Raw genomic sequence first — 141,070 nt, forward strand, 5'->3', positions numbered from 1 at the left:
CAGGAGAATGAGAATGGAATTGATTTTCCTCAAAGTGGTGGTGCCTGGCTAACTTCCTGAAAAGGAGCACCACATGCTGTAACATTCTGTTGCAGGTCCTGCTTAGATTTGTAAACCTCTATGTAGTTCCCCCAGGACTCAGGACACAATTGGGGGGGGGGGATTACAACAATTTGCTTTTCTTACAGGCCCCTTGTATCCAGTGGGGGCCATATCAGAATTCAGAAATATTAATTTAATCCTTGATGTATTAGGAATAATTAAATCAAGGCGGATCCTGTTAATACACGCGGGGGGTCAGATGCGACCCCCCCCCTTCCCGGGCGCTTTGCTTGGGGTCAGGGCGTCTCTCTGAACTCTTCCTGTCCCTTCTCCTCCAGTTAGCTTCAGCTTTGTTCTGGGTGTTTACTAAGTTTCCCATTCCAGGTAGGAAGGGAAGGGGGAGGGAATCAAGGCACCCTCCCCCCATCTCCACCTCTCATCCAGATCCCTTCAGTTCCTCTTTTATTTTTTTAACCCCAGTTTAGTTCTGGAATTCGACACAACGATCACAAAGCCAGAAGGGAGGGAATGGGAGGGGGGAAATAAATATCCGCGCCCCCCCCCCCGATTGTGTTGAAGGAAGAGAGGGAGGAACAAAAGCTCAAGACAAAAACTATCCTCGAAATCCCGTGTCAGAATCAAAATCACCATCTCCTCCCCCTCTCCCAGTCACTCGCAAACCGGTTTGGCAGCCAGGTAACACACACACACACAGGCGCAAAAAGGTAAGGGCACCGTTATTTCCACACGCATGCGCCTTCCCCACCACACCCCCAAAACATCTGATCTAATTAGAAGCCAAGGAAAGGGACGAGTTGACTCGTCTCCTTCGGCTCGCGAGTAACCGGCTTGGCGCCTCGGGATCGCGAGAGGACGTGGTGGGTGGGGGGTCTGAAGGAAACCTACGATTATTTCTCTCCCCCCCCCCGAATTGCTCAGCAAAGGACAAAACGCGTCGGGAGGAGACCCGAGGCGGATGGAAACAGAGAGAAAGAAAGAGACGACGGACAAAGAGGGGATTTTAACCTGCTCCTCGCCTCCTCCGCCCTCTGCTCACCTTGCTCGGCTACTTCGATTCCCGGTTGAAGCCCCGCACGCCAAAGCCGGAGTCGGCTCCTTGAAAGCGGCGTGGGGGAGCGAAACTGACCAGTTTTGGAACGTTCGCAGGGCGAGCATTCCATCCGCCGGACGCCCAGAACCCCAAACTTTGCCTTTGTTTGTCTCAACGTCCCAGCCGCAGAACGAACACATAGTTTTTGTTTTTAAACAAAACTCTTTCCCTTTCGTCTCCCCCCCGCCCGCCTGCCTGTTCCCTTTCGAGGCGTGGGAGGAGAGAAGCGAGCCAGAGGACTAAAGAAACAATCCCATTTGGAGAGAGGAAGAGTAATTTTTATTTTTTTTTTTAAAGAAAAGACCCCCCCCCCCCAATTAAGATGCCCCGAGCTTTCCTGGTGAAAAAAACGTGCGTTTCCACCGGCAAGAGGAACTGGAGCGAGCTTCCCGATGAAGAAAGAGGGGAAATTTACGTCCCAGGTGAGTCCCGGGAGGGAGTAAAGTTTAACAACGGTCGCTCCGGATTTGGGATAATAAAAAAACAAAACCGGAGTCACGCCTGTTTTACTTGGGCGCAATTGAGAATTGTCCCTCCCCTTTCTTTTAAAATGGCTTGGCTCGGAGTTTGTTTGCTGAAGGTACCTTTTCTTTCTTTTTTTCTTTTTTAAAAAGGTAAGTTGCTTTAAAAGAAAATGTCTCCGAGGTAGATCAGACCTGAGAAAGGAGGAGGAGGAGGAGGAGGAAGGAGGGGGGGGTGGAAGAAGGTGGCGGATAAATAACGGCCCTCTTAGGGGTCGAGAGGGCAAAGTTTGCACGGCTTCGTGGTTCACTTGGATTCCTGGGAATCCACCTCATTTACTGGCGGTTCCGGGATCGTGGTGGGGGGCGACAAGGAGATGGTCCCGCTACCAACTTTTAAAAACTTTTTTTCCCCATGGGGTGGGTGGGAATCGCACCTGCAAGGCGCGCTCAGTCCCCCCAACGCTATTGTTTTCTCCCCGCCCCGAATGCTGGAAAGCGCAATTACGCGCAGCCCCCTCGCTTAGCATGTAATGTTTAAACTCGCCGGCAATTTGGCTGGTTGGTCGTCTGAGAAGCCGGAGGCGCAAATGGAAAATAAAAGGGAGTGCGCGGGGAAGGGGTGGGCTCTGCTGGAGGGCGCAAGGTGGGATTGGTCTGTGGAGACGCCACTCTTGCCTCTCCCACGGTAGATGCGCCAGGCGTTTAAGGCTTCCCTCCACCCGCGCAAGCTCAGGATCGCGTGGAACTCGATTCTGAACACGTCGTTTTATTCGGGGGGGGGGGGGGGCTTCCAAGGAGGCGTACATAGGATCCCACACCCATTATTAATATTATCGCTGCCTTGATAGGATCGTTATTTTTTTTTTAAAGTGCTACACAGCAGGCAGAAATGCAGCAGGCTGCAGTGGGGCTCCTAATGAGAGAACACGATTGACCTGTTGAATTCCTGCCTGTCTCACAGCTTTGAAAGCCCGGTTCGGGTTGGAAAAGTGAGGAAGAAATATTTTAATCCCGAATCTTCCTAGTAACGCACCCGTAAACCTTTCTGAAAACTTGGCTCAGAATATTCCCACTGCCACCCCATGTACACACCTGATATCCCTGTACTATAAGAGTGAGGACCCAGGAGTCCTGGCTCATCACAGCCTCTTGCTCTAACCTCTAGATGCTACTCCCTTCAAACAGGGTCAAGAACCCTGGGAGGTTTCTGGTTGCTCTAACCTCCAGATGCTTCTCCCTTCCTTCAAGAACCCTGGGAGGTTTCTGCTGTAGCTGCTAGGCATCACTTCCCCTTCAGGGGACAGAGGGTGAAGCCAGGAACCTGCTTTCAGGTCTCAGCTTCCTCCTCTTAATTACTAGGCACTGCACCCATTTTACAGAAGGGACTCCTGACACCTTCTGATCTCAGTAATTACCCCTGATGATATCTGCAGAGGGAGTCATGTTAGTCTGTTACAGCGAAAACAACAGGGTTTTATAGCACCTTAAAGGGCTGACAAGATTTATCCTGGCGTGAGCTTTTATGGACTCCCAAAGTTGATGCTGGAATAAATCTCTGAGACTTTCTGGCAGCACTCACCAACCTGGTGCCCTCTGGAGGTTTCAGACTACAACTCCCAGCATTCTGGACCATTGGCCATGCTTGGCTAGGGGTGATGGGAGTTGAAGTCCAAAAACATCCAGAGGGCACCAGGCTAGGGAAGGTGGCTTTCAGGCCCCACAAAATTCTTTGTTGTTTCTTCCGTGGATGTTTACTCTGAACATCCCCTGCGAGAACAGAACGAGAGAGAGACTTCTTTTCCTCTCTCCGAACATAAGAACAGCCCTACCAGGGGTCCAGCTTCCTGTGTGTCACAGTGGCTGATCAGAGGCTTCAAGGAAGCAGGGAAATGAGACATCACCCCCCCCTGCTGTTCACCTGTTATTCTGAGATATAATGCCTCGGTCCATGGAGGATCCATTTAGTAATCGTTGCTGCTGACATCGCTACCACCATGAATTTATCGAACCCTTTGGAACACTGTTGCATTAGACCAAGGGTCTCGCTAAACCCAGCATCCTACTTCCGTCAGCAGCTCAGCCAGGTGCTTTGGGGAAAAACGGGGCCTGACGGCAACCGCGTTCCTTGCTTCATTGTCCTCCAGGGATGGGTGTTCGGAAGTACCCTGGAGGTTTCACCCAGGCTGTTGGAGCTGAGAGCCGTGGGTAGCATCAGCACACACACCCGTGTCCCGTCCTGGGGTGGTCTTGAAGATCGTGGCCAGAATGTGGGCAACTGGCTTGGCGACGGAGGGCTACCCAAGCCTGACGCTTGGCTCGTAAAGTTCTCTGTCGGACTTGGCAGGCATTGCAGAGCTCAACTTGGGAGCCTGTAATTAGCTTCTAATTACGCACACTGGAAGCCTGGCACAGGTTTCCACTGTAGATTCCAACCTGGTGACTTGGGGAGAGGATTTGAACCCCCACTGCTCCCTCCCGCCGACACACCCCTTGCTGACCAAAATGAAAACCTCAGGCCTTTAATGTCTGTTTTAAGCTCTGTTCGTTGGGCAACAAAGATGATGAGTTGAGGGCAGAGGGTGGGGAGCCTGAAGCCTGGGGTTCTAATCTGGCCCGCCATGGTTCTCCAAAAGGCCCCACGGTCTTCCCCTGTCTTCGCCCCCTTTCCCCCAAACACTCATCATTTGGCATTTCCCAGCATCTGCGCAGTTTCCCCCCCCCCCATTCTAAAAGGCTGAAATGGCTCTCCTAAGGTTTAGTTATTGGCACAAAGCGCTTTCGGGTGCAATCCTATGCCTGTGGATGTAAGAAAGGCCTACAACTCCCAGCATCCCCCAGCCAGCTTAGCTAAATGGATGGAGAGCAAGGCTGGTTTTAAAGGTATATTATATCTGATGCCCTTCCTTCCAAGGAACTCGTTTTAATCCTCCTAACAACCCTAGGAGGTAGGTTAGGTTGGGAGAGGGTGGCTGGCTGAAGGATGCTCTGTGAGCTTCAGGGCCGAGTGAGGATTTGAACCTGGGTCTCTCCAGGCCTAATCTGGCACTCTGATCTCTAACACTACACTAGCTCTCTATGTCTTCAATGAGACACAACACCCCGGTGAGGTAGGCTAGAGTGGGAGGCGGTAATGGGCCTCCTCTGTGACAGAAAGAAAGCCAAAGTTGGCAGAGGCTCGGGTCCTGCCCTCTCCCATGTTCTCCCCTTCCTGCCCCTGCTGTGCTGTCAACATTTAGACTGTAAACACCTTTGGGGCAGGGACCTTTTTGTCACGTTTCCTTATTCTACTCTGTAGGCCAGAGCTGGGAAACCTGTGTCCCTATAGATGATGTCAGACTCCCAACTTCCATCATCTCTGACCATTGGCCAGGCAGACTGGGGATGATGGGGTTCGTAGTCGAGCAACTTCTCCAGGGCCACAGGTTCCCTTTGCTGTAAGCAGCCATGTGTATTTATTTATGCGACTTTTATACCACTTACTATCCTAAAATATCTAAGCAGTTCACAACCCAGCATATCTATCTATTATCTATCTATTATTCTATTTATATCCCACCTTTTTTCCTCTTGCAAGGAACCCAGGACGGCTTACATTATCCTCCTCCTCTCCATTTTATCCTCGCAACAACCCTGTGAGGTAGGCTAGGCTGACAGTCCTGTGACTGGCTCAAAGTCAGCCAGTAAGCTTCATGGCCAAGTGGGGACTAGAGCCCAGATCTCCCGAGTCCCAGTCCAACACTCTAACCACTGCGCTACACTGGCTCTGTTTAATATATATTGCATCGATGATGCCAAGTCCATTTCTCTGCATCCCATCCTGCTCCCCTCCACTGCTGTGTCACATGCAAGCATGACCAAGAAACACAGAACCCAAAATGAGGCTATGCAGATGAAGGGACGGTGCTATGGTAAAGCTCAGTGCTCAGTGGCGAGGCGCCAGAGACTGGGAGCAGCTTTTGCCCCCCATGAACATCTCCCCAGCGACACCCCATGATTTTTTCCTGTATTCGTGAACTGTTGGCCACTTATTCCTCTGCAAAGTACAGGGCTCCATTTTCATTCATTAATTTATTAGTAACACTTACGTGCTGCTTGATATAATAAAATCCCTAAGCAGTTCACCTATAAATGTTTTAAAAATCACATTTCAAATACACGACTGAAAACAATTTCAACTGCAGTAACGATGCAAATTGCATTTACCTGGGGCCAGGTTACCTGAAGGTACCTGCTCAGACCCTAAGACCATCTTCAGGGGTCCTCCTCTGTGAGCCCCCGCCAAAGGAAGTGAGGCAGGTGGCTACCAGGAAGGGGGCCTTTTTTGCTGTGGCACCCAGCTGTGGAATGAGCTCCCTAGAGAGGTTCGCCTGGTGCCTCTGTTGTACTTTTTCCGTCATCGGGTGAAGACCTTTTAATTTCCCAGGAATTTTAGCATTCTAGTTTTTTTAATGTGCTAACTGTATTTTAGAAGCTGTTTTAAATTTGTTAACTGTATTTTAAATCTCTGCAGTGTTGCTAGGCTTTATGCTGGTTGTACTTTCATACTGTAGTTTTAATGCTTTCATATTTTATATTGTTTTTATGCTGTACCTTGTGGTTTTAATTTTCGTGAACTGCCCAGAGAGCTTCAGCTATGGGGTGGCATAGAAATGAAATGAGTCATTTTTTTTTTTAAATACACTGTTAAAAACAATTCCAGCTACAATCTAGGTGAGGATACTGTTACGGGGAGCTTAAAAACAGACACACGCACATTTCCATCACTGATGCTATTAGGTATCCCTCAGGGGAGTGCAACATGTCTGTCCACACACACCCTTTTCATTATGCAGGATGTTTTGCTATTAATAGCTGTGAGACACTATACTCTGGTGTGTGGCATGGGTGCGCTCTGTACCTCCTCAGAGGCATCGTCATCTGAATGTGTTCCAGGGAATGTGTTCACAGAGAGCCAGTCTGGTGTAGTGGCAAGAGTGTTGAACTGGGAGCTGGGAGATCCGGGTTCTAGTCCCCACTCAGCCATGGAAGCTCACTGGGTGACTTTGGGCCAGTCACAGACTCTCAGCCCAACCCACCTCACAGGGTTGTTGTTGTGAGGATAAAATGGAGAGGAGGATGATAATGTAAGCCGCCTTGGGTGCCTTGCAAGAGGAAAAAAGGCGGGATAGAAATGCAATAAATAAATAAATAAATAAATAAATAAACAGGGCTGCTGAGAACAAATTCTGGGGCTTAGCGCTTTGCAACCCGCTCTTGTAAAGTCTCCGGAGCCTGCGTGCCGAGATTGCGCCCCCAGACTTCTCAGGAAGCCTTTGAAGTTTGGAGCGTGAGCTTCAAATCCTTTGTGCAAACCTCAGCTTGGCCGCGAACTTGCTGGGCCTTTGTTTTATTTAATCTTTATAATTAAGAGCTTTTGTGTGCGTCTCTCTGTGTCTGTATGTTGTAACTGGGAAAGCTGTAGCTGTTTTCTCTGTTTCATTGCTGGCCTGCCCTTCTTCCAAGGCCTTCCTCCTCTCCCTGTTACCTTGCAACAACCCTGTGAGGTAGGTTAGGCTGGAAGTCAGTAACTGGCCTGAAGTCACCCAGTGAGCTTCGTGGCTGAGTGGGTACTTGAACCCAAGTTCTTCCAGCTGTCACACAACTATTAATGGTGTGGGGCAGAGGTGAGGAACTGAAGGCCCGGGCTCTAAAACTGGCCCTCAGGGTGTTACCAGATGGTCACACCTTCTCCCCCCAGTTTTCCAGCTTTTGCGCAATTTTTCCCCATTCTAAAAGGCTGAAATGCTTCTCCTAAGGCTAGTTACGGGCAATACGAGCTTCAAGGTAAAATATGCATTGCCTTTTTGCCTTTGGCCATGCCCACTACTGGAATGTGGCCCCCGAGAGCTTCTATGAAATTTACTGGGGACCTCAGGCTGGCAGACGTTCCTTCCCCCTGTTGCGGGGACTTCGTCCGACAAAAACACAGCAAGCCGTGGTGGTAACATGACCAGAGTCCTCCAGTTTCCTGCATTCATAATTAGACAACACCCCCGCCCCGCCCCACCACTGCCTCTTCCCCAGAAATGTATGTGTGAACAGCTTAGGGCTTTTATTATATTTAGTGGTATACAAGTATCAAAAGAAATTTTAAAACGGGGGAAAACAGACGCTTGGAGCACGGCTCAATTTAAGCCTCCCGGCATTCGGCTCCGGGAGATGCCACACAGCATACGTGAGAGTGCCTCTGAGAATGTGCAGAGCTTCCAAGAACTGCAGCCAGCCCTTGCCTAGCTGCAATTAAGGGAAAAGGGTTTCAGGGGATGGAGATGTGGCTTTCAGGGAGGTTTGCGTTCCAGCACCTCCCCTTTCAAATTGCAGCTACTTTGGCACAAAACCTTTTGCGCTCCTTTTAATTAAAAAAAGAAAGAAAAGGGGGGGGGAAAACCACCCTGACGAATTTGACAGGCTTCAAATGACTTGCCAGTTCACTTCGGGCTGCTTGATAGAAATCGAAGTGAAACGTAACGCGGCTGCTTCTGTGCAAAGGAAGCTTTTTGACTGTGAGCAAGAGATGTGTGTTTTTCTTTTTGCGTTTGCCACCAATGGATTCTCTGTTCTGCAACGTGTTCCTGACACCTCTGTTTTGCAGCAGACAATGTACAGAAGGGGTGTGGGTTGCTTGTGGCGCTCCAGATGTTTTTGACTACAGCTCCCATTATCCTTGACTGTTGGCTAGGGCTGATGGGAGGTGTAGGCCAACACATCTGGATGGAAAGAAATTGCCCACCCCTGATTCAAAGCAAAACCGAACAACAGCCTTCATGGATCAGCCCCTTGCCAGCTATCAATCAGCCTTTTGCTGGCTGTTAATCAGCCCTTTACTGGTAGACTTTGCAGGAACGTTCAGACTGGGCACCCCCTCTGCTTTGGGTCGCCTCGTGAGTTGCATCACAAGGTGTGTCGGACTCCCTCCGGGGCTCTGCCCAGTGCTGAGTTGTTCTTTCTCTCTGCAACGGAGCCAGGAAGAACGGGGCGTCTGGGTGATGCTCCTTTGGATTGGCGTTCAGGGCGATTGCGACATGCGCCCTCCCACTCTACCTTCCCCAGGGCAGGTGACAGGAGCTGCAGTGGTGGCGCCGGCCCGGAAACGCTTAATTAACTACCTGGGATGGGTCGGACTTTCCAATATCATCCCGGTTAACCGGTTCTGAGCTGTTTACTTGCTAGTACAGCTGGCGTTGGGTGGTGGTAGGGAATGAAGCTGAAGGAGGGGTGGATTGTGGCTGTGGGGGGGAAGAGAACCCCATAACTGTTCCAGGTGAGTTCCCGTCATGAGGACTAGCACCTGAGTCAAAGAGATTATACATTTCTCCCCCAGCACCACGCCCCCTTTATACATATTGGTTTTCCTTTTTGGCTTGTATCCAACAAAGCCCCATTCTGGTTTTGTGTGGCGGGAGGTAAGGTGTCCTTAAACATGTGATGTAGTGTAGAGAGCCAGTGTGGTGTAGTGGTCCAGCCCACCTCACAGGGTTGTTGTTGTGAGGATAAAATGGAGAGGAGGAGCATTACGTATGCCGCCTTGGGTTCCTTAAGGAGGAAAAAAGGTGGGATATAAATGTAATAAATAAAATAAATAGATGTGAGGCGGAGGGGTTTCTAATTGTTTTCTGGCCCTGTTGTCCCAACATTTATTTATATATTCCATTTTTATACCGCCCAATAGCCGAAGCTTTCTGGGTGGTTCACAAAATTAAAATCACAGCGATACAACAGGAAATACAATATGGAATATAACAGATTAAAACTACAGAATAAAAATACAACCAGAGAAAAAATAGCAGCGGTGTAGATATTTAAAACACAGTAGCAGATTTAAGACAGCAGAGCTAAAAAACTGGAATGCTAAAAATTCCTGGGAAAATAAAAAGGTCTTAACTTGGTGCCGGAAAGAGTACAATGTAGGCCCCAGGCGAACCTCTCTAGGGAGTTCGTTCCACACCTGGGGTGCCACAGCAGAAAAGGCCCTCCTCCTGGTAGCCGCCCACATCACTTCCTTTGGCGGGGGCTCCTGGAGAAGGACCCCTGAGGATGACCATAGGTTCGGGGCAGGCACATATGGGAGGAGGCGATCCTTTAGATAACCTGGCCCTAAGCTGTTTAGAGCTGTGAATGTTAATACCAGCACTTTGAATCAGGCCTGGACATGGACTACCAGCCAGTGCAGCTGGGAAAGTAAAAAATATTTTCAAGATTGCATTTGTTTATTCCAGATTAATTAACCCAGGGCTGGCCTGGAGAATTTCAGGCCTGGGCACCATATCTGGCCCTCTGAGGGTCCCAATCCTGCCCCCTGCGGTTCCCCAGTGGGCCATGCCTTCTTTTCCCCCAACCACGGATAATTTGATGGTTTCATGGCTCTTGGGAACTTTCCCCCCTCCTTTGAAAAGGTTGAAATGCCTCTCCTAGGGCTTAGCTGCTGGCAATAAGAGCTTGAAGCTCAAATGTGCAGGCATTTTGGGTTTTGCCCCGCCCCTTTTCTCATTGGCCCTGCCCACCACTGGATTGTGGCCCCTGAGTGCTTCACCAAGATGGAATTCTGCCCTTGGGCAGAAAGAAGTTCTGCGCTCTGTTTTAGAAGCTTGAACCAGGGACTAATCCCTTGTGTTGGACAACAACTCCCATAAGCCCCAGCCAGCATGGCTGATTTAGAGCCAGCAGTCCAGGTGTTAAGCCCCCATGCATCTACCTCTTCTAAACTCCCTTCCTCGACAGGATGTTTATATTGTAGAAAGAGGTTGGTTTCTTCCACCCCGCAAGTTTTGAGCACTGCTCCCCTATATCAATATGTTATTTTGCTCAATGCTTCTTCTTCCTACTCTGCACTGGTCCGACATCGTCTGGTGTACAGGTGAAAAAGATCTCATGAGCGCAGCCTTGTGATGCAGCTGCAAACAAGGCAAATGCCATTTCAGGCTGTGTTAATCCAGCCACAGTTTTCCAAGTCACGCAAAGGAACAGCTCCACTTTCATCCACGCTACCCAGACCTCATCTGGAGTACTATCCAGGGTGGGAAACCAGTCCTATGAAGAACAGTTGAAGGAACTGGGTAATGTTTAGCCTGGAGAAGAGAAGACCGAGGGGAGACGTGAGAGCCCTTTTCACATCCTTGAAGGGCTATCATGTAGAAGAGGGGAGAGACCCGTTCTCTGATGCTGATGTCCCAGAGAGCAGAACTAGATCTAATGGGCTTAATTCACAGGAGGGCTAGATTTTGGTTGAACATTAGGAGAAACGTCTTGATGGTAAGACAATGGAACTGATTACTGGTGTGTGTGTGTTCTTGCTCACTGTGGAACTTTAAGTAGAGCAAGGATGGGGAACCTCAGATCTGGGGGCCAAATCGGGGCTCCCCAGAATGGCCACGCTCCTTCCCCTGGCCATGCCCCCTTTCCTCCAACCACTGCTTGGAGGTGATTTCCTGGCTTTTGCAGCCACCCCCCGACCCAAAAGGTTGAAATGCCTCTCCTAAGACTTAATTACAGGCAATACGAGCTAGAAGTTAAAATATGCGGGTTTTTTTTGTATTTTTGGCCCCACCCCTTTCACCTTAAGGTCCACCCACCACTGGAATGCAGCAACGTCTGTTGGGGAATGCTGTAGTCCTGGGAGATCTTGCACGGAGCAGGGGGCTGGACTAGAGGACCTCTGGGAACCCCCTCAAACTCTGCGTCTCCTTTTCCCTCCCCCAGTCTCCTTGGGCGGGTATGCCCTGTGGAAAGACCCAGAGCCTTCGGTGGCCGAGCCTCCTTCGTACCCGATGCCCCTGGACATGACGATACGAAACTCCACGTACACAGCTGCACAGCCCCATTGCACCGCCCAGGTCCCCAGTGGCATACAGCAGGATGCGGAGCCTGGCTTCCTGCGCCCCAAAATCAAGGTATGTAGGGCCCGATGTGGGAGGGAAGGAGGGGAAGAGGAGCTGTAGCCCGGTGGCAGGGTGCTTGGCTGGAAGGTCAGCGGTTCGATTCCCGGCACCTCCAGGTAAGAGAGCTTCGGCTATTGGGCGGTATAGAAATGAAATAAATAAATAAATAAATAAATAAATAAATTAAAAAACAGGCGTGGGAACCGGTGGCCCTCCAGATGTTGTTGGACTCCAATTCCCATTAGCCCCAGACAGCAGGGCCAATGGTCAGGGAGGATTGGAGTTGTAGTCCCAGCAACATCTGGAGGGCTTTAGGTTTCCCCGCCCCTGCCGTGGGGCGTAACAAGATACACACCTTGAACTGGACTCAGGAAACGGACCCTGTAATTTTTCGCAAGCAGAAATGCAGGTCTCTGCCTCTGGGAGCTTACAATCAATGTATTAACCGCGGGGGTGAAATCTGAGCAGAAAGGAAGGAGCAAGAGGTTGTTTGGCTTCTTAGTCACTGGGAAGGGAAATTAAGGGCCCACGCCGAAGGATTCAGGGAGCGTGCCTCTGAGCATGAGCAGAATGCCCAGTCTTGGCCGAGACACTGCCTGAGGGCTCACGCAAGCTGTCTGGAAGAAACCTTTTGGGGAGAGCTAAGCGGTTTTGTGAACTGTTACTCAGACCTTACCCAACGAAGCTCCAGCAAGTCTCCTCTGGGCTTTCCTTCGCACCCGGGCTGGGCGTAGCTGCAATCTGGCTCCTCTGTGAGCTGCACCCGCCGAAATTTGGTGGTGCACTGAGGGGCGAAGAACAGCCCCGCTCACCTTCAGCAGGTCCCAGGTTCGATCCTGAGGCTGCCGAGCCAGACGGAGCAACGGCACGGCTCAGGACAGGGCCTTTTGTAATGGCCGCGCTTGCTCCCTGCATGCCTCTGTCCAGCAAGGCCTCTTTCCAACCCTTCTCCCTTCAGGTGACGCAGGGCGACGGGCCGAGCGATCAGCTCTCCTGCCCTTACTGCCAGAAAGGCTTCTCATTCCAGCGCATGCTGAACCGCCACATGAAATGCCACAGCCACGTGAAACGCCATCTCTGCCAGTACTGCAACAAAGGCTTCAACGACACCTTCGACCTCAAGCGCCACGTCCGGACACACACGGGTGAGCTTGGGTGGCGGGGGGAGCTGTCTGGGACTCGAGAGGGGCCCGGCGAGGTGGATCCAGCGTGGTGGAGTGGCTGGAGTGTTGGACTGGGAGCTGGGAGATCCGGGTTCGAGTCCCTCCTCAGCCTTGGAAGCTTGCTGGGCAACTTTGGGCCAGTCGCCGACTCTCAGCCCAACCTACCTCACAGGGTTGTTGTTGTGAGGATAAAACAGAGGAGGACGATTATATACACCACCTTAAGTTCCTTAGGAAGGAAAAAGGTGGGATATAAACGTAATAAATAAATAATAAAGAATTTGGACAGCGGGCTCAAAATTTGATGAGAGGAAGCTGGCCTTTGCGTGGCATGTGATTGGGTTTATCTATTAATTTATTTATTACATTTCTGTACCGCCCCACAGCTGAAGCCCTCTGGGCGGTTCACAGCAATTAAAACCTCCAGGTAAAGCATAGAACAATATAAAATATGAAAGCTTAAAACGGCAATATAAAAGCACCACCAGCGTAAAACCTAGCTGCGATGCAGAGATTTAAAATAAAGCAGCAGAGCTAAAAGGCTAGAGTGCTAAAATGCTGGGGAAATAAAAAGGTCTTCACCTGGTGCTGGAAAGAGGACAATGTAGGCGCCTGGCGGACCTCTCTAGGGAGCGCATTACACAGCTGGGGAGGCCACAGCATTTCAAGCTTTTAGAACGGGGGGGAAAAAACCTGCACGAAAGCCGGGAACCCCCCAAATGATCGGTGCTTGGGAGGAAGGAATGTGGCCTTTTGGGAATCCCAGAGGGCCAGATTCGGCCCCCGGGTCTGCAGTTCCCCACCCCTGTAAGAAATGATAAGGGGCCCGTATCTGTTTGGTGGCCGCAGAGCGAGGCTGACCTCCCTCTCCCCCTCCCCGCTCGCTCCCCTCAGGCGTGCGGCCCTACAAGTGCGACCTGTGCGACAAGGCCTTCACCCAGCGCTGCTCGCTCGAGTCCCACCTGAAGAAGATCCACGGGATGCAGCACAGCTACGCCTACAAGGAGCGCCGTGCCAAGCTCTACGTCTGCGAGGACTGCGGCTCCACGGCTGACAGCCAGGAGGCCCACCTGCGGCACCTGCAGGAGCGCCACCCCGACAGCCCGCTCCTGCGCAAGGCCTCGCGCAAGGCGGCTGCCGCCCTGCAGGGCGCCGCCCCGTCTGCCCTGCTGCCGGACCGCGCCTGCCTCTGAATCGCGCCTGCGTCTTTTGGGTGGGGCGGCTGTCATCTACGTTACGCGAGCGGGGGCTCCCCCCCAGTTTACTGGCCCCCCTCCCGCAGCAAAGTCAACCCTCCTCCTAGCTCAGGGATTCTCAGGCCTTAACGCTGCAGCGCCCTCCTGGCAGGGGACGGAAGAATGTTTTTTTGTTTCGAGCCTCCGCAGGGAGAGGCGAAGAGGAAAGCCAGATCCGTTGGGTGGTTCTGGCCGCCGACCCCTCCGGCTTTGGGAAGAGGACAGTTCCCGAGGTGGCCATGAGTGTCGGAGACCTGGTGCCGACAGCCAAACTGGGGAGCAAGTTCTAGGAGGTTCAAGGGGGTTGGACTCGATGGTCTTATAGGCCCCTTCCAACCCTACTATTCTATGATTCTATGAGGAGGGCACCAGGCCTCCCGGAGAAGAAAAGGAACAGATTGTTGCAGTTTCTGCCTTCCTCGACTTCCTGGATCTGCTCCCTGCCCCAGTTATTATCAGTGAGGGAGGGCAAGGAGATTGTCAGGGGTTTGTGGGGGGAAGAGGTCCCTAGCCTAAAGGGAGCGTGGTTCTTGCAAACGATGCTAAGAAAGCCCATTGTTGGGTTTTAAAATTTCCTAACGCAGCCTGTCCCAATCGGTTTTTGTCGTTGTTGGGAAAAAAATCAACCTTGTGAATATACTTCATGTAGGAACAGGCTGTGTGTTGATCTGGTATCCTTGATAGGTAGCCGTGCAGCCTCTGTCTTAACTAGACACATGGCTATTGAGGCCAGCTGACCGGGTATGTAGGAACAGGCTGTTTCCATTTGAACGACAGTCAAAGCAATGTAAATCTGAAAGGGTCCTTGATGGTCATCTAGACTTACCCCATGCAGGAAATGTGTTGCTCTTAGACACGTGGCTGTTAAGGCCAGATGACCGGATGTTCACATCCATGAACCGGATGTGGCCGCTATGATCCTGTGTGCTATTTTTTTTTTTAAAGATCCAGATCTCCCCCTGAGTGTCCAAAGTACCTGCCCCACAGTGGTCTCACCTGGAACCGCTCATTCCATCGTGCTTTTGCCTCGGCTGTGATTTGCCACGCTGTTGTATCGCCACGGCAGAGTAACCTGCCCCGCCATCGCCTCTCTGCGTGAAGTTGCTCTCGGCTTACCTCCTCCCTTTCCAATGACACGCTCGGGGTCAAGGACTCATGCAGAGAGATGGCGGTGAAGGCTCCTCTCCGAGGGTGGCACTTTCTTACTCTTGTGTGCTAAGAAAACGCCTTTTGGTAGCGCTTGAGTGATCGGTGTCCTGTCCTTACCTTTAGCTACTGTTTTTAGAAGGTTGCTGGGGGGGGGGGGCAGGAAACATGATTTGGCACCTTTACTTTTATTCAAGATCCCCCGTACCTTCTCCCCAGCAGGCACCCTTGGATTTCTCCATCCTGTGCCCAGCTGAGGTGGGTAATTGAGTCTTCAGCTCTGCGTTGATATCCAGGTTATCTATCCAGATCCACCTGTGTTTTGTCCCCAGGAAGGATCTCTCTTTAAGTAGGGGGCTGCCTGCCTGCCCATCTTCTCCCCCCCAAAAAAAACTTGGTTTGGTCAGGTACTCTTTCCTTGCAAACAGAGTCTCTTTGCACTTCCCAAGGGTCCTACCTGCCTTAAAGCCCATGCATGCTGGCCAAGAGAACTTTCCAGCCAAGCGAAAGAGCCTCGCAAATGGCCTTAAAACATACCTGGGTCAGATGTCCCAGCTTCGAAAGAACCTTGGCTCCCTTTCTTGAACTCTAGCAGGGACATGAACGGGAGAGGGTTGGGGGCCGGCCCTACCGTTAAGGCAGAGTGCGGCAGCCGCTTCGGGCAGCTGATTTCGGGTGTCATGAAAATGGCAGCCAACGGGTAAGTTATTTAATTTATTATTGTTGTTATTATTATTATTATTATTATTGTGTTTTACCTCTAGGGAGGGGAGGGGGAGAGAAGCGTTTGTGGGATTTCCTGCTTCGGCTGCCAAAAAGAGGGATGTGGGGATCAGCAAAATTCGAGCTCACGGAAGTTCTCCGAATTCCATCTCAAAGCTCATTCCGACTCGAGTCCATATCAAATTCCGAGCTTCGCTTTTCCTTTTCTCATGAAAATGCCTGCGTATTTTCTTGCGCTTTCCCCTAAATGTACGCATCAGTTGTGCGCATCTTTGAAATGTACTCATTCTCTGCCTGTTGATGAAAGCATATTTGTGGCATTTTTCAAAAGCACCCTTTTTTCATGTGCGTTTTTCAAATGTACGTATGCTGTCGAGTGCAATTTGGGGGGCTCCCGTGAATCGTGTTGCAAGCTCGGAAATGTACGGACTTAACCCGTGGACGGCATCCGAGTCTGTCTTCTGTCTGGAAGGTGCAAACTGGGTCAATCCAGATCAAAACTGAACTGAAATGAATTTCTCATACATTCCTACTGGAGGGCGGGGGAAGAGGTGCCATTTGCTTGTCCGCCTCGAGCATCAAAGTATCTTGGACTGGTTCTGGAGGAATTCAGCTCACATGATGATTGGGAATTGCAAAGATGAGGGATTGATTCTGTTTCTTTGGGATGGAGGCCCTGCAGTTTACAGACCCTTCGTTTTACAGAAGGACAGAGGCAGGGCGTGACCAGCTAAAATGGCACATGTGTGTCAAGCATGGGGCTTGCAAATTTCCTTAATGAACCCAACTTTTTCCTCCAAAATTCAAGCACTGCTGTTTTTGGCTGTAAGAGCAGATTATATGTGTCCCCCCTCCCCATTTTGAGGGATGACAAAAAGTGTATCTTAGTTCTCGGACGTTTCGGAGTCCCGTCTCTTTTGAGATTGCACAGTACCAGTTCTAATCTCGATGGCTGTTGAGATGACAGCACATCTAAACTCTCTGCCTGAAGCAGGGACGGAAACCCAGCGGACGCCGTGTTTCCAGAGAGCACAGAACTCTGAATGCCTGTGGAGGAGGGATGAAGTGGGTAGGTGCAAAGTTGCTATGTTGCTCAGGCGCTGCAGCTCCCCAGAGCCCATCTATGAGGGTGTGAATCCTGTTTACATATCGGTTTTCTTTCTTGGACGTCTGGGGAACGAGCCAGGGCCGTGAACATTTAATGTTTTTATGTTATTATTCGTAGTCACCTATTTCTCCCTGCCCCCTACTCTGTTTATTAAAATAAAGGAACTAAATGCTTCATGTGTCTTGTGTGTGTGTGTGCACGCTTTGATTTCAAATAATGTCTCTCCAGTTTGGATGCCACCTTTCTCTGGCCACATGAACCAAATCAACTTCACCAAGTCCAAAAGTGTGGCTAAAGGGGGGGGGGGCGCACTGGCTGGATCTGCCCCCCAAAGAGATCTTACCTGGGCTCAGTGAATGTTCATTTACTGCATGTCCACCCCACTCTTCAGCCCAAAATGGTTTCCAGAGTTTGTTTACAAAGACTGATAATAACAACTGTGTTTTGCTCTTTTCCTCTTCCCTCCTAATCCCTTTTCCTTTTGTGTTGTCTCTTTTAGATTGCAAGCCTGATAATAATAACAACCGGTGCCTGTGTTTTGCTCTTTTCCTCTTGCCTTCCAATCAGGGCATTATTAAGGAGAGGCCCACGTGGGCACAGGCCCTGGATCTTTTGAGCTGTCCTAATTGCCATTTTTAAAAAACATTTTCCCACTGACTTGCACTGGAAAACAAAAACAGCCATAACTTTTTTAGTTTGTATGATAAATACATGACATTTGGAGGCTTGGTAGCCCCCATGGAAGTGATTGAATCTGCCAAGTTTCAGGCAGTTAGGTCCAGTGGCTTTTGTGCTAGCCATGTGTAAATTTCCCTTTTCTCGAAGTCTAAAACAAAAAGTAAAAACTGTCATGTCACCCAGGGGATTAGAGATCCTAATCAGAAGGCGTTTAAGGTGACCATTAGGAGGTCACTATCCCTAATCTCTGGTGTAGGGGTTTTGGAGGTGCAAAAAACCTCTCTCCCCCTGCTTTTCTGCTCTTATATGCCCACTGTTGGGAGCTTGCCCGCACTGAAATTTTGAAGAGGGAGAAGGAAGGGAAGAAAGAGCGCCATGAGAAATACTGGTATTTCACCCAGCATCTGATTTCACTGCCCCAGGCTGGAACCTTTGGATTCTGCAGAAGTTTAGTAGCTTCAGTACAGCAAAGGATCCAGTCTCCACAAACTTCTTTCTCCCCCTCCACTTTAATTGGAGCAGTCCTAAATAGCTGTAGGACTCAAATAATCCCAAAGGGAGGGTTAGGATGATGTGGCGGCATGATCGAGAAACTGCTGGGGCTCTTAAATAGGTTCCACAGTTTTAAAAAAGCTGGAAAAAGCCCTCAGCCACCTCACTGTTCATTTCAGGACGTGCAATCCTTGCAAACCCTTCACAGCCTCCTCAATTCCTCTGAAGTACCACCTCTCTGGTAGGAGCCACTTGGCTTAGGGAATTCTCTCTACCCCCCACCCCCGCGCACATTCCCAGTCGCCATTCTTCTTCTCCCCTCCCCTCCCCTCCCCTCCCCTCCCTCTCTTTCTTTCTTTCTTTCTTTCTTTCTTTCTTTCTTTCTTTCTTCCTGTCTTCCTTCCTCCCTCCCTTCCTTCCTTCCTTCCTTCCTTCCTTCCACCCAGAGCATATCTTGGGGAAGTCTTAAAGAGAATTCTCTTTGGCAGGCAAGAGAAGTGCTTAACTGTATTTGACTTTATACAAACAGACAAGACGGTCGGTTTTTCTCCTTCTCCCTTAAGCCTTTGAAAAAGTGGGTTCGCATGGCTGCGGAGAAGCAAAACAGGCTGTTTTGTTTGTCATTTGCCATTATCCAGCAACAGGAAGGGCTGCAGCTCGGCAGGAGAGCCCCTGCTTGGCACGCAGAAGGTCCCGGGTTCGATCCCTGGCATCTCCAGGTAGGGCTAGGAAAGAATCCTGCCCAAAACCCTGGAGAGCCGCTGCTGCCAGTCAGTGTCAACAGTGCTGGGCTAGATGGACCCAGGGCCTGACTCGGCACAAGGCAGCTTCCTATGTTCCTATGAACAGAAAGCTTTAATAAAAAATAAGAGTTTGGGGTTTGTTGTTTAAGCGGAGGGGAGATAAATGCTGCTCATTTATACAAGCCTATGTATGCCTGCTCAGAAGCCCCATTATGTTTAATGAGGCTTACCCTCAGGAAAGTGTGCATAGGATTCCAGCACAAGTTACTTTTGCAGGGAGGCTTGCACCTTGATGTTCCACATGTTTACTCAGAAATAAGTCCCGAGTTGTGAGGAGGTACTGCAGGCTTAATACAGTGCCTATGCATGTTTTGTCATTTGTGGGTCTGGGTCTTTTTTTTGCATGAACTCTAGCTTCAGTGGTGAGGAAAAGGCACTTAGGCATTCCCTGTGTTGTGTGCCTCCAGGTTGGTGAGTGTCGCTTCACCCATAAAAGGGGAGTTGACGGTTTGCTTGTTTGGAGCATGACTCTTAAGCGCTGCACTGATGCACCTGTTCTTTAAACTCATTCCAGTCTAAAAGAAGTGCCTTCCTTCTGGAATCTTTGGGATGTAAAAATCCTCATGGTCACAAGACTTATTTTTTAATTTGTGGTCGCTTATTATTTTTAGGATGAGGGAGAGCAGGGTTCAAATCCCTGCTCAGCCAACATGCTGACAGGGTGACGTTAGGTCAGTTTCAGCCCAACAAGTTTATAGGGGTGTTGTAATTTATAGGGGTGTCCCAAAGAAAAAGAAATGCAAGAAAGCAAAGTGGCTGTCTGATGAGGCTTTCCTCAGCAAGTAGCTGAGGAAAGAAGGGAAGCGAAAAGCAAGGGAGAAAGGGGAAGATATACCCAACTGAATGCAGAGTTCCAGAGAACAGCAAGGAGAGACAAGAAGGCCTTCTTAAATGAACAATGCCAAGAAATCGAGGAAAACAACAGAATGGGGAAGACTAGAGATCTCTTCAAGAAAATCGGAGATATCAAGGGAATGTTTTGTGCAAAGACGGGCATGATAAAGGACAAAGAAGGCAGGGACCTAACAGAAGCAGATGAGATTAAGAAGAGGTGGAAAGAATACACAGAAGAATACATGAAAGATCTGAATGTCCCTGATAGCCATGATAGTGCGGACACTGAACTTGAGTCGGACATCCTCGACAGTGAAGTCAAGTGGGCCTTAGGAAGCATTAGTAACAACAAAGCTAGCGGAGATGACAGTATTCCAGCTGAGCTATTTAAAACCCTAAAAGATGATGCTGTTAAAGTGCTGCACTCAATATGGCAACAAAATTGGAACACTCAACAGTGGCCACAAGACTGGAAAAGGTCAGTTAACATTCCAATTCCAAAGAAGGGCAACGCCAAAGAGTGTTCAAACTACAATTGCGCTCATTTCACATGCCAGAAAGGTGATGCTCAAAATCCTACAAGCTAGGCTTCAGCAGCATGCGAACCGAGAACTACCGGAAGTACAAGCTGGGTTTTGAAGAGGCAGAGGAACTAGAGATCAAATCGCCAACATTCGCTGGATCATGGAGAAAGCAAGAGAATTCCAGAAAAACGTCTATTTCTGCTTCATTGACTACGCTAAAGCCTTTGATTGTGTGGATCACAACAAACTGGCAAATTCTTAAAGTGATGAGAGTACCAGACCACCTTACCTGTCTCCTGAGAGACCTGTACGAGGGTCAAGAAGCAACAGTAAGAACCAGACATGGAACAACCGAGTGGTTCAAAATTGGGAAAGGAGTGCGACAAGGCTGCATATTGTCGCCCTGCTTATTTAACTTATATGCAGAGTACATCATGAGAAACGCCGGGTTGGATGAATCACAGGTTGGAATTAAGATTGCTGGGAGAATTATCAACAACCTCAGATACGCAGACGATACCACCCTAATGGCAGAAAGCGAAGAGGATCTCAAGAGCCTCTTGTTGAGGGTGAAAGAGGAGAGTGCAAAAGCTGGTTTGAAACTCAACATTAAAAAAACGAAGATCATGGCATCTGGCCCCATCACTTCCTGGCATATAGAAGGGGAAGAAATGGAAGCAGTGACAGATTTTACTTTCTTGGGCTCCAAGATCACCGCAGACGGTGACTGTAGCCATGAAATTAAGAGACGCTTGCTCCTTGGGAGGAAAGCTATGGCCAACCTAGACAGCATAGTAAGAAGCAGAGACATCACCTTGCCGACAAAGGTCCGCATAATCAAAGCTATGGTTTTCCCAATAGTAATGTATGGCTGTGAGAGCTGGACTATAAGGAAGGCTGAGCGCCGAAGAATTGATGCTTTCGAACTGTGGTGCTGGAGAAGACTCTTACGAGTCCCCTGGACTGCAAGGAGGTCAAATCAGTCCATCCTAAAGGAAATCAACCCTGAGTGCTCATTGGAAGGACAGATAATGAAGCTGAAGCTCCAATATTTTGGCCACCTAATGCGAAGAGAAAACTCCCTGGAAAAGACCCTGATGCTGGGAAAGACTGAAGGCAAAAGGAGAAGGGGATGGCAGGGGATGAGATGGCTAGGTAGCATCACTGAATATGAACTTGAGCACGCTCCGGGAGAGAGCGCAGGACAGGAAGGCCTGGCGTGCTCTGGTCCACGGGGTCACGAAGAGTCGGACACGACTGAACGACAATCAGCAGGCTGCAGTGCTCAGAGCTGGCCACCGGAGGGCGCCCCAGCACCAGGGCTGAGGTCTTTATAGGGCTATAATCAGCAGGCTGCAGTGCTCAGAGCTGGCCACCCGAGGGCGCCCCAGCACCAGGGCTGAGGTCTTCAAGGGCCATGGAGGGCAGCATGGGGTTGCTGAAGGCCACTATTTAAATTTCGCAGGGCGATGCTACCTCATGGGGCATTGTGGGAAATTAAAATGGCAGCTAGGCTCAGTCATTGTTCAGAGCACTAGGCTGAGAAAAAATAGATATTGAAATATTAATATATTGGGCAGGTATCAGCAGTGGACTTTGTCAAGGTGCTGAGACCCTCGCAGTGGCCAGTCCTGACAAGGAATAGTGCTTGATGGAGGTAAATTTTGAAACAGGTGACAAAGTAATGGTCTTTCTACCTAGACCTCCCAACAAACCGGGAGCTACTTGGGAAGGTCCCTGAGTCGTAAGAGATAAAAGAGACCCCCTGACATATATTGTGAGCGATACTGGAGGAGGGAGATTTAAGGTAGACGTGTGGACACGCACAAGCCATATTTTTCCGGAGAGCCTTCCGTTTATCTTTTATCAGTAGCCCCAGAGGATGAAACCCGTCCTGGAAAAGATTCCTTACAAGCCAGTGAAGAAGCCGGGGGGACAGAACAAATCAAACGGGTGCTCAAACACCCAAAGATGGTGCTGTGCCACCATGCCGCTTCTTCAAGAATATGCTCACTTGCTTAGTTCTAAGCCAGGCTGGACTAATCTCATTAGCCACACAATTAACACCAGAGACCACCCGCCCGTTAGACTACAGCATACAGAATCAATGGGAAGGTGTTAGGGGACATTAGGAAAGGAGGCCTCGCGATAGTTCGATCGCTTCGCAAAGTGCGCCCTTATGTACGGGGACAGAAATTCATAACTCAAACTGACTACCGAGCTTTACTTTGGCTCCAGTCCATGAAAAACCAAACCCGACTGCCCCAGCGTTGGCCATGGGCCTCACAAGAATTCTAGGTGGAATTCCGACATGCTGCTGGAACTCCGGAAGACAACGGGGTTGCAATCTGAGTGCAATCACCATGGGAGAGGAAAGGGAACGGGGTTGCAAGCACTTCTTTCCAGCATTAACACTACCCGCAGGACTGTGGAGCCAAGTGTTAAAAATAAGGTCGGGTGGGGGGAGACGTGGCAGAGCTGCCCCGTGGCTTTGTTTCAGCACAGCGTTGAAAGTTTAGAGCTTCTCCATCCATACATTGGAGGTTGTCTGGTGGGTAAGAATGTATGGGAGGGTGTGATTGGTCAGTGAGAACGGGAGGGGGTGCTGGAGTGGGCTCGAGTGAGTTAAGAGAGGCAGTTGGAGGACCGAAGAGGGCTGAGAAGGGAGAGAGGGGTTGGATCCCTTAGACAAAACGTCTCCTGGGCACAGGGTGAGGTGGTTAGTGGTCTTAGGCCTTAGTTTAGCATAAGTTAGGTTAAGAGAAATCTTTTAAAGTTCTGTCTGTATAATAATGTAAAGAAATTATCTGGATTCTTTTACATCAAGCCTGTACTGAAGTTTCCGTCAGGCTACTGATATTTAACCTAGGGAAAAGTTTTGAAAAGGCTCAATGCGCACCTACAAGTATACCCTAGAAAGAAAAAGGTGGTAAGAAAGGTGGCAAAGGGTGGAAACCCGAGGTGGGTGGGAATAACCTGCCTAGGTGGAAGCAAAGACGAGCCATCTCCACCCCGTCTTGAGAGACGGTAGGCTGGGTGAAGAGAGGAGGGGTTTCGTCCCAGGCAGCTTTCTACGTTCCTAGGAACAGAAAGCTTTAACAAAAATAGCTGGTGTTGGTTTGTCGTTTAAGCGGAGGGGAGATAAATGCTGCTCATTTATACAAGCCTATGTACACTTGCGCAGAAGCCCCATTATGTTCAATGAGGCTTATCCTCAGGGAAATGTGCATAGGATTCCAGCACAGGTTACTTTTGCGGGGAGGTTTGCACCCTGATGTTCCGCATGTTTACTCAGAAATAAGGCCCAAGTTGTGAGGAGGTACTGCGGGCTTAATACAGCGCCTACCCAATTCCAGTCTTATGAAATGACTCCCCCTTCAGCTCAGCCCTACGCATGTTTTGTCGTTTGTGTTTTTGCCATTTTGCACGAACTCTGGCTTCAGTGGTGAGGGAAAGGCACTTCGTACATGCTCAGAATTTCTCCATAACATAGCCCTAGTTTTGAAAACAGACTCATTGGCTGAATCCTGGTGAAGTCTTGGCACAAATGAAGTTATGGGGAGGAAGATACGACGAGAGCGTGTGCATAGAGAGGAGTTGCATGAAACAAGACATCTGTCTTTATGAAGAGTTGCTGCAGGATGGCAGGGTGAGGAGCGATGGTTGTATGGAGGGGAATAGGATTGGTAGGGGGAGAATGTAAGTGCTCAGTGGTGAAAGAAGAACATTCTGCACATGCTCAGAGGCACTCCCTATTTAAGAACATAAGAGAGCCCTGCTGCATCAGACCAAGGTCCATCTAGTCCAGCATTCTGTTCACACAGTGGCCAACCAGGTGCCCATGGGAAACCCACAAGCAGGTTGTTGTTCAGTTGTTCAGTTGTGTCCGACTCTTCGTGACCCCATGAACCATAGCACGCCAGGCCTTCCTGTCCTCCGCTCTCTCCTGGAGTGTGCTCAAGTTCATTCACAAGCAGGACATGAGCGCAACAGCACCTTCCCACCCATGTTCCCCTGCTGCTAATATGGGTGAAATGTAAATCAATTCTAGTCATGTATCTCCTTCAGAAACTTTGCAGGTTTCTTGCCTGGGGGACACCTCTAATGACCTGTGCATTTTCATACAAATTTACCCAAAAACTATTGGGGAAGGGGTGAATGGAAGGGAAAGCAAATCACTCCCTCCCCCAAACTGGAGAATTCCCCTTCCACATGAACTGCTGCACCTATCCTTCTGAAACTTTACTGGCTTCTTACTTAGGGACACCTCTAGGCTGTCTGTAACTTTCAGAACAATGGTCCACAAGGAACATAGGGAGATAAGTATGTCCTCTTTTGGAGACCTCAAAATGTCAAGGCCACCCTTGCACAAAAACCCTTGTGGCTAGCATTCTGAAATTTGGCAGACATGATCTCCTCTGATGGGGCAATGAATACTGACATTTTTACCCACTTCTTCCAAGGAATTAAGACGTGATTGGCAGTTCCCTTTAAAAGAAAATCAAAATATAAACCCTGCACCTATTTTTTTGACATTGGGCAGGTGTAATCCCCTTTCTAGGGGGCTACTATGCCTGAAATTATCCAGTTCTGACTGACCAAGAAAAAAAAGTTACAGTTTCCCCCCCTAATTTCCCATGGTAGTCAACAGGAAGCATAAAGATTCTTTTTTCCAAACTTTGACTCAGGTTTGGTGCTGAGCTGAAGTGGTCCGACTACAAATTGGCCGGAGCAGAAGTGGGATGTTTTCCGAAATGCTGAATCGGGATCTGAGTTGAAGTGGGGCGCACACTTCTTATGTATGTATGTATGTAATCTGTACATACACGCAAGCACACTGCATGCATGCACCACACACACACACACGTTAGATGTGTCCTTAGACTCGTATGTGTGTGTGTGTGTGTGTGTGTGTGTGTAATGCAAAATATGCAAATGTGTATTATGGGCCTGTGCCCCGGATCTTTTAAGACCCTAGCAAATGCCTTTTCCTTTTGTGTTGAGTCTTTTAGATTGCGAGCCTGATGATGATAATAACCGGTGCCTGTGTTTTGCTCTTTTCATCTTCCCTCCTAATCCCTTTTCCGTTTGTGTTGCATCTTTTAGATTGCAAGCCTCAGGCTCCCTGCAGCTATTCCTTCTCTGCCCAGTGTATGGGGTCAGATTGATCTTCCTCTTGCCGTGGTGGTCCTCCTGGGGGGTGGGAAGTGCAGCCCCCCAGGGGCCCTTGGTTCTCTGGCTGATGGATGAGGCCAGAAGTCTGCAGACCCAGGGAACTGCCAAGTGGGAACTGTCAGCCGTTACTCAAGGTCCGAGGTCTATCATTTTTGGCTGGCCAAGCCAAAAAATCGTAGCCTCCAAGCCTCCCTCCTCTCTGGCCAAGGGAGCAGAGTGGATGGTTGGGTGCCACTCTTTGAAAGCACCCTGTATGATTTTAGGCAACAGCATCCACCCCCCGCTGCCCCAACTTTTCCTGCTCCAGAGAATAAAAGAGGTGCAGCGGAGGGGGAATATTGCCAGATCGGCCCGTCATGGTTAAGGCTTCTGGTGTGCCGTGGCCACGCAGGTACCTCAGACTTAGGGTGGCCCCTTAGAAATCTCCGACAAACGGGAAATGCATCCTCCAAAAGGAGGATAATGATTTGCATCAGGGTTGCAGATGCTAATTTATATGCACAGATGCAAATTTTAGAAATGGTTATAATTGAGAGCCGGTGTGGTATAGTGGCTAGAGCGTTGGACTGGGAGTCAGGAGGTCCAGCTTCTGGTCCTCCCTCGGCCATGGGAGCTCACCACCTCCATTGTCTGGGCCAGAGCGAGAGGCAGGCGAAGACGCAGGCTGCAATGATGAAGAGAAGGAGCAACTCCCGGGGTCTCATGTCAAGGGCGCCCTGCTGGGGTGTGGGCCCTCGGCAACTGCCCAACCATGCCGACCCTTGACGCTGGCCCTCCTTGTCATGCTCATCAGAGAACAGCACCATGGTTGCTGTGGCGAGCAGGATTTCCAACGCTTGCTCCAGATGCGTTTCAAAGGGTTGTGTTATTTTGCTCCTTTTGATTTGTGGGGAAAAGAAAAGCAACAGCATCAATATGCTTTTGCGGGGAAGTCCTTTCTGCCATATGGCACCCAAGGCATCTTGCAAATTCAAAAAGAAGAAGATGGGATGGGTGTGGGGGACACCCTCCAACAATGCTAACCCAATTGGCAAGGTTTGCCATGGCTGACTGGTAAGGTTTTCAGTGAGTTGGGAAGTTTCTTGGCATTCCTCGTTTTGGGGAAGTGTCTTGGACTGAAGTCCATATTACGGCAATGCCGTTGCTAGGGCAAAAATGTGTAAGCTTTCAAGATCTCCAGATCTAAGGCAAGACGTTTATAACATGAAAACATAGAATCTGGCTGTTTTTATATTTTCACAACCGGGGGACCAATAATTATTTCTTCGTTTCTTCATCCTGGCTGTCCTAGATGGCAACCTGAAAACATGACAGCATTTGGTAGAACATAATATTTACGTTTCCTGCCTCCCACATTTCATTTTAAGACTCTGTTGGTGCAGACTTCATGACTACAACGTCGAATCATCCTTTTTATCCCTCCTCCTCGGTCTGTTTTTTTCAATATTTTATTTATTTATTTATTGCATTTATACCCCGCCTTTCTCCCTCTCGCAAGGAACTCAAGGCGGCTTACATTATCCTCCTCCTCACCGTTGTATCCTCACAACAACAACCCTGTGAGGTAGGTTGGGCTGAGAGTCTGTGACTGGCCCAAAGTCACCCAGTGAGCTTCCATGGCCAAGTGGGGACTAGAACCCGGATCTCCTGGCTCCCAGTCCGTCACTCTTGTGTCTGATTATTGTGCCTGAATATTGTGCCTGATGAATATTGTGCCTGATGAAGAGATCTGGAGATCTTGAGTGCTTGCACATTTTTGGCGGATGACCTCTGAATTGGCCTAAAAAACATATTGCCCCATTATAGATTTTGGAAGTTTTCTTATGGCTACCTTTGCTCTTCCTGGCAGGGATAATAATTGCCATGGCCCCAGACGGCGAGCAGAGATTGCAGATAATTTCTACATGGGAAAAAAACTGGCAGCTGATTTAATTTTATTTGCACCCGATTTACGCTTCTTCTAAGATGACGTCTGCATGCCGATACACACGTGGAACAACTAAAAGCAGCCAAAGAATGTTCTTTGCTTTGGAAATAATTGCTTTTACTCCTTTGCAAATGGAGTAGATAATGGATCGAACATCTCATGCAATTAATCCATCTAAAGTGAGCTTCCGCCATGCATTAAAAACATGGTTGTTCAGGCAGGCATTTGCCTGGGGTGGGCTAGGGTAATTTTAGAAATGTGATGTTTTTAATGTTGAATTTTATTGTATAAACTGTTTTTATTGCTGTACATCACCCAGAGTGGCTGGGTGACTGGCTAGATGGGCAATTAATAAATTTAATAAATAAATAAATAAATTGTCTTTGATCAGGGTTTTCAGCCCTATTATAAAATTCATTTGCAGCCAGCTGGCATTCTAAGCCTGTGGGGGCAGGCTGCAGGGTGGTAAGGAAAAGCACTCTGCACGAGCTCAGAGATATCTTCATGAGCTCATACTATCTTCATATCTAAATGACTCAGCTTAAAGGTCTACAATTCTCAGCATCCTCCCATATCTGGAGGGTACCAAGCTGAGCTAAGCTGGCCCAAACATAAGATATGCATGCCAGAAGCAATAGTAATAACTAACTAATAATAATAATAGCAATTCCCTCTATTTCTAGTGTTCGTGCTGTGAGTGCCGTTCCTCATGTAGTCAAAACGGAGCTGCCCAGAGTGCCATTTTTGGCAGAAAGCCAGGATATAAATCAATGAAATAAAAATAATAAATTGATGATGATGATAATGGCACAGCCCACACGCAAGACAAAGGTATCTGTAGGAATGCAGGAACCCCATGGGGTAAAATCCAAGTCCTACTTAGGGAGAGCCACTGCAATGAATGGGACTTAAGTCTGTCATGTCTAGCTTAAGTCCCATTCATTTGAATGGGTCTGCTCTAAGTAGGACTTATTTGGATTTTACCCCATGGTTTACTGAAGTACAAAAATTTTTTTTACAAGCCCCCATGGTGGCGGTGAAAATAATGAATAATAAATGAATAAATATTCATATTAATAATTTCTTAAAAATACCAATCCTCTTTCCCACAATTTCTTTGCCTTCCCCCTTTTCTAAAATCCAGAATAGTGCTTCAAGGTCCGAGATTTAAATCTACCCCCTTTGGTTCATTCAGATGTTTCAGCCAAGAAGGAACCTGGATTCCAAAAAGCAATTTGTAATTCTGGAAGCTACCCTTAAAATTAAAGGGGGGGGAGCCATCTACTCCCATCAATGTCACCATGTTCCTGAATTCGTGTGCAAAGGTGCGAACTCGCCTGCCAGTTTGAAGATGGAGGGGGGGGGAGGGAGGGAGAGTGGGCCAGAAGGCACTTTTTGTACCACGGTGGAATTTTGGAATGCATGTGCCCAGTAAGGATTTGTTGAAAGTGGAGTACTAAAGGTCTTCTGCCAAAGGAGCAGAGCAAAGTCTAAATCTTGTTCTCTGAAGCAAGGGAGGAACCACCCATCTGTTCCTTGTAATGGGACCATCCGCAAGTAATGAGGGATGTAGTTGCAAAATGTCTATATTTAATTACAGAGGCACCCTCAGCGGAGCCAGGGCGGTGACACACTAACTGCTGACTTGAACATTTCTTGCCGGAGCTGCAGAGCTGGAGAAGCCGCAGACACGCACACCTGAACTCTGGCAAAGCTGATCTGAAAATCATCATGATGATTATTAAGTTAAGCTTTGCAAGAGTTCATGTGCATGGGTGGGTGTCTGTTATAGCAGGTCTGCATTCACTTTCAATTCAACCTTTATTTGCTTAAAACCAAAGGTCATCGCAAAACAGGAGAGGAGAAAGGGGAACACCCCCCCGACAATCCACAATAAAGAATATGTAAGTAAAGAACTGTCTGCATGATTATTGTCATCATTTATTATTGTTGTTATTTTATTATTTAAAGTATTTAGTCAATTTCCAGGGCTATGCTCTCTCACAGCAGTTTACAAGCCAGGCAACACCATCAGATACGATACGAGACGTGACAGCCACAGCAATAAGCCTAGTGGGATACTTTGCAAAGCTTCTTCGAAAGCTTCTTGGGAGATTCAGGGCAGATCAAAGGAAGAATGTCTTCACACAGCACAGAGTTAAACTATGGAACTCACTTCCACAAGATGTAGCGATGGCCACCCATTTGGATGGCTTTCAAAGGGGGTTGGACAAATTCCTGGAGGAGGAGAAGGCTATTAGGGGCTACTAGTCCTGATGGCTATGTGCCACCTCCAGGATGAGAGGCAGGATGCTTATGTACACCAACTACTGGGGAACATGGGCAGGAGGGTGCTGTTGCACTCCTGTCCTGCTTGTGGGTTTTCCATGAGCAGCTGGTTGACCACTGTGGACTGGATGGACCCTTAGTCTGATCCAGTAGGGCCCTTCTGATGTTCTTAACACTCAAACCAATGACGAATTCCTTTGCAATGGCAGCTTTAAACAGGGAAGGTCTTTACTGCTCTCCTAAATGCCTGTACCAAAGGGGCTGGCTGCACATCACTAGGAAGGGAGTTCCACAGGATTGGGGCCAGGGTGCACTCAGAAGGGAGTTCAGCTTGGACTGCTCACGTCTGGCAAAACGTAGGTTTAGAGAGGATTGACATAATGTAAGGGTTAAAGCAGCCACCCACAACATGGTGGCTGTCCAGACCTATTGGAGAGCAAATCCCAGCATCCCCTACTGAGCGACTTCCTCCCCACAGGTCCTTCCAACCTCGGCCTCCCTCTCTCTCTTTCTCAGTGGTGCAGTGCTCAATGTTGACATGCGGCCGTTCATTGTGGGAACCCCCAGAGCAGAGGTGCACAACCTCTTTCATCCCGAAGGCCACATTCCATTTCAGAGAAGCTCTTGGGGGCTGCATTCCAGTGAGGGCGGGGCCAAGGCAAAGGGGGCGGGGCTGGCAGCAAAGGGGGCGGAACCCCAAATACAAAAAATGCCAGCCTACCAGAGCTCTTTATGCCAGTAGCTAAGGTTTAGGAGCGGTATTTCGACCTTTCAGAATGGGAAAAAACCACGAAGAGATGGGAAACTTCCAAACGATTAGCAGCTGGGCGAAAGAGGGTATGGATTTGGTCCCAAGATGGGCCGGAGTTGGTCCTCGGTTCCCCATCCCTGCCCAGAGCTACGACTCCATGGAAAATCCATAGTCATGCACTCAAGTTGCCAGACTCTGAATCCTTGAGCCTCTGCCAAGATGGATTTCCTGAAATGGCTGTGGAGAGAGAAAAGAATCAGCCAAGGCTTCCAGGCACAGCGGTGTCAGAGCCCCCCGCCCTTTGCCAGCCCCCAACATGCACTACCCTGGTGCGGCCTCTCCACTAACTCCTGTGCACCCCGATCGCTCCTCCTCCCTGGCAGGCCACGTGCCAGACCGAGGCACAGCATGTGCGGTGAGACGGCATTTATGATTTTGAACCTGAGTGTCACGGGGCCGAATCCCTAGCGATGCCGAGCGTCAGCCTTCTGATGGAACGTTCCCTGCTTGGGGTAACCTTGAGTCTCTGGTATGGTGACCTGGGAAAGTCCAGCTTTCTTTTGGGGAGAGTGAAAAGGGGGAGGGAATAGATGATTGAAACATTCCCAGCCCCAAAGGAGAGCAAGCCCAAGGTTTCAAACCTCCCCCTCTTGCTTCTTGCTGTGGCTGATCTTTCATCCACTTCTGCCCCCCTCCCTCTCCTCAATTCCCTTTCTAAAACCTTTGGTTAATCCCTTAAAACAAGAGTAAAATTTTAACCAAAGGTGCCGTTTACTGCTTTACATAAATAATCCACCCAAAGACTCAGTAAAGCCAGGAGAATTTCACCTGGGAGGGGACGGGGGAGCAAAAACATATGTCCCACTGCCTTGGCACAAGCTGGTAGAGATACTTTTGGACGCGGGTGACTTGTAGAGCTTGTAATGTTTTCCTTGCTGTAGATTTCTCTTGCAGGATTCAAGAATAAACACCAAGTGAGTCCCCCCACCCCAAGAGGCCTAAGTACTATATGCAGGAGGGGAAAAGGAAGACCCCCCCCCAATTTCTGGCAAGCACATGGCACCATCTCAAGACTGGCACAAAACCCGCAGTTTCCTGGGGGGACAGGTTGAGCCATTTTTGACCCCCAAATGCGGCTGCCGTTTGGCTGAAAGCCGTTGATTAGGTAAACGAAGACACTCCCTTTTGTGACGCTGCTTTGTATATCTCCTCCAGGAACCCGCAAGCAAGAGATCCGTTGCATCCAACCATCCCGCGGTTCAAAACTTCATCGCAGTTCCTGAAATCTTCCAAGGTACAGCAGGCTTGTTAAGCGAATTAGCATTCATTTCCCCCTCTCCACTTTCCCTCACGCTTTATGCCCAGAGAATTTATTTTTGGATTAGCGAGCAGTAAAGGTAGGCCCCGTGTGACCCCTTCCGGGGAATTTTCCAGGGGAAGCCATGGCTTTTGCGGAATTCCTGGAGCGAGTTGGTGGCATGGGCCGCTTCCAGATCATCCACACGCTGCTCCTGACGACCCCCATCCTGCTGATGGCCAGCCACAACCTTCTCCAAAACTTCACCGCGGCCGTCCCGGGACATCACTGCAGGATCCGCTTGGCCGCCAACGGCAGCGGCTCTCCGAACGCCACTCATCTGCTAGGACCCAGCGACCTTCTCACGGTTGGCATCCCCACGAACAGCAAACAGCAGGCAGAGAAGTGTCTGCGCTTTGTGGACGCCCAGTGGGACCTCCTCGACCCAAATGCCACCCAGGCAAACCGGACCACGATGGAGACGGAGCCATGTGCCGACGGATGGGTGTACGATAGGACCACATATGCTTCCACCATCATCACGGAGGTGAGATGCAGTCAGTGGAGGGGAAGGATTTGTGGGGAAGGCTAGCGAGAAGAAAGGAAGGGTGGACAGCAATAGAACACCAATCTGTGTAAAATGTGCTCCTGCCAATTTATATCTTTATCTTTATAGCTAGGATTTATTTACATTTCACAGGAGGCAAAGCCAATTTCTCATCCAAATCATCTCAAATGAAATACATTCTTTGATTCATTTGCCCCCTGTTCCGGATCATCCCAAACCAATGGGAAAAGGTTCTTTTTTCTGTCTAAATACGCCTAGGATTGTGCCTTAAGAGGAGACATGAGAGAGGTGTAGTCAGTTATGCCTGGTGTGGAAAAGGTGGATAGGGAGACCTTTTTTTCTCCCTCTCCCATAATGCTAGAAGCCAAAGGGGTCACCCCATGAAGCTGATGGGTGGGAGATTCAGCACAGATACAAGGACAGACGTCTTCACACAGCGCAGAGTCAGATGATGGAGTTTGCTACCACAAGACGCAGCGATGGCCACCCGTTTGGATGGCTTTAAAAGGGGGTTAGACAAATTCCTGGAGGAGGAGGAGAAGGCTATTGATGGCTACTAGTCCTGATGTATATTACCTTCAGCATCAAAGGCAGTGTGCTGCTTGCTGGGGAACATGGGCGGGAGAGTGCTGTTGCACTCCTGTCCTGCTTGTGGGCTTCCCATTGGGGCAGCTAGTTGGCCACTATGGGAACAGAATACCAGACAAGATGGACCCTTGGTTTCATCCACCATGGCTCTTCTAATGTAGAGTGCCTCTACAATGGAGGTTCCATTCTCACATAGCAAATATCCGGCGATAGTCCTAAACTCCATGCGTTTGTCTCTGAGCCTAAAAGAAACCGGTGTCCTGTACACGTGGCAAGGTTTCGTCGGCTGCAGCAGCCTCCTTCGGCCCAGAGGGAAAAAGAGACGTGGTTCCAAGGCGGGCAGGGAGAGAAGAAAAGAGGCTCTCGCGGCAGCCTGCAGGACTTTTCAGCAAAGGGGTTAAGCTACGAGAGCTGCAGGGGGTGTTTGCGTCTGATGGCTAAATAGGCGGTAATGGACAGGCCTCCCTGCCCCCCCCCCATAAAGCTCTCTAAAAGACCTGCTGGGAAGAGAATTCGAAACCAGTGGGAGATGCCATTGGCACTCGTCCCAAGGGAAGCAGCAGCTTATTTCTCTGCAGAATGCAAAAATGTTGTTCTCTATTCTTCCTGCCCCTCTCCATCCTTATACATGGCTGGTCACACTGTGTCCTTTGGAGGTGACTCTGTGATTGCACCCGGCCTCCGTCTGCTAAGTGGAGGGGCACAGGGGTTCCAACAGAGGTGGAGAGTTAAGCCTTCTCCTGCCTGGGAAGCCGTGCCCCAGTAATGCCAAGAGCTGGGCAGGATCAGTGAGCTGGAGAAGGCACTCTGTACATGCTCAGAGGCACCCCTTGCGAAGGATATCTTCTCAGGTTCAAGGGCTGAGCACTAGCATCCGGGACGGGGGCGATTACGTACTTTGAAAGCCCAGGCCTACCTTAACCTGAGACAGAGTGGAGCAAAGTGTCTCCCTCAATAGGGAGGGTGCGTGTGCAGATGTGGGGGCAACCGATGGAATGATGGTTTTGCTCTGGGGTTTTGCTCTCCTCCCAAGCTAGGTTGGCTGCACATGAATGCCCTGAAAGAGGACAGTGATTTGCATAGGCTAATTTACAGGTACAGATGCAAATGTAGAAATAATTACTATAATTTAAAGATAAACACATCGGTGGGCCGTGGTGGCTTAGTGGTTAAGACGCTGAACTGCAGACCGGAAGGTCGGCAGGACAGCAGTTCGAGACCCGAGTGCCGCGTGACGGAGTGAGCTCCTGTCTTCGGTCCCAGCCCCTGCCAACCTAGCAGTTCGAAAGCAAGAAATTGCAAGTAGATAAATAGGTACCGCCTCGGTGGGGAAGGTGACAGCGTTCCGTGCACCTCGGTGTTCAGTCATGCTGGCCACATGACCACGGAAGCGTCTTCGGACAGCGCTGGCTCTTTGGCTTGGAAACGGGGATGAGCACCGCACCCTAGAGTCGGACATGACTGGTTGGGGACACCTTTACCTTTACCTTTAAAGACAAACACAGTACCTGGCATGGAGGACTGTGAACAGGGGACCTGTGTGGCTGCAGTCTGCTGTCCAGGTGTTACTACCTGAGGGTGGGTACCAGTTCTTAGGGTTCTATATCTTGAAACTGGACTTGGACAGGCCAGAGCTTCAAACAGAGGATGCATTGAAACAGATGATGGTCCTCTGGCTGCCCTTCAGATAGAGGTCCGTCCCCTGTAAAAGAGGACACCTGGCCACCCTATTGATGGGATTATTTAGTAACAATGCCTCCTGTTAGAAAGGCAATTAGCAGAGAAAGAAACAAAAGAATGAGCATTTACCAGTCCCACATGCGTGCAGACTATCTTAGAACAGTAAAAGGAGACTACACTTTTTATTCAGTGAGAAAAAGAAAACTGTTGTAGTCACAACTATTCTTGTATGTACAATGCAGGTAGAGCATAGAGGCTCCTTCCAACCCTACTGTTTTGTGATTCTATCATTCTATGAAAGGGATGAGACTATTTAGTAATGATGCCTCCTGTTAAAAAGACAATTAGTGGAGAAAACAAACAAAAGGCACAACAGAAAGAGCGTTTACCAGTCCCACGTGCACACAGGCTATCTTAGAATAATAACAGGAGACCACAGCCTTCTTCAGTGAAGGAAAGAAAACAGTTTTACTCACAGGTATTCTTGCATGTACAATGAAGGTACAGCGTAGAGTTTCAAAAGAGTGTGTTCAGTCCATTTTGTGTTCCATTGCAGGAGTGAGAAAACAAACACGTGTGCTCCCAGCAATGGTGGAAGTCAGAGGGAAAGGAAGGGGAAGGAAGGGGAGGAGCAAAAGGAAGAAATCATAGGAAACCTCACTGTAGGCTATAGAGATCCTGAGGCTAGTTGTGATCAAAATTCCCATGGACTAACTAACCACAACCCTGCCCCCTTCCAGTAACTTGCAGACGAGGTTGCAATGTTCCTAACCCCCATGACCCTACTCTTCTTGAGCCTTTTTACGCTGACCCGGTCTCCTCCTGCCGTGACAGTGGGATCTGGTGTGTGATCTACGGAAGCTCCGGGAGATAGCGCAGTCGATTTACATGGCTGGTGTGCTGCTTGGAGCCCTGGTTCTTGGAGGGTTGGCGGATCGGTAAGTGGGACGAGATGGGAACGTGGCACTGCTTGTGGGCGGTGGCGGCGGCGAGCAGAATCTGGTGAAGAGGCAGAAGGGAGGCCTTCAGGAATGACCAAAAAGGAGGACCAAAAAGGACGCCTATTTGCATAATGTTACATGTGCTCATTTATGCAAATTTTAGATAGAATTATTATAATTTAAATAGAAATGCAATGCATCTCACCATTGGGTGGAAGGGTGTGACCAGGTGACCTGTGCACCTGCCTGTTCAGTCTGCTGCGAACGGTTGGACAACGATTCTTATGATTCTTTATCTTTAAACTGGAATTGGAGAAGACAGCCCTTCATGATGGGAATTATCTGGTATTGCTGCCTCCTCTTAAAAAGGCAGTTAGCAGAGAAAAACAAAAGGCAGAACAGAATGAGCATTTACCAGTCCCACATGCACGCAAAGGCTAAAAAGAAAGAGACCACATCTTTCTTCAGTGAAGAAAAGGTAAAATAGTTTACTCACAGTTTCTTGCATAAATATGCGGGTACAGCGTATAGTTTCAGACAGTTTGCTCAGTCCGTTTCTTTGTGTTCTATAACACTGGCAGGAGAGAGAGCAAATATGTGTGCTCCCAGCAATGGAGGAAAGTTGGGCGGGGGGGGAGGAACAGGAGGAGCAGGAAACTAGGGATGTCAGAGAATTCCACCACGGATCTCCGTGAGGCCGAATGCCAGTGCATTTGGCCCCCCGAACTCCGTGGCGGAACAGCCTGCCACCCCCCCGCCCCCCTGGGGATCCCCCCTGGGACGAGACTTACCTGGGGCGGATCTTCCAGGCAGCGGCGGCTCTAGCGGCGGCTCTGGCGGCGGCTCCGGTGGCGGCAGCTGGTCTTCCGACCGGCCGCTGCCGCTGCCATTTCCAGTCTTGTTAAAAAAAAAAAGACGTGATAGGCTATGTAAAGATTTATGTAGCCTATCATGGCTGGGTTAAAAAACAAACAAACACACGACATGATAGGCTATGTAAATCTTTACGTAGCCTATCATGGTTGGGTGGGTTTAAAAAAAAACACAAAAAACCGTGTACGCAAATGGTGGCAGCTACGGCCACCGCCATTTGCGTTCCTTATTTTTGGCCGTCTTAGTCTACGTAAACATTTACGTAGACTATGACGGCGAAAATAAAGGGGAACGCAAATAGCATAGCAAAAGATTTACGTAGGCTAAAATGGTGAATCAAAAAGGGACGCAAATAGCGCCCGCTACGCTATTTGCGTTGCCCTTTATTTTCGCCGTTATAGTTTATGTAAATATTTACGTAGATTCAGACGGCCAAAAATAAGGAACGCAAATGGCGGCGGCCGTAGCTGCCGCCATTTGCGTACACGGTTTCCCCCGACCCCCAGAGCCCTCCGTGGCCGGAAATCCGGCTGCAGACAGCTCTGGGCTGGGCTGGGCCTGGCTGGCTGCTCCGCGGAGCTGCTGCGGAGCACAGCCCGCCATCGAGGATTCCGGGGGGGAGGAACGGATCGCCTCCCCCCCGTCCAGGATTCCAGGGGAAGGGACGGAACGCCTCCCCCCCACCATCAACATAATCCGCAAAAGGTAAGTCACTTTCGTACATCCCTACAGGAAACCACACTGTAGGCTATAGAGATCCTAAGCCTAGCTATACCCAAGTTCCTATGAACTAAGTGCAACACTGCCCCCTTCCTGTAACTTGCAGTCGAGGTTGCAATATTCCCAGCACTTCCAATAGAGGGTGCCTTCAAAAAGAGGTCTGTCCTCCATAAAAGAGGACACCTGGCCACCCTAGCGGCATGGTCTGCTCCAGGGTGATGATCCTGTGAAGCCAAATAAAATTGTTCTTGTTATCAGTTAGCAGCGGAACTGTCCTTTCCAGAAATGGTAGGCAATGAATTAATGTGTGGATTAAAGGTGAATTTAGTGAAAGTGAAATCTCATCCATCTGGGGGAATTATCAATTCACTGGGGGCCTTTTTTTGATTGAATCGCAACACTGTAATCAATTGATCACTTTAATCAATCAGTTAATTATGCAGCCTTCTTTCTGTTCTTTTTAAATTAATATAGCACCAATGTATATATTTTCCAGAGGGGTTCCTGTGTTAGTCAGTTGCAGCAAAACAAAGACTCCAGTGGCACCTTAAGGACTAGCAACTTGATGATAGCATAAGCTCTTTTGGACTAGAGTCCACATCATTGGATGTGTGAAGGGTTATTCTAAGTTGGTGTGTGTATTATACACATATGGTTGTAAGGGGTGGAGAGGGGAAAATGGAAGCAGGATACACGGCAACCAGTGTAATAAAGGAAATCCCTCCCAGTTGGGAGGGTGAGTAGCACGCAGGGGAATTCCTAGTGTTATCTCCAATTACTAATTGGAGATAACAGTGACAATTCCTTTCCCAGCTGGACTCCTGGGATGGGGGAGGTTGGGGGAGGGAACCCAACCTGGATCTCTCCAGATGTTTTGGATGAGAACCCCTAGGATACCTGACCATAGGCCATGCTGGCTGAGGCTGATGGGAATTGAAGTCTAAACCATCTCAAAGACACCCGTTTGAGGAAGGGTGCTATAAGGTTCTACATTTAGAAACAGGTTATCTAAAGGATCGCCATCACTTGTGTGATCCTGCCCATACTATAAGATCAGCTTCAGAGGTCTGGCTCATATGCCTGCTGGTAAGATCCATTAGTTTAGTGGGCACGAGAGACGGGGCCTTCTTGGTAGCGTCCTCACAGTTATGAAACCCACAGTTATGAAAGTACAGGTTTTCAAGCAGGCCTTAAAAACTGGCCGCCTTTTCCCCGAGAGTGTTTTTGTGCAGCTGGCTTGATATAATTCTGGGCTGTTTATTGTCTTGATCGGAATCCTCACGGTATCGTTTCGATCACGGATCGGGAACTTCTGGGCAGGCCCATTCTGCCTGTGGGGCCTTAACTGCCCCCTCCCTGAAGCCCTCCCCTCAGAGGGAGAGGGAATGGGAGAGGTGGCATCATTGCTTCCCTGTGCAAGGAAAATGATCGAGGAGCAAAACTGAGATGTCTTTGGCTTGGCTTTGCCCAGGCTTTCTCCAAGGCTGATGTCACAGACAGAGACCGGCTCCCTGAGTCATTCGGCCTGCAGGGTGGTCTTGAGTAGGAACGTACAGATTTTGTAAAATCCATCCCGTTTGCATTTTGCAGATATTCAAATGCCTTTCATTCCATCATCTGCTCATTGATGGAATCAATTTTCCCCCGTTTCCCGAATTTGTGCAAATTCACACTTGTGCCAATTCACACTTGCAAAAATGTGCAACTCCCCCCCCGATGGCTTTAGCTTATGGGGAAAATGCGCATTTTCGGCCAGCGTTTTTTAAAATTGTATGCATTTTTCTACGACTGAATTTGCGCACAATTCTGGAAAGTAAAAGAACAGTCTGCAAGTCCGTGGAATGGACACGATTCGGGAAAAGCTGGCCCACTGCGGAATTCACAGGTCAGATTCAGAGATATCTGAACTCATTTGATTCTGTTGGGGATTTCTCCGACATCCCAAGTCTGGGGTCTCAATCCAGCCTCCAACCAACAACCTGTTTGGAACCCCCGGGTTAGATCTACGATGCTAAAATGTTGTCTTGTGCGTCTAATATGTCTTGATGTGTCTAATGTATCTTTCTTTTATGTCTGCTGCTTGGGAAGGGCGCAACCTTGAAAGGCAGCTTACAAATCAATCCATTCAAGAAGTCAGTAATATTTGCCAGGGTCATTTCAGCTGTTTTTGCTTTGCTTTGTGTCGATCTCCCTGCAGGTTTGGCCGCAAGTTACTCACTATTTGGTCGTTTCTGCTCATGGCGGTGATGGGGACGTGCGCGGCTGTTTCGCCCAACTTCCTCTCCTACTGCACCTTCCGGTTTCTGAGCGGCATGGCGTATTCGGGGTTCAGCCTCAGCATCGCCTGTTTGAGTAAAAGACCTCCCCAGGGCAAATGGAAGTGAATGGTTGTACCCTTTTGGGAGTCAGCCAACTGTTTTGCAAATGGATGAATCATAGAATCATAGAATAGTAGGGCTGGAAGGGGCTTACAAGACCATTGGGACCAACCCCCTGCTCAATGCAGGAATCCAAGTCAGAGCATCCCTGACAGATGGCTGTCCAGCTTGGAAATGATGTAAGAAGTCTAGGGAGGTGGTGGGCTGTCCCACATTGGAGACATTCAAGATGAGGCTGGACAGTCAGCTGCCAGGGATGCTCTGACTTGGACTCCTGCATTGAGCAGGGGGGTGGACTTGATGGTCTTGCAGGCCCCTTCCAACCCCGCTATTCTATGATTTTGTAAGTCTTCCTTTTCAAAGTGGATTTCCAATTTGAGTTTCAAGGTGACGAATGTCTGGCTCCTGAAATTCATTGTGCAAGACACATTAATGGAAGATCTGTCTGTCTATGGTGAAGAGCCATAATAGCATAAGTCCTGGGCAGTTTTAAAAAATAATGACAGTAGCCTTCCTCTTCCTCTTCCTCCTCCTCCCCCTTCTCCTCCTGTTCTTCTTCCATCACGCTGCTTAGCACTTCACTGAGTAACATAACCAAGAAAATTAAACATGGGCTCCTACCCCAAACATAAATTTCAGTAGAAGGAAAAGATTGTAGTTCAGTGGGGAAAACCACACAAACTTCGCATGCGGAAGGTCCCAGGTTCAATCTCTAATATTGCCAGTTGGTTCCCAGATAGCATACCTGAGAATCAAACACTTGTTGTTCAGTCGTTCAGTCGTGTCCGACTCTTCGTGACCCCATGGACTGTAGCACGCCAGGCCTTCCCGTCCTCCGCTTTCTCCCGGAGCGTGCTCAAGTCCATATTCATTGCATCGGTGATGCTATCCAGCCATCTCATCCTCTGCCGTCCCCTTCTGCTTTTGCCTTCAGTCTTTCCCAGCATCAGGGTCTTTTCCAGGGAGTTTTCTCTTCGCATTAGGTGGCCAAAATACTGGAGCTTCAGCTTCAGTATCTGTCCTTCCAATGAGCACTCAGGGTTGATTTTCTTTAGGATGGACTGATTTGACCTCCTTGCAGTCCAGGGGACTCGTAAGAGTCTTCTCCAGCACCACAGTTCGAAAGCATCAATTCTTCGGCGCTCAGCCTTCCTTATAGTCCAGCTCTCACAGCCATACGTTACTACTGGGAAAACCATAGCTTTGATTAGATGGACCTTTGTCGGCAAGGTGATGTCTCTGCTTCTTACTGTGCTGTCTAGGTTGGCCATAGCTTTCCTCCCAAGGAGCAAGCGTCTTTTAATTTCATGGCTACAGTCACCGTCTGCGGTGATCTTGGAGCCCAAGAAAATAAAATCTGTCACTGCTTCCATTTCTTCCCCTTCTATATGCCAGGAAGTGATGGGGCCAGATGCCATGATTATATTACATTTATATTTATTTACTTATTTATTTAATAGATCCTTTTACTGCTGTCCATATGTAAAAATATCTCTGAGCAGTTTATAAGACCACTAAAACGTCAGAAGGTATCACGATTGGCCTGAAAATACAATTAAAATGCATAATACTAAAACTGTTATACAAAGCATCCATAAAAACACAGACACCAATTTAAACTGCTACGACACGTAATTGCAAACATGCGAACTGGGCAGCACACTCCTGATGGCTCTGTGTGACCTCCAGTATCGGAGGCAGGATGCTTATGTGCGCCAGTTGCTGGGGAACATGGGTGGGAGGGTGCTGTTGCACTCTTGTCCTGCTCATGGGTTTCCTGTGGGCAGCTGGTTGGCCACTGTGTGAACAGAATGCTGGACTGGATGGACCCTTAGCCTGATCCAGCAGGGCTCTTCTGACGTTCTTATGTTCTTAAGAAGGGAGAGCAGGGCAGAGGCCTTTGAAGTTACCCCTCCATGGCTGTATCCTGACTGAGCAGGTGCACAGGTCACCTGGTCACAACTTTCCCCATTAGGGTGACAGGTATCATACCTCTATTTAAGCTATAGTCATCACTTGTAAGGGTGCAGTTCTATTGGGATTCCCATCAGCTCTGAAGTCGGATGCTGACGGGCGTCCTATGCAGAGTGGGAGGAGTGTGGAGGTGACCTCCACCTCTGCTCCCCCCTGCTCTGCATTTTACCTGGATGGGCATTTTCGCCCATCTATCCGGGGCTCTGCGGAGAAGGAGGGAAGGAGGCTGGGGTGGCCGAAGGATTCTTTGTAAGCTGGCTCCCCCGGTCTCCTCCCCTCCCTGCCCACAGAAGTGCCCCCTTTCCCTCCTCTCCGAGGTTGGTTTTGCGACCTCGGAGAGGCAGCCAGCTCGGTTCTCTCTGCACCGGCTGCGAGGGGGAGGGGGGAGGGCAGGGAGCTCGGACTCCTGGCTCCGAGGCCAGAGCGCTTGCTCCAAGGTCGGATCCAGGAACCTGACGCATCCCATGCCCTCCCTCCCCGACTCTGTCTAGGGACCAGAGGGTTGCTCTTTAAATTGACATCCATAAATATAAATTAGCACGTGCACATTTCTTCATCTGTGTCCTCTCTTGTTGCCTTTTGGGGGGATGCATTTCCTCTTTTGGGGTGATGTGTAAGTCAGCCTGCTTGTGTGTGTGTGTGTGTATTTGTATTTGTAGATGTATGTATGTGTACGTTCGTATGGCCCCTGGCTCACCACCCGGCACCAAAAATGTCGCCAACCCCTGACTGAGATCAAAGGTCCAGCGGAGAGCTCTGCGCAGGAGAATCTGATGAGGCCTCCTTTCTTTTCTCAGTCGTGGAATGGATTCCCACCCAGTACCGCACGATCACCATCGCGTTCACTGGCTTTACGTACACCATGGGACAGATCCTTCTGGCCGGCTTGGCTTATGGCATCCGTGACTGGCGTTGGCTACAGTTTACTGTGTCGGCACCCTTCTTCCTCTGTCTTCTTTACTCCTGGTATGTGCGGCACGAGCAGGACAGGTCTCCCTCACTTTCCAGTGTTGCTTCAGCCTCAGATGTGGGTAGCTGGGAAGAGGAGGAGATGAAACAGGTTGCAGAACAGGGAGGGAACATGGCTCAGTGGTAGAAAACCTGCTTTGCATGCAGAAGTTCCCAGGTTCGATCCCCAGCATCTCCAGGTAGGGCTGGAAAACCTCCTGCCTGAAATCCTGGATTGCCGCTGCTACCAGTCAGTGTCAACAATACTGGGCCAGGTGGACCCAGGGTCTGACTCAATATAAGGCAGATTCCCATGTTCCTAAGCTCTTGTGTTATTTCTGGATCCGGGCAGCTTGGTCCGGAGGAACATGACCTTACTGAAGCAAAGCAGGTCTGGGTCTGGTCAGTGGCTGGATGGGAGGGACCCTGGGAACTCCTATGTGGTCCTTTTCCCAGGGGCCCCACTGGGTTAGGTGAGGTCACAAGCAAAAGGGCCTTTTCAGTGGTGGCTCCAGAGATTTAGAATTCATATGGTGACGATGATTTGTGTAGCACTATAAGTGCGCATACTGCTCAACAGAGTTACAAGAGGACGGGTCTCTGCCCCTGTGCAGCTTATAATCAGAAATCGTACTGTGATGACTTTTTGGCACTGAGAAGACTTTCTTTTTAAAAGTTTTCCCTGGCCTTTCAATTTGTCTTAGCTTATAAAATAGACTTCCATCTCTGCCAAATCTTTTTGTGCTGCATTTTATACATTCACCCCATCCTGCCTGCTTTTACTCTTTTGCCTTCCGCTCCATGATATTTATTTATTATCTTATTATCATATGTATGTATGTATACTTCAAAGTCAGGAGTTAGGTGGTCATCCCTTTTTGACTCCCGTCCCGTTGACCGATTCTCATGAAACACACTTCATTGGAAAGCCCTCGACCCCCAGATTCCAGGAATAACAACGCTTTTCATTATAATTCAAAGTCAGGAGTTTATTTATGCCTATAAAGCTTCTTTAAAAAAAAAAAAAGAATTAGGCTATCTTCTGTAACAACGTACTATAAAGTTTTATTTTTAATATCAAAAATGTCAAGTATAATAAAACAAACATAATTAATTGCAAATTGGAGCAAAATGAAATATAAACACAGAAAAAGTCTCTGTGCACTTTTATAAATACAGGTGCAGGCCAAAGTACAATGATATGCCAGTAACATACGGATGGTAAAGAAATCATGAAGAGATTAAGAAATACCCACAGTTTAAACGTTTCAATAAACACAGTTAGTTAAGTTAAACCTTTCTTTAGATTTGACTTTATGTTAAACCTTTAACTGTTAAAGTTAAACCTTTCTTAAGATTTGACTAACTGGTTTAGTTATACAATTTATAGGCTGCCTAATTATTAAAATTTTCTAGGCAGGTTACAGGGATTAAAACAGTGAAAATCATGCCAACATATACAACCAATATAATGTCGTTTATTTATTTATTTTATTTATTGTATTTATATCCCGCCTTTTTTCCTCTTGCAAGGAACCCAAGGCGGCTTACATGATCCACCTCCTCTCCCTTTTATCCTCACAACAACAACCCTGTGAGGTAGGTTGGGCTGAGAGTCTGTGACTGGCCTAAAGTCACCCAGTGAGCTTCCATGGCTGAGTGGGGACTAGAACCCGGATCTCCCAGCTCCCAGTCCAACGCTCTAGCCACTACGCCACACTGGCTCGTTATAAAATGACAAATAGCTTCGTCGATTGTGTTCCCATCTTCCCCCCGTAATATCGTGCCCAAGGCACCTAACAATAAAATACAGGTAAAATAACGTCATAATCAAACCATTAAGATGAAATAAAAACGTATGAATAAGAAAGAAAGAAAGAAAGAAAGAAAGAATCGCACCAGGTGAAAAACTGCGTCAGCACACAAGTCAGCTTAAAAGTCCAGAGCCTGTCAAAATAAAAATATATTTGCCTGCTACCTGAAGGACACCGGAGGTGGTGGAAGCTAGGCTGGTCTCCCTTGGCAGAGAATTCCAGAGCCACGAGCACCCACCAAGGAGACCCTCTCTCTCGATCTTGCCAAATTTACCTCTGAGATGATGGGAATATTTAGTAATGACGCCTTCTGTTAGAAAGGCAGTTAGCAGAGCAAAAACAAAAAGGCAAAGCAGAATGAGCGTTTACCTGTCCCACGTGCACACAAAAGGAGAGCACGCTTTTCTTCAGCGAGTGAAAGAAAACAGTTTTACTCACCAGTATTCTTGCAAAATCTATGCAGGTACAGCGTAGAGCTTCAAAACGAGTTTGTTCAGTCCATTTTGTGTTCCATTACTCTTGCAGGAGGGAGAGAGCAAACACATGAGCTCCTAGCAATGGTGGAAATCCAAGAGAGAGAGAGAGAGAGAGGAAGGAGAAGGAAGGGGAGGAGCAAAAGGAAGAAATCACAGGAAACCTCACTGTAGACCATAGAGATCTTAAGGCTAGCTGTGGTCAAGATTCCCATGAACTAAATGCAACATTGCCCCCTTCCAGTAACTTGCAGGCAAGGTTGCAATATTCCAAGCACAAAAGTGATGAGACAAAGGTATGGACCTCTCCCAAGGGTTTTAAAAGAAAGGGAAAGTACAGGCCTCAGTCAATTTGAAGCTGAGGGCAAAGGCATAAAAACCTCAGAGCTAAAACAATATAAAACAGTAACATTATTTTTTTAAAATAATTTTATCTGTTTCTTCTTTTGCCATTACAGAGGAAACTCCCAGCAGATAAACAAAGGAAAGCACTTCATCCTACATTGATCCACAAACACAAATGATAACAAAGAAGGGTTATAAACATAATCAAACTCATACCGGTTAAATTGCCCCTAACGGTAAATGAGGTAGCACTGACTGAATCCTGAACTTCATTGTTCCAATATAAAATAGAGTCCATTTGTCTATAAATAAATTGTTTACTGGTAGTCCCTCTCTGACTCTAATCATATTAGTTAATTTAATCATTGAGGCCATATCCGAAACCCTCTTGCACCAGTCATCAATTGTGGGAGGATTAAGTCTCTTCCACCTACGGGTTTTTGCCATGCGGAGACCTGTCGGTAAGTGAATAGCCATTTCCACACCATCAATTTGAACTGCATCTTTAACATATCCAAATAAAAATCAGTGGAGGCCGGTGGATCCGATGTCACTGGGGCAGTGAATCTGCTCCGTGTTCCTGTCAGAACTCCAAAGGAGCTTGTATAGCTCTTGTAGAGTTCTGACTGGTTCTGGCTGAAGCCAGGAGTGGATTCACTGCCCCACTCGGAGCCACCGGCCTCCACTGATAAAAATATCAATGGCTCCGTAACATGTTTTAAAGGACCTGGGAAAATAAAATAAAAAGGTCTTTGCTTGGTACCAGAAAGATATTAAAGGAAGCGCGTCTCTGGGGCGGCCACTGAAAAGGGTCACATGATATTGATTGATTGATTGATTGGATTTATTAGCCGGCATCTGGCTGGCTACCTGGCCACTCTAGGCTCCGTACATTACTAATAACAACATGAAATAAAAGGAATTTACATAATCAACTGAACAGAACAACATAACAAAACAACACTGCTCTAAAAAAACCCTAACCCACCCCAAATGCCCACCTGAACAGCCAGGTTTTTAAAGCCCATATGAGAATTTATCATGGGTCACATGAGAATCTGCGGTCACTCCGCTTCCAGGGTTTTTTTTTGCAATGTATGCATAAAACATAACTGAAAACCATGTTTGAATTCAGGGAACACAAACCCACATGTTTGCAAGCACGCCCAGGCAAGGAGAGGTGCTTTTGAGAATCTCCCCCTCCTCGAAAACACGATTCAGCCCTACTTTAGCATCTGTAGGTTTTACGGACGGCTTTTCCTGTCGGTTGAAGCCATGTGGCTTGTCTTCGTTTGCACAGGTGGTTTGCCGAGTCGGCTCGCTGGCTGATCCTGGCAGGGAAGTCCAGCACGGCTGTCGGGGTCCTACGGAGGGTTGCCCGCGTCAATGGGAAAGAGGACGCTGGGAACAGCATCACCACTGAGGTATGGAAGAGGTGCCTGTCCAGGTGGCTCTAAATCATGATCATCATCAACCTCTGGGTGGTTCACAAAAATTACAAACCACAAATGCAAGATGATAAAAACATTATATCAAATCTTCAACATACAACATTTAAAAACAATGTAAACAGCTAAAACAGTTGCAATACATACTGGACCTGATAAAAACAAGAGACATAGATCCTCCATCGTTGGCTGTCAAATGCTTGGCGGTGGAGGACAGTTTTAACCTGCCGCCGAAAAGATGACAGCGGTGGTGCCAGGCAGACCTCAGTGGGAGAGCATTCCATAATTGGGGCCCCCACCAAGAAGGCCCTCTCGTTGCCACCTTCTGAGCCTCCCTCGGAGGAGACCTACCTACACCACTTTACCTAGTTGCATCACTGTAGTTGCACCATGTCTGGTAGTGCTAAGAGCTGTCCGTCTGGAAGGACCTTATGGGATGCAATATCTCAGAAGGAACAGCAATAGCAGTGTGTTTGTGGGGTGGGTGGGGCATTTTGGCCCATACTGAAGGGCATTACTAGAGCAACTTTTCTCTTCTGCCTCCCTCCACCGTTTTTATACACTCCCTTTTCTCTTTCTCTTTGGGCTTTTGACAGGTTCTGCTCTCCAACATGAAAGAAGAGCTGTCCACAGCCAAAGCCTCTTACAACATCTCGGACCTAGTGCGCACGCCGGCCATCCGCCGCATTTTCTGCTGCATCTCCGTGGTGTGGTAAGCGGGTCGACCCAATATGAACAGCTGCAGGAAGGAAAGGGTTCTGGCCAGTTTCTGAACGTCGAGGACGGGATGGATTAGGGGCTTCACTTTGAACAATCCACAATTTGATCAGTTTCCCAAGCAGAAGGAATATTGAATCATTGCTTCAACAGCAGTCTCTATTCCCAGCCAAGCAAACCTGCGTTATTAAGCAAAGGCGTAATTTAGAGACAGATTTCTCTAGGACTTTTGAAAATTGTGAATATATTATTTTCTATAATGTGCTGTATTTCCATTTAAATCATAATAATCCTTTCTAAATTTGCATTAGCACAGGCAAATCAGTGCCCTCTTTTCTCCTCTGTTTGGGTGAGGAGTTTTCCAAACCCATTCCTGGCGCGAATCTCATGACCCCATCTCTGTGGCAGGTTCTCCACCAGCTTCTCCTACTACGGACTGGCCATGGACCTCCAGAATTTTGGCGTCAGCATCTACCTCATCCAGGTGATCTTTGGGGCTGTCGACATCCCAGCCAAGGTGATTGTGACCATCACCATGAGCTACCTCGGGCGGAGGGTCAGCCTGGCGTCCTTCCTCATCTCCGCTGGCGTCATTATCATCATCAACATATTTGTGCCTACAGGTGAGGCTCTGCTCATCTCACCCCTCCTCTCACCTTCCTCTTAGGTATACACCGCAAAATACACTTTTGGAATGGATACACTTAGGTATGCATTTCTCTCTCTCTTTCTCCCCATCTCTTTCTCCCCCCTCTTCCCCTCTCTCTCTTTTGCTTTCTCTCTCTCTCTTTCTCTCTTTACTTTTCTCCCCCTCTCTTCCCCTCTCTCTCTTTTTCTTTCTCTCTCTTTCTTTCTCTCTCTTTCCCTCTCTCTCTTTCCCTTTCTCTCTCTTTCTTTCTCTCTCTTTCCCTCTCTCTCTTTCCCTTTCTCTCTCTCTTTCTCCTCATCTCTTTCTCCCCCCTCTTCCCCCTCTCTCTTTTGCTTTCTCTCTCTCTTTCTCTCTTTACTTTTCTCCCCTCTCTTCCCCTCTCTCTCTTTTTCTTTCTCTCTCTTTCTTTCTCTCTCTTTCCCTCTCTCTCTTTCCCTTTCTCTCTCTTTCTTTCTCTCTCTTTCCCTCTCTCTCTTTCCCTTTCTCTCTCTCTTTCTCCTCATCTCTTTCTCCCCCCTCTTCCCCCCTCTCTCTTTTGCTTTCTCTCTCTCTTTCTCTCTTTACTTTTCTCCCCCTCTCTTCCCCTCTCTCTCTTTACCTTTCTCCCCCTCTCTTCCCCTCTTTCTCGTTTGCGCTCTCTCTCTCTTTCCCTTTCTCTCTCTCTTTCTCCCCACTCTTCCCCTCTCTCTCTTTCCCTTTCTCTCTCTCTCTTTCCCTTTCTCTCTCTCTTTCTCCCCACTCTTCCCCTCTCTCTCTTTCCCTTTCTCTCTCTCTCTATCCCTTTCTTTCTCTCTCTCTCTCTTCCCCTTTCTCTCTCTCTCTCTCCCCATCTCTTTCTCCCCCCTTCCCCTCTCTCTCTTTCACTTTCTCTCTCTGTCTTTCTCCCTCTTTCCCTTTCTCTCTCTCTCTTTCCCTTTCTCTCTCTCTCTCTTTCTCCCCATCTCTTTCTCCCCCCTCTTCCCCTCTCTCTCTTTCTCTCTCTTTCCCTTTCTCTCTCTCTCTCTTTCTCCCCATCTCTCTCTTTTGCTTTTGCTTTTGCTTTCTCTCTCTCTCTCTCTCTCTCTCATTCTCCCCCCCCATACACACACACACACACACACACAGGGCAGTATCCAACGTTACATAAAGCTACATTTGCGCGAGCACAGTTGCGCAATGGTTGCGCATTACGCTTGTGCAGCCCTTTGTTCAAGTGGTTGTGCAACCGCTTGCATGGCCAGTTGCACAAGCGTGATGCACAATACTTGCACAACAGACAGATTTGGCGGAGCTGGTACATGAGGTTCCCAGTGGTGTCCCACACGTGGGGATGGATCAGGTCCACGCCCGCTTAGCTCAAGCAGTTCTGCAGCATCCAACATTCCTTGGCCACTCAGCGGGCCCCGCCGATCTTTAGCTTGGAAAAAGAACAGTTGCTGAGGCTCAGTCCTGACTGGAAGTGATGCCCCTCTTACTTTGGATGAGTTTCCTCCCTTCTCCCAATTGCCTGTGTCAGTCCCTGTTGATATCTGGTGGTGAAGGAGAAGCAGCTGTGCACATGCTCAGAAACACTCTTCTCTTTCGCGGCACGGCTTTCATCGAAGAGCACCAATGACATGCGTGGGGGCTGTGAATGCTCTGCCGTGGATACCTTGCTCTGTGATGGCTTGCTGACGTTTCACCAATCTGCCCGAAAGGAAGTTGGTGGGAAGCATCCGCTGGGCACTGGGTTCAAGTCATGCTGCCTGTTTGTCCCTCTCTCCCCTCCCCCATAGAGCTGCAGACGGTTCGGACAGCACTGGCTGTCATTGGGAAAGGGTGCTTGGCGGCGTCCTTCAACTGTGCCTTCCTCTTCACAACGGAACTCTACCCCACGCCCATCAGGTGAGGAGCTAATATTGTACATTTGCCTGCTGCTGGGTCTCTTTTTTGGAGGCCTGGCAGGCGGCCAGAACATTTTTGGATGTGGCTACTTAACTCACACCATGCCCTCAGGAAGTAAAAGATCTTGGGCTGGCCCTGCTGGGCAGGTAAATATTAATGGGATTATTTGGCAATGATTTATTTATTTACTTTTTTGCAATATTTGTATACCGCTCCACATCAGAAGATTTCAGAGCGGTGAACAACATGATAAAAGAATCAAACAACAGATTAAAAAAGTTAAAACATAAAAAAAAAGACAAACCCCAAAGTGGAATTTAACAAACCACAGCTGGTCGTGCAAGGAAGGCCTCTTGAAATAACAACGTCTTCAGGAGGCGCCGGAAGGAACACAATGTTGGCGCCTGCCTGACCTCTAAAGGCAGGGAATTCCATGGGAAGGGGGCCACTACACTGAAGGCTCTTTTCCTGGTGGACTCCAACCGGGCCATGGGTCCATGTGGAGCCTCCAGGAACATGATGCCTCCTGTTAGAAAGGCAATTAGCAGAGAAAAGGCAAAAAGGCAAAACAGAATGAGCGTTTACCTGTCCCACGTGCACACAAAAGGGGAGCACACTCTTCTTCAGTGAAAGGAAAGAAAACAGTTCTACGCAGAAGTATTCTTGCATATGCAATGCAGGCACAACGTTACTTGTGAAGAGGTTGAGGGGAGAGAGGCTTCCGAACGCCCTCTGTTTGCGCTCGGGACCCTTTGATGGTAACGGCTCAAAGGCCATTTGGAGCTGCCCAGGTCACTTAGCTGCCTTTTCTACACACCCTCTACCCATCCCCAGGCAGACTGGTCTAGGTTTCAGCAGCACTATGGCCCGGGTGGGAGGCATCGTTGCACCGTTGGCCAAGATGATGGAGGACTATTTCATCCTGCTGCCACCAATCATGTACGGGGCAGCTCCTATCCTTACTGGCATCATCGCTTGCTTCCTGCCGGAGACCCTGAACATCCCGCTGCCGGATACCATTGAAGATGTGGAGAACAGGTGAGTGACTTTGCGATGGGCACCTCTGTTGGCAGGGAGGCTGGGGCATTTGGACAGCCTAGAGCTTTCAGCTACAGTGGGCTGCTATGTTTTGTATTTTGGGCCCCTGTTGCCTTTGGCCCTGCCCACACTGGATGCCATCCCTCAAAAGGCCGGGATCTCTTCTCGATCATCCCAGAGTGCAGGACGTGGGATAATGGGCTCAAGTTACAGGAAGCCGGATTCTGGCTGAACATCAGGAAAAACGTCCTGACTGTTAGAGCAGTGCAACAATGGAACCGATGACCTAGGGAGGTGGCGGGCTCTCCCACCCTGGAGGCATTCAAGATGAAGCTGGACAGCCACCTGTCAAGGATGCTCTGACTTGGATTCCTGTATTGAGCAGGGGGTTGGACTCGATGGCCTTATAGGCTCCTTCCAACCCTACTAGTTTGTGATTCTATAATTCTATGAAAGTGATGAGACTATTTAGTAATGATGCCTCCTGTTAAAAAGTCAATTAGTGGAGAAAACAAACAAAAGGCAGAACAGAATGAGCGTTTACCAGTCCCACGTGCACACAGGCTACCTTAGAATAATAACAGGAGACCACAGCCTTCTTCAGTGAAGGAAAGAAAACAGTTTTACTCACAGGTATTCTTGCATGTACAATGCAGGTACAGCATAGAGTTTCAAAAGGAGTTTGTTCAGTCTATTTTGTGTTCCATTACACAGGCAAGAGTGAAAGCAAACATTTGCTTGCTCTCCAGCATATTCCAACAATGGGGAGGTCAGAGAGGGGGGTGGGAAGGAAGGGGAGGAGCAAAAGGAAGAAATCACAGGAAACTACACTGTAGGCCATAGAGATCCTAAGGCTAGCTGTGGTCAAAATTCTCATAAACTAACTAACTGCAACACTGCCCCCTTCCCGTAACTTGCAGATGAGGTTGCAATAATCCCAACAGAAAGCTCCTCTGAAATTTAATTTGGCCCATGGGCTCAAAGAAGTCCCCCACCCCTGTCACAGAGAGACACCAACCATCCATCCCGGGTCATTTAATAAATTGTTGGCTATGACTGATAGAACAGGAAGTGGGATGGATTCCTCCTGGCTAAAGTTCTTTTACTTTTTCTTCAAAGGACCAGAAAGAAGAACAAGGAAGAAGCAGCCCAGGAAAAGATCCTGCTCCAATGCCAGGATAAGGCCCTGTTTAGAGAGACCTGCTGATCGGCAAATAAAGACTCCAGGTCTTTCTCCATTCATCCTTGCTGTCTGATTCTGGAAAGAGAGGAGTTTTAAATACCAACTTTACCGACTGCTTGTTTTGTTCCCATCCTGGGACCCGCTTTTACAAAGGGGAGAAACTGTGAAGGCTTGAGGAGATGTAAACTTTCTGGACATTTTTGAAAGCACTTTAAAAAAGAAAGAGAGAGCACCTCGCTCTTGGTTCTTTGCTTTTTCCTTTCTCAGGACTCGCTGCTGTAATTATAAAGATGGGGGAGTGCCTCTGAACATGTGCAGAGTATATTTCCTCACTCCCGAGGAGCCGACACTGCTGAGATTAAGAGTAATGTTGCTTTTTTAGAAAGCAGACATAGCCTGAAACTGTTTCGTACCTAGAAATGCAGCAAGCATCCACTGGTCTTTTCTAGGCCACTCTTACCTAGCACAGGGGTGAGCAGGAGATAGATATCTGGATATTTTGGACTTTAGCTGCTAGCATTTCTGGCCATTGGCCATGCTGGGAGAGGCTTCTGGGAGTTGAAATCCAAAACATCTGATCATCTACCTTCTGCCCACCCCCCATCTAGCAGACTAGAGGCATCTTTTCTGGTTTTGCTGGGATTCTTTTTATTTCTGATCCCACCTGCTCTGTTGGGCAGAGATCTCTTCATATATTCTGCAGGGCAAAGATTCCATGAAACCCAAAGGGTATAAATTTCCAGGTCCAACTACACCCACATCTACTTATGCCAGTCTTATAAATAAGCCAGTGAAAGTTACTAGCCTGGGAAATTTTGTACTAGCCTGCTAAGAGGCTAGCGCAGAATATAAGCCCCTTAGCAGGCAGGTAAGAAATCACCTTCTACCAAGGTGGAGTGATTTGTCCTTCTTCCTCCAGCCCGCACGCTCGCCTGCATGGAATTCTTGGTCACCTGTGGCGATCAGGCGAGTTGTTAAATGCAAAGCTGAGTTATGCCCACACATTTTATCAATTTTATCACATTGCTTTTCTCACTTCCTTCACTGGCAAAATGATCTCAATTAAGCCAGTTTTTAACATCACCTTCGGGTAATTCAAGATGTGAGTGTTGATAAATAATTCATATCTTAAAAAATATGTATGTGTGGCTTTTCCTGGACTCAATTCCTGCGTTGACCGATTGTTCTTATTATTGAGAGACTGTTGCAGTATTCAGGTGCCTGTCCCTGGTAAAAAGGATATCTGGCCCCTATTTTTGCCTCTTGCAAACCCCTTATTATTATTTTCTTCATATCATTTGCTGGTGGTGTGTCGTTCTTGAGGGTTCAGCAACATCTGAGCTTGATAAGTTAAATTTCTCAGTCGAGAGGTAGACCCTTCTTCCACATCAATCTTGCCCGTTCAATGAGATTGACAGATCAGGGTCTCTTGCTTGTCCCATCGCCTACACGTGTACATCTGACAGCAACCAGGGGCAGGGCCTTTTTGGCTGTGGCGCCCCGCCTTTGGAATTCTCTCCCCGCTGCCGTATGACAGGCGCCAACCCTGATGGTGTTTCAGGGCCTCTTGGAGACACATTTGTTTAACCAAGCACTGGCTGATTTTAATGCCTGCCTTTGCTAGATTTTCCGTTCTGTTGTTGATTTTTATCTCAATTTTTAATTGTCGTTTTGAATGGAGATCGTACACCGCCCTGGGATCTGTTGACGAAGGGTGGTACTGAAATATTTTAAATAAATGCATGAATATTACATAATAATGCACAAATATGAAGGTGCTGTTTCACGTGTTGGGGAGGCTCATATTTGAACTGTTGCTATCGAACTGTAGAGAGGGCTACAGCTGGAGAGGGGAGCTTTACATCCAGCCCTCAGGTCTCTCCCCACCAGCTGATCCTTTGGAGTTAGGAGCGTAGTCAGGAAGGGCTCACCCCAAACCACGAGGCAGGGAAAGCAAGGTGAGTGACCGCCGGCTGCCATGGAGGTGCCAGCCTCTCTGAGAAATAGGGTGGCCACATTCAAATTGCTCAAAATGAGAAAGCAGCATCCCCTAAAAACAGGACAAAAGAAGGCACAGATTTACATAAAATTGATGTGAGCTAAGTAATTTATATGTCAGGAATGGGCTCTAGTTCAGTCGTCCTAGGTGTAGGTCCTAGGTTCAATTCTAGGTTCAGTTCTACACAATGCTTTGTGTAGGTCCTAGGTTCAATTCTAGGTAGAGCTAGGAAATATCCTGCATATATATTCTATTATTTCCTAGCTAGGTAGAGCTAGGAAATATTCCTGCACTGAGCAGGGGGTTGGAATCGATGGCCTTGTAGGCCCCTTCCAACCCTACTATTCTATGATTCCATTTATTTATTTATTTATTACATTTATATCCCGCCTTTTTTTCCTCCAAGGAACTCAAGGTGGCGTACATAATCCCCCTCCTCTCCATTTTATCCTCACAACAACAACCCTGTGAGGTGGGTTGGGCGGAGAGTCTGTGACTGGCCCAAAGTCACCCAGTGAGCTTCCATGGCTGAATGGGGACTAGAACCCGGATCTCCCGGCTCCCAGTCCAGCACTCTTGCCACTACACCACACTGGCTCTCATATCCTGCATGGAATCCCGGAGAGCTGCTTCCAGCCAATGTTAACAATACTAGTTAGGTTACTGGGCGTCAGACCTCTTTTAACCCAAGGGCAAATTCCATTCCAGAGAAGTTTTCGAGGGCTGCATTCCTACACGAAGAGCGTTTCCTTCCCTGCTTTTCCATGACATAACCTCTAGGTGGCACCGTGATAAAGTGGAATAGGGCAATTACACGAGTGGGAAAATCATTTTCTTTGGCTTTCACAAACAATGCCGCATTTCCCCTGCTCTAAGAACAACTCGCCGAAAGTGTGGTTTAAAAACATTAGCGAAACTGGAGGGTCATGATATCGTCCAAAGAACCTGTAAACAACTGAGTGCAGGGAATGATGAGTGCACAATAAATGCCTTGTGTAGAAAAGCTCAGCTTCTCTCGCTCCTAGCCTAGACTGGGTAGATAGACTTAAGAACAAGGGCGTGAAGACAAACTGCAGAGAAACCTGAGAACAAGACAACCCTTTAGTCTAGTCATTTAAGGCTAGGATAATACCCACCCATGACAAAATCTCCTGGCTGTTCTTTCTAGTCTTGTCCATACTAGAATACTTCAGCACAAGGATCAGAAGAGGGAGAACATAATGCACAAAGATGGTGTGCATCTTTTTATTTTATTTATTTATTACATTTCTATACTACCCAATATCTGAAGCTCTTTCATGCAGGGAAGTTTAATTATTAGGGATGAGCAAATCTGTCAATTTCAGTTTTGCTCATTTCCTCATTTTCTTGACTGCATGTTTTTTTCGGCTCGTTTCTACATCAGTTTGCAAATTCAGCCAATGTTTTTTAAAGCCAAACAAAAATTCATACACATTTTGGTGTACTTTTCTCCCAACTTACACATTTTTGTACGCACTTTGCCTAGTGTGCCCGCTTTATGCCAGTGATTCCACCCCGCCCCCCGGAATAATGTATTTTTGTGCATGCGTTCCCATAATATATGCATTTGTGCACTTTTCCTTATGATACGCATTTGGGGAGTTGTGACCTGCATTGCAAAATTGTGAAACGTGCAGATTTCGGCGTGCAAGTGCATTCTGATCCGCGCATAAGTTCAGGAGGCGTAAATTCTGTCTTATAAAAATTCAGACTGAATGCATTTCCTCCATCCCTAGTTATTTATTAATAAAGGGCCGCAGAGCTGGCATCAGACTTTTGGGGCGCTTGGCAAAATGCCATGAATAGCTTCTCCCACTGATAATTAGGCCTCCCCCCCCCGGTCATCAATGATCCCCTCCCCTCCAGCCTTACCTGGCAGCAGCAGCAACCTTTCAAAGGAAGCAAAGTAGTAATTCAGTTCCCAGAGGAAGAGCACTGCCATTTTGAATTTCCCAGCCTGAGCAGCAGCAGTGTGGGCAGGCTTAGGCCATGAAAGCAGGGCCAGTATCAATGGTAGGCATGGTTGGGCAGCTGCCAAGAGCCCACGCCCCAGCAGGGGCCCACTGACAAGAGCCCCCTGGAGTTGCTCCTTCTCTTCCCCCTTGCAACCTTCTTCCTCACCTGCCTCTCACTCTGGCCCAGACGACGGTGGTGGTGAGAAGGAACAGCAGGAGGTGCCGCGGCCTGCTTGCTCCCTGGCTCTCTGCCTGTCCAGCAAACAAGCGGCAGCCATGATGAGGAAGAGGAGGAGGAAAAAGAGCAGCTGGGGACCGTGGCGGGGAGAAGGCGGACTCAGGGAGGGGCCCATTGAGGGCGTCTTGCTTGAAGACCCTCCAAAATCTGGACCTGGCGCCGTACAAGAGGGTGCGAAGTACTGTGGCTGGCAAAAAAGTGCCAAATGTCACATAAGGCATGAAACGCTGACCAGGAGCAATAATATGTGTTGCTGTTCAATAGATTTAAACCTTGCTCTTTGGATGATGGAGCCCAACAGTTTATATATCAATAAGGAAAGCAGTGGAGAAGTTACCACTCTTGGATGATGGAATCAAACAAAGCAAATTCAAACCAGTTACGATCTCAAAGAGCCGTCGGAAAGCACTGGTTTAAAAACAGCAGGCGGATCGCACGTATTAAACGCCCGTTACAATAAAAGGGAACGGTGTGGGGTGGGGGGAGCTTAAATGTCTATTTAAAAGACAGGAAGGAGAAAGGCTGGCTACCCAAAGGGTTTATGGGGCCCAGGGCAGATGTGATGTTGAGGACCCTGTTGCTGCCCCCTACAAGGATCCATGCATGTTTGGGGGTCTAGTATGAATTGTGGAACAACTAGGATGACTAAAAAAATATGCACCTGACTTCTAGTGCTGTTCTTCAAGGGGCCAGTTTCCAAGAATGGAGCTAAGGATGGGTCCCTCGCACAGGTGGGGACCAGGGAGGACTTGCCAAGGCGCGACAGGGATGTGCTGCTTTCCCTTGTCTGCCAGGTATTTCCAAGAAGGGGTCACCTTTTGCAGCCCATCAACTGGGCTGCAAAGTGAGGTGGCCATTCCAGCTCACCCCAAGCCATGGAGGCTCTCGGGACTAGGGATCTGGGAGAAATCTGCAACAGATCCAAATGATACCGGACTTTTATATGTCTATCCTGCAGAATCCACAAAGGACCAGCTTTCCAGAGTCTCATGGATTCCGTGGGCTGGCAGGACCATTTTTTAAACTTTCCAGAATGGCACGCAACTTTGCTCATACAAAATGAAGGAAGTTGTGTAAAAATGTGGCGATGTATACGCCATTTAAAAAAAACTTTTTTGTTTAAACTGTTAAACTTTCTGGAATGGCACGCAACTTTGCTCGCACAAAATGAAGGAAGTTGTGTAAAAAATGGTGATGTATATGCCATTAAAAACCAAACCCAAACCCACGCACAATGTTTTACTTGTTTCTGATATCTCTTCACAGCCTCTGCAGTGTAACGATCTTTTTGTGTGTGTGCATTCCGTTCCGCCCATTGATTTTATGCTGACCTAAAAGAGTACGCCAAATGTTATGTTCCAGTGAAAGTTCTGTAAATTCTGACAGATTTTGGGGGGATGTACTTTTCCAGAGGAGGAAAAAATCCACATCTGTCAATGAACGGACAATGGAGCAGATACAGCCCGCAAAATACAGAGTGGATTATACAAGATCCTTACCTCCCTTCTCAGAACCTGTTGGAGCAGTCCCAACCGAAGTTAATTCCTAACACTGTTGTGTGAATAATACACTCAGTTGCCCGAACCCAGGGTCAAAGAGAGCCTCATCTCCGGCCAGGGCTGCCCTTTGTGCTGAAAGACACGCTGGGCGTTTACTTTTGCCTTGCTCCCTTTTGACACCCTCATCCCAACACGCTGTAACACTTTAACCAAGAGATGGACGAGGGGCTTTATATATACTTTGTCCAGGGGATGATTCAATCCCCAGCTGGTCTGTTGGAGGATGAGACGCAAGGTGTGCAAATAACCCATCCTGACCTCTGTCCCTTTTGGGGGAGGGGAAGGGTCTCTCAGGAAAGGGGTACCGTAATTGAGAACGTTTTCCCCAGGAGGACGCACCACACTGCCCAGACAAGGAGATGAAGGAGAGGGTGTCATCCCATGATCCCAGGTGATAACTCAATGCTCCTCTTTCAGAGACTCTTGGGAAGTTTCTCTGGATAGGGTCAGCATCTGGTTTTTTAGAGTAACCTCCCAGAGCTATCTTAGTGGCAAACGGATGGCTTGTCCCATTACCGTTTCCAAGTCTCTGGTTGGTGTTGCAAGCCGTTGATAGGTCTTGGCCAGAAAGTGGCCCGACAGCTCAAATCTCCCTCCTACCCCACTCTCCCCCCTCCTCAGCCTGCGTTGCACAGCACTGAACCTTCCGACGCAGCGCCATGAGCTTCGGCGAGGTCCTCGAACATGTCGGCAGCATGGGGCGCTTCCAGCTCGTCTATGTGACATTGCTGTCCATCCCTGTTTTCATGATGGCCTGCCACATGGTGCTACAGAACTTCACGGCCGCCACCCCTGACCACTACTGCTCATTCCGTCATGATGTCCCTCCTGGGAATCGAAGTTTGGGAGAGGAGGATCTGCTCAAGGTCTCCATCCCCCTGGACGAGAAGCGACAGCCCCAGCAGTGCCACCGCTTCGTGCACTCCCAGTGGTGGCTCTTGAACTCCACCATCGTGAACGGGACCGGGGTTAATGCCACTGCGGTGAAGATGGAAACGGAACCATGCGGCGACGGATGGTCGTACGACAGGAGCGTCTTCCGTAACACTATTGTCACAGAGGTGAGAGCGAACTTTGCTCGTGACCAGGGGCTGCAGTGCTGAGTAGGGGTGGATGAACCTGCGTGTAGGTTTCCCGTGGGCAGCTGGTTGGCCGCTGTGTGAGCAGAATGCTGGACTAGATGGACCCTTGGTCTGATCCAGCAGGGCTCTTCTGATGGTCTTAAACTCTCAATTTCAGTTTCTCCCCGTTCCTCATTTCTCCCAGTCTTCACTTTATTCTGTCCCATTTCTACATCAGTTTGGCATCCTTTAAAAAAAAAACTCAGCACAAACATTCATATGCTTGCATATTGCCCTCAAATATGCATTTTAGTACACTACTTTACCTGTTGTAGATATATTTTGCAAGCAGTATCTCCTCATGGAACGCATTTTGGATCTTATTTTCGCCAATTACATGTTTTTGTGTGCATGCTTCCCTAAACATATTGTGGTTTTCTACACATTTTTTATTTTATCTAGTCCTGCTGGCTCTATGAGACCTCTGGTATTGGAAGCAATCTGCCTGTGTACACCAGTTGCTGGGGAACATGGGCAGGAGGGTGCTGTTGCACTCCTGTCCTGCGTGTGGGGTTCCTGTGGGCAGTTGGTTGGCCACTGTGTGAACAGAATGCTGGACTGGATGGACCCTGGGTCTGATCCTGCAGGGCTCTCCTGATGTTCTGATGTTCTTACATGCATCTCAAAATTCAGAGAAGGGCAAATGCTAAAGGACTGTCACATTCTGGTTCGCATGTTGGCAATGGTGGAGTGGACCCAGGGCTCACAGAGACGTAGCATGGACACTTTTTTATGGGCAGGGACACTGAGGTCATCTGCCATCCAGGGCAGAATTCCCTGTTCCTCTGAGCTTAGCTGCAAGCCTCACAGTAGCTCGGGGAAAATGAATTTTCCCAGCAACAATATCTAGTTTCCTGTTGTCATGCAAAGTCTTTTTTTGGGGGTGCTTGGTCTCGAATGGGCAGTTCAGACCCATTCGCTTGACCAAAGACCTTCTCCTGGTGGAGATGAAAACAGCTATAGCTGGTTTGTTGATATGGATCAATTTGTCTGCCTGCAGTGTTTGGACTCTCCTCTGGCGTGTGGTTCTAGGGAGTGTCACGATGAGCGCCTGCACTTCCAAATGTACCACTAGACCACTGCTCACTGGTTCGGGAAGTTCAGGTTAGGTAGGCTTGCCCTCCCCCAAACACGTGGATGTCACCATCTCCCACCTATCGAGCTGGTGAATGTATGCAATCTGTTGCCTCCAGAGGTTTTGGACCACAACTCCCATCAGCCCTTACCAATGGCCATGCTGGCCAGGGCTGCTGGGAGTTGTAGCACAAAACATCTGGAGGGTGTCAAGTCTGTTTCTAAACACAGGGAGAGGCATCTTGAGGGCGGGCTGCTGTGTGTGCAACCCAGCCCTGAGCCTACAACGCTGCACGCAGAGCACAGCTTATGTGCAGAATTTAGCTTCCTTGGAATCTTAATTGTAAAGGAAATTTCTAGCTTTGGTGGCTGCAGATAAACTGGGGATGAGGAAAGTAGTGTAGCATTTGATTGATTGATTGATCCATTCATTCATTCATTCATTCATTCCATTTCTACACTGCCCCAAAGCCTGACTTCTCTGGAACATAGCAGCAAACATAAAGAGAGCCCAGAAACTGTTCATTGGCTTACTGCCTCTGAACATGGAGGTTCTATTGCGCTCAAGGGGCTAACGTACCTCTTTCTTCCTCTACGGATTTGTCTCATCCCTCCTTAAAGCTGATGGACGCCAGCCACCGTCGTCACTCCATAACGATGAAGAGTTTTAGCTACGAACCAGGAAGTCTTTGGTTCTGATTTTGCTCCAATCCACAGTTTGGAATCTCTGGAGTTAATATTGGCCTACCTGACAGGGTTGTTGTAGGAATGGGTAGAGCCAGTGTGGTATAGTGGCTAGAGTGCTGGACTGGGAGCTGGGAGATCCGGGTTCTAGACCCCACTCGGCCTTGGAAGCTCACTGGGTGACTTTGGGCAGTCACAGACTCTCCGCCCAACCTACCTCACAGGGTTGTTGTTGTGGGGCTAAAATGGAGAGGAGGAGGATTATGTATGCCACCTTGGGTTCTTTAAGGAGGAAAAAAGGTTGGATATAAATGTAACAAATGAATAATCAAATAAATAGTGCTTTGAACACTCTATAACACCGTATCAATTATTACTGTTATTGTTATATATAATATAATATAATATAATATAATATAATATAGACAGCTAGTGTGGTGTAGTGGTTAGAGTGTCAGACTGGGACTCAGAAAACCTGGGTTCTAGTCCCCACTTGGCCATGAAGCTCACTGGGTGACATTGGGCCAGTCACTGACTCTCGGCCTAACCTACCTCACAGGGTTGTTGCGAGGATAAAAGGGAGAGGAGAAAGATTATGTAAGCCGGCTTGGGTTCCTTGCAGGTGGGAAGAAGGCAGGATATAAATGGAATAATAAATAATAAAACAAAATGAAATAATACTCTGGGGCAGAGTTTTGGAAACCCCACTTCAAAGCAGGTTGTGTCCATGTAAAGAAGGAGTCCCTGAGACTCTGTAACATGCACTCCTATCCTGTAACCTTTACTCTGATATGAGATGTCATATAATTAAATTTCTCCTCCTCTGACTAACTTCCCAGGGCACCCAGATGAAAGATGGGTAATCAATTGTCTTTCGGATAAGGTCCCCTGTATCACTGAGCAGGAGGCTCAGAGGCTCTTTCCAAGACCCATGTGGACAGGTGCCTTAATTTGCCTTAGCCAAATGGAAGCAGCTGTACCCTGTGTCCTGATATTTGTGCATTTGTCTTTGTAGTTTAACCAGCACGGGTCTAGACGACCATAATAAAGGGTATGAGGGCTATAATATAATATAATATAATATAATGATGATGAAGTGTTGAGTGAAATCTCAGAGGCTGGCGGAGGGAAGGGGTGAGCAGGGGTTCTTAAAACGATCTTTTCCCAATGTCCAAACAGCCTGGGGATTATGGGAGTTGAAGTCCAACACATCTGTAAGGTGCTAGGCTGGGGAAGGCCGTGTTAGACCTTGCTACAGCTTCGTGGCAGGGTGCAGCATGGGACAGCACAGCCTTCTCCCCTGTGGTGACCCCCAGATGCTTTGGGATTGCCAGCCAATGGTCAGGGATGAAGGGATTTGTGTTCCAAAACATCCGGAGGGCACCACATTGGGGCTTCGGCAGGGACGGGGAACCTGTAGTCCTCTAGAAGTTGTTGCCCAACAACTCCCATCATCCCTGAGAATTGGCCATGTTGGCTGGAGTCCATGGGATTTCTAGTCCAAAGCATCTGGAGGGCTCCTGGTTGGGGAAGTCTCCAGCCCAACATTCTGTTTCCTGTAATGGCTAACCAGATGACTCAAGCAGGACATGAAGGCAATAATCATCAACAACTGGTGTTTCAAGGCAGAAACCTGGGTAAAATCCAGCAGAAGTCCTACGTAGAGTAGACTCGTGACTCACTTAAGCCCCATCCATTTCAGTGGGTCTACTCTAAGTAGGACTCCTGTTGGATTTTACCCCCCGTTTCTCACCGTGGCCACCCAGATGCCCCAGTGGGAAGCCCACAAGCAGGTCATGAGGACTAGAACCCCTTCATCATGGTCTCGCAACATGGGGAATAACCGCAAGCCCTCAAGTCTTTTCTGCATGGTTTTGTTTTCTCTCCTCCTGTTTTCCCTGCAGTGGGACCTGGTTTGTTCATCCCGATCCCTGAAGCAGATGGCCCAGTCCCTCTACATGGCCGGTGTGTTGCTGGGAGGAATTGTATTTGGAGGGCTCTCGGACAGGTGAGGGTCTCAGCAACTGGCAGGGCTTAATCTAAGCCGGAGCACGCTGGAGACACATGTGCCCTGATGGGGCTCAGCCTGTATAATGAAGAAGACAAGGCCGGCGTCAAGGGTAGGCCTGGTTGGGCAGCTGCCAAGGGCCCACCCCCCAGCAGATGCCCACTGACAAGCGCCCCCTGGACCTGCTCCTCCTCTCCACCCTTGCAACCTGCTTGCTCACCTGCCTCTCGCTCGGGCCCAGACAATGATGGTGGTGAGACGGAGGAGCAGGAGATGCCACAGCCTGCTGGCCCCCTGGCTCTCCGCCTAGCAAACAAGCAAGTGGGAGCCATGATGAGGAAGAGGAGGAGGGGCTTGTTAGGAGACACTAACAGATTGTCTTTCTGTTAGTGTCCGCTAGGCACAGGCGGCGACCCTATGTCCACCTAGCTGAGAGCGAGCCCCACTGATGTCGATAGTGTTTACTTCTGAGTAGACCCGCATAGAATTGCGTGGACAAAGACCTCCCCTCCCCATGTCATGGTCTTCACATGGGCAGGTTATCGATTTGTTCTGTGTTCATGTGGCGCCATCATCACGGTGTGCGTGGCCCTTTATAAGGTACAAGAGGACACCTTCCTGCCCCAAGGAGCTTACAGTCTCTATTACAGTTAAATCTATTTATTTAATATCTTGATTAAAATAAAATTTTAAAAATAAGCTGGAAGTTAATTTTCTAAACATCCTAAGGGAAAGGTTCACCATGGAGACCCCAGGATAATAATTCAGTAGGGTGAGGCCATCCTTTAAGACAGAGGTGTTTGAACCTCAGACTCACAGATGAAATCCAGCCCTCAGGGTTACCCTGATGGCCAGGCCCCATTCCCCTGACTGCTGATGGGTTGGGCCTTTCCTGGCTTTTGCATAGGTTTCCTCCCATTCTAAAATGCTGAAATGCCTCCCCTAAGGTTTAGTTACTGGTATTTATGGCCTCACCTCTTTCACCTTTGGCCTCCATCCCTTTTTGCCTTCAGCCCTTCCCATCACTGGAATGTGGCCCCTTGAGATCTTCGAAATGGAATTCAGCCCTCAGGCTGAAAGAGGTTCAACACTCCCACTGCAGACAGTACTGGGCAAGATAGACTCATAGCTGGACCTGATCTAAGGCAGCCTCTGATGGGCCAAAACAGGGACCATAGCTCAGTGGTAGAGCCCTTGCTCTGTACTCTGAAGGTCTCCTGTTCAATCCCTGGCATCTCCAGTTAAAAAAGGATCTTAGGTAGCAAGTCATAGGAAAGGCCTTTCTCTGCCTGAGGGCTCCTTCACACGGAGCTTTTATCCTGCTATTGAGATTGCTCACTCACGGAACTTTGCAGGTCCTTTTCATGACATCGTCAACCTCCAGGGCACAACCAGAGGTATTTCCTGGTTATTCCATCTCAAAAAGATCTGGTACTAATGAACTATCTTTTTAAGTTGGGATGTTAGGTGATTAAAACAGACACTAGATGGCACTGTTTCATTGAGTTCTATGGAACCTTGAAAATTAAAAGCTTCCCCGCTCGGCAATCAAGAGGTCACTGTCTGGGCGCCACTGTAAACGCGGAAAGGCTCCACAACAGGAGGCCCGCCGGTTTCTTCTTTAATGTTAAGGCAGCCTGAGACTCTGGAGAGCTGCTGCAGCCACAGTGGGCAACACTCGGCTAGATGGACCCACAGCCTGAGCATGTGCATTCCTAGGGTAGAATCCAACATAAATCCTACTTAGAGTTAGACCCATTGACATGAATGGGACTTAAGTGAGTCCTGACTAAGTTAAGTTCCATTCATTTCAATGGGTCCACTGTAAGTAGGACTTAAGTTGGATTTTACCCTGGATATCCTCCCCCCTCCCCACTGAAATGAGTTTTGTCTCTAAAGACTCTTCACCCTTCCTCTGCCTCCTCCCAGGTTCGGACGTCGGTTGATCCTCATCTGGTGCTACCTGCAGCTGGCCGTCACTGGGACCATTACCGCCTTCTCCCCCAGCTTCAGTGCCTATTGCGCCCTCCGCTTCCTGACAGGAATGGCCTTCTCGGGCATCGTACTCAATTGTGTCTCTCTGTGTGAGTGTCCGGGGCATTCTCCATTGCAACCCAGCCTGCTCGGCGGCCTCCTCTCGGGGGCGGCGGTCGGACTAAGCCAGGGATATTGGACCTTTTTCCTAAAGTGGGCTGGTACTTCTAGTATTTTGGCCACGCCCCATTTGCCTTCAGCTCCGTCCACTGCTGGAATGCGGCCCCCAAGAGCTTCTCTGAAACTGAATTCGGCCCACGGGATGAAAGAGGCCCGACACCTTTGTTCTAGAAGATGCTATGAGGGTGTGGATAAGGCGGGAGTAGGCAACGCAGTGTCCATAGGCCCAATGCCTCCCTGGACACCTTTCTTGACACCCACCAAGGCGCCTGTTAGGAATGAATCAGAGCATGCGGAGAAGTCTAGCAGATCGGATCCAGAATGGGAACAGCCGGAACAGGGGGAGGCACCTTCCCTGGTGAGTCAGAGACGGCAAGGCCTTCTTCCCAGGACCTCGACGCAGAGATGGCCCAGCCTGAACGGCTCCCCCTTTCCTCCAGCATGAGAACCCAGGTTTCAGGGGAGGAGGAGAGCGAGGGGCATGACCCGAGAGACGCCAGGGTCCGTCGCAGAGCGAAGCGGGAGAAGTTAGGGGCAGAGCTCAGACGCTCCAGCAGGTTGGCCACTCGTGGAAGCCAACGCGGGAGGGAGCCACCCTACGGGAGGGGCCGGGCATCCCTGCCGAGAAGTTCTTGTTCAGACTGCTGGCGACTTCTCTAGCTTCCACTTCTGGCTGCTGTGTTGATATTCGTAATTGTGTGGAGTAGCTGTTTCCTTTGTAGCCTGAGAGTCTCCTAGAATTTGCATTTGTAAGGAAGCTAGTCCTTAACGAATAAAGTAGGGAGCCTGAAGCCTGGTATCCTGGAGTGTGTTGACTGCGAAGGGGGAGGACGAAGGAACGTGACGGCACCTCACTCTTCCCCCTTAATTTTTGTTTAATCACATTCTTTGGCGCTGGCTGTGAAATCGGTTTCTGTTGGTGCTGAAAACAGGGTCTTCCAAGGAGTCGTTTACTATGCTGGGGCTCAGACACTGCCTCTGCCTTGGACTCAGTCTTTTGGGCAGCTTACTTGTGCTTTGCCATGCCTCTCATGGCAGCCATTTTGTGGTGGTGCCCAAGACAGTTTCTGAAATGACCACATGTGCCCATGGCCCAAAAAGGCTGCCTACCCCTGGGGTAGCTGAATGTCTCTCTGTCCACACAGTTTACACTTGTCTCGCCATCTCCCAACAGGTGTGGAATGGACACCCACTAGGACACGAGCCGTGCTGGGGACTTTGAACGGATGCGCCTACACCACTGGACAGATTGTCCTTGCGGGCATGGCTTACCTCATCCCGGATTGGCGCTGGTTGCAGCTTGCTGTCTCCCTGCCTTACTTTATCTTCTTTTTCTACTCCTGGTAACTACCTCTCTGTACCACCTCTCTGCCAAAAAATAGCACTCAGAATGGCTGACAATAACATCCAGATTAGAAACAAAAGCTTAATTAAAACATGACATAAAACAAACAAACAAACAAAAAACACGCTATTGAAAACACAACAATAAAAGAAAGAAACAGCACCAACCAATTAAAACCTCCTTCAGCAGGAGGCCAGTTGATGTGCTAAAGGCCGACCTCAAGAAAACTGACTTTGCCTGTTGGCAGAAGGAGAACGGAGAGGGAGCCAACCTAGCTTCCATTGGCAGGGAGTTCCATAGCCTGGGAGCAGCCACTGAGAAGGCCCTGTCTTGCACCCTCACCCAAAGTGCCTCTGATGGGAGCTGGGATGAGAGAAGGGCCTCTCCTGAAGATCTTAAAACCCAGGCAGCTTTGAATGGCGATCAGGTTGTATTTTTTTTTAGGGTTGTCTCTCCTTTCTCACCTTCCCAGCCATCTGTGGCTCTTCAGTAGCTTCACTGTGAACATGCTCACCCCACTCCTGATTTAGGAATCATTTCACCTAACTCAGTTTGACTTTTTTCTTTGTTTGCCCAGAGAGATTTTTTAAAAGCTCAATTAACCTGACTTTATGCACAGCTGTGAATATCCAAAACTGAAGATTGTGGTATTGGCTTAAGTATGCATGGGGATTTCATTCCTGTTTGCAAATGCGCATTTGCGCAAATACGCACTGGTGCACTAATGTGGATCAGCGCAAGTGCACATTTGTGCAAATCCCCCCGCCCAGTTGAAAAAGTGGCCTGCAAGTCCATGGAATCCAAACTCATTTGAATCCATTGCGGATTTCTCAGATATCCTCTATTGGCCGGGAAATGGTAATTTCCACTTCCCCACCCCCATATATGACCCTGGAAAAACACTATGGTTTGAAGTAGCATCCTTCCTTAGAGGTATTGTGGGGTAATGTAGTTCCAGAGAGGCAGAGCACGGCTCCTGCTTCCCAGCAAAAAGTGTTTAAAAAGAAAAATCCTCTACGATTAACCTTTGCGAAGATAAGATCCCCACCCCACCCCTTTGGGAATGCACCTTTGGCTTTGCACTATGCAGAATATCAGTTTCAGCTTTTATTTTTAGAGCAAGTTTCTAGCCCCTTTGGTGGCAGCGACTGTCTTTGACAGCTAACGTGCAATGACCATTAGTCTTTGACTTAGTCAACAATTACGTTGGATGCTTTCAGAGTATAGGGTGGCCATGTGTCCTCTTTTCCAGAGGACCATCTTCTATTTGAAGGCATCCTCTCTGTGACGGGCTGTACTGTCCAAGTCCAGTTTAAAGATTAATGTTTCAATTGTTGTAATTATGGGGTTTTATCCTTTTATCTTGCTGTTCACTGCTCCAAGATTTTTGATGTGGAGTGGTATATAAATATTGTAAGTAAGTAAGTAAGTAAATAAATAAATAAAATTAAAAATCCATAAGAATTGTTCCCCATCAACAGTTAAATCCTGAGCAGCCACACTTATGGTGGGATGCGTTGCATTTCTATTCAAATGATAATAATTTCTAAATTTGTATCTAGACATATACATTACCATATGCAAAGTTCATGCAAAGTCTATGCAAATCGCCATCCTCTTTTGTGGTGATGCATTTCATCTTTATATATATATATATATAAACTAAATTAAAAGACAAGTTTTTTTAAAATTGTGCAATCGCCTTGCCTCATTCACGGAATCTTACGAGGGGTCCTTACGATGTTGTCTTCCACTTGTAAGCCTAGTCCATTTCCCCACTGCATCTTCTATCTTTTTTTGTCCCCCGCCGCCAATCCATTAAGTGGGAAAAGACGACAGAGTTATACAATGCTTTTTGATTGGTAGCGCTAGGAGCCCACCGTTTGACAGCAACCCAAATGTCATATTTGAGGCAGACAAGCTGGAGATGGTTCAGGGGAAGGCAATGAAGATGATCAGGGACTGGAAACAAAGCCCTATGAGGAGAGACTGAAAGAACTGGGGCTGTTTAGCCTCAAGAAGAGAAGACTGAGGGGAGACAGGATAGCGCTCTTCAAGTACTTGAAAGGTTGTCACAGAGAGGAAGGCCAAGATCTCTTCTCGAACCTCCCAGCATGCAGGACACGGCATAATGGGCTCAAGTTACAGGAAGCCAGATTCTGGCTGAACATCAGGAGAAACTTCCTGACAGTTAGAGTGATACGACAATGGAACCAATGACCTAGGGAGGTGGCGGGCTCTCCCACACTGGAGGCCTTCAAGATGAGGCTGGACAGCCATCTGTCAGGGAGGCTTTGACTTGGATTCCTGCATTGAGCAGGGGGTTGGACTCGGTCTTATAGGCCCCTTCCAACCCTACTATTCTATGATTCTATTAGGGATGGCGGAGAATTCCACCATGCACTCCGGGGGGGGGGGCGGATTCTTAGAATCTGCCCCCCCGGAGTCCATGTCGGAACGGACCACTCCACCCCACCACCCTGCGAAGTCCGACCTGGTCGGATCCTACCTGGCACCGCCGGGACCGGGTCCGGCCAGGTCCATCTGCGGCAGTCTTCGGACGCAAATGACGTCTGGCATAGCAGATGCCATTTGTGTCCCTTTGCCTTACCGTGATAGGCTACGTAAATCTTTATGTAGCCTATCACGGTAAAGAGCAGGGATGCAAATGGCATCCACTACACCATTTGCGTCCCTGCTCTTTACTGTGATAGGCTACGTAAAGATCTACGTAGCCTATCACGGTAAGGCAAAGGGACGCAAGTGGCGTCTGCTACGCCGGACGCCATTTGCATCCGAAGACCGGCCGCGGCTGGAAGTCCGGCAGTGGCTGGCCCCGGCTGGCAGCTCTGTGGACTCACTGCGGAGCGAAGCCGGCCGGGGAAGATTCTGGGGGGGAGGACTGGATTGCCTCCCCCCCCCAGCGGACCCCCAGCGGAGCCAGGTAGGTGGAGTTTGTACACCCCTAGATTCTATGATGTTAGACAGAACAGTGGTGCACTTAAGTAATTCTAGTTGCTGGAATTAATTGTTGCGAACTGCCCAGAAAGCTTCAGCTATTGGGTGGTATAGAAATGTAATCAGTCAATCAATCAATCAGTCAATCAATAATCTTCCCAGGGGCAGGAGGGACTCTGGACCATGGTCTTATCGCTTCCCCCTCTTTAGATGGCAACATGTATAATTACTTCTCTTCCTTCCAAATGTGGCAAGTCAACCCAGCCACACTCGCGCCTCCTGCTTTTTCTGCCAAATGGGCCCCCGGAATGCCTGCCCCAAAGTCTGTCCCTGACAGCCCCACTGGGACAAAATCGAAATGACCAAGAGAGGCCGACGTGTGCAAAAGGCCTCGCATTTCCATTTCATGCATCCAACCACGGTCTTGGAATGCGGCAATCTCCGTTCGGGATGTTGCTGCTTTCCCGAACATCTGTGAATGCCCCACGGGAGATGTTTCCTTCGATGCCATACTGGCGTGAGAAAACAGAAAACAGCAGCTGCCTCTGTTGGATCCATTGGATGCATGGTTCGAGGGATATTCACAAATACCTGGAAATGCAGCAACATTTCAGAGGGCCTGGCGGTAACAATGCTTGTCTCGCTCGCTAATTGACACATCTGGAAACGGCAGCGTTGATGGGGAAGCCGCGGCATGGTGGGTTTGTTGACACCGGAGTGAACCACCCCCTTTCCAGTTGGCTGGTCTCCTTCTCTCCCACCACCTTGCCATGCTGTTGTCTTTTCATGGCTACAGGTGGTTTGCCGAATCTGCCCGCTGGCTGGTGACGGCCAGGAAGCTCGATCGGGCCGTGAAGGAACTCAAGAGGGTGGCCAGGATGAACAGGAAACCTGAGGTGGCCGCTGAGCTGGACACTGAGGTGACATTGGCGGGACCCTAAATCTTAGTTTCATTTATTTGTTTGCTTCTCCTTCTTCCTCCAAACTGCCATCCCCAGCGTGGTTGCCTTTGAGATGGGTTGGACTGCAATGCCCATGATTCCCAGCCAAGAAGTTCCTCATTTGCAGCCTCACTGTTGTTCTAAATCACAGCAAAAGCCTCTAGTCCTCATGGCTATGGAGAAATATATGGAAATACGTTCAATGCATGCTGGCTGGGGATGATGGGCATTGCAGTCTGACACATCTGGAGGGCACCAAGGAACTTAGGGCAGTAGCAAACGTGATTTCCCTGCTTTTATCGTCACAATGACCCTGTGAGCTGGCTAGGCTGACTGGCCCAAGGGAACCAGGTGGTTGAGTGGGGGCTTGAACCCAGGCCTTCGTGATCCTGCTCCCCTATGCTGTAATCACTGTGCCACTCTGACTCTCAGAATAGCAGTTCACAGGGGTTTAGGTGGTATTCGGTGCTGACATAATCAGACGAGAATTTGGTATTGGGCACAGAGTAGAAAATTCAGAGGAGTCCTATAGGGCTGTTTGTTTTAGTCTGTGACAAGACACGCCACAGAGCATCTCGTGCTGCAGCTTAGAGAAGAATAGGTTTATTGTGGCATGAAGACTTACAGGATGCTCACCAAAGCCTTATGCCCCAATCAAGCTGTTGGCCTTTAGGAAACCCCAAAAGCTTTAATTCAATCCAAAGGCAAGGTGCTAGTCCTCATGGGTGTGAGAAGACTACCTTTGTAAAGGTGGGGACTGACTGGGTGAAAACGTGGCTAGTGGTGGATGCAAGCTAGAATTTATAGTCGTGGGGCAGAATATGTAATCAAGGGGCTTCATCCCTCCCCATAATTCTCTCCATAGAAACAGAATTATGTGGAGGGAGCAAATATATAGATGTACTTAATTTGCATAAAATATTCAGCTAACAGGATCTGGCTGTTTCTTTACAAAGGGCGGGGAGAATCTCTGCTACTCGATTCTGGTGAGAGATGGAGCAATTCAAGGCCAGAACCCACACTGGGTTCCTTGAGTGGTGCCTTGTCTTATCCCCCAGCTTATGCCATCAAGCATTCCACATTTAATACCTTAGAACCCAACAATAAAATCTCATCTCCCCTCAAAGCATTTCCTCCCTTTTCCTCCCTCAGTTCTTGAGATCAAATATGAAGGAAGAAATGGCATCTATGAAATCGAGCTATTCCATTTTTGACCTGGTGAGGACTCCCACCATGCGCCGGATCTCTTGCTGTGTGTCCTTGGTGTGGTGAGTCATGGCTGAGGAGTCCAGAGGTGTCTGTGGGTGGCAGGATTACACATTTTGTGGTTTTGGCCAATGGGCTAACATTTTTGGGCATGTCACATTCACAGCCTCGCTGTTCTAAATCATTGTGAGAGGCTCTAGTCCTCAGGGTTATGCCAATGGGCTGAGGTTTCTGGCAGCATCTCATTCACAGCTCCACTGTTGTTCTAAATCATGGTGAAAGGCTCTAGTCTAGTTCTCGCCTCCTCCCCATGGCCCATTTTTTCCTACAACTCAATTCCACATGCACAGTTTTTGTCAAAATCAGGGTGTCTTGCAATTAATAAAGCCAATTAACAAATGCGTATTTTCCTGAATAGCATTGGATAATGGCAGGACTGGAACACTTTCAAGTGATTTTTTTTTACTCACACAGTGATAGGAATTGTGGACAATTGGCACCCTCAACTGATCATGTCATAAGCTTTCATGAAATACAGTCCATTTTATCTGCTGTGTGAAATCCAATAATTAGTTGGCAGGTGTAGATAGGGAGAGATAAGTGAGACCTGCAAATAAATAAGTAAGTAAGTAAGTAAGTAAGTAAGTAAGTAAAGTTGCAGTGTGGAGTGCTCCTGTTCAGGCATAGAGGAAGCTAGCCAGCCACAACCCTTCCATGATACTCCATTACATCTCCTGCAATGGTAGCATTCTGTGTCCACTCAGTCTGCTCAGGCCACATTGGGAAGTTCCATGTTTGGGGGGTGGGATTTAGTGAATTTTGGGACTCTCCCAAACCTGCTGATACCTCCCTCTTGCACATGGGTGATACCATTTTGGCACCATGGGGAATATTCAGAGAACATGGGCAATTCAGAGAATGAATTCACTATTGGTATATATGATGGATGGATGGATGACAGGGGGAAATGTGAAAGAATGCTGCAAAGCTCAAATGTGTACAAGGTAAGCACAGTGCCCATACACAAGAACAGTAAATCATGGTACCATAGTCACAGCTTTGCGACGCTGACATGACATGACATCCCTAATGGGAGAGAAATCCCTGGTCTTGGTTAAGCCCCGAATGGATAGAAACAAACTTGCTGATCAATTCCAACTCTGTCTTTTTGTGAGCCCTGGCTCCTCTACACCCACTGGATGTTCTTCCTAATGTTTGGTCAAAATGCCCTTTCTTGTTTCAGCTCCTACCCTACGGAGCAATAGCAAACAAATTTGCTGCATTGTCTATGTGACATCTGACGACGAGGGTATACCTTCCATATCCAGGTTCTCCACCAGCTTTGCTTATTACGGGCTGGTCATGGACCTGCAGAACTTCGGCAACAACATCTACTTGATCCAGCTGTTTTTTGGAGCTGTTGACTTCCCTGCCAAGTTCATCTCCGTGCTCACCATCACTTACATCGGCCGCCGGTTCACCCAAGCCACCATGCTCATCTTAGCTGGGCTGACCATCCTGGCCAACATCTTCATCCCGCAAGGTGAGACGGTCCTCTTGTTTATTTCGTTTATTTCATTATTACATTTATATCCCACCTTTCCGCCCCCCCCTTGCAAGGATGGGGACTTACATGGCAACTTATATGGTGCTCCTCATCCTCTCACAACAACCCTGTGAGGTAGTTTAGCCTTAGAGTCAGTGCTTGGCCCAGAGTCACCCAGCGAGCTTCATGGCTGACCAGGGACTAGAACCCGGATCTCTGGAGTCCCAGTCCAACACTCTAACCACTACGCCACAATGGCTCTTGTTCTTGTTCTGTCTAGCCTAGAGACATGAATGGAGCTGGGAATTCTCTGTTCAAGCCAAGAGGGACGGGATCGTAGGTGGAATGAAATAGGGGAGGATTGTCTTGGAGAACTTTCCCCAACCTGATGCTCTCGAGATGGTGGGAGAAAAACTCCCAGCTCCACTGGGAATTGTAGCCCGAGATACCTAGACGGCATCGGTTGGGGTAGGCTGGTTTTGGAGAGTGAACGACCGAATTCTCTCCCAGGCTTGAGATGTCTGCCCTACTGGTGGCCATCTTCAGCACCACGGACAGCTGCCTGGGAAGAAGGCAGATTTTCAGCCCGAGGACGAAGGACCCACAATCGGATGTGATCCCACCGGAGGGCTTGAGCCGGCTTTCCCCAACCAATCCCCCCCATGCAAAGACGTCTCACTACAACCCCCATCAGCCCCAGCCAGACTGGCCAGTGGCAGTGGATGATGGGGGTTGTAGTCCAACAACATCTGGGGGACACCAGGTTGGGAAACGCTGGCTAGGAACATCGAAACAGAGGAAGCTGCCTTATGCTGAGTCACACTATCAGCCCAAATAGCCCAACACTCTCTTTCCATGGGTGTGTGTGTGTGTGTGTGTGTGTGGAAAAGAGGCCCTTTCCCTAGGGACCTCACCGAATTCAGTGGGGGCACTGGGAAAGGGCCACATAGGAGTTCCCAGGGTCCCTCCCATCCTGCCACGGACAGACCCAGATCTATTTCGCTTCAGCAAGACCTCTAGGGGAGCTATCCAAGGTGCTGAACCTGGTGCTGAACCCCAGCCCCCAAATAGGTTCAGTACCTTAGACAGCTCCTTTAGAGTTCCGACTGGTTCTGAGTGACTGAAACCCAGAGCGGATTCACCGCCCGACTGACATCGAGCCACCAGCCTCCACCGCTATATTCAGATCAGTGCCAGCTCCCGGTTTTGGAGGGCCCTTGGACAAGACACCTCAATGCCCCCTCCCTCGGCTGGTCCACCTTCTCAGTGCCATGGTCTCCAGATGCTCTTGCTCTCCTCTTCCTCATCATGGCCACCACTCGCTTGCTTGACAGGCAGACAGCCAGGGGTCAAGGATGCCGTGGCATCTCCCGCTCCTCCTCCTCATCACACCATTGTCTGGGCCAGAGCGAGAGGCAGGTGAGCAAGCAGGTTGCAATGGGGAAAAGGAGGAGAAGCTCCAGGGGGCCCTTGTGAGTGGGCCCCTGCTGGGGTGTGGGCCCCTGGCAGCTGCCCGACCATGCTCACCCTTGGCGCCAGCCCTGATCCAGATTATGACGATGGCTCCCAGACCATGACGCTCACAGCTTCTGTCTACCGTAGAGAGGAAGATGAGACTTGCCTCTATAAAATGGAACAGTGGAGGATTCTGGGATATCACACCACCTGACCTTCCTTGGTGATGGTGGGAAGAGCCTCTCACCATGCACATTTTCTCTTGCCCCAGATATGCAGACCGTGCGCACAACCCTCGCTGTCTTCGGGAAAGGATGCCTGGGGGCCTCATTCAACTGCATCTATTTATACACCGGAGAACTTTATCCAACGGTGCTCCGGTAAGAGAGCGCAAAGGGCCGTGGGGTGGCGACGCATCTCGGAGGGAGCTTAGAAAGAAGAGATTGGGGCCAGGCCAGAGGGGGCCCTGTGTGAATTGGCAGTGTGGTCCAACTCCAGGGGTGGGGAACCCCTGTCAACCTGAGGGCAAAATTAAATTTCGGAGAAGGGGTGGGCCGAAAATACAAAAATGGCAAAGGGGCCAAAGACAAAGAGGCAGGGCCGAAAATACAAAAATGTGAGCATAGTGTAGCTTGAAATCTCTTAGTGCCATGAACGAAGTCTTAGGAGAGGCATGTCAACCTTTTAGAAAGGGGGAAAAGTGCACAAAAGCAGGGAAATGATGGTGTCTGGGGGAAAGGGGCCGTTTGGAAAGTTCTGGAGGGCTGGATCTGGTGATCAGGTTTGAGGTCCCCCCACCCCCAGTCCTACTATCGTATCTCTTATCCACTTTCCCAGTCTCTTCAGCCTTTTCCTTTCCCCTGACCTCCAGTCCCGAGTTGCTTCCTCTCCCTCTGCAAACATCGTGCCATCTTTTCGCCCTCTTGCACATACTGCAAAGCGAAAGGGTTTGGGCTGTCAGCTCAGGATCCACAACGTCAACCTCATCTCAGAAGAAAACACTTGGAAAAGGGCACGCATCTATCGAATGAGTTGCACTTATGCCGAGTGCTCCACTTGGGTAAAAAAAGAAGCAATGGTGTGGTTTGGCTGTCGCGACGCCAATATCCATGTGCCTTCCCTTGCGAAGGAAACAGCAGCTTTCAGGAGGCAAACGGCAGAACGGGAGGGTGGAGGAGGATTTTCGGCAGGAAAACTGGTCCCAATCCAGATGAGGAGCGTGGTACTAGATACAGCCCCTGCAGCTGTTTTGCCCTTTACAATTAAAGGTGGCACGGTTAAGCATGCCATTTGCTTTTAAAGAGTGCATAATGTAACAGCCTTGCTTGAACATAATGCAAAATTGTGGTCAAGGATGAGTCAAGGTGAACTTGCCCACTCCCTATCACCTTTCTTTTCGTGGCGCAGCCGCAAGGCGATTGGAAGCATTCGCTTCCTGTTTTAAACTAACCATGGTTTGCTGGTAGGTCCAAACCTGGAGAAACCATGGTTAGTTAAAAAAACAAAAACAAGCCAAGTTCCAGCTTGGGTTTATAATCCTGGTTTGTTCAGATAAACCATAGCTAAAACTAACCATGGTTCCTGATTCTGACATAACAACAAACAGTGGTTAGTTGAAAATGGAAGCAAATGCTTCTGACCTCCTCCTCGGTTGATGCAGAGAAGCAGAGAAGAGGACGGAGGGAGTGTATGAGTCCAAGGCTCACCCAAGCGTTGTCCTGTAGCGCTAAACCAGGAGCAGGCCCCCTCAGAACCAAGCTGGCAGGCTGATGTCAAGGGGGTGGGGCTCTGACCCCAAAGCCATGACCCCTCCTATGACATCATCTGGCCCCACCCTGTCCACTTTTTTCTCTGGGCAGAGCGAGGCATGGAGCTCCAGCATCTGTAGATACAGATCAGAGATAACAATCAGATCCCAGGGGGGAGGCATAGGGAGGAGAGGGGTCCCCAACCCTCTGGGGGCTGGACTGGGTACCTTTGCAGGCCAGAGACTGCCTGCCTCCATGCCAAACTCTTGCTATGTCCAAACAAGGCCAACGTGTAATTTGGCCCATGGCAGGGAGGGAACAGGACTGAGCTCTTGTTCCAAGATCTTCAGTTGTTTTTGCCCTAGTGACGTGGGTGGGGGGCAGATTCCTCATACCAGGGTTTTCTCAGGGATGCTCCATTAATTACTTCTGCGTGGTTTCTCGGATTGCAGACAAACTGGCATGGGCCTGAGTAACACCATGGCCCGACTGGGTGGCATGGTGGCCCCAGTGGTGAAGATGTCCAGTGAGTACATTCCCTTCCTGCCCCATGTGATCTACGGAGGTGCCCCCATTGTGTCTGGGATAGCCGCTGCCTTCCTGCCAGAAACCCTGGACATCCCGCTGCCAGAAACAATAGAGCAGGTCGAGAACAGGTGAGCGCAAAGCAACCAGGCTGGCCCCCAATGTGTCCCAGGCCGCGAAGAGCCCTTTCTCTTCTTATATGGATATGCGGTGATTTTCCTAACAATGTATACCGCTCATATCGGATGGCCACTAAATTATTAATTTAATTTATTAAATTAATTAATTAAATTTAAATAATTTTTTAAAATCAATCAATTAATTTAATTAATTTAATTAATTTAATTTAATTAATTAAACATAAATTAAATGTTTATACCACCCAATCGCCGAAGCTGTGTGGGCAGTTCAGAACAATGAAAAACGACCCGGAGATTCCAGCAAGTCTAATAGCCCTTGCATTTCCGACGCTGAGGTCAAATTCCAGATTTGAAATGTTGCCCTTGAAAATGAGAAGTTCTGCTAATTTGAAGTCATGTTAATAACATTAATAGAATATTGATGAATTATAATTAATGAAGTATAATTAATAAAATCTTAGTGTGATTATATCAAGCATCTCCAGGGGCTGGCTGGCTGGCTGGCTGGCTGGCTGGCTGGCTGGCTGATTTATTTATTTATTTATTTATTTATTTATTTATTTATTTATTTCATTTATATCCTGCCTTCCCCACCCCCCCAAAGGAACCCAAGGCAGCTTACATGATCTTCCTCTTCTCCATTTCATCCTCACAACAACCCTGTGAGGCAGGCTAGGCTGAGAGTCAGTGACTGGCCCAAAGTCACCCAGCACGCTTCATGGCCGAGTGGGGACTAGAAGCTAGAACCTGGGTCTCCTGAATCCCAGTCCAACGCTCTAACCACTACACCAGCTCTGGGGAGATGGGTGTTTTTTATTGGAAGAACACAGTGGGGGAAGGTTCATATGCTCTATCGCCTGTCCCAGACCAGTCAGGTTCCATGTCCCTCCCTCACACTGGGAAAAAACTAGCCATGCTAATTGCTTTGATGCAATTAGTATCATGTCTAGTTTGGCTTGGAGACCAGAGATCTGGATTCAAATCTCTGCTCAGCCACAAAGTACACTGAGTGACTTTGGGCCAGTCGCCTTCTCTCAGCCCAACGTACCTCATGGGGCTGTTGTGAGGACTAGGGCTGTGCACAACCGCCCCCTTTGCTTCAGACTGATTCGGACCCCATCCACTTCGACCCGGATCCAAATGCGAAGCGAGATTCGGACATCTGAATCACTCATTTTTTACTTTTCCCATTAGCTTGCATGGGAAAACATAAATGGCCATAACCTTTTCAGTTTTCATGATACATACATGACATTTGGGGACCTCTCAGCAACCATTGAGGGGTGTCCATCTACAAAACTCCAATTTGGCCAAGTGGTTTTTGTGCTCGGTGCAGGTGAAATTTGATTTTTTCAACAAAAACTTTCAAGGCAAAGAGCTATAACTTCCCATTGGTTGCACAGAAGTGCATGAAATTTGAGGAACTCTCAACCCCCTGGAGGGGATCCCGCCTGCCAAATTTCAGATAGTTTGGCCCAGTAGTTTTTGTGCTAGGTGCAGGTAAATTTTGATTTCTTCAACAAAAACTCTCAAAGCAAAGAGCTACAACTTTTCACTGGTTGCACAGAAGTGAATGACATTTGGGGAACTCTCAGCCCCCCTTGAGGGGATCCCACCTGCCAAATTTCAGACAGATTGACCCAGTACTTTTTGTGCTAGGCTCAGGTAAAATGTGCTGTTCTCAGAAACGCAAACCAAACTCAGAAGGGATAATAATCTGAGAAGTTAGGTTTTGAAGTGGAGGAGGTCGCTATCCCTAATTTCTGCTGTAGGTTTCTTTGAAGTGCAAACAACCCCTTTCCTCTAGTACTTTCCTGTTCAGAATCACAGTCATGACCTCAAGCTCTCAGTGGTCTTGTCTGACAGAGGCAGCAAGACACAGCAAGCAACCCTGCCAGGAGGGCACATTGAGTCGAACTATGGAAACCTCCACCTTGTGGACCCATAATTCCCCCACTGCATCTCCTCTGTGGTGGACAACAACACCCCAATGATGCTTTGCCACACAGTGTAGTATTCTATAATTTAAATAATAGCTGTTGATGTGTGTAGTGCTTTGCCCACTGTTTTTGGAAATGTGGATTGTGTAGCATTTTAACACACACTGTTTGCTTGTCCACACAGCACAAGCAGACACACACACACACACACACACACAAAAGAAAAAGAAAGGCAAACACTAAACTACAAGCAAAGCAGGCGGGCGGGGAGGGACTAACTATAATCCTAACAGAAGATAAAAGGTTTTTGGTTTTTTTTAGGAAAAAGAGATCAAAAATGGGAAGGGAAGGAATACAGGACTTGAGAAGGGGGGAGGCAAGAACAAGGAGAAGATAGGAGAGAGAGAGAGAGAGAGAGAGAGAGAGAGAGAGAGAGAGAGAGAGAGAGATGATATATAGATATACATACAGAATCAAAGTAAGGGCAAACTAATGGTTGAGAGAGAATTTAAAAGGTGTGTGTGTGTGGGGAAGCTAAGCAACTAAAGTGAAATTTTCTGGTTTTTAAAATGAACAAACAAGAACAAAAGGTAAAACCTATTACTGAAGGGTGGTGTGGGGGGAGAGACTCAGGGAGGAAACTCAAAGTAAGTACTAAATGTTTGGTTTGTAAAGAAACAGAATAGTTCAATTGCGACAAACACACAAGCATGCCTTTAGCCAAATAACTTCAGACAGAGCCCTCTAACGCCACCAGAATGATCTCTCTAGCAATAAGCAAATACAGATTGAAAGGGGGCAGGGAGTTAAGCAACTAAAGTGAAATTTTCTGGTTTTTAAAATGAACAAACTAGAAGAATGAAAGGGAAAAGCCTATTGCAGAAGGGTGGGGTTGGGTGAAACAAAGAACAGGGAGGAAACTCAAACTCAGTACTAAATGTTTGGTTTTTTAAACAAAGAATCTACAAAAGAAAGAGAATAATTGAATTCAGATTGGGAATAAAGAAAGACACACAATGCTGCTCACACAGGATCTCTCTCTAGTCTTTCTCTAACAATGAAACCACCGCCTAACCAGCGTGTGCAGTCTCACACAATGCAATGAAAGCAAGCAAGCAGGCTGATCTCTCTATTCCAGTGTTCCCTCCCCTCCTCTACCACTGTCACTGATTGAAGACTGCTGGGTTGCGTTCAGCCCTAATTTGGCAACTAGAGTTTCCATTTGCCAAAGCTCGCTCACTCACTCTTCCTCCTCCTCCCTGATCTCTTGCAAATTGATACATTTGGTGGCAGGCTGTCTGGGCTGCTCAGAATGCATCATAAGAGCTCCGAATCACCGAGGCAGATCAAGGAGCCTTGTATAGGAGCTGCTTTGCTTTGGGGCGCCTCGGTGCTGTTCTGATCTGCCTCGTATCACACCGAGGCACCTCCGAATCAGCCCACTTAGCCTCGCTATTCGTGCTTCGGACCGAAGCGGTTCACAGCCCTAGTGATGACCCTCCCTTCTCTGCTTTATATGTAAACAGGGCAGACATGGGAATTAACAAATGTGTCTCCCCTGTTTGACCCACAAAGTGCTGGACTAGACGGAACTTTGGACTGGCTGAACACAGGCAGATCTTGCTTCCTTACACAAAAGCTGAATTTCATGGATGTTGTGTCTTGTTCAGATTGCAGTGCTGGAAAGACATGAAGCAGCAGCAGCAGCAGCAAATACAGACCCTCCTCGACGTCACCAAGCCTGAAATGGAAAAGGTCACCATTTAAAGAGAAAAGAAGCCCAAGTCCACAGACTCTCTTGCGGGAATGCTCAATTCTTGGTCTGTGAGGCAAATGTTACACTTTGGAAAGACGCCAACATGTGATGAATCCTGGGACATTTCAGAGAGGTGGACTGGGTCGCATAGAATGATGGGGCAAATACTCTGGACTTTGGGGAAGGTGGCACCCGGCACGTGTGTCTGTGTGTGTGTGCCTTGATGGTATTTTTGGTCCTTCAGTTCTGTGGTTTCATTTTGCTTCCATTTCATGTTGCTCACACCACTGTCTCAGTGATTGAACCTGGGCTTTCTGCATGCAAAGCAGGGCCGGCCCTACCATTAAGCAGAGTCGCCTCAGGCGGCAGATGTCGGGAAGCAGCCGCCTCAGGCGGCAGATGTCGGGAGGTGGCCGCAAAGTGTTGGAGGAAAGACCTGTGTCCCATGCGGCCTGCTCTGCACCCCCTAAGTTAGCCTGCTGCCTTCAGGTGTAGCGGAAGATGCCGTCCTGTGTCCAGTGTTGACAGTGTCAGCTCCGGTTTTTTGAGCACCTTGCAAGACCCCTCGGGCCCCTCCCTCAGTGAATCTCCCTGCTCAACGCCATTGTCCCCAGCTGCTCTTGCGCCTCCTCCTCTTCCTCATCATTGCTATTGCTTGGCAGGCAGAAAGCCAGGGGACAAGTCAGCCCTGCCGTGTCCTGCTCCTTGTTCTCGCCACCACCGTTGCCTGGGCCGGAGCGAGAAGCAAGTGAACGAGCATGTTGCAAGGGGGAAGAGGAGGAGCAAGTCCTATTGCAAGTGGGGCCCTGCTGGGGTGTGGGCCCTCAGCAGGTGCCCGGCCATGCCAACCCGTGACCCCGACCCTGAGTGTCGAAGACAGAGTCACCTGTCTGTCCAGTTGGCTTTTTTCCATGGGATGAGATGGGCACCATCTTGTTCTTCCCCTCAGTCATCAAACTGTCTTGGACCAGCCCTGATGCAAAGCAAGAGCTCTACTACAGAGCGCCAGTCCGCTCTCCCTCGAAATCGCATCCTCTCTGTAAAAGAAATAATAAAGCAGAGCAGTGGAGGCTGGCGGTTCCGATGTTAGTGGGGCTGTGAATCCGCTCTGGGTTTTGGCCAGAGCTATCCAAGGTGCTGAACCCAACCCCCAAAACAGGTGCAACACCCTGGAGAGCTCCTTTAGAGCGCTGACTGGTTCTGACCGAAACCCAGAGCAGATTCATCGCCCCACTGACATCGGACCGCCGGCCTCCACTGACCCAGAGTTAGAACGACTGTGTGCACTCCGTAACACCTGATTGGCTGCAGCGGTCCTGAGCTCCGATTGGTCCCCACCCTGTATATAAAATCTCTTGGTTCTCTCAGCATCTCTTTCCCAGAGTCAGCTCAAGGCTTTTAGGAGGCTTGGGTGGACAAGCCACATCACACCCACTCTCCCAACAAGACCAAGGAGGGCCCCCGATCCGTTGGGATGATCTCCTGTGCCAAGCCCCACTGAAATGGCGGAAGGGCTGTCAGCTCTGTGGCGGAGAGGGACTGTGGCATGTGGGATATTTGCCTGCTTCATGAAACCATGGAGAGATATTGCCAGTCAGCATAGCCAGTGCTGGGATAGATGGATCTGTGCTCTGACTCGGTAAAAAGGAACTTCCCATCCTTCGATCAAAGTCGGCCCATTGTTCAGAACCACGGGGGCTGGAAACTTGCTTTATTTTTAGGGGAAGAGCCGCAGCTCAGTGGCGCACCACCTGCTTTGCAAGCGGAAGGACACAGGGGCCGTCTCCGACATCTCAAACAGGGCTGGTGTAGACATCTGCCTGAAACGTGGAAAAGCTGCTGCCCGCCTGTGTGGGGAATTGCGAGCTAGATCGACTGGCTCGGTAGAAGGCAGCTGCCGACGTTCCTGTCTCCATCAGCCCCTTATTTAGGACCACGAAGACTGAAATCTTAGTTTATTTTTATGGGGACGAGCAGAGCTTAGGGACAGAAGCCCTGCTTTGCATGTGGAGGGTCCCAGGTTTGATCCCCAGCATCTCCAGGCTGGGAAAGACCCCCGGTTAGTATCCAACCTTAGTCTTATGTAGAGTAGGCCCACTGAAATGGGTGGAGGCTTTCAAAGGGGGTTGGACAAATTCCTGGAGGAAAAGGCTATCAATGGCTACTAGTCCTGATGGCTATGTGCTACCTCCAGTGCCAGAGGCCGTGAGGCTATGTACACCAGGGAACATGGGTGGGAGGGTGCTGTTGCATTCGTGTCCTGCATGTGGGTTTCCCGTGGGCAGCTGGTTGGCCGCTGTGTGAGCAGAATGCTGGACTGGATGGACCCTTGGTCTGATCCAGCAGGGCTCTTCTGATGTTCTGATGTTCTAAAGTAAGTTGTGACTAATTTAAGTCTCATTCATTTCAATGGGTCTACTCTACATAGGACTGACATTGGATACTCCCCCCTGTCTGAAAGCCTGGAGAGCTGCTGCTGCCAGTCAGTGTCGACAATACTGGGCTAGATGGCTCAAGGGTGTGGCTCTGTATAAAGCAGTGTCCTACATTCAAAATGAGCAGGGCCAGCTCCTGTGTGGTTCACCGGGGTTTGCACAGGAGAACCTCTCACTGGCTGGTGCCCCACATCAGTGAAAGCTGCCTATCTCCCACTGTGCCATCCTTAATAATGCCCTCAAACCACTGCCCAGGGCTGCCACTTACAGAGAGGCGATGTGGCTCCATGGTAGAGCCTCTGCTTTGCAGGCAGAAGGCCCCTGGCTCGATCCCCAGCATCTCCAGGTCGGGCTGGAAAAAGTCCTGCTTGAAACCCTGGAGAGCCGCTGCTGCCAGTCAGTGTCAACAATGCTGGGCTGGATGGACCAAAGGGATAAGACAACGTCCTCTGTTGCACTTCTCTTTTCTGCCTCTGCTTTAATCTTTGCACCCAGGGCTGGCGTCATGGGTAGGCATGGTTGGGCCCCTGTGGAGGGCCCACAACCCAGCAGGGGCCCACTGATGACAGCCCCCTGGAGTTGCTTCTCCTCTTCACCTTTGCAACCTGCTTGCTCACCTTTCTCTTGCTCTGGCCCAGATGACGATGGTGGGGAGAAGGAGAAGCAAGACATGCCACGGCCCGCTTGCTCCCTGGCTGTCTGGCTGTCCGGCAAGCAAGCGGCAGCCATGATGAGGAAGAGGAGGAGGAAAAAGAGCAGCTGGGGACCATGGCGGGGAGAAGATAGACTCAGTGAGGGAGGGGCCCGTCGAGGGTGTCTTGCCCTTGGGCCCACCAAAATCTGTAGCTGGCACTGTTTCTAGGCTGTCTCACAGCACTGGCTCTGGGAAAAGTACTCCCCACTCGGGCCACGTCCTTGATCAATGCCCCCCACCGTGGGCTTAGGTGCAGCAGTGGGCAGTGGCGGCCATGCCTGCATGAGCTCCGGCAGCTGGCTGTGGCCACCATTTTAACTTTCTTGCGCCAGAGTGACGCTACGTCGGGGACATAAAATGACGGGTCGAAACAGCCTCTGGTGCTGCTGCTCAGAAAAAGAGTAAAGGGAAGCCCGGGAGAGGTGTCAGTGGGGCACCCAAGAGGGTCCTTGCAGGCCTTGGCAGATGCCCAAGGATGCCTGTTGCTGGCGCTGACCCCACTGCCTCGGCCCAACCTCCAGATCCGTTGCCTGCTGTCCCGGGTTGGCTCGCCATCCCAAGCCCCCCTCCCTGGATCTTCAAACGAGCCCCCATCCAAGGCAGGAAAACAGGGATTGATTGTTCTCAGTGAAGCCCTGAAGCAAGTAATCAAACCTCGCAGCTTTGCTGTTGCTCTTGGCAGGCGGTTCGGAGACTGCGGGGAGGGAATGCAACGCAAGGGGAATTTTCCCCTCACCGTTCCTTTTCCAGCCTCCGAAGCGCTTCCCACAGATCTGTGACATCCTTTCTTCCTCCCCCAGCCCCTGCCTTTCTTTTCTTTTGTTTTCTTGTCCTCTTGTTATGGAACAACAAGGATAAGTTACAGGGCCGGGGGACCGAGGCTGTCGACGCCTCAACAGGGGCCCGGTTGCTATGCCAGCCAACTTTTGGAAATCCACATGTTTAGGATCCTCCCCTTGTTTCGTAGCCCCGCCTCCTGTCCCTCCTACTCGAAGCCTCAGGAGAGGAAAGCCAAGGGATTTCTGGGTCTGTGAGAGTTTATTTGATATATGCATTTGATATATGCATTTGATATATGCACTCGTTCTGCATATTCGTTCGTCCCAATGTGTAGACTCGATGCAAGGCCATTAAAGCACTATATATTGCCCTCAGGTCTTTTTTATTATAGCTCCTTCTATTTCCGATGTCCAGGCAGTGAGTGTCATTGTTCATGTAGCCCCAAACTGAGAGAGGTAACAGCAGGCCGAGGGGGACCCCAAGGTTGGCAGAAGTACACAAATTCTTTAGAAGACAGGGGGAGGACCCTCCAAACAGCCCCTTAGGGCTGAGCGTGATCAGAGGCCATGGAAGGCAAGGAGGTGAAGTCCGTATGGCAAGGAGAGAAATCAGGCTTTTTAAACTCAAAATGGAGAAGGGAAGTTGGTAGTCCTGTCGTTTTGGGGTGGAGTGAATCATCCCCTCAGACTCAGCGATGCTCATTCTTGAAATCTGTTCCAAAGTGTCCTCTTTCCCTGGGCAGGATTAGAACCCTGTAATTTTAGTGGCAGTGACTTGGAGTACAATTCCCTCATCCTCATTACTTCGAGGGCAAGTCAAGCCGAAAAGAGGAACATTGGATTTCAGGCCACACTGCCCGCAGAACCTGATCCCAGTGCTTAGAGCTCTGCCCCGGAACTCATGATGTAAAGAAGAGAGTGCCCTTCTGCATGTGCAGAGTGCATTATTCTCTGGACTTATTAAGCACAACCACCACCCCACAGGCCTAGATTAGAGAGGGACCGTGGCTTCCAAAACACAGCATATTCTTTCCTTTATCATGGAGGATACGGCCATCATTTGTCACTTGTCCTCATGGCTATATATTACCCCCAGTATCAGAGGCAGAATGTCTGTCTTATCCTTTTGGTCTACCACATGGAACTGTGGTGGTTAGATCCAAATCAAGGGAAAAAGCAGCTGGTCTTTGCCTTGGTACCCCCAAATCCTTTTTGCAATCCAGCCCAGCGGTCTTATTTTCCCTATCCTTATGTTCTTATGCAGGCTCAAAGATCTAGCAGCTCCTCTTTCAGAGGTGCTGGCTTATGTCTACAAAGCTATGGTGTAACCACACGTAGAATCCTATGTACAGTTCTGATCACCGCTCCTGAACAAAGGACATTGTAGAGTTGGAAAACGTGCAGAAAATGGCAACTGAAATGATCGAGGGGCTGGAGCAAAAACCCTGTGAGGGAAGGTGACAGCGGCTGGGATTGTTTAGTTTAGAACAAAGGTGAGCGAGAGGAGACGGAGGTGTGCAAAACTATGCCTGGTGCGGAGAAAGCAGAGAGGGAGACATTTTTCTCCCTCTCTCGTAATACTAGAACCCAACGGGGTCCTCCCGCGAAGCAGATGGGTGGGAGATTCAGGACAGAGAAAAGGAAGGACGTCTTCACGCAGCACAGAATCAAACTATGGAATTCGCTACCACAGGATGTAGCTACGGCCACCCGTTTGGATGGCTTTAAAAGGGGGTTGGACAAATTCCTGGAGGAGGAGAAAGCTATCAGTGGCTACTAGTCCTCATGGCTATATGCTGCCTCCAGTACCAGAGGCAGTCTGCCTGTGTACACCAGTTGCTGGGGAACATGGGTGGGAGGGCACTCCTGTCCGGCTTTTGGGTTCCTGTGGGCAGCTGGTCGGCCACTGTGGGAACAGAATGCTGGACTAGACGGACCCTTGGTCTGATCCAGCAGGGCTCTTCTGATGTTCTTATATTGTTCCTAGAATAACTAAATTAATCTCTTGTGCCATTATTCATTTGACGGAGGACGGGTGGCATGCATATTTCCCCCAGCCTCACCCTTGATTCTACCTTACAATAGCCCTGTGAGTTAGGTTAGTCTAGGAGACAATGAAGAGGCCAGGGTCACCCAGAAAATGTTATGGCCAAGTGAGGATTTGACCCTGGATCTTTCCAGTCCTAACCATGACTCTCCACCGGGTTTCCATTTTAAGGATTTCCTATTTGGATATAGAAAGCCATGCCTGAAAATCCAATTTTAAAGAAATCCGCCAGCTTTCAAGTTCAGAAGAAGAAGAAGAAGAAGAAGTTTTTCTCTCACCCCACCTAAAGTGTCCATGCTCTCACTATCAACCCCCCCCTCACCACTAGGCCCCACTTCCTCTCCAGTGACAGGTGGTAGCATCCAAAGCTCTTGGCCAGAGTTCAACCTGAATCAGACACAGTAGCCTATAATTCTCAATGTCCGGTCCCTGCTCCAGGATGTGTGAAGTAATCCTAAAGAACCTCTGAACATGTGCTGAGAGTGACTTTCCCTTATCCATTGGTTAACACTGGGCTGAGGGCCTGTTGTAGAAAAATGAAGCACCAATCAGACATCCGCCCACCCCCCGCACTAAGCCACCACCCAAACTTGGAGGAAAAATGGCTGATGCTTAACTTTCCACTCAATGTCCGAATCACCGACCCGTAGCTCATGAACTGATCTGGCTGCACATGGACAGCTGAGTGCGCTTGAGATGGAGCCAACTGGTTATGCATCACCACCATTCTGCCCTGCTCCTTCGATGCCCCCCAGTGCATTCCGGTCAGCGTTCCTTTCCGACTGGCAGTGCCAAAGACCACCATCTTGCTGAGCCCAATGAAGGGGTGACTGAACTTTGGTCACGATCTCCAGGAAGGGAAATGATCAACCATTTTTGGGACCATACCCAACCTTCCCAAGCTGGACTCTGGATCACAGAATGGCAAACGTCAAGCTGCCAGGTCCACCAATGAGAGCCCGGCTGCAGAAAGGAGCCTCAGGGCTGCCATTTTCATTCTCCCTTGAAATAGAAATATAGTACACCTCACCCCAGTGGGGAAAACTGTGACCAGGTTTAGATCTGTAACAGTGCACAGTTGATAACTGTGGGGTATGCTATGTATTCCATATACCGCTTTTCTAGGGCATCTCTACACCAGCCTAAAATCCTGCATTTAAAACAGGGCTTTCTGCTTCCATTTTAAATGCAGGATCACAGCGACTGCCTTTTTCATCCACTTCCTTTCCCCCTTCCTTCTCCCATATCTGAGTCTTCCATTATCTTTCATTGATCTCACTCCTCTTTTTGCCACTTTTCCTCTTTTCACGGAGGAAACTCAAGCAGAACACAACAGGGTAATCTGAGAGCTCATTATCTGCGATCTATTGAAAAATGGAACAAAGGCCATTTAGTGCAGGAGACGCCTTGAATGATCAGGGCATCATGTAAAGAGTCCGCAAACTTCCATGAGGGAGCAATCTCAAATGCAGGATAAAAGCTCTGTATGAAGGACCCCCTAGCGTTATTTCCCACTGTATTATCCAAACACCTGCAGCAGATGCCATTGTATATGCTACAAGGCAGAAATGTGCAAGAGGGTATAGCATTGCCATGATGGGATTGCACCAATATGACACGAGGTGTAGATCTGGCCCAGGTGATCTGTTTGCCTGCCTGCTCAGACACCAAGGCCCCTGAGCTCCCTTCTTAATGGTTCTTTTTCTTTAAATCAGGTTTGGACTGGGCAGACCTTCAAACAGAGGATGCATGCGAACAGAGAGCTCTTCTCTGACAATCCTTGAAATAGGGGACCATCTCCTGTAAACTAGGACACTTGGCCACCCTTTGATGGCCCGAACTATGTGTGGGTGTATCGGTGTGTTCTGCCAGTTTCTAAGAACCCAGAAGAACAAAACACTTGTGATCTGAAGACAACCTCAAGATTAAAATATCCATGTCTTTGCCCAAGGAGCTGGGATTGAGACGTTTAGTGTGACACATCTCTTGTACAAAACAAGAAAGATGATGATGATTAATAATAATAATAATAATAATAGGAATTATTATTAGGGGAGGAAAAGGTGTGCCCCATTCAAATTTGAAAAAAAAGAGTAGTGGTTTCCTTGCAGAAAAGAAAAGAAAAGCTCACTCATTTTGTATGCCTGCCAGGGTTCTTATCCAAGCTCCCCTCCATCTTTCTGATAAGTTATGTCAGCCAGGTGATGTAATACCAGGTTCAGTGGTCCATTTCGCTTGCCCCTTGCCCCATAACCTGACTGAGGATCTTTCTGCTCCACTTGAAACACCGCTGCTCCTAGGAAATTGACCTGTTACGTAACATTTTAACTTGTGGGAAGTTTTAAATGAAGCACTGGGCCGAACCGGAGGCATTTCAAACGGAGACGCTCCTTAACGCGCAGAGGGCATCTTTCCATTGCCACAGAGACTCTCACGTTCACTTCTGAATAAAGGAAAGCGGAGGCAAGAGGAGGGGAAATTGAGGAGTCATCTGCAGGCCCTGTGGAGATTTCAGCCGACAGAATCCAGGAACTGTTGACTGCCACGTCTCTGCCTTCCCCCCAAACCAGCAAAATACTTGTAGGAGCTCTTTGGCCTGTCCGTGATTCTACAATATTGTCGAATCTTCCATCTTCGGGCCCTCAGCACAACTCACGCCAGCGACCACGCCATGGGTTTTGCAGATGTTCTCGACAGCTTAGGGGGCATGGGCCGCTTTCAAAGGATGTCAGTGGCCTTCCTGGCCATCCCGCTCATGATGCTGGCCAGTCACAACCTCCTGCAGAATTTCACAGCAGGACTCCCCAGACACCACTGCCAGATCCGCATCATGGCCAACCACACCCGCCTCGCCACCAACGTCACCACCCCGCTGGGAGTCGAGAACCTCGTCCGGATCTCCATCCCGATGGACAGGAAGAACGGGAGGGTGGAGAGCTGCCGCCGCTTCGCCAGCACCCAGTGGCGGCTCCTCGACCCAAATGCCACCCTGGGCAACGGCACCGCCGTGGACACAGAACCGTGCACTGATGGGTGGACGTATGACCGGAGTGTCTTCGCCAGCACCATCGTCAGTGAGGTGAGAGAGGAGAGGACAGCCTTGGATAGGGACCCTTCTTTGAAAGAGCGTGGGCCCGATTGAGGTCGGGAGCTGAAGAAGAACCTTGTCATGTGTGGAAGGTTGCATTAGGGAAAGAGGGTGAGGGTGGATTGTGGACAAGATGAGACAACCATTTTTCATAGAGCCTGGAGGAGCGTAGCTGGGGTAAGGTTGGTGGGTGCACGGCCCTACCTGGAACACTAATTGCCCCGCCTAATTTTCTTACTGATGGTCCAGAGAGCAGGGGCACTCAGAAACTGATCTTGAAGCTCGTGTTAAATTGTTGCTATTGTTAAAATCAGAATCCCTCGTGACCTTACATAAAGCAGAAGGTAAGTCTGGGGTACAGTTTCCAGCTCCCCATGGAAGCTGTGCTCTGTGACCTGGGAGTCCTGCTGCCAAATGTGGAGTGCACGTTGTGGTTATCCAGTGGGGGCAACTTAAAGGGGCACTCTGCACATGGTCAAACTGCATGGATTCCTGCACTGATGAGGGGGTTGGACTCAATGGCCTTGTAGGCCCCTTCTAACCCTATGATGCTATGAAACTCCCATCTTTGCCTTTATTTCACATGGCCCCAGGCCTAATCCCTACCTGTGGTTACTCAGTGGTGAGGGAAAGATACTCCACAGGGCCAGCCCTATCATTAGACAGAGAGAGGCAGTCACCCCAGGCAGCAGATGGGGGGTGGGGGATGCCCCACAGCCTGCCCTGTGGCCTGAAAGCTAATTCAGGTGCAGTGGAGGCTGTTGTCCTATCCCCAATATCAAAGTAAGATTCAACTACCAGTCCAGTTGGCTTTTGTACATCGAATGGGAGAGGGCTCCATTTTGTTCTTTGCCTCAGGCAGCAAGAAATCTTGGGTCAGCCCTGGCACCCCACAAATGCTTAAAAGTATTCATCATCCCTCAGGTTCATTGACAGTGGTGTAGTGGTAAATTTGGAAGTGCAGACGTTCATGGGCCAGGGCTGGTTTGTATGGTTACAAAAATGAATCCCGATGGATTGCTGACATTCCCCAGTGTGATACATGGGGTTGGTCCCCCCTTCCCCCAAGCCACACCGCCAAGGGGAGTCTAAAAATCCAAGCAGATCCCTATCCACAAACCATTTCTGATAGTTCTTATCTCCACCAGGAGCAGGTCTTTTGCCTTAATTGCTCATTCGAGACCAAGCCAACCCAAAATACTTTGCATTACAGCCTGGGTTGCTGGGAAAATTCATCTTTCCCAGCAACTGTGAGCATCACAGCTAAGCTCAGAGGGAACAGGGAAGTCTGAGGGGGGTGGCAGATGACATCAGAGTCCCTGCTAATGAAAAAAGTGCCGGGGTTGTGTGCCTGTGAGCCCTGCCCCCATGACACCACTGGCCATTGAAAAGAGAGAAAAGAGAGAGGCACTGAGAACAGGTTTCTGGGCTTGTTGATGAATTAAGCCAGCTGTTTTGTGTCCATGTACATTCTTACCCTCTGCCTTCTTTGCTTTGATTTTGCAGTGGGATTTGGTGTGTGACTCTCGGACCCTGAGGCAAATGGCTCAGTCCATCTACATGGCTGGTGTGCTGATTGGGTCGATAACCTTAGGAGGCCTCTCAGACAGGTGAGCAGCGAGGGCCGGGGCTGGTCTCCATGGTTACAAAAATGAAACCAGATGGATGCCACACTGGAGGCATTCAGGATGAAGCTGGACAGCCACCTGTCAGGGATGCTCTGACTTGGATTCCTGCCTTGAGCAGGGGGTTGGACTCGGTGGTGTTGTAGGCCCCTCCCAACCCTACAATTCTAGGAGTCTATGATTCTATGAAATCCATCTTGTTATTCTTTTACTTAGGGCGCAATCCAGTGGAGGCTGGTGGATCCACTTGCGGCAGGCCTGTGGATCCATTCTGGGTTTCAGTCAGAACCAGTCAGAACTCTACAGGAGCTCTCCAAGGTGCTGAGCCTATTTTAAGGATGGGGTTCAACACCTTGGAAAGCCACTTTAGAGTCCTGGCTGATTCTGACTGAAACCCAGAACAGATCCACAGCCCCACCGAAATCAAAGTCACCTGCCTCCACTATGCCTATTTAGACAGAAAGAAGCCCCACAACAACCAGCATTCCCTGGCCAGCCAGAATATTGATGTGCCGCTGGCTATACCCGCCTTCATGCATCCGACGAAATCAATGGTGTCTGCGAAAGCTTATGCCAGAATGTATCGCTTCATCTTTGAGGCACCACGGAAGGCTCGGTTGTTTTTGTGGCACCAGACTAACTGGGCTCCCCGCTCTGGAAATTCAGGTTTGGCCGGAAAGCCCTCCTCGTCTGGAGCTACCTGCAGATGGGGGCAGCGGGCGCCTGCACAGCCTTCGTGCCTAATTTCACTGCATACTGTGTCCTCCGCTTCCTGTCTGGAATGGCCATGTCGGGGATATCGCTCAACTCTGTCTCACTGTGTGAGTACCTTGGACTCGCCCTCTCTCGCTCCACCCAAGTTGTCTGCTCTTGCATTTTATTTTAGTTGTTATTACATTTATATCCAGTGGAGGTTGGTGGCACCAATGTCAGTAGGTGGTGAATCTGCTCCAGGTTTCACTCAGAACCAGTCGGAACTCTAAAGGTGCTCTCCAAGGTACAGAGCTTTAGAGTTTAGAGTCAGAACTTTAGAGTTCTGACTGGTTCAGACTGAAACCCAGAGCCGATTCTCTGCGAAGCACCTTGGAGAGCTCCTTTAGAGTTCTGACTGGCTTGGACTGAAACCTGGAGCAGATTCTCTGCGAAGCACCTTGGAGAGCTCCTTTAGAGTTCTGACTGGTTCGGACTGAAACCCGGAGCAGATTCTCTGCGAAGCACCTTGGAGAGCTCCTTTAGAGTTCTGACTGGTTCGACTGAAACCTGGAGCAGATTCTCTGCGAAGCACCTTGGAGAGCTCCTTTAGAGTTCTGACTGGTTCGGACTGAAACCCGGAGCGGATTCTCTGTGAAGCACCTTGGAGAGCTCCTTTAGAGTTCTGACTAGTGACTCTGCCACTGAACCACAGCCTATGTGCTAAAATATAGGCAGCTTCCTTATACTAAGTGAGACCCTTGGTCTAGTAGCTCAGCATTGGCTGTCCACTGACTCTCAGTGGATCTTCAGGGTTTCAGAGAGGGGTCTTTCCCTAAGCCCTAGTTGGAATTGCCAGCGACTGGACCTGGGACATTTGGCATGCAGATCAAGTGTTCTGCCGCTGAGCTACAGTACAGCTCAATAAATATAGTTTCTCAGTTTTGGGATCTCTCATTCATTGATCAGTAGTAATGCTACACTTTTAAGCATTTTGAATTCAGTTGTATTCTGAAATATCACTTTCGGTCGGATGGGCTGCTTGTTTCAGTGCAGCGTCCACTGAATCAACTTTCCTGGCACTTAATCAACTCACATTTTAATGGGTAGCTCAGATAAATGGCATATTAAGGTAAAATGATATCTATGGGGCAGGCAACCATTGTGAGTCTTCCCTGAGAAGCAAGAGCTGTGGAGAGAATGTGAAGCCTGTAATACTTGTTTGCCCAGTATACCAACCCATCACGAATCTCTGACCTCAGTTGCCCACCTGAAAAACCAACGTCTTTGGTCTTTGTGTTGTTTCTTTTGCCTCAGGCATGGAGTGGATTCCAACCAAATACCGCGCCATCGTTGGCACCATCAATGGTTACAGCTACACCACTGGACAGTTCATCCTGGCCGGAGTGGCATACGCCATCCCTGACTGGCGTTGGCTGCAACTCACTGTCTCCCTGCCTTTTTTCATCTTCTTCCTCTACTCCTGGTAGGTCAGCAGGCCAAATGGAGGTCTGTCACACGCAGTGGTGCAGTGGTCCGTTTGGAAGTGCGGGCGCTCGGCGTGACTCTCCCCAGAGCCACGCCCCCAAGGGGAGTCCAAAGATCCAGGCAACTGGGTTGATCCATATCAACTCAAACCAGTTCTAGCGGCATCCATCTCCGCCAGGGGCAGGAATGGTAAAGCGAATGGGTGTTAAGTACCCATCCGAGACCAAGCCATCCCCAAAGCCTTGGCATTATAACAAGGTCAGGATAAGAACCTTAGAAGGTAAGAAGGGCCCTTCTGGATCAGACCAAGGGTCCATCTAGTCCAGCATTCTGTTCACACAGTGGCCAACCAGCTGCCCATGGGAAACCCACATGCCGAACAGGAGCACAGCCTTTGGGGAGGCATTTCAACCTTTAAGGATGAGGGAAAATACTGGATCAAGCGCCACAAAATCACCACACGATTGGTGGTTGGGGAGAAGAGGCAGGCCATCTGGACAACCCCTGAAGGGCTGGATTTGACCCCCCCTAAGGCTGAGGTTCTCCACCCCTGTTCTAGTACCTCCTTCTAATCCAAGCCCTAACTACTAGCCGGTATTTCCTTCAGAGAGCAGCCGAAACTATTGACTTTTCCTTCTGTTTGGTCTGCAGGCTGTTTGTGGAGTCGGCACGCTGGCTGGCAATTTCAGGCAAACAGGAGCAGGCAGTGAAAGGTTTGAAGAAAGCTGCCTGGATAAATGGGAGAAAGAAAGAAGGAGACAAACTCAGCGTGGAGGTACGGCACTGCGGGAGGAGGAGGGAAAGGAAGAGAGGCAACATTTGCCAAAACTCAGGAAGCATCTCACTGCAGCAGGTCAACGGCTCTAGGAAAAAAAAACAGTTGTACATTCCCAGTACAGCTAGCTTTTAATTTCTGAATGGAGAGGTATGGGGGCTCAAAGTCAAGCATATCATTCTAGAAGCCCGTCCCTTCATCCTAAATATCTGACTGCGGTTAGTGGTGATGGGAAGGCACTCTGAACATGCTCAGAGGTACTGTTGTATGTCTCAGCACCAAGAGAGGCCGGTTTGGTGAGTTTATGAGATGCGGCCTTTTCTGTAGCAGCCCCCTGCCTGTGCAGCTCTCTCCCAAAGGAGGTGTGGTTGGCTCCATCGCTACTGAGATTTAGACAGGCAGCAAAAACTGTACGGCCAGGGCTTTGATGGCTTCTATTATTATTTTGTTTTAAATAATGTTCTGTTGCTGTTTATTGTATGATTGCATTGTATGATTGCATTGTTTTCAGGTGTACATGGGTGTGGAGGTCCCAGTAGTCAGAAATGTGATTCATAAATACTTTTAAAAATAAATATGTATCCTTCAGTGAGTTCTCAGCACAACGGCGCCTCATCCTCTCTCTCATCATTGCTACTGTTTGCCTGGCTGTCCTTTCTTGACAGCTAGTGAGCAAGTCGCCCACAGCAACTGCTTCTCCTTCTCACAGCCTCTGTTGCCTGGGCCAGAGGAAGAGGCAGGTGAGCAAGCAGGCTGCAATGGGGAAGAGGAGGAGCAACTCCAGGGGGCTCTTGTCAGTGAGCCCCTGCTGGGGTGGGGGCCCTTGGCAGCTGCCCAACCATGCCTACCCTTGACACCAGCCCGGTGTTCCAAAGCATCAACTGTGCCAGTATTTTTAAGGTAGCAGAGACTGCTCACTATACAGATCTAAAAAACGGTGACTTCTCCAACGTTTAGTTTGCAAAGTCACCTTCCAACAGCATTGGCCATCACAACCCCAAGCAAGGAGACTCTGCCATCCCCCCGTTTTTTTAAAGAAAGGAAAACACTTGGCTGCACAGCTCAGGTTGTTTGCCAGTAGATTAGATTAGCACTTTGCCATGCACTTTGCCAATTATCTGGCAAAAGAGCTGACAGGTGCAAGAGCATTTCCTGCTCCTCATCCGGCAACATGTGAAATCCTTAAATCTTGATCCTCCTGCATTGATCATCCCAGCTTTGAACTCTGTTTTCCTCCTTTTTCTCTCAGGTTTTGAAATCCAGCATGCAGAATGAGCTGTCCTCCACCAAATCCAGACACAGTATGGCGGACCTGGTGCGGACGCCGGCCGTTCGCAAAATCTCTTGCGGGGTGTCCTTCATCTGGCAAGTGATTTTCCTCTTTTCTCTTTCTGGTGGTGCATTCTTTTTTCCAGTACAGCTGAAACAAACTTGGGTGATGAGAGAGAGAGAGAAAAGCTAGCAACTTTGCTGGCAAGTTCCTAGTTATCCTAATTGGATTTTTTAAAAAAAAATTACATTCCACTTGTGTATATTCATTCACATACATGTGGTGGGATGTAGAGATTTGAAAGAGATGGATGAACAGTCTGAATCGGTAAATGGTAGCTTTGAATCAGGCCTTTGTTCAGAACCATGAGGGCTGGAATCTTACTTTGTTTTTTTTTTTGGGGGGGGGGAGCACATCCTTTGCATACAAAAGGTCCCAGGTACAATTCCGGCATCTCCAGATAGGGCTAGGAATAGACACCCTCCCCCTCCCACCCCCAAAAGAAACCTGGAGAGCCACTGCCCATCCATGTCGACAATACTGAGCTACATGAACCACCAATCCATTCACTGTTTCTCACTGCATTGCCTAATCTATTGCTGTTCCTTCCTCTGGGAGGGGCCATGGCTCAGTGGTAGAACCCCTGCTTTGCATGCAGAAGGTTGCAGGTTTGATCCCTGGCACCTCCAGGTAGGGATGGCAAAGAATCCTGCCTGAAACCCTGGAGAGCCGCTGCTGCCAGTCAGAGTCGACAATACTTGGTCCTAGGTGGACCAAGGGCCTCACTCAGGATAAGGCAGTTTCCAATGCTATCTAATGCGTTTAACGGGGCATGCCCAGGGATGAACCTGAGACTTCCTGCATACAAAACATGCGCTCAACCCCAGAGCTACAACAGTGCATGAAAAAGGTCACAGATTCAATTCCTCGCATCTCCAGTTAGGGCTGGGTGGCCAAAGGAACATAGGAAGATGCCTTATACATGTGGCAGCTGGTGACCCCAGTTCCAGAGGAGCTGTGATTCCATTCAGGGTTTTAATCACCGCCAACCAAAACTCCAACGGTGCTATCCAAGGTGCTGAAAGGCGCTATCCAAGGTGCTGACCCCCCTTCCCAAATTGGCTCCAGCACCTTGGACAGCACCGTTAGAGTTTTGGCTGGTGGTAACTAAAGCCCTGAGTGGAATCACAGCCTCTCTGGAACTGGAGTTACCAGCCATCACTGCCTCATACTGAGTCAGAGCCTTGGTCCATCTAGCCCAGTATTGTCAACATGGACTGGCAGCAGTGGCTCTCCAGGGTTTGAGGCAGGAGTTTTTCCAGCTCTACCTGGAGATGCTGGGGATCAAACCTGCAACCTTCTGCATGCAAAGCAGGGGCGCTACCGCTGAGCCATGGCCCTGCCCAGAGGAAGGAACAGCAGTTGATGAGGAAATGCAGTGAGAAACAGTATTCCTGAGGGAGGGATCTGTGAAATGAGCTTGTATTATGCAGTGGGGAAGGTAGGGGGGTCTGCAATGAAATCCACAAGCCTCAGTCTCTGATTCTGCCCAATGTTTGACAAATCATGCTCCCAGCCTGGTAGCCTTCTAAAAGGTGGGCAGAAGGTGAAACTCCAGGCATTCTGGACTTCAACTCCCAGAAGCCTTTGCGTGGTCAGGAATGCTGGGAATTGATGACCAAAACAAATGGAGATCCACTTTCTGCCCACCCCTGGTGTAAGAGGGCGGTTACAAAAGTTAAGGAGGCCGGTCACCTTAATGTCTCTTGGTAGTCTGAGCACTGTATGTGGGTGAAAGTAGAGAGACTCATGGGAAAGAAGAATGGAGGAGGTATTGAGATGTGGAAACAGGAGGCCAAGGAGAAAAGGAGGTTGGGAGAAAAACTCACACAGGGCCTAGGAACAGAAGGAGTTTTGGTGCCGCTGGAGATCAGGGGAGGTTCGAGTGTCACGTGCTGTTGGTCAAATGTTCTGATTTGTCATCCCTCAACCCAGGTTCGCCACTAGCTTTGCCTATTATGGGCTGGCCATGGATCTGCAAAACTTTGGCTTCAACCTCTACCTAACGCAGCTGGTCTTTGGTGCTGTCGACTTCCCGGCGAAGTTCATCTCGGTGATGACCATCACCTTTGTGGGCCGTCGATTCTCCCAGGCATTGTCACTCATCTTGGCAGGGCTGTGCATCTTAGCCAACATCTTTGTCCCTCAAGGTGAGGGTCCCATAGGGAGGGTGGTTCAGAGAAACAGGCTTTTGATGTGGCCGGCAGGAAAGGCGATGTCAGAACAGACATTTAGTGTTTACTGATTTTTTAAAAATAAAAAGAGAAGAACACTTGAAAACGACCAAAATCAACAAAATGGATTCAACTTTCAGGGTCCAAATTTTGTGGCCAAAAGATAGAGCCTGTTCAACCAATCAGTTTAGGAGAATTTACTTTTGCACCCTAAATTTGTTTGAGTGCAAAAATTCCAGGCTTCCACCTCCTTCTTGGCCCCAAAGCACACACCATTCTGGCTCTGACTACAAATTCTCCTTTATTTCTTAGATTTGAGCAACCTGAGGATGGCGTTTGCTGTAATTGGCAAGGGCTCTCTGGCTGCATCATTCAACTGTGCCTACATCTTTTCTGGAGAGCTTTTCCCAACTGTGATCAGGTAAGCTGAAGGAAGCACGAGGAATCACCTGGGTAGTTCCCTAAATCCCTCCCCTCAATCCCTGGCCTTAAAAAAAGAAAGAAAAACCCTCCATTGGTGCCAGTGGAAGTCTCTCTCTCTCTCTCTCTCTCTCCCCATAGCATCTAGTTTAGTCATTAGGCCCTTGCGATAGGGGCCTAACATTCCTGTTCTTTGTAAAGGACCATGCACCTGGTGCTATTTTAATAGGGATGTATGGATTTTGTGAAATCCATTTCGTCTGTGTTTCATAGGTTGCCAGGTGCCTGTTGTCCGCTCATTGACAGAATTGGGTTTGTTCCAACTTCCCGAATTTGTGCAAATTCACACTGGCAGAAATGCACATTTGCAGAAATGCGCAGGTCCCCCAAATGCTTGAATTCCCCTAAATGTGCAGATCCTCCAAAAATGTGCAAATCCCCCCTCCAAATATGCATTTTGGGGGAATTTGGGGGAAATGCACACTTTGGGGGGATTTGGGGGAAATTGGGGGGATTTGGGGGGGGAATGGACATTTTTGGCCAGTGTTTTTTTTTCCTTTTATGTATATTTCTGCGACCGAGTTTGCGTAAAATTCCAGAAAGTTAAAAAACCAGTCCACACGTCAGTGGAATCCATGAGGCTCAGGAAATCCCGCAGGTCAGATTCAAAGAAATCCGAACTCATTTGTTTCCATTGCAGATTTCTCTGGCATCCCTGTATTTTAATAATGCTAAACTTTTTGGCATTTAAACAAAGAACCCCCCCCCCCCACACACACACACACAGTTGTCATTTCAGCACTGTGAGAAGACCTACATATTTTCCTAGGCCTTTTAATTTTGAGTTGTACATCTGATGCTTATTTTTAATGCCTTGTAACTGGTTTTACATATTGCAATTGCTTTAAAAAAATCAGTTGACTTTGTAATTATTATTTTTTTAAACTGTAGCCTTATAATTAATTGTACCCTTATATAATTAGATATTGTATTGTTGTACATTTACATTTTGTATTGTGTGATCTGGCCCTTCAAAACTCCAAACAAATTATTATTATTTACATTTCTATACCGCCCAACAGCCAAAGCTCTTGGGGTGGTTTACAAAGGTTAAAAACATTAAAAATACAGTATACAGAGATTAAACGCCATTTAAATTTTTTTAAAAAACACACACACAGACAATATACGCCAAAGAACATATATCTAAAACAAGTTCAAACAAGCACTCTCAAAGCAAACAACCATAACCATAAGACAATCCAAGATCGATTAAAACTTATCATATGCTGCCAAATGCCAAACAAAGAAAGAAACAAATCTTGATTCAAAACAGAAACGCTTGAGAGGGATGAAAAAATGGGAAGGCTTTATGTCTGCTTCTTTCCCCACTCCAGGCAATCGGGGATGGGGCTTGGAGGAACCATGGCCCGCGTGGGCAGCATGATCGCCCCCCTGGTGAAGATGTTGGGGGAATTTTTCCCACCACTGCCACTCATAATCTACGGGGTTGCACCCATAATCTCTGGCATCGTCACCTGTTTTCTCCCGGAGACTCTGAACATCCCATTGCCAGAGACAATTGAGCAAGTGGAAAGAGAGTGAGTTTCAAGGCAGTTCTAAAACGTGTGTTTGTGTGTGGGGGGGGGGCTTTTGTCCTGGAAGCCCTGCTGGTTGAGTGAGAAAGCCACACTCTGTTTGTAACCAGAGGCACTCTTTTCAGGGCTTCTTTTTTTAATGGGCAGATTTGTATGACCTTTTGGTTGCAATCTTTTTAGCACGTCCCAAGGGCCATAGACTATAGAGCAGGGGTGGGGAACCTCAGGCCGTGGGCCAGGTGCGGCCCTCTGGGGTCTCCCAGATGGCCATGTGCCCTCCCCTTTTCCCCAACCACCAATCCCGGCTTTTGAGCCAGTTTTCCCCCATTCTAAAAGGTTGACATGCCTCTCCTATAGTACGCTGCCATACATTTGTGCTTTCTCTCCATATTTATTATTTATTTAAAGTATTGTTCTCCTGCTCCTCAGCCAAAAAAAAAGGGCTCTCAGGGTGGCTTATGTGCAGTCAGTAAAACCAGGCAGTCCCTGCCCCCATGGTTTACAATCTAAAAAAAGATACAACATGCAAGGAAAACTGGATGGGGAGGGAAGAGGAAAAAAATTAAGTAGGTGTTCAGCAGGGCTGGTGGAATGGTCTTGCTTCTCCTCTCCTCTCGTGTGTGTGTGTGTGTGTGTGTGTGTGCGCGCGGGGGGGACAGTCTACCTGGAGCAGGTCCTGATTAGAATAATATTGATTATTTCTCTTTCACCACTCCTTTTAAGGTCACAGCCCAGCCGAGAGGATGAACAGCAAATGACGGTTTTGCTTGCCTCTGCCAAACCGGATCCCAGCAAAGAGGGCAGCTAAGAGAAGAAGCAGAAGAACTCCTTGATCACCCTACCACCTCCACTCCATGCACCATGGGTGCGAGAGGTTTTTGGGCTTCGGCCCGCCTCCCCATTTCTCTCTAACTAGGGTGGCCACTTATGCATCGCCCGAAAAGGAGGGTGAAAGAGGACCCAGATTTGCATAACATTTGCCTGTGCTTATTTATGTGTGTATAGATGCTAATTTAAGAACAGGAAGAGCTCTGCTGGATCAGACCAAGGGTCCATCTAGTCCAGCGTTCTGTTCCCAGAGTGGCAGACCAACTGCCCACAGGAAATCCACAAGCAGGATAGGAACGCAGCAGCACCCTCCTGCCCATGTTCCCCAGCAACTGGTATATGGAGGCAAATACTGGATACTGTAGGTAAAATATAGCCATCAGGACTAGAAGCCATTGATAGCCTTCTCCTCCAGGAATTTGTCCAACCCCGCTTTAAAGCCATCCAAATTGGTGGCCATCACTACATCTCGTGGTTGCAAATTCCATCGTTTAACTATACACTGTATAAAAGAAGTCCTTCCTTCGATCTGACCTGAATCTAATGCCATCTGAGTTCACTGGATAACCCCGAGTTCTAGTATTACGAAAGAAGGAGAAAAATGTCTCCCTATCCACTGCCTCCACCATGCAAAATTTTGTTCCCTTCTATCCTGTCTTCTTGTACTTGCCTTTTTTTCTAAGCTGGAAATAATGACTATAATTTAAATAGAAATCCAATACAGCCCAGCATCGTGATGGTGGAGACCTGGTGAGGTGTGTGCTGTCCAGGTGCCGCGACCTGTATGGACAACTTTCCTCCGCTCTGCTCATCCGTCTTACGCGTCTTTCTCTTTAAATCAGACTTGGACTGAACAGCCCTTCAAATAGAGGATGCTTTCCAACATCCGTCCTCTGTAAAATAGAATCCATGGCCACCCTACCTAAAAGTGAAATCTCCACTTTTGTATGTGAGGAGTGGGTGCATTTTGATATGCACGCATCCATGGCACACACGTTTACATTTCATAGAATCATAGAATCATAAAATTTTGTGGTTGGAAGGGGCCTATAAGATCATCGAGTCCAACCCCCTGCTCAATTTAATACACGCAAATGGGCACAAAATGTCGGTGTGCCCATAGCCCAGAGAGCTATGGTGCTGAAAGTGTTTAGGTTGCTGTCATTCTACTGGAATTACAGCCGACATTAAAAAAAATGACGATATGAGAAAGCAGCCTTCAGAAACCAATTAAGGGTGCAATCCTATGATTGTTTAGACAGAAAAAGTCCTACAACTTTTAGGACTTTTTTTCTGGCTAAACATTCATAGGATTGTGCCCTAAGAGACTGTTTCAGTCTCCTGTCTGTATTGAATTGACCAGAACAATTTTTATCCACCTTGAAATGGGCTGCTTTGATTTGGCTATATTTTGGGGGATGAACTGAAATTCTTTTAGGGGGAGAAGAGAATTGAAGTGGCCACCATTTTGCTTCTCAGCAAAAAGGCCTATTCTGAGGTGCTTTTTCGAAAATGTGAGGGAATTCAAAAGGGATGCAGCCATCAAAAATGGCTGCCTCCTTTGCCGCTCACCAGGGGCCATCATTTTGGTGGAGGGCATATGAATATCTACAGAAAAAACACATGCTTTTATAGAGTGGGCAAATTATTTTCCAGCAGCTCATTGTACTTGAAAGGAGCAGCGTTAAATACCTCTCCAGAGGGTTGAAGCAGACATGTTATCTATCTATCTATCTATCTATCTATCTATCTATCTAATTTGTATATCAATCTATATCTGTACAGCCCTACTTCTAAACCTGAACTGCTAGGAGGTTTTTTTTCTTTTCTTTTTACATGTGTATTTCATTCCTTTCTAATAAGAATATCTTCAAATCCCCCCCCCCATCACCCAAAATGCCTTATTTGAAACAGGGGTTTTGCTAGGCACTTACAAGATTTGGGGCCCAGACTCATAGGGCACAAAACTGCATAAAATCTGCACATGCTAATTTATAACTATATATGTACATTTAGAAATAATTACTAGGATTTTATTTAAAGTCCACAGGAAGCAAAGCCAGACACTTAATTTCTCGTCCAAATCATCTTGGAATAAATTCTTCAGTTAATTTGCAACCTCACTCAGATCCTCCCAAACTAAAGGAAAAAGTTTTTTTTCTAAGCTTAATAGGGAAGATTTTGCGGGGGGGGGGATATTAGAGCATGTGGGGAGGGGAAAATTAACCCTTCCCTCCCCAGCTGCAATCCCCCTTAAATATTGCCCCATTCATGGCAATTAAACTGAGTAAAATAACTTTCAATTGGCAATAGACACTCAGGATTCTGGGGAACAGATTGGGCACCCTGGGAAATGTGGGGCCCTGTTTGGGATGCTGGAGGAATTTGCTGTGGACCTGAATGAGGTCAGATTCCTGGGAATTTGACCATCCTACCTGCATGTCCTCCGGATTTTTTTTTCTTTAAACAGGACAACGTATGGCCGTAATTAGCATATTTTATGCCATTTGCGGCCGTAAAGTTCTTAATTATACTTAACTAATTAAGTATAATTAATTATTATTAAGTGTGCTTAATTAATTACATTAATTAAATCGTGGCAGCTTTTTCATTCCTTGGATTGCTCCGCAATGCCCCCCCCCCAGACTGGATGTTGCGGGGTTCGTGCATCCCTAGGCCCTGGGAAATAGATTTGGGGTCCAAGCTCCATGGGGCCCAGACCTAACACCTCTGACCTGAAGGCAGTCTGAAAGATAGAAAAGGTGTCCATGCAGTATTTTGGGGAGGGCAGGATGGGGCCCCTGGAGACTTAACAGCGCAATGCTATGCCTGTCTAATCTGAAGGATGCCATTGTGCAAAGTGAGAGAGCCATCCAAGGCAACAGATGATGGGGCCATAGCCACGGTCCCCCCACTCTTCTCCCCTAGCCCCCTAAGTTAGCTTGCTGCCCTCACGTACGGTGGAAGAGGCTGTTCTGTTGCCAGTACTGAAGTAAGATTCAACCGGTAACTTGGTTGGCTTCTGTACACAGAATGGCAGAGGGGAGGCACCATCTCGGTCTTTGCCTCAGGAAGCAAAATGTCTCAGCCGTGGTCCATTTTGACATGCAGGCACCCATCATGACGGTCCCCATAACCACACCCCCAAGGAGAGTCCAAAACTGCAGGAAGTTGTACTGATCCCTGTCAACAAACCAGCTCTGGACGTTATCATCTCCACCAGCAGCTTGTGCTCTTGTAGAGTGGATGGGTCTGAACTGCCCATTCAAGACCAGTCCGCCCCAAGAGACTTTGCATTACAACAGGGGATGATAGATTGTTGCTGGGAAAATTAATTTCCCTCCAGCTCATTCGAGGATTGCAGCTAAGCTCAGAGGAAACAAGGAATTCTGAGGGGTTTTTTTATCAGCTTCCCTGCTAATAAAAAAAATGCTAGGGCTGTGTCCCTGAGAGCCCAGCTTGTAGTACACCGCTGGTCTTGGGTCAGCCACGGCCCACCAAGTCCAGTGGGACTTACTCCCAAGAAACTGTGCTGAAGAATCCGAGAAATGATTCGAAGAACCAATGTTGGGGGAAAGGGCCATTTTACAAAACAGCTTCTCCTCTAGTTATGGATTTATCCATGGATTTGGAGTCAAATCAGTATTTCTCCCCAGCCCCATTCTGCTGAAATCTGAATGTCTCCGTTCCTCAACAAAAGAGCTTCAAATGGAGTTTCCAGCATAAAATTGTTGAATGACACTTTTCCCCATCAGGTTTGATTCTCTTTGATTAGGACTCAATTGAAAACAGGATCGTCTCCTCTCCCCCCATGGGCAGGTGTTAAATCAGAAGAGCAAAGCTTCAAAAATTGCCAATTACTGCTGTTGAGAACGGTTTCTGTGCTTATATTGTATACATTTGAACTTTGCATACATAGAAACATCCGACTGCACCTTCTGCATTCGTTTCATGGCCACTGGGCCCCCACTGTTTACAATTTTCTCTATAGCTGTGTGTATATATGTGTCTGTCAACAGAGGCTAACATTTCATGTATGTGAGGCCATAATAAAGTGTGACTCTTTAAGATGCTCCAAGACTCTTTCTTGTTTTTGCTGCCACGGACTGGCCCAGCTCAGCTGCCCCTCTGGAAACTGTTACAGTAAATCTATTCCTCTTTAAGGAACCTTTGCTGTGTTTGGCGGATCAATTTTAAGATTAACATTCTGTGAAACATTCTTAAGGTTTTAAGAAAGAAGAAACAACTGCAGATATAGGAAACTGCCTTATGCCGAGTCAAGCCCTTGGCCCACGTATTTTAATAGTGCGTACACTCGTTGGCAGTATCACTCCAGGTTTTCGGATGGGTTTTTCCCAGCCCTGCCTTGAGGTGCCAGGGATCAAACCTGCATGCAAAGTATGTCCTCTTCCACTGGCCTGTTGCCTTCCAGGGCTCCTTTCCTTTCCAAGAGAATACCGGAACCCACTAGTGCACATTGGCTGCGTTATTATCACAAGCAAAAAGCCAGCAATGTGCAAGGTCAGGTGTTCCACCAGCCATGCCAGAGGGTGAAGCGATAAACAACACACATTGAGTAAAAACAGGAGAGGCACATGGCGCTGATACTCCAAGGTTTGTGGGCCTTAGAATCCCTTTTATTCTCTATCTAAAACCTGTCTGATCAATAGCCAAAGCAAACGGAAGTTGATTGATTCAAAATGAGAGGTGATTGATTCAAAATGAAAGTGATTGATTCAATAATCTCCTTCACCCCATTCAGAAGGGGTCCAAAGCTCTGTTTCTGTGATGGCTGTTCCCTTGTCCAGAAACTCCAGGGGTACATCGACACAGGGGGTGGGTAACCTATGGCCCTCCAAATGCTTTGACTTACAACTCCCATCAGCCCTATGCAGGATAGCCAATGGCAAGGGATCATGGGAGTTGCAGGCCAAAACATCAAGTCGCCCACCCTGATCCACAGAGAGCTTCATAGTGCCGTGTTGGGGACTGGCTATAGCTCTGTGGCAAATGGCCCAGGCCGGGGGGGGGGGAGAGAAAATGCTTTGTGAACAACCTAAACCGGCCTTCCTCAACTTGGTACCCCCCAGATGTTTTGGACTTCAACTCCCATAAGCCCTAGCATGGCCAATGGTCAGGAATTCTGGGAGGTGTAGTCCAGAACATATGGAAGGCACCATACCGCCAGCCACTCTGACCCTGAACTGCACAGCCCTCATAATAAACTTTTTGCCATGCTGTTTTCTTTGAGACCAGAACTGTAAAGAATTTTGAAGAGTAAAGTTCATCATGCGGGTCTGACACATTCCTCCTGGTACCACTATCTGGCCTACATTCCTGGGAAATAAATTCTCTCTCCTCGCACACCCCTTCCACTTTCTTTAATACCTCCAAACCTAGGAGACGTGTGCATCTAATTAAACTGGCTAATCAGTCTAAGCAGGGCTCTCAGACGGGAGCAAAAACGGGCACCACACCAAAGCCCGCTTCTGTCAATTCCCCCCTTAACCTGGCTACACGTTTCATTCCTAGAGGGGGAGGGGGGGGGAACTGGAGGCGGGGTGGGGGTGGGGGAAGAAAGCATCCTACTGATTTGTTCGTAAGAATGCCACGGAGTCGCACTTCTGGGTGACTTTGGGGCAGACTCAAAGATGAAGAACGCAGCGGGCAGTGGCCCCATCTGTTTTGCCCGTCAGCAGGAGAACTGTGAAAACATCCCGTCCTTAACTGTTTCATTTCTCAAGAGCTCCAGGAGCTGAGCCAAAGAACTGCATAATCATTTGGCTTTCAGGTTCCTTCCCTACGTTTAGCATGCCAGTTTGAGGCTCGAGCGGCACCTCCGGGCCTCCAAGCCACCACAAGCGTTCGTGAGCATTTCCTCAGCCGCCGCTGCATCCGTACCAGACGCGCATCCAGTCGGGCCCCGCAGTCCGTGCCACGACTGGGCTACCATGACTTTTGCCAAACTGCTGGAGCAGGTTGGCGGCATGGGTCGCTTCCAGGCCCTCAACGTGGCGATGCTGTGCTTTCCCTTGGTGATGCTGGCGGCCCACAACCTCTTGCAGAACTTCACGGCAGCAATCCCTGGCCACCGCTGCCGCGTCGCCACGAACGACACCTGTGGCAGGGGTGGGAATGCCACGGGAGACTCGGGCTGTAGGGAACTTCTGAGAGCCTCCATCCCAACAGACGGACACCGGATGCTACAAAAGTGTCATCGCTTCATCACCGCCCAATGGCACCTGCTGGACCACAATTCCACGGGGCCGGCGGCAACAGAGGCGGCGTTGGAACCGTGTCTCGATGGATGGGCCTACGAGGAGCATGTCTTTGCGTCTACCATTGTCACAGAGGTAGGAAGCCCGCCGTGACCCACTGCCTAGCCCCTGGTTGGAGGAAGGGGATAGGAGCCAAGGCCGGATTGGATCAGAAGGGGGACATCTGGTCTGCATTGCTATCTTTATGTTGATGGCTTGTTAGGACAGGGGCGAACTACACCGAGTGCGCTGGCCACACGTCCCCCCCCCCGGCCTTAAGCGCGCCCCCCCACACACTGATCCTGAATTTGCTGCTGCATCCGCAAAACAACTGGCAGGTCACCACTGAAATTCAGGAGCAGACCGTAATGGTGGCCTAAAACAGCCAACGTCGGCTTTAAAACAAGGTGAGCAGCTTTGGTTTTTTAAAAAGCGGAATTTGGCCTTTTTAAGCCACTGTCGCAAGTCGGCACTGTCGCAGTTTCCACTTTAATTGTGGCCAACGGCTGGTTATTTTGCTGCTTCCAAAATGTAGTGGTGCAGCGGAATCTTTAAAAGATTCCTTTTAAAGGAAGAACATTAAGTATCCATATACCAAATTCTTATTTATTTATATTTACAGATGTGTCGTGATTTAAATTTAATATCCCTTAAACTGTCCTAACCCTAATACAACATTCACGACAACACTCTGATAAAAGCCTCCATATTCAAGGAGGGGTCGTAGCTCAGGGGCTGAACCCCCACCTTGCACACAAAAGGTCCCAGGTCCGATCCCCACCAGCTCTAGTTATAAGCACCGGGTAGCAGGTAATGTGAATGGCCTGAAACCCTGGAGAGCCGCTTCTGGTCAAAGCAGAAAATAATATTGGGCTAGATAGACAAGTAGTCTGACCTGGTATAAAGCTCCAAACTAGGAAATGCAGCTTTTGCAAGCCACATCAAATCAGAAATACATGTTTGAGGATGTACATACCTTGGGGTTCATTCTATTTCCCATCCATGGCAATTTCGCATGTGTTCAATCATAAATCCAGGTTTTCCTAGGGCGGCGGGGGGGGGGGGAGAGATTTTTTTTAAAAAAACTGCACGGAATTGTATACATTTCCCCTAAAATATGTATTTTTCTATGCATTTACCCCTAAAATACACATTCTTTGATGCATTTTTTTAGTTAGTTGAGAACAATTTCAGAGAAATGCACAGTAACTGCCTTTGGATCTGTGTATCATTTGGGGAAGACTGCTTAAAAAATGCAGATCCGGGGAAATTCTCCACAAGCCCAATGCACGCGCACAGCAATTCATTTAATCTCTGTCTTTTGCTGATCTGTTCCGTTCCGCAGTCCTTCTAAAGCAGGGGAGGGCAACTTGTGAACCTCCAAATGTTTTAGCCTACACCTCCCATCAGCTGCAGCCAGCATAGCCAATGGTGATGGCTGGTGGGAGTTGTAGGCCAGCAGCAGCTGGAGGGCCACACAGGTTTCCCACCCTTGTCCTAAAGGATGTTCCGGAGCGACTTTTTCTTTGGGCCAATTTAGTACACGTAGGAATATGCAAGCACCTGGGTTTCACAACATCCTTCTTCATCTTCGTGAGAGCTCCGTGAATACATCAAAGCTCTGTCGCAGCTTTGCCCAACCTGGCACCTTCCAGAGGTGTTCGACTACCATCATTCTCAGCCAGCATGGGAACTGTAGTCCAACACTTCTGGAAGACACCAGGTTGGGGGATGATTGCTGTATAATCTGGCAACTACCCTAATTGGTTTAAAGATTCTGCTGCCCCAAATTATTCACCTCTCTTTGCTCTGATTGCGTGACTCCACTTCTTAAATCCCTTCCCTGCCTTGAGTCTGTTCCTGGCTCCTGCAAGTTTCTAGTCCTCACCCACCCCAAATTTCAATTACCCTCCCTCCCTCCCGCAGTGGGACCTGGTGTGTGACTTTCGGAACCTGCAGCAGATGGCACAGTCTATCTACATGGCTGGCGTGTTGGTGGGCGCGGTTGTGTTTGGCGGCCTCTCAGACAAGTAAGAAGTTACCTGTTTTTCAGCCCTCACCTTCGGCCAAATCACGGCCAGGGGATCTGTGATTCAAAGCACACCTGGTGGATGAACCCAAAGCAGCCAAAGAATTCATGTCTGGCTCTCTAATTCCAAGTAAGGTGGCCATTTACTCATTGCTAAAAAAGGGGGAATGCATCACGCCCCCCCCCAAACGAGGACAACCGATTTGCATAACATATGCTAACTGATAGGTATAGATGCCAGTTTAGAAATAGTGAGTACAACTTAACCAGAAAGACAAGCTGGGAGACGGGAAGGGGGAACTTTTTTTCACCCCAAGGACGGAATTCCATTTCCAAAAAGCTCTTGGAGGCCACGTTGCAGTGGTGGGTGTGGCCAACGGCAAAAAAGGGTGGAGCCAAAGACAAAGGGGTGGAGTCAAAACACCAGCATATTTTAGTGTAAAGCTCTTTTTGCTGTCACTGAGCCTTCGGAGAGGCATTTCAACCTTTTAGAATGGGGGAAAAACTGCATGAAAGCCGGGAAAACACCAAACGGTTGGTGATTGAGAGACGGGGGAGTGGCCAGAGGAAGGGGCGTGGCCTTCTGGGGAATGCCAGAGGGCCAGAATAGGACCCAGGAAGGCCAGTTTTGGCCCCGAGGATCAAGGCGCCCCACTCCTGCCTTAGTGGGAAACAATGTGGCTTGATGTGTACCTGGTCATTCTGTTGTCCAGGTGAGTGCCGACTTGAAGGCCCCCGTCGCTCTCCCTTCTGATGGTTCTTTATATTTAACCAGGATTTGGACCAGACAACCCTTCAAATAAAGGACAACGTCAAGCAGACGACTGTCCTGGTTTAGCCCTTCTAGTAGCAGGATTCTCTTCCGAAACATAGGGCACAGGGCCACCCCAGTTCCACAGCTCCCTCAACGTGGCTGCGTTGGTTTAGCCCTGGAGCTGGGCTTGATGACAGGGGGTTCAGAATGGGCCTGTCCCCCTTTCGTGCTGTGAAGCCCTCCTTCAGTGAGTGTTTTTAGAAGGTTACCGAGGGAGGGGAGAGTCTAAGAGAAGGGAGTGAGACTTTCATAGGGTGGCGGGGATTTCCTGACCCCCACTGTGCCTTTCCACCCATTGTTCAAGCACAGCTCTGGAGTGAGGGTAAGAAGGAGAGATTCTCCCTCCCATTCTCATGTTTCTAACCTCCACTGAGCCTTTGTGGTGGAGCAGTTAGGGTGTTGGGCTGGGAGCTGGGAGATCCGGGTTCGAGTCCCAGGGCTGTTGTGATGATAAAACGGAGGGGAGGAGGATTATGTAAGCTGCCTTGGGCTCTTTGCAAGAGGGGACAGAGGTGGGATATAAATGTAATCAATAATAAATTCTGATGATGTTGATGATATCTACATAGGGTGGCCATGTGTCCTCTTTTACAAAGGACAGTTCTCTATTTGAATGGGTGTCCAGCCCAGGTCTGGTGGAAAGGTAAAGAACCGTAAGAACTGCTGCTCACCCCCAGTGAACAGCCCCTGGACAGAAGACTGAACAGGCAGGGACACAGGTCGCTTGGTCACAGGCTTCCACACTAGGGTGAAATGTACTGCATTTCTATTTAAATTATAATAACCATTTTTTAAAGATGTGCATCTACACATATAAATGAGCACATGCCAATTTTATGCGAATCAGTGCCCTCTCTTGCCCTCTTTTTTGGTGGTGCATTTTCTTGTTTTCTGGTGATTCATAAATGGCCACTGTGATGTCACATGTATATATGTTATGTATGTGTGTATTTATTTACAGTATTTGTATACCGCTCTGCTCCATATCTAAAACAGATTTCGGAGTGGTGAACACAACAGAGAAAACAGTGAAAGAATACAAAGATTAAAACACCACCTAAACGTTATGCTTTTTAAAATACAGAATGCCAGTAGAAACTGAGATATATATATATACAAACACACACACACACACACACACACACTGTATATGCATACATTAATGTTATGACTCTGTATTTTTCTGGTAAATCGATCTGGAGAGTGAGTGGTATGAATGACAGGACATATGGTGTATTTGCATATATGAGATTGGCTGAATGAGTGGGGGGGACGGGTGAAATGGGGTGTGATATATAAACAGAGAGCAGTTAGGGAAAAGGTATATACATTTTGTGAGAAGATACGATAGTGCCTAGGATCTGTGTTTCTAGGGTTAGATGTGAGGACACACACTGGCTTTTTATTCTGACTTGTACTATTCTCTTTATCACCTTTACCTTTTGGTAGCCACCAGCCGTAGGATTCTGAAAATCAGAGAAATACTTATTATTTACAGAATTAAGGTGTTCAGTTGTAAATAGCCTCTTTATGTTCCTCCTGCGCATAATAGCCTGTCTCACACACACGCTCAATCCCAGCTCTAAGTGGGGTTTTAAAAGTGACTCAGGGCGCGGTCCTATTCAGATAGGCGTCCGCTTCCCAACTCGGAGGCGACTGCCTATCCAATGCAGGGCAGGAGAAGCACGGAAGGGATCGTTCCCTCCGCGCGTCTCCTGCCCTGCATTTGTGGCCGCGGGAGGGCAGAGCAGGGGAGAAGGCTGCTGTATGACACGTTGGATGTGTTGTACAGGTATTTCCGCCCTCCCAGCCCCAGAACGCCCCCAGATATGCCCCTTTTCGGCTGCTCCAAAAAGCGTAGAGAACAGGGCTGTTCCATGCTGCCTCCGAGGGGGCTCCGATGTTGGTTCCCAGAAAACCAGATATCCTATGGCCGTCTAGCCACTGTCTAGTGGCCATAGGATTGTGCCCTCCTTACTGTAACTCAGTTATTTATTTGCAGGATGAAAATGGTTATTTACTCTTTAACACCTTAATTCAGTAAATAATAACTATTCCTCTGTTTTTCAAAAGCCCACATCAACGGCTCGTGGCTACCAAGGGGTCAAGGTAATAAAGAGAGTAATATAAGTCAGAATAAAAAGCCAGTGTGTCCTCACATCTCAAGAAGTAAAGGTGTTGGACCTGAGGTAAAGATCCTGGTGGCAGCATTACAGTGGGTCTGGAAGAATGTGGCTGCAAAAAAACACAAAATGGCGATTTATTGCTACGGAGCCGTAAATGGGTCAATTTTCACTTGAGACCAAGCTAAATTTCATTTCATTCATTTCATTTCTATTCCGCCCGATAGCTGAAGCTCTCTGGGCAGTTTACAAAGATGAAAAACTTTAGAAATCCATTATACATAAATACCATTTACATACAAATATATAAACAGACAGCACACACACAGAGACATGTATTTCCAAACAATTTTAACAGTCGACAATAAGAAAAATCCAGGACCTGATTAAAAACCTATAAAAAGGTTGTATTTAGTTTGAGAAGAAGCTTAATTTGACCTAATTACTCCTCCGTACAGTTTGCCACCAAATTTTGGCAGAAGACCACCTAAAAAAATTCTGTGGGGTGACAGCAGGAGTTCCGGTGGGGTGAAAATGCCCCCCCCCCCCGAGATCCTTCCATCAGGGCTTCTTTAGGCCCCTTTTTTGCAGATCTTCAGGAAGGTTCTGAAGACCCTTTTTGGGGGGTAGAAACGCAGGATATAAATCAAATAGATGAGCAAATTGGTTTTAAATTTGTTTTTGTCTCTTTATGTATCGTTTTTATCTTGAGTGGCGCCTGGAGAGGCTTCCACCCTTAAAGGATGCCTAAAAATCCTTTGTCATTAAATAAATAAATAAGATAAAACCTCACATTTTAAGAATTCGCACTGACGCCCAGCCCTGCCTCCATGATGTCCCAGAGCAGACGTCCTCAACCTGGCATCCTCCAGATGTGTTGGACTTACAACTGCTGGCTGGGAGGCTCTGGGAGTTGAAGTCCAAGACACCTGGAGGGCGCCAGAGACTCACAGGGCTGAAATCAAGAACTTTGTGGCATTCTCGGGCCCTGGTTTGGAGAGCTTCCCGAGGCTGTAATTGGCAGAAAGTCTGACGCTTCCGGATCGGTCAGCCCTGGTATAAATACTAGGAGTTGGGCCTATGGTTCTTGTGTTGTCCATAGGGCATGCCGTCTCCTGCCTGTCACTAGCCTTTAGCTCCTCACTGCTTTTAGAACATTCCTCTAGTCCCGTTTGCCTCCAATTTTTCACACATGCATAGCCTAGCTTTGGGGCACAGCTACGCCACCCCACCCCCCAGGCTAACAAGACCCGCTTTTCCCTGTCTCAGGTTTGGCCGGAAAGCCTTGCTGATCTGGTCGTGCTTTCAACTCGCCGTTTCGGGCTCCTGTGCCGCTTTCGCCCCCAGCTTCACGGCCTATTGCACCTTCCGCTTCCTGTCAGGAATGTCTCTGTCAGGCGTTGGACTAAATTGCACCTCGCTGTGTAAGTTCCCTCGGGTGCCTGGTTTGGAGATGAAAGGGTTAGCTGAGCCCACACCTGGGAAGCTTCTGAACATGTGCAAAAGGCATTCTTTTCCCCATTGACCACAGCCGAAGAGGCCAGGGGTTACAGATGAGAGAGAAAGAGAAGTGTAGTGGAACCAGGGAAGCCTCTGAACATGTGCAAAGGGCATTCTTTCCCCCATTGACCACAGCCGAAGAGGCCAGGGGTTACAGATGAGAGAGAAAGAGAAGTGTAGTGGAACCAGGGAAGCCTCTGAACATGTGCAAAGGGCATTCTTTTCCCCATTGACCACAGCCAAAGAGGCCAGGGGTTACGGATGAGAAAGAAAGAGAAGTGTAGTGGAACCAGGGCTCACAGAAACCTGTTCTGAATGCCTTCCAGAGTCTGTTTGCAAGGCCCAGTGGTGTCGTAAAGGCAGGGCTCACAGGAATGCAGCCCTGACACTTTTTTTTATTGGCGAGGTCGCTGATCTGCCGCCCTGCTCAGAGTTCCCCGTTTCCTCTGAGCTTAGCTGCGATCCTCACAACTGGTGGGGAAAATGAATTTTCCCAGCAACCCCTGCTGTAACGCAAAGTATTTCGGGGTTGAACAGGCAACAAAGACCCATTTGCTTGACCAAAGACCTGCTCCTTGTGGAGATGAAAACTGCTAGAATGGGTCGGTTGATACGGATCAAGGCAGCTGCCTGCGATCCTTGGACTCTCTTTGGGGGTGTGGCTTCGGGGGCTGCCATGATGCGCACCCACACTTCCACATTTACCACGACCCCACTGCTGACCCTTCCTCTGAACCCATTCCAGTGTGTCTGTATCTGAACAAAAGAGGGTGATCACGATCACCACCAGGACGGGTTTCTCCTGGGGCCGGCCCTACCATTAGGCAGAGCAAAGCCGTCGCCTCAGGGCAGCAGATGCTGGGAGGTGGGTGCCTGACCCTAGGCCCCCACAGCTATTCCGCTGCCCTCCGGCTGCCCTGCAGCGTGCTGTTCTCCTGCCAGCGTTGAAGAAAACGTCCAGTCGGCTTTTGACCACGGGACGGGAGACGGCGCCATCTTGTTCTCGGGCAAAAAAAGTCTCGGGGCGGCCCTGGACTCTCTCCTTATTCACAGGGGAAGATGGGTAGGAGAGGGAAGGAGGTGGAAGCCCTGCCTGTTTTCAAGCTGAGGATTCTCCACATGGGGTGAAGCAAGGCCGAAACGCCAAGTGAAAAGACACCCTCCCCTCCCATCAGCCAGTGGCCTCTGTTGACTTTTCTTCTTCCAGCGGTGGAGTGGACCCCGATGCATTCTCGGGCCACGGTCAGCATGGTGACTGGTTACAGCTACAGCGTTGGGCAGTTCATCCTCGCGGGCGTGGCCTACGCCATCCGCGACTGGCGCTGGCTGCAGCTGGCCGTTTCTTGCCCCTACCTCGCCTTCTTCCTGTACGGCTGGTAGGTGGCTTTCTGCGTCTCGCCTGCTTCCCGCGACCACCGTGACCCCTGCTGAGTGCCGGCGGTCGTGACGGCACTCCGCTATTTGTTGAGTCCCTGCCCCAAAGCGCTTACATGGGATGAGGGGCGTCAAAGATCGTTCGGGCTGGATTCCGTTTCGGTGAAGCTCTCGGGGGCGGCACGCCAGTGATGGGCGGAGCCAGAGACAAAACGGGGAGGGGCCAGAATACGAACCCTGCTGGCATAGTTTGGCTTAAAGCTCTTCCTGGAACGACGCCTTGGAAGAGGCGTTTCAACCTTTTAGAACTGGGGGGAAACTGCGCAAAAGCCAGGAAGCTGCCAAATGATCAGCGGAGGGGGGAGGGGGCATGGGGAGGCCATCTGGAGGACCCTGGAGGGCTAGATATAGACCCGAGGCAGTCCGAATTTGGCCCATGGGCCTGCACCCTTGCATTAAATGGGAAATTGAGAAGGCCGGGATTCTCAGAGAGTAGCGGGAGGCTGTGAAAGTTTGGGTTAGGGGAGCTGTTGGGAGACCAGGGGGTCTTGGCAAAGCGACCAAGGAGGATGCCCAGTTTTTGAGGGGCTGGAGCTGGAGCAGCTCAGCAGAAAAAACAAAGGTAGGCATGGATGGTGGAGTTGGCAAAGGGCCGCTCGGCCGCTCTGTGGAATGAAAGGGCGGAAGAAAAGGGGTGCGCTCCCTTGGGTCTCCCTTCCCCTGCACCCGTCCAGGTTTGCTACTCTCCCCATCCCCCAGATGGCTCCTGTACCTGTAACAGCAGCATTGGCAGGTGGAGGTTCACCGGGTAAAGCTTTCCCCAGCGCATCATCAGGGGGAAGCGTCATCTGTGGGCTGTTATGTATGTGTCTTGCCTTTCTCACAGCCAGTAAAGGCACCAGAGCCCTCCCAGGAAAAAACAAAGTGGAGACAAAGCTAGAGGGCCAAGCGGAGGGGTGTGGGAGGAGCTGTCGTCCCGGCTCCAGGTTTTGGAGGGCTCTTGAGCAAGACCCCCTCAAGGGGTCCCCTCCCTCAGTGAGTCCGCCTTCTCCCCGCTGTGGTCCCCACCTGCTTTTGCTCCTCCTCCTCTTCCTCACCATGGCTGCCGCTTGCTTGCTTAACAGGCAGAGCTGGCAAGCAAGGGGGCCGGGGCGTCCGCTGCTTCTCCTTCTCACCACCTCCGTTGCCTGGGCCAGAGCGAGAGGCAGGGAGCCAGCAGGTTGCGACTGGGAAGGGGAGCAGCAACTCCAGGGGGCTCTTGTCAGTGGGCCCCTGCTGGAGTGTGGGCCCTTGGCAGGTGCCCAACCATGCCTACCTTTGACCCTGGCTCAGGAGAAGGAGATGCTTGGGGAATGCAGAGCTATTAAGACAAGTTGCAGGATCAATTGTGGCCACAGGGGGCTCCTTTCAGAGAGCTTCATAGGCACCATCAATGATTTATTATTATTTATTTATTTTAAACATTTATATCCCGCCCTGTATCGTTAAGATCTCAGAGGGGCATACAGATAAAACAATATACAGTATAAAACAATATATCAACAGACTGGTCTCCTGCTTTTGCCCTTTCCCCCCTGACTCCACCTCCCTTCTGTTTTCTCCTGGACAGGTGGTTTACAGAATCTGCCCGGTGGTACACCACGGCTGGCAAACTGGACCAGGCGCTCAAGGAGCTGCGGAAAGTTGCGCGGATCAACGGGCAGAAGGAACAAGGAGAGAAGCTCAGCCTAGAGGTAACGAGACAGGGTTGCCAGCTTTTCTCTCTGGGGTGCTCCTGCACCTTTAACAGCTTGACAGGTAAAAATTCACCAGTTGCAGCTTCCCCCAGCATCACCTGATCTCCATGCTGTGAAAATTTGGCGCCGGCTGAACGCCTGCCTGCCAGAGATCTGCAGGAAAGAGGAGACTGCCAGGGAAAGAAATTGTGGCAACCTTCGGAAGAAGGTGGGGTGAAGAGGGCTGGGTATCAGACAGCAGGTTGAGTGTTCTCTGCTGCAATCTTAATTCCATAACCAGGTGGGACTCAAATTCTGCAATCGGGATGCAAATTTACATATGGATGGGAGAACAAGCGATTTTCGAGCTCACTTAAATTCTTCGAAAATCATGTCGAAGCTCATTTCGGCTCGATCCCGTTTTTGACCTGGTTTTCAGCTCGTTTGAACAGGAAAAGTGTGCATTTCCGTGCGTATTTTTCTAGACTGAGCACTTTTCCCCATTGACTAAAGCATGAAAATATGTCTTTGGGGGAAAATGCGCATTTCAAAGAGTACTTTTTTTAAAAAATACACCTTTTTTTGAACACGAGTGCACATTTGGGAAGCTGCAAACTTTCCTCAGCAACAACCCCAAGAAAGCGCGCCTGCTGGCTTTCGGGTTCTGGATTGCGAACGGGATGCGTTCGCCTGATTTACGCACAGTAATTAAATTCTTGTACATCCTTGTACTTATACGTTTACTTGGAGCGGGGACATTTTTGCTGCCCTCTTCTGGAAGGTTTGTGGATAAGAGCCCCTCTGCTTTTGATAGCTGGCAAATGGAGACACTGGAGCAGTGAGCTAAAGCAGATGTGCTTCTGAACATCTCCCCCCTTCTGAATCGCCCAAATTCAAGAAAATAGGCGCAGTTGGTCTGCGGATCTGTAAGTTTCGGCCTGAAGCATGTGAAATTTGGCAGGACACATTTCGGGGACTGGGAAGAACCTCTTGTCTGTCTGCTATTGCAGGATTTGAAGGCCAGCCTCCGGACGGAGACACCCACCGCCAAATCCAGTTTCACTGTCGCTGACCTGGTGCGCACGCCAGCCATGCGCCGTATCACGTGCTGCCTTTGCTTTGTATGGTATGTTGGGGTGGAAGCAGGTTGCTGGGCAGACAAGAAACAGAAAAATTGAGGGCTAAACTACCTGCTAAGTTAAATGGATGGCGTGAAGCCGAGGGGAACAGAACCTCTTTCAACAAAAGGGCTGAATTCCATTTTGGAATTTAATATTTGTTATTTATATTCCGCCTTTCCTCCATGGAGCCCAAGACAGCATACATGATCCTCTTCCTGTCCATTTTATCCTCACAACAGCCCTGTGAGGTAGGCTAGGCTGAATGTCAGTGACTGGCTCAAAGTCACCCAGTGAACATCATGGCTGAGCGGGGACTTGAGCTCAGGTCTCCCGAGTCTCTAACCACTACACCACACTGGCTCTCTTTCACCATCACCTACCACCTCATCTTCATGGGCGAGTGCGAACTAGAACCCGGGTCCCCTGGTCCAACCTTCTAACCACTACACCGCCCTGCCTCACCCAAAAACATCTAGGGTTTTGTGCATATGTATTTGTTGGCGTGTTTAACCTGTGTTCATCTTCAGGTTCTCCACCAGCTTTGCCTACTATGGGTTGGCCATGGACCTGCAGAACTTTGGGGTCAGCGTCTACCTCATCCAGGTGATCTTCGGGGCGGTGGACATCCCGGCGAAACTCATCGCCTACGTTGTGATCTCCTACTTTGGCCGTCGGATCACCCAGGCGCTGGCTCTGATCCTCGCGGGGCTCTCCATTGCCAGCAACATCTTCGTGCCCCACGGTGAGGCACCAGGGCTGGGCATGTCACTAACCCGTCACAAAACGGAGTTGGTGGTAGCAGGGTCAGCACCAAGTTTTTTGGGGGGGCCTTGGGCAAGACACCCTCCGTGGGCCCCCTCCCTCTGTGAGTCTGCCTTCTCACTGCCACGGTCCGCAGCTGCTCTCGCCCCTCTTTCTCGGCATGGCTGCCGCTTGCTTGCTTGCTTGATGGGCCGAGAGCAAGGGGGCCAGGGCATCTGCTGCTCCTCCTTCTCACCTCCACTGTTGTCTGGGACGGAGTGAGAGGCAGGGGAGCCAGCAGGTTGCAGTGGCAAAGAGGAGGAGGCACAAGTCCAGGGGGTGCTTGCCAGGGGGCCCCTGCTGGGGTGTGGGCCCTAGGCAGGTGCCCAACCAGGCCGAACCTTGACACTGGCCCTGGGTGTTAGACTGCATCAGGTGTTCAGGCTTCCTCTGCAAAAATCGTGGAATCATAGTTTGGCAAAGATGCTGGGGATTCCTAGCTTCCTTCCCTCCCCGCTCCTTACACTCACAGATCTGTAGTTCTCGATTTACATCCATGGTGCGGATCTGCCGCAGAACTTTAGGAGGAAGGCGTTGTGGCTCTTGCTTCTGTCTCAGCTCTAAAACACATGACGAGTAGATGAAAGAGCCCATGAACCAGTGCAGATGCATTTCTCTCACTAAGAGCCCCTGAGCCTGTGCAGAGTGCATTTCTCTCACTAAGAGCATTACTCCCGTGGCAAAGATAAACAGAAGAAGAGCCCAGTGGCTGGATCCAAACCAAGACTCAACCAGTCCAATATCCTGTTTCGCACAGTGGCCAACCAGATGCCCCAGTGGGAAGCTCACAAGCAGGACCTGAGTGCGACAGCTCTTTCCCGTTGTGGTCCCCAGCCCCTGATCCTGGCATTTGCATCTAGCCATCGCGACGTGGCAGCCCTAGGCAGCCTTCTCCTCCACGAACTGATCTCATCCCCAGCGGGCAGCCGTCACTCCATCCTGAGGATGCAAACGGCGTTGCTTGCAAAGTGCCTTGAGTTTGTCTTCTCCCTAGATCTGCAGGTCTTGCGCACCGTCTTTGCTGTCTTTGGGAAAGGGTGCCTGGGAGCTTCCTTCAACTGTGTCTTCTTATACACTGGAGAGCTTTACCCCACAGTGATCAGGTACCTCTCCCCAGAAGCCCTAATCTCCCAGCCAGTTTGGGGAAGGAAGGGGAGGAACAAAAGGAAAAAACCACAGGAAACCACACTGCAGGCTATAGAGATCCTGAGCCTAGCTGGGGTCAAAATTCCCATCAACCAAGTCACTGCAACACTGCCCCCTTCCAGCAACTTGCAGACAAAGTTGCAAGATTTCTAGCGATTTCAACCTTTTAGAATGGGGGGAAACTGCACAAAAGCCAGGAAGCCACCAAATAGGAACACAGGAACATCGGAAGCTGCCTTATGCTGAGTCAGACCCTGGGTCCGTCGAGCCCAGTATTGTCGACACAGACTGGCAGCAGCGGCTCTCTGGGGATTCCGGCAGGGTTCTTTCCTAGCCCTACCCAGAGATGCCGGGGATCGAACCCGGGACCTTCTGCATGTGAAGTAGGCGCTTTACCACGGAGCTACGGCCCCTCCCCTAAAGGAGGATGATTGGTGGTTGGGGGAAAGGAGGTGGGGCAGGGAGCATGGCCTTCTGGGGAGGAAATGCACGCTTTTCAGCTTTGTCCAACTGTTTCATCCCTTGCATGGCAGGCAGACGGGGATGGGCTTTGGCAACACCATGGCTCGTGTTGGCGGGATTGTGGCCCCCCTGGTGAGGATGACCAGCGAGTATTCCCCCTCCCTTCCCCTTCTCATCTATGGGGCAGCCCCCATCGTCTCTGGCATCGCTGCTTGCTTCCTTCCGGAGACCCTAAACATGCCACTGCCTGATACCATAGAAGACGTGGAGAGCCAGTAAGTTGGACTTAAAGGAATGGAACCACATGTGTGGAGTCTGTTTCAGGTCAAGGGGCCGCATTCCATTTTGGAGAAGCTCTTGGGGGCTGCAGTCCTGCGGTGGGCGGAAACAAAGGCAAAAGGGGCAGGGTCAAAAATACTAGTGTATTTTAGCTTAAAGCTCTTACGGCCAGTACCAAAGCTTTAGGAGAGGCATTTCAACCTTTTGGAAAGGGGAAAAACTGCACAAATGCCAGGGAACTACCAAAAGATCGGTGGTCTCAGGTAAGGGCGTGGGTGGCTGAGGCATGCTGGGAGTTGTAGGACTTTTTTCTAGGATTGTGCCCTCAGGAAGCCATCATGGATGGGGGTGGCGGGGGGATGACAGAGACAGACAGTTGACTTCCATCAATTCAGTTGCATTATGAAGCATTATTGTTGGTCAAATAAACCACCCAGAATTTTCACTAAAATATTTGATCAGAAAGTTTTGACGGGGGGAATGTTGGAGTTCCGGATATAACCCCCAGCATCGCCAATATTTTCAAGCTGCTGTTAAACTTGCCTGTTTTTCTGAATGGTGGGTTACTACAGTAGCAGCACTGGAATTTAGCGGGGTGGGGGGAAGGTTAACCTTTTGGAATCAACTTTAGTTTTAAAAACAACAGCAAGAGAAGATGTGAATGTTACCATCTTATCTTCTGCCTTAAACAGCTTTAGAAATTTGGAATAAAGGTAAAGTCTGCATTTCGGCCCCGGATTATCTCTACAAATTTGCAGGGAACAAATTATTAACTCCAGCTCGGTCAGTGTTCAGGCACCTAAAGCTGTGATAAACTTTAACCCAATGGAAACTTCCTTGCACCAGTTCTTTCTTATGGAATTTGGGAAACGGCTCTGTTTTCTTGAGCAAGAAGCATGACTGATGCTTTTCACTGATCATAATGGCTGCGTTCATACATAATGTTAAGCCAGGAATCCCGGTTTATTAAACCACATTATGCACACCCTGTCTGCTAGTGCTGAAATCCCATTTGCTCCAGCTTTGCTCCTCCTGCTGGCGCAAACAGGTAAATAAGTCAGCCATGGATAGCTTCCTGTTACCCAGGATCAGTGATGGGAGAGAAATTTGCTCCTTTTAATGTGAATTTAAGTAATTTTGCTATTTCGAACGACTGTGCAAACCGAAACTCAGCTATCCTTCAAGACTCACACTTCTCTAAATGTTACAGTGGAGTTCTCCAATCAAAACATGCGCATTTTAGGGGAAATAACATTCAAAAATACAAGCTGCTTGCAAAAAAATGTGTACGTTAGGTAAAAATGCTTTAAAAAATGCACATATTAGGAGAAATGTGTGCAAAATCCTTGTGAAGTTTCATGTCATCTTAAAAAAAATCTCAAAGTTTGAGACAAACCGAACATAAGGGCACTATCATATGCGTGTTTAGACAGAAAAGAGTACTACAACTCCCATTAACGCTGGCTGAGGAATGCTGGGAGCTTCAGGACTTTTTTCCTGACTCCATAGGATTGCGCCTCAAGAGGGGAAAAATGAGAAAGAGAAATCGAAATTGACAGATTCGTCAATCCCCAGCCAGGATCATGGTTTATTGCTCCAAAACAAGCCAGGATCATAAGCTAGTTTGAAACCAGGTTTTGTTGATGGTTTGCAAAGGGAAAGCAGAGGCCTTGAAGTTGCTATCCACAGTTAGCAGCACCTGTACAGCAGACGCAGCAGGCTCACAAGACACCTGGTCACCGTCTTTCCCACTGTGCTGAGATGCACTGGGTTTCTATTTAAATTATAAGAATTATTTCTCCATTTGCATCTGCACATGCATGAATTTGCATAGGCACATTTATGCAACTCCATGCCCTCTTGTGTGTGTTTTAAATGATGATGGATTTCTGCTTTCCACGGCAACGCATCAGTGGCCAACCTTAGCTTGACTGCTTTATCTTTGTCTAGGACCTTGGAGCAACAGAAGGGGGATGGAAACTACAGATGTAGAGTCTCCCATCAAGATGGCGTCCTCCTGCATATGATGGAAATTAAAGGAATGGTCAAGGACTCCGTGCTGCTTGACAACACAGAAACAAGAGATGTAGCTGCTGGTGTGACCGATAGGAGCTGAGGATGAGAGATTGCCCCATTACCTAAGGAATCATTGCTGTCTGCAATGTAGCATCTTCATGGAGCCCACAATAAAAAACCTCGGTGCCTTCTTGCAGCAGAGGGCTGCAAACAGCGGAGGCTGGTGGCTGCAGTTTCGATGGGGCCGTGACTCCACTCTGGGTTTCAGTCAGAACCAGACAGAACCCTACAGGAGCTCTCCAAGGTGCTTAATATATTTTGGAGATATGGTCCAGTTCCTTCGGGAGCTCCTTTAGAGTTCTGGCTGGTTCTGACTGAAACCCAGAGTGGATTCAGAGCCCCACTGAAAACGGAGTCACCACCCTCCACTGGGTGCAGAGCCTCTTCCATCCGGAGGGCCAAATTCCAATTCAGAGATGCTCTTGGGGCCCGCATCCCAATGGCGGGTGGGTCCCAAGACAAAAGGGGTGGAGCCAACAGCAAAAAGGGGTGGGGCTAAAAACAACCAGATGTTAGCTTAAAGCTTTTAGTGCCAGTGTCTAAGCCTTAGGAGAGGCATTTTGACATTTCTGAATGGGGGAAAAGCTGCACAAAGCCAGGAAACCACCACATGACTGGCAGCTGGGGAGAAAGGGGTGGGGCCAGGAGAAAGGGGTGTGGCCTCAATTTCCAGTGCCCTCTGCCGTTCAGACCTCCAGCAAGAGCAGTCACTCCCTCCCTCAGCAGTCTATTGGATGGGGAGAAGAGAGAGAGAGAGAGAGAACAGGGTAGCAGAGAGAGAGCGAGAGAGCACCTCACCCACTATGAGCATTCAGCCCTCAAGAGATTACCCCTGAGGGAATGCGTCCCTCGACAGAAACCCATCACGCTCTATCTAGCACACTATGCTACATTCGCTGATTTTTCCATAGGTTCAAACCCATGGCTGACAAATTTCCAGGCGAGCTTTGGAACTCACCAGCGGAACCTGAAAAGTGTAATAAAAAACCCCATCTGTTAATAATAATAATAATAACACTGTAACAAAATTTGCAGCGCATCCTCACGCCCAAACAGGATTGCTGGCACCTTGAACAGTCCCCCAAACAGGACTGTTCAAGGTGCCAGCCAGCCATATCTTCATCCAGAATACTATCTGCTGTAACAATTTCGAGAGAGGAGCCTTCTTTAGTTTGTTTCTGCAAAGCAACGAAAAGCAGCTGTAAGAGGCTCAAACCGGTCAAATCACTCCCTCTCCCAATTTTCTATTTTTCCTTTTCCAACAGACACCCCTGGAGGCCACTGAGCATGCTCAGTCTTCATAGGGATGATCTGGGGGCCTCGGAGGTTGCTCATCTGGGTTTTAAAAAAAGTGTTTTGCAAACGTCTGCAAACTTTAAGTTCCCTGTGTTGGCCGCACTCCCATTGGCACTCAACCACTTGTGTTTGCTGTAAGGGAATTGACAGATACAGGTGATTCATTCCTTACAGTGTCGAGGTTTCTTGGGAGGTCTGAAACTGATGGGAGTGATGTCTTTGTAAAGCCAACAAATCCATCTAATTAGATGTTGAGAAGGCAGAACACACACAATAGTGAGTCTCAATTATTAGTATTAGGGCTGCACAGAATATTATCCACTTTTGCCATTGAAGTCAAACAAGCAATTTCAGTGGGGTGTGAATTTCTCCCGATAAATATTTCAGCTGGGCCTATCTGTTTGCAATCCTGTCCCATGCTGTTGTTTTCCTTTGCTACCTACGGAGCAGAAGTGCCCAGCAACCTCTTCTTCTTAGTGTAGCAATCTGACTGCACAGTGAATCCTTGGGGGTAAGTGAGGGTAATGGCAAGTGATGACAGTGATGACAAATCCGGGGAAATTGTCGCAAAGCGTGTTGAAAGTTCATAAACAAGGAGAGGTGTTTCCCCCCAAGATGGCTGCAAATGCGAACAAAAAAGGAATTATTTTGGCTCGGTCCTCATTATTAAAAGGATTTATTACATTTGAAACCCAGCTTTCATTCCGGTACTTTCTGTATCGAATTTCCTTCTGACCTCACTGTTTACAGTTCTTCCCTCACCCCATGTGTACTGTATAGAACCTGGAACTTTCCATAATCCTGCATCCTACATGCTTCTGATGAAGTGAGCAATAGTCCAAGAAAGCTTATGCCAGAATAAATCTGTTAATCTTTAAGGTGCCATCTGCAGGTTTTGGGGGGCCCTTGGGCAAGGCACCTTCAGTGCCCCCCCCAGAGAGTCAGCCTTCCCACCCCCATGGTCACCAGCTTTCTTGGACCTCCTCCTTTTCCTCATCATGGCTGCCGCTTGCTTGCTTGGAAGACAGAGAGCCAGGGAGCAGGGAGGCCATGGCGTCTCCTCCTCCTCCTCACCACCTCCGTTGTCTGGGCCAGAGCAGGATGGAGGTGAACTAGCAGGTTGCAATGGCAAAGAGGAGGGGCAAGTTCTATTGTCAGTGGGCCCTTGCTGGCGTATGGGCCCTTGACAGCTGCCCAACCTTGCCTACCCTTGACCCCAGCCTTGCCTCAAGGCTCTTTGTTGTTCGTAGAGAACAAGTTTCCCTGGAAGACACCTTGCCCATCATGGACAGTTTGGAAGAGAGGTCCATTCTTGGAGGAGGAGATCCAATCTCAGATGCCCCCGCCCAGGTCACCTTCAGAAAGCTCCATGGGCTTGGCCTCTCCAACGGCGGAGCCCCAATGTCGGTAGAGGCAAAACAGGGGGAACAAGAGTTGTGTTGTGGGTGGATTCTGGGAGGCTTGGGATTCACAGGGACCAAAGCCTGCCTGGAGCCCTGCTGGCACACACCTGACATGGGTTGGCGAATGCAGGTGCCAGTGGGAGGAAAACTGTCAGCCAAGAACAGGAACAAGAATAAAGCTGCTCCCTGCTCTCTTCCACCCTTCTGGTAAAAGCCTGGCAGGACCATGTAGAAGGCAGTTCATCCACTTTCCTTGAGCCCACTGGGAGATTTGCTCTGCCCAACTGTGACGGCAATAACGCCCTGCTTTGGTCCCGAAATCAGTGTCTAGGGCATCATTGGAGTGGGCCGCACACGTTTGCAAGGTTGGCTGGAGAGGGCCTGTGAAAGGGGAATTCTGTCGTTCATGTCCCATGCGGGTCAAATCTCTTTGTCTCCCACTCCGCCACCCTCCGTGGCAGTCGAAATCTGCCGTCTGAGGCAGCCACCTCACCTTAATGGATTAGACTCTCCAGCAAGCTTTTGAGCTCCACCAAACGCTTCTTCAGGCAGGAGGGGACAAAATCAGCCAGCATTCCCTGCAGCTTGCATATGCCAACCCCATGCTGGCCGGATGAAAACAATCATCCGTTCCCAAGTTGCATTGCCTGCCCTTGTCGTTTCGGGCCACACGATTTTTACAGTGGTCCGGTTTTCTTTCCTCTTAAGAGTGTGAGCACAGAACAAGGAACAAAAGGCCATATTTCCTGTAGCCAAGAGATCACAGCCAATTCCCCCTCTTTTCTTTCTCCCCCCGCCCCACTCCAGCCTAATACGTGTTCCTCGCGGCACTCTGCCCCACATTAGCTGAATGCCTGCATTTTCTTGTCCTTCCTTCCCTTTTGAGCTAATCCTTCAAAAGCCTCATTAGAACTTTGACCCGAGTAAAGTGATTAGGGCTTGCATAATCCCCACCGAGGTGGGACACCCCTGCAAGCCGCCCCATAGGTTCCCCCCAAGGCTACAACATGCACACAGGGGTTCATAAACATGCACACCCAGACAGTTTGCGGCATCCTCGGGGAAACAGTCCCGCACGGGGTGACTCGAGTTCGCACAACAGGTTGCTCAGATGTGTTTTTTATTTTCTCTGCGAGGCCCGTAAGCAATGCTTTCAGCTGCGGCCAAGATTTGGGGGTGGGGGGGACCGTTGCAGCCTTGCCTTCCAAGATCCTGACCCTGAATTAGCAAGAGGAAACATTTCCAGAGAGGGTGGGAAGCAGCAGAGCTGGCTGGCATGTGTTCCGGAGAGCCAGGCCACGAACGATCGCCTCTGAGATTAGCTGCTTCGAAACCCTTGTTCCCGTCCAAACGTCCCCCTTCCGCCATGACGTTCGCAGAGCTCCTCGACCGGATTGGGGGCATGGGTCGCTTCCAGGTCCTTCACGTGGCGCTGCTGGTGACCCCCGTCTTGCTGACAGCCAGCCACAACTTGCTACAGAACTTCTCGGCTGCCATCCCCGAACACCACTGTCGAATCCGGCCGGTTGGCAACAGCACTGATCGCCCCGTGAACAGGACTCAAAAGCCAGGCACCGAGGATGACTTCCTCTGGATCTCCATCCCCAAAGATGCGAATGGGAAGCCCGAGAAATGCCGCCGGTTCGTCACCCCGCACTGGCACATCCGAAATGGCAGCACCGCGGGCAGCAACGAGACCCAGCTGGACACCGAGCCTTGCCATGATGGGTGGATCTACGACCGGAGCATTTTCACCAACACCATCATCATGGAGGTGAGAAGGGAGGCGGGGTAAGGCCACAGCGGCATCCCAGAGAGGTCCGAAACGTGGCGAAGGTCTGACATCGGGATCCGCAAAGAGCTGTGTGAATGGTTCGGGATCTGTTAGGGTGCAGAGCAGAGATTTTAAGACTCTTTCCGGCATTCCACTTTCGCCCAGGCTAGGGAGTCCTAGGGTCAGCTGCATTGCAACGAGAAAAGGCACCACAGGGTGCAGTTTGATCATGGCACACACAATGGTTTTCTTGAAAAATGTACAGGATGAGCAGAAGAGGAGCAGAGTTTGCATTCACATGGTGCTACCTCCCAAAATTACTTTAGTGCAGCTCTCTAAGATCTTAGAACAGTGTCCGGCAGCATCCGGGCGATATGTGGCCCACCATGGCTGATTTTAGGGGTGGGAGGGGGGCCTTTGCTGAATTTGTCACAGAATCATTGATTCTGGAAGGAGCCCAGATGCGCGGGGGGGGGCACTGCCTTGTTTGGAAGCACAACCGTGCTCCTGGAAGCTTCCCTAAGGCACCCCCCTGGCCTAGAAGCTACATCTGCCAGTCAGAAACATCTTAGGTGAAGAACTAAATGTGATGCTAAAACACGTCTTTGCATTCAGTGTTCGAGGAGTGGGGCGGTTGTTTTGTTTTTAGAAATAAATAAAATGAGAATCGCATCGGGGGGGGTCGGATAATGATCAGGATCACAGCAGGCATCAGGGTGGGAAATGAACCCATCTCCTGCTGCATTCCGGAGGGAAGCCCGTGCTCTGAAGGTGTTATTGGTGCAAGGAAGGAAAATCCCACTGCCACCTCCCCCCCCCCAAATAAATCCTTCAGAAAATGGGGTTTTTCCCCTCAGGTCTGCAGCAGGGTAGGAAAGTGTTAAATTCTTCATGTCTGCTGCTATCCCAGTAATGGCAAAATAAAATAAAAATCGGCTCACCTTAAAAAAAAAATGCAGATAACATCCTGCACATTGAATGCAAAGACACCTTTAATGCCTGACCTAGTTTGGCCTCTAGAAATCTTTTTGAGAGTGCCCCAGACGGATCTCTCATTTGTCTCACGTCTGCACACCTTCCAGCCTCACCCCAGACAGAACTGTCCATCAAAGGCCGCTCACTGAGCACTCTAGTACCAGGCGATTCAAAATAAATTCTTACAGGAGGGAGGCGTTCTGCATAACCCAAGAGCCCAGTCGCAAAGATGCTTGACAACCTCTTTTTCTTCGCTGCTAAAATGACAGCAGCGTCCAAAAAAAGGTGTCTTGTTAAACGATCTAAACTTTATTTGATTTGATTTGACTTTTGAAAGATAACGCTTCAAGACTCACCTGGGAAGGCTTGCTTTCCCAAAATAGGGCTTCAGCACTCGCTAGAGGCACATGTAGAAGATGAGCCTGTCAGCGGTTGTTAATCATGACTACGAAGTGAAACCTCTGTGTTCGGAGGCAGTCTACCTGTGAATAACGCATGCTGGGGACAAACTGTAGGACAGGGCCTGATTGTGGGGTTCCCATAAGGTGGATGCTGGGTGAGATGGATTCTCAGGGCACAATCTTATCCGGATGCTCGCCAGCCTGAATTCAGAGCCTGACGGGCATCCTATGCAGAGCAGAGGTGCTCTTCACCTCCGCACTTCCCCCCCTCTGCATTTTTGCTGGATGGGCATTTTTGCCCATCTAGCTAGGGCTCTGTGGAGGGGGAGGGAAGGAGCACTTTTATCCACACTGGCTGCAAGGGAGAGGGGTGGGGAGCTCGGATTCCTGGGTCCAAGGTCGGAGCGCTTTCTCCGACCTTGGATCCAGGGATCCAAACTATCCTATGCCCCCCCCCAACGCTGTCTAGGGGGCATAGGATCGCTCTCTAAGTCTGTTCCCGCAGGGCTCTCCTTATATTCATTCATTTTCATTCATTTATTCCTTTTCTATATCTCCCAATAACCAAAGCTCTCTGGGCGGTTTACAAAGATTAAAAACCTTACAAATACAACATTGTGCATAATATAAAACCATTTACGTACAAACATATAAACGACAGCACACACACACGTATAAACAATTTAAACAAATCCACAACAAGAAAACCCCGGAACTGATGAAAAACCTGATCATCCCTTATGTTCTTCTGTCTGTGCTGCCAAGAAGAGACACACGGACTGATATAGAATCAGAAGATAAGTATGTAAGTCTGAGGTTCTCCGGTATGGTGCAGAAACTGCAAATAAAATAAGCTAAAGCCCTGTGGCCTCTTTCACCACTTTCCTCACCACTTCATCCTGTGGCCAAGAGAGAGGATGTGATATTGACAGACATCGATATGTTTGTCATATTGATGTTTGTCAATATCAGTTGACAAGCAGTTGACAAGCACCACTGGAGAGGGGTGGGGGTGGGGGTGGGGGTGCTGGATTGGGAGGTCTCTCCTGACAAACAGATGCTCGATGCCCCCGCCAACCCAACAGGTGATTGGTGCTATTAATACAAGCTGTCCGTTTGTCAGTATCCACGCAACATCCTTTGGCATGCACACAGACCACATCCAGGAGGGCAGCAGACATGCCAAAGTCTGCTCCCACACACCCACGTAGCTGTTGTAGGACTGGGGAAATGAAGGTGCCTAGTTCTCCTTCTCCACCCCCGCAAAAAACCTCCCACGCTAGAATCATCCCCCCGATTCTTTACACCCTTCACCACCCAGCTTCCCCTCTAGGGGCCTACGAATTGAACCGCAGCACCTCCTAGTGGCAGCCTGTGGCAATTAATGTCAGTGGGTTACCGTTTCTTCTTTCTCTTAAGGTTTACTCTGTGTAATCCCCCCCCCCCTTAACCCTCTTTCCCTCCATCTGTGCAGTGGGATCTGGTGTGCAACCTACGGACCCGGAGACAGATGGCCCAGTCGATTTACATGGGGGGAGTTCTGGTGGGTGCTCTTGTGTTCGGGACCTTAGCTGACAGGTGGGTGCGTGGAGCGGATTCGCTTTGATATCGACCAACCTGCCCCAACGGCTCGCCCTCCAGATGGGTTGGACTACAATACCCATCATCCCCAGCCACATTGCCCATTGGTCCAGCTGGCTGGGGGTGATAGGAGTTGCAGTCCAACATGTCCAGAGGGCGCTGGGTTGGAGAAGGCTGACCTATACCATCATTCGATATGTCTACGGCAGTTTTTCAGGTATGGGTGGGATGAAGCCCTGGGCTGGTATCCCAGTGCTGACACCAACACCCCTGTGTAGCTTTGGTCATGTTACTCTCTCAGACTCTCAGTTCTCTGCCTGCAAAATGGGAATAATGGGCACCTCCCTCAGGGGTTGCCGTGAGGACGAACACAGCGGACACTGGCAGGATTTTTAAGGACTACACTTCGATGGGTAAGTGCATGCTTTACATGGAGAGATGGCCCCCAGTTCAGTCCTTAGCATATCTAGCAGAAGGGCTGCAGATCAGCCGAAGACATCGGACAGCTGCTGTCCGGGCAATATAGGGCCAGATGGGCCCAGATGGTCTGACTCGGAATATGAAGCAGCAACTTTTAGTTCACTCCAGCAGAGGCTGGAGAACCAGCCAGAACTCTAAAGGAGCTCTCCGAGGTGCTGAACCTATTTGGGGGATGGGGTTCAGCACCTTAAGGGAGCTCCTTTAGAGTTCTGACTAAAACCCAGAATGGATTCGCAGCCCCACTGAAATTCAAGCCACCAGCCTCCACGGGTTCACGCCCCAAACCCGTAGCCGCTCTCTCAACTGACTCTCCCTTGCTGCCCCATAGGCCTGGATTTCCTGCCCCAAGCCCTGAGATGGCTCCTCCTCTCCCTCCCTCCCTCTCCTTTCAGATCCTTTCCCAAAACCCATATTTGCCAAAACACTCCTAGCATTTTCTCAGCCCCCTGAAACAAACCTGAAATAGGGAACAGAGAAAGACGCTTTATACTGAGTCTGACCCAACTCAGTAACTACACCAGGGGTGTTGAACCTTGAGCCTGCGGGCCAAATCCGGCCCTCTGGAATTCCGGAGATGGCCCTGCCCCTTCCCCTCCAAGCACTGTTCATTTGACGGTTTCCCATCCTTTGTGCAGTTTTATCCAGGGCTGGCAGCGAACGGTGCCTCTCTGGCACCAAAATCAAGGCGCACAGGACTCAAAGGCAGGCACGTTATTTGGGCACGTGAGGCGGAAAATCCCACAGGCGCCTTTCCTCATCTCTAACAGTAAAAATATAATATTAGCAAACTGAGCAGCTAGCAATTTGCTGCCCTTTAAAACCTGCTGCCTGAGGCGGCTGCCTCACCCTGCCTCATGGCAGGGCCGGCCCTGGTTTTATCCCATTCTCAGAGGTTGAAATGCCTCTCCAACGTCTTACTTATTGGAAGGAAGGGCTTGAAGCTAAAATATAAATGAGCACGCGCAAAGTCTAGGCAAACGGCTGTCCCCTTTTTTCAGCGATGCATTTCCCTCTTTTTTGTCGTTTCATATGTGGCCTCTCTCTCTCTCCCTTTCCGTGTGTTCAGCTCACGGGTAAATCTAACGCCCGAATACAGCTAATGTGGTTTAAGTCACAATAGTCATCTATTCACATGCAGCCCTGTGTCGTAGGTTCGGACGCAAAGCGGTCCTGAGCTGGTCCTACCTCCAGATGGCCGTCTCAGGCATGGCCACTGCTTTCTCCCCGAGTCTCATGGCCTACTGCGCGTTCCGCTTCCTGGTCGGCATGGCGCTCTCCGGGATCATCCTGAACTGCATGTCCTTAGGTAAGGAGAGTTGGAGGACCCCGTCAGGTGAGCCCCCCCCGGTTAATATCATGAAGAGGCAGCAGCAGCAGCAGGGGTGGGTGAGAGCGGACAAAGGAGAAATGGGACAACGTTCCAGAGCTGGAATGCTGACTTTGGGAATTGCGAGCCGTGTTCAGATTTCGCTTTTGCGACGCAGCTTTCGAGACACATACGGAGAGCAATCCTGAGGTGCTGGTAATATTCATGGAGGAGGGACAAGCACATCGCTGCGGCTAGGGCTGGATGTGGGGAGGAGACTTTTCTACTTTTTTCCTTCTCATGTCTTGTCTTGTCATGTGTGTTTGTGTGTGTGTGTCTTCTCTCCCTCTCTCCCTCTCCCTTCCTCTTTCTCTCTCTCTTTCTCTCTTCTTTCTCTTCCATCCTTCCTTCCTTGCTTGCTTCCTTTCCTGCTTTCCTCTTTTCTTCCTTCCCCTTCCTTTCTTGCTCATTCTTCCTTGCTTGCTTGCTTTTCCTTCCTTCTTTTCCTGCCTTCCTTCCTTCCTTCCAAACTCCAGTACATTTAGCCTCTGGCTGACAGCAGACATTTAAGTGGTGGGGTTTCCCCTGGTCTGGAAATGGAGTCTTGGGTTAAAAGCTGCACCTGATGGATTTCTGCCTGCGAGGCAGCTGTGGAAGTCAAATGCTTTCCCAGGTGGGGTGTTTTTCATGTTTGGTCTTTTCTCGCATTCCTGACCCCATTCGCGATGTTTTGTCCTCAGCATGGCGTTGAGCTGAACAAATATTTATCCCTCCAGTCTGGCATACCTGACTTTTGATTTGCTTTTGCGCACGCTGGGAGGAAAGGGGTCACATGACATGCAAACTGTGGAGACAGGTTTGTGGGTGGGGGGTGGGGGGGTATGCAAGACATGCCAGGCCCAATTGGTCATACAGGACTAATTCATGCAAACAAACTCTCCTCTGATCGGGGCTGTGCTAAAGTTGCTAACTGACCAGGGGTGGGAAGAAATACTTTAACAAACACACGCACCAAAGTTCTGCGAAGGATAAGCAAACGCCAGCAGCACATATATCTGGGGTGCAGAACCTGAAGCCGGGGGACAAATCCAGCCCCCTGGCGATCCCAGTCTGGCCCACCCCCTCTCCCCCAACTACCAATTATTTCCAGTTTCCTGGCTTTTGTGCAGTCCCCCCCCCCTTCTAACAGGCTGAAATGCCTCTCCAAAGGCTGAGTTACTGGGCAGTAAGAGCTTCAAGCTAAAACATGCTGGTATTTTGGGGGCCGCCCCCTTTTCCCTCCAGCTCCGCCCACTTTTGCCTTTGGCTCCACCCACCAGTAGAATGCGGCCCCTGAGAGCTTCTTCAAAATGGAATTGACCCTCAGGCTGAAAAAGGTTCTGCACCCTTGATGTATATCATGTCAGCTAAGCTGGAAAATGTGCGTGTGTGCGTGTGTGTGTGGGGGGGTCATTTTTAATTTTTTGGCTTGGCCTTCATGCTCATAAGATTGCCACCTCCCCCCCCCCCCCGGCAGGACCCCTATCTCTTTAATAGTTGTAGAACAGGGGCAGGGGCTTTCTCCACTGCTGCACCTGTATGCCGGGGGTGGGGGAGACTCCACCTGTTGAATTTCTGCCTTGCAGCTGTTAAAGCCTCAGGAGCCCAGCCAGGGAAAGACTGGTAGAATAAGGAATTCTGGAATAAGAGACAAGGATCCTTTCAAAATGTCTGCCCCGTATTAGGGTGGTCGTTTGTCCTACTTTATGGAGGACAGTCCTCTGTTTGAACAGCTGCCAGACATCAAGAGAGCACATGGAATGTGGTCTTTGTGGTTGTGGCTCCAACGGGTGAGATCAATCAGGCTCCTCCTTCAGTTTCCCTCTGTCAGAAGCTACAATATTTCATATTTTTGGCGGGCTTTGAATATTCTTTTGTTTGAGTTTTCAACAGTCGCAGTTCACAGTTTGCAATTCAGCTTTTCCCCGCCCAGGGCTCTCCAGAAGTGGCGGACTGCAGCTCCCATTAGGCCCAGCTAGCATGGCTGGGAATGCTGGGAGTTGCAGTCCAGGCCCCAGGTGGGGGAAGGCTGCTTTTTATTGCGCGTGGAAATGTGTTTGGTTTTCATGAGTTTTAATTGCATTGTAGTGCCAGTTTTGTGAGTCTTTGGTATAAGATGGCCGCTTTTGGACCATCTTTTTGTCGCTGGATTGTTATGTTGCGAAGCGGAGCGCTTATGCCGGGCGACGGGAACCCACGGATTTCCCCCATCCCTCTGCCCAAGCCCCGCCCCCAGGAGTCTACCGGGAGCTCCAGCGAACCATTCATCAGAGAAATGATGACATCATGGAGATGTGACCACACCCCTTGACACCATCCCGCCCACAAAGGGCTGGGGGGGGCATTCTCCCTCCCACCCCAGCTCAGTTCCTCTTCTGTGGCCAGCAGAGGCTGGGGGCTCTGATTTCAGTGGGGCTGTGAATCCATTCTGGGTTTCGGTAAGAACCAGCCAGAATGCTAACAGGGCTATCCAAGGTGCTGAACCTATTTGGAGGAAGGGGTTCGGCACCTTGCAGAGCTCCTTCAGAGTCGTGGCTGGTTCTGACTGCCTCCAGCACCTCTAACTTATTCAGAAGAGCAGAATATAAGTAATGCATGGATTGATTTATGATGGATGGATTGTGACTCTGCAGCCTTAGTCTCTTTTATTTTTTCTCTGTCTTTCCCTCAGTCCTCGAATGGGTGCCAACCAAAGTCCGTACCGTGGCCGGGACCGTGGTGGGATATTGCGCAACATTCGGCCAAATTATCCTCCCTGGGATGGCCTATGCCCTCCCGGACTGGCGCTGGCTGCAGTTTGCTGCTTCCATGCCCTTCTTTGCCTTCTTCATATACTCCTGGTGAGCAGACATCATCCCCTCGGGGGCAGCAGAAGCCCCAGACCCCTCCGCCTTGGCCAAGCACCTCTACTGAACAGATCCGGCTGTCATGGCTTTTGCTGGGAATTAAAGTGTGTGAGCTTTTGCCCCCAAATGTTGGTTTCATTTTTATTTTATACTGAAGTTTCAAACTTGTAGGGCACAACCCTTGTAGGCCCCTTCCAACTTGTAGGTCCCTTGTAGGCCCCTTCCAACTTGTAGGCCCCTTCCAACCCTACTATTCTATGATTCTATGAACCTTATGCATGTTTTGACAGAAAAAAAAAAAGTCCCACAACTCCCAGCATTCCCCAGCCAGCCATGCTGGCTGGGGAATGCTGGGAGTTGTGGGACTTTTTTTTTTTTCTGTCGAAACATGCATGGGATTGCACCCTCAAACTTTTATATAGTATTTTGTCATTTTATATAGTATTTATTTATTTACAATATTTATATACCGCTCCACGTCAGAAGATTTCGGAGCAGTGAACAAGAAAGGTAAAAGAATAAAACCATTTTTATAGTATTTTACACAGTATTTTGTCAAATACTTTTATACAGTATTTTGTTATATAGTATTTTGTCATGCATAGGATTGCACCCTCAAACTTTATTTAGTATTTCTGTCAACCGTAAAACAATTATGGTTTTAATTGTTGTGAACGGCCTAGAGAGCTTCGGCTATTGGGCAATATAGAAATGTAATCAATCAATCTAATGCTCATTTACCCATCAGGTTTTGAAGGCCTGATGGGTAAATCATGAGTAAATAAGTAAATAATAATGTAGTAAATAGTACATAAATAATAATAATGTAATAATAAATAATAAGTAAATAATAATAAAAGTAAATAATAATGTAATGATGGGTAAATAATAATGTAAATAACATTTACTCCATGATGGGTAAATAAGGCTACCAGCCCAGGTTTTGCCTTAGTGGCAAATCACTGCCAGTCACTCCCTTAGGACATCCGCTTACACATTGCCACAAAATGCGGAAATGCATCACCATAAAAGAGGACATTTTAATATTTTCCCATTTACCTTTTTAAAACAGAATTGTTCATTGCGTTTTTGTCTGGCCTGCGAGTCCAAGAGTGGTTCCTTCCATTTGTCTGTTAATGTGCAACTGTATCGTGTTTATATCAAATGTTTGTTTGCTTCTTTATAATGCCGTGCACGTTAAAATCCCTTGTAGATCAAGGGCAGTTTATCATTTTTAGAAATTGTATTTTGTGGGTCTCCCCTTTTGCCTTTGACTCTGCGTGCTTTGCTCTGGGCTCTGCCCATCCCTGGGATGCAACCCCCGAGATCTTCTCTGAATTTGATCAGCCCTCAGGCTGAAAGAGATCCCCAACCCTGAAACAGAGGAGGCCTTCAAAGAGAGGATGGTAAAAGAAGGACATGGGCCCCTATTGGGACCCCAACAGCTTCCCAGGGATGCTGGAAATTGGTGCCACCCCAACCCAGCCCCAATCCAGAAGCTACCTCCAACAGTCTGAGACTGGGCTCCTTTGCACAGGTGGTTTGCGGAATCTGCCCGCTGGCTGGTGCTTTCGGGCAAACTGGACCAGGCTGTTGAGGTCCTAAAGAAGGTGGCCCAGATAAATGGGAAGAAGGAAGAAGGAGAGAAACTCAGTACAGAGGTACGTAGGCAAACCGGGACTGGTGATACAGGCAAGGGATGCCCGCATCCCATGAACCTGTGCATTAATTTGGAAACCAACGCTAGGTGAATTGATCTAGTTGGGGGGAAAGTGAGCCTTTGAATTCTGAACAGTCCAAACTTGATGTGGAGGGGCCCTTAAGAAATGTGTAATTTAAAGAAGTCGGGAAATGCAATATGTGAGATGGATTAGGAACAGCCCTTGAGACAGGTTTCAAACGTATATGTTTTCTGTGTATATATTAAGAGTACAATCCTATGCATGATTAGAGAGAAAAAAGGCCTGCAACTCCAGCATGCCCCAGCCAGCCATCACTCTCTAATCATGCATAGGATTGCACCTTTGGTTATCTTTTTGTATTTTTCCCTTCCTCAACCTGGTGCCCTCCAGATGGTTTGGACTTCAACTTCCATCAGCCCCCAGCCAGTATGGCCAATGGTCAGGAATTAGACTTGTTGTCTGTAACATCTGACAGACACCAGGCTAGGGAAAACCGGTGGACATTTATATCACATATCAAGTTTGCGACGAGCATAGAGCTTTTTTTATATATATTAAAAAAATGATTTGGAGGTGCTCTTTGGTTTTCTTGAAGAACGGTGCTGCTGACTTTGGGGTGCCTAATCTTCGAACACTTCCTTGCCAGACCGTGTCGATCGCTGTCACACCCATCCAGGGCAAGGGGGAGATTCTGATGTATCGGGGGAACTCTTTGACCGTCACAAACATCTCCCCGCAACTTTAGTTGAAGAACACAAAAGCAGCCCTGCTAGGTCCAACTAAGACGGGTCTTTTTAGTCCAGCAACCTAACAATCCCATGCACGTTTAGACAGGAAAAAAATCCTACAGCTCCCAGCATTCCCCAGCCAGCCATGGAATGGGAGTTGTAGGACTTTTTCCTGCCTCAACAGGAATAGGATCATGCCCTAAGAATCATGCAGTTAGGTGGGATCTTAGAAGTCCTCTAGTGGACCTTCTTCAACCTGGTTTCCTCCAGATGTGTTGGACTACAACTAGCTGGCTGGGGGTTATGGGAGTTGGAGTCCAACACATCTGGAGTGCTTCAGGTTGGGGGAGGCTGATTTCATCCAACCCCGTGTTCTCTGGAGGAATCTGCATTACCACATTACTGACAGGCACCCCTCCAGATGGCCACGCTTCAGTGCCCCCAGCGCAGGACTGCTGGGGCTGGTTGTGATATTGGGCTGTTCCACAGGCCTCCTTCCTCCCTTTACATCTCAGCACATGTGTGTTAGGGATGTATGGATTGTGTAAAACCCGTTCCGTCGGCGTTTCATGGATTGCCAGGCGCCTTTCGTTCCGTCATCCAGTGACTGACGGAATCGGATTTTTTTGAGTTTCTGAATTTGCACAAATTTGCACTTGTGAAAATGTGTGAATCCCCCAAAATGAACAAATCCCCCCCCAATGAGCATTTTCACACTTTAGCCTATGTGGGAAAAGCACGTTTTTGGCTTTTTTTAAAAAAAAATTGTGTATTACTGTATTATTAAATTTGCACAAAATTCTGGAAATTTAGAAAAACAGTCTTCAAGTACACAGAATAGGCCCAACTGGGGAAAAACCGGTCCACCCCAGAATCCACAGGTCAGATTCATAAAAATTCAAACTCATTTGATTCTGTTTTGTGGATTTCTCCAATATCCCTAATGTGTGTATTTACTGGAGTGCATGGATTTATTTTTTTAAAACCGTAAATCCAACAGTATCCATATTTGGGGGCTAAGTGGAAACTGGAATCATTTCCCTCTATTTCCAGTGTCCAGGCTGTGAGTGCCATTGCTTCAGTAGTCAAAAACTGCACCACCCATACTCACGAGGGGGGGATCACTGGACATGGAGGAACCCCGTGGTTTGCAGAAGTACAAAAAATATTTAGGCGGGGAAAATCCTGCCCAGTGAGGACGGCGCATCCTCAGTGGCTGTGTGGAAGGCTGATTATCTGCTGGGGAGAAACTGGAGATGCGAAGAGGAAGGGGAATGGAAAGTTATAGCTGGAATCATAAACAGGGAGCACTCCAAACCGCAAGGTTTTGTTGTGGGTCCCACTTGTATTATACTATTATTATTATCATCATCATCAACATTAATTTTCATTATTATTAATATTCAACAGAGAGAGGGAAGGAAGAGGGGGGTGAAAACACAGGGCATATTCAGAGCAGTTTTGTATTACATATATGATCGTGACTTTGGCTGCAATCCTATGTGTGCTTACATGGGAGTAAATGCCATTGAACACAGTCAGCAAGTATAGATGCTTAGGTTCATGTTTTTAATATGGAAGCTAAGATTTCCAACGTGGCCAAACCTCCCAGTATTAAGGTGATGCAAATCGGACCCTTGACTATGGTGGCGCTAAGCTTCGCTTGGGGCAATCCAGGGTGGTCTTTGCAGCAGTGACGGATAAGCCCAACTATTGGATTTCCTTCTTTCCTTCCTACAGGTCTTGAAATCGAGCATGCAGAAAGAATTAGCCCTGGCACAATCATCCTACACGATCATCAGTTTAGTCCGTACTCCCACTGTGCGCCGGATCTCTTGCTGTATTTCCAGCGTTTGGTACACTGAGATCATTTCTTTTCACCCCTCCCCTCCTAAATGTCAAATACTCTGACCAGACATGAGGGCTAGAAACTTGGTTTTTGGCTTCTTTTAAAATGTACAGTGGAAATGGCTAAATTCCAAATTGCTAAATTCTAGGGCTGCCTTGTTTAGATGATTAATCGATTAATTGATGGATGAAAATATGTTCCCGATTAATCACTGTTAATTTTTTAAATTTAATGTTTAATTTTACAAATCCATGAATGGGGGGAGAAGAGGACTTCCCTCCACTGTCATATCCACTGTGACACATGTGTGCATCATCTAAAAACAAAAGAAATGATGTTTTCCCCCTGCACAAGTATGGTTTTATTCTTGTGCAAATTTGTGCAAAAATAATGAGTTGATTGATTGATTACATGTCATACAACTCATACAATAAACATGCAGAGGGTCAGGCTGTGTGGGGCATTCTCACAAGTTAGTTTGATTCAAACTGTAGACAAAGATTTCGCTCATGGAGAGACATCCCTCCTCCTAAACTCTGAAGACAAATCCTGTAACTGTGCCAAAAACACTCAGGTCTGTCTGCATGGAATATCTACATGTTGTCTGGTTATAGTACCAGCAAGGACTCCATTTCCTGCTACGCCGGACACAGCCCAGAACTATTCCTGACGAATATCTTTGGGGCTTCTAGCAACTTTTTCCAGGTCCTGTGGAACCTTCAGCCCAAAACTGTGGTGCTGTCATCAGCCTGAATGATGGAAGATTCTTCTTCGCAGCTTCCATGAATACATCTTGCTGTATTCTGTCAAATCAGAGGCAGTGTGGTATAGGGGTTAGAGAGCTGGACTGGGACTTGGGAGAGCTGGGTTCTAGCTCCCACTCTGCCATGAATCTCACTGTGTGAGTTTGGGCCAGTCACTGCCTCTCAGGCTAACCTACCTCACAGGGTTGTTGTTGCAAGGAAAAAATGGAGAGGAGGAGGGCCATGTAAACCACCTTGGGTTCCTTGCAAGAGGAAAAAAAGGCAGGGTAGACATGTAATAACAATAAACATGTAATAATAAAATCTGTAAGGAACAGAAGCCACGAGATTCTTCTCAGCTTCCATGAGAGCTAGAATCCTGCTATATTCTCTCAAATCATGGTAAATGCTATGCTAAATTTATTTCAAAATCATTGAGCACCTCTGCTGAAGTTTTAACCATCCTAATAATATAATGATGACCAAATCAACACTGGATATTGAACAACTTCAGATGAAGAGAAAATGAACTTTTGCTACATAACACTAATGTTTGAAAAACACATTGTAAATTCCAAAATTGTGGTTTTTAAAGTTTTGTATGCTAGAAGTTTTATATTATGTTTTTTTCTTATGTATTTTTATGAACCTTTGGCTGTTGGGTGGTAAATGAAATGAAATTCCTTGAAATCAGTAAGGAACAGAAGCTGCAAGATTCTTCTCAGGTTCCATGAGGGCCAGAAGTCTGCTGTATTCTGTTGACTCAGTAAGGAACAGATGCCACAAGATCCTGCTCTGTTTCCCTTCTTCCATGAGGACTAGAATCCTGCTGTATTCTGTTGAGTCAGTAAGGAACAGAAGCCACAAGATCCTGCTCTCCTTCTCTTCTTCCATGAGGACTAGAATCCTGCTGTATTCTGTTGAGTCAGTAAGGAACAGATGCCACAAGATCCTGCTCTCCTTCTCTTCTTCCATGAGGACTAGAATCCTGCTGTATTTTGTCAAATCAATAAGGAACAGAAGCCACATGCCTTCTGGCTGCAGTAGTTACACACTGTCCATTTATCTCCTTTCTGATACTGTTACGGATCACACCAAGGTGCCTTCACTGACCTTTTGTGTCCCCTCCCACCCCAACCCTGGGCTCCCCCTTACACCCCCATTCCAGGTTTGCCACCAGCTTTGCCTACTACGGCCTCGCCATGGATCTCCAGAACTTCGGTTTCAGCATCTACCTGATCCAGGTGGCGTTTGGCTCGATTGACATCCCGGCCAAGCTGGGGGCCGCCCTTGGCATGAGCTACATCGGACGGAGAGCCACGCAAGCCTGCTCCGTCATCCTGGCTGGCCTGGCCATCCTGGCCAATATATTCGTGCCCACAGGTGAGCCATCGCCCTGGCAGGAGCCTCTGCATCTGGAGAATCCCAGGGGGCTGATCGGGACCCCAACGAGGCCAAAGTGGCCCTTGGGATGTGCGCATCATATGAAATCCCTTCTGACTATGTTTCACAGATCGTCAAGTGCCGTTCGTTCTGTCATCTGCCCATCGACAGAATCTGATTTTTTTTTCTGTTTCTAAGTTTGCATGTGCCATTTCCCCCCAAATGCGTAAATCCCCCCCAAATGTGCATTTTCACACTCTAGCCCACGGGGGAAATGTGCATTTTTGGCCAGGTGTTTTTATTTTTGCGTATTTTTCTATGACAAAATTTGCGCAAAACTCCCAAAGGTTAGAAAAACAGTCTACAAGTGGAATCCGCCTGACAGGGGAAAAGCTGGTCCACTGTGGAAGCCATGGGTCGGATTCATAAAAACCCAAACTCATTTGGTCCCACTGCCGATGTGCCCAATGTTCCTAATTGGTCCCCAGGCCTGACGTTCTGCAGCCTTGCCTGAGAGCAGCGGTGCAGAACATCTTTCCGCCCAACAGCCAAGCCGCATTTTGGAGAACCCTCAGCAGCTGCAGTCCAGTGGTGGGTGGGGCCCAAGGCAACAGGCCAGATGCCAACGAACCCAGCATGTTTTGACTGAAAGCTCTCACGGCCACTA

The 141,070-nt window shown here is 48.8% G+C and overlaps 6 protein-coding genes across 6 annotated transcripts in view; all 6 read left to right on the forward strand.

Annotated features, from left to right (window-relative positions):
• The first annotated feature begins 1,475 nt into the window (after positions 1–1,475).
• Positions 1,476–14,219, forward strand: OVOL1 (ovo like transcriptional repressor 1). The gene is made up of 5 exons (XM_084823606.1): positions 1,476–1,575; positions 11,353–11,543; positions 12,490–12,676; positions 13,589–13,853; positions 14,042–14,219. Exons 1-5 carry the CDS (start codon positions 1,476–1,478, stop codon positions 14,217–14,219), a joined length of 921 nt encoding a protein of 306 aa, XP_084679732.1.
• Positions 14,220–31,821: 17,602 nt separating this feature from the next.
• LOC146334333 (solute carrier family 22 member 6-A-like) lies at positions 31,822–51,900 on the forward strand. The gene is made up of 10 exons (XM_084824351.1): positions 31,822–32,223; positions 35,347–35,450; positions 39,244–39,398; positions 42,196–42,364; positions 46,279–46,402; positions 47,023–47,138; positions 47,552–47,766; positions 49,547–49,655; positions 50,490–50,693; positions 51,813–51,900. Exons 1-10 carry the CDS (start codon positions 31,822–31,824, stop codon positions 51,898–51,900), a joined length of 1,686 nt encoding a protein of 561 aa, XP_084680477.1.
• Positions 51,901–58,307: 6,407 nt separating this feature from the next.
• LOC146334334 (solute carrier family 22 member 6-A-like) lies at positions 58,308–76,548 on the forward strand. Its single transcript, XM_084824414.1, has 9 exons — positions 58,308–58,709; positions 62,432–62,535; positions 64,465–64,619; positions 65,864–66,032; positions 69,789–69,912; positions 71,086–71,201; positions 72,468–72,682; positions 74,412–74,520; positions 76,341–76,548. Exons 1-9 carry the CDS (start codon positions 58,308–58,310, stop codon positions 76,546–76,548), a joined length of 1,602 nt encoding a protein of 533 aa, XP_084680540.1.
• A 12,327-nt stretch (positions 76,549–88,875) lies between these two features.
• On the forward strand, positions 88,876–100,200 carry LOC146334335 (solute carrier family 22 member 6-A-like). Its single transcript, XM_084824224.1, has 10 exons — positions 88,876–89,283; positions 90,799–90,902; positions 91,584–91,738; positions 92,925–93,093; positions 93,747–93,870; positions 95,120–95,235; positions 97,136–97,350; positions 97,687–97,795; positions 99,192–99,395; positions 100,116–100,200. Exons 1-10 carry the CDS (start codon positions 88,876–88,878, stop codon positions 100,198–100,200), a joined length of 1,689 nt encoding a protein of 562 aa, XP_084680350.1.
• A 5,971-nt stretch (positions 100,201–106,171) lies between these two features.
• LOC146334336 (solute carrier family 22 member 6-A-like) lies at positions 106,172–119,841 on the forward strand. Its single transcript, XM_084824225.1, has 9 exons — positions 106,172–106,573; positions 108,404–108,507; positions 112,713–112,867; positions 114,151–114,319; positions 115,927–116,050; positions 117,043–117,158; positions 117,681–117,895; positions 118,949–119,057; positions 119,634–119,841. Exons 1-9 carry the CDS (start codon positions 106,172–106,174, stop codon positions 119,839–119,841), a joined length of 1,602 nt encoding a protein of 533 aa, XP_084680351.1.
• Positions 119,842–125,982: 6,141 nt separating this feature from the next.
• LOC146334337 (solute carrier family 22 member 6-A-like) overlaps positions 125,983–141,070 on the forward strand; it is a 21,384-nt gene continuing 6,296 nt past the window's right edge. The window contains exons 1-7 of the mRNA XM_084823607.1: positions 125,983–126,390; positions 129,241–129,344; positions 130,979–131,133; positions 133,844–134,012; positions 135,556–135,679; positions 138,169–138,284; positions 140,189–140,403. Coding sequence (XP_084679733.1) covers positions 125,983–126,390; positions 129,241–129,344; positions 130,979–131,133; positions 133,844–134,012; positions 135,556–135,679; positions 138,169–138,284; positions 140,189–140,403 — 1,291 coding nt within the window. The remainder of the gene's footprint in view (positions 126,391–129,240; positions 129,345–130,978; positions 131,134–133,843; positions 134,013–135,555; positions 135,680–138,168; positions 138,285–140,188; positions 140,404–141,070) is intronic.

This window comes from Heloderma suspectum, chromosome 17 (genome assembly GCF_057233095.1).
Source record: "Heloderma suspectum isolate Gila_16-S chromosome 17, 16-S_ref, whole genome shotgun sequence".
NCBI lineage: Eukaryota > Metazoa > Chordata > Lepidosauria > Squamata > Helodermatidae > Heloderma > Heloderma suspectum.

Bases quoted from the DNA above. Each gene is read 5' to 3' on its own strand.
- LOC146334335 (XM_084824224.1), top strand. From the start codon at position 88,876: ATGGGTTTTGCAGATGTTCTCGACAGCTTAGGGGGCATGGGCCGCTTT. The intron at 93,871-95,119 runs GTACGGCACTGC...TTTTTCTCTCAG, and splicing joins GAGACAAACTCAGCGTGGAG to GTTTTGAAATCCAGCATGCA. The intron at 99,396-100,115 runs GTGAGTTTCAAG...ACTCCTTTTAAG, and splicing joins ATTGAGCAAGTGGAAAGAGA to GTCACAGCCCAGCCGAGAGG.
- LOC146334336 (XM_084824225.1), top strand. From the start codon at position 106,172: ATGACTTTTGCCAAACTGCTGGAGCAGGTTGGCGGCATGGGTCGCTTC. The intron at 114,320-115,926 runs GTAGGTGGCTTT...TCTCCTGGACAG, and splicing joins GCCTTCTTCCTGTACGGCTG to GTGGTTTACAGAATCTGCCC. The intron at 117,896-118,948 runs GTGAGGCACCAG...TCTTCTCCCTAG, and splicing joins CAACATCTTCGTGCCCCACG to ATCTGCAGGTCTTGCGCACC.
- LOC146334334 (XM_084824414.1), top strand. From the start codon at position 58,308: ATGAGCTTCGGCGAGGTCCTCGAACATGTCGGCAGCATGGGGCGCTTC. The intron at 58,710-62,431 runs GTGAGAGCGAAC...TTTTCCCTGCAG, and splicing joins GTAACACTATTGTCACAGAG to TGGGACCTGGTTTGTTCATC. The intron at 69,913-71,085 runs GTGACATTGGCG...TTCCTCCCTCAG, and splicing joins CCGCTGAGCTGGACACTGAG to TTCTTGAGATCAAATATGAA.
- LOC146334333 (XM_084824351.1), top strand. From the start codon at position 31,822: ATGGCTTTTGCGGAATTCCTGGAGCGAGTTGGTGGCATGGGCCGCTTC. The intron at 47,139-47,551 runs GTAAGCGGGTCG...TCTCTGTGGCAG, and splicing joins TGCTGCATCTCCGTGGTGTG to GTTCTCCACCAGCTTCTCCT. The intron at 50,694-51,812 runs GTGAGTGACTTT...TTTTCTTCAAAG, and splicing joins ATTGAAGATGTGGAGAACAG to GACCAGAAAGAAGAACAAGG.
- OVOL1 (XM_084823606.1), top strand. From the start codon at position 1,476: ATGCCCCGAGCTTTCCTGGTGAAAAAAACGTGCGTTTCCACCGGCAAG. The intron at 1,576-11,352 runs GTGAGTCCCGGG...TCCCTCCCCCAG, and splicing joins AGGGGAAATTTACGTCCCAG to TCTCCTTGGGCGGGTATGCC. The intron at 12,677-13,588 runs GTGAGCTTGGGT...CGCTCCCCTCAG, and splicing joins CCACGTCCGGACACACACGG to GCGTGCGGCCCTACAAGTGC.